This window comes from Macaca fascicularis, chromosome 19 (genome assembly GCF_037993035.2).
Source record: "Macaca fascicularis isolate 582-1 chromosome 19, T2T-MFA8v1.1".
In the NCBI taxonomy this organism is placed as follows: domain Eukaryota; kingdom Metazoa; phylum Chordata; class Mammalia; order Primates; family Cercopithecidae; genus Macaca; species Macaca fascicularis.
In genome coordinates, this window is record NC_088393.1 from 55612005 (window position 1) to 55753288 (window position 141284).

General features: G+C 52.0%; 2 protein-coding genes across 10 annotated transcripts in view; both read left to right on the forward strand.

The window, feature by feature from the left end:
- Positions 1–19294: 19294 nt before the first annotated feature.
- BICRA (BRD4 interacting chromatin remodeling complex associated protein) lies at positions 19295–117233 on the forward strand. Of its 9 annotated transcripts, none has more exons than XM_045381042.3 (16): positions 20250–20284; positions 80335–80499; positions 83631–83732; positions 87331–87376; positions 87480–87522; positions 89613–89678; positions 93071–95026; positions 95797–95973; positions 107869–108480; positions 108654–108834; positions 109119–109228; positions 110207–110268; positions 112374–112522; positions 112704–112798; positions 113047–113149; positions 115285–117233. In XM_045381042.3, the coding sequence occupies exons 4-16, from the start codon at positions 87336–87338 to the stop codon at positions 116373–116375; spliced, it is 4686 nt and encodes a 1561-aa protein (XP_045236977.1). In that variant the 5' UTR covers positions 20250–20284; positions 80335–80499; positions 83631–83732; positions 87331–87335; the 3' UTR covers positions 116376–117233. The 9 variants fall into 9 exon arrangements, with proteins under 9 accessions (XP_065390756.1, XP_045236977.1, XP_045236976.1 ...); XM_045381041.3 differs by having other exon boundaries at positions 80335–80495; XM_065534684.1 differs by lacking the exons at positions 20250–20284; positions 80335–80499 and adding an exon at positions 19295–19403.
- Positions 117234–127272: 10039 nt separating this feature from the next.
- Positions 127273–141284, forward strand: part of EHD2 (EH domain containing 2) — a 23163-nt gene continuing 9151 nt past the window's right edge. Inside the window, exons 1-4 of the mRNA XM_045380603.2 lie at positions 127273–127389; positions 130734–131192; positions 132379–132476; positions 137840–138252. Of these exons, the coding sequence (XP_045236538.1) occupies positions 130789–131192; positions 132379–132476; positions 137840–138252 (915 nt within the window). The 5' untranslated portion in view covers positions 127273–127389; positions 130734–130788. The remainder of the gene's footprint in view (positions 127390–130733; positions 131193–132378; positions 132477–137839; positions 138253–141284) is intronic.

Consider the following 141284-nt stretch of genomic DNA (forward strand, 5'->3'; position numbering starts at 1 on the left):
AAGTGCTGGGATTACAGGTGTGAGCCACGCGCCCGGCCTGGACTTCTCCTTTCTCACTCCTCTTCCTAGTCGGTCACCGTTCTACCTATTTGTGAGTCAGTCCTCTTGTTTCCATCCCCACACCTCCACGCTGGTCCAGGCCACCATCACCTCTCGCTTGGACCGACAATGACAATGACACATAAGGGGTGGAGGTGGAGGTGATGGGGTGAGTGTTGGCCCTGGGTTTCAGTCCTGGTTCTGCTGTGTAGTACCTGAGTGCCCTCAGGGGAGTGACTTTACCTCTCTGTGCCTCAGTTTCCTCCTCCATAAAGTGGTGATGATTAGCTGGGCATAGTGGTGCATGCTTGTAGTCTTAGCTACTCAGGAGTCTGAGGTGGGAGGATCCCTTGAGCCCAGGAATTTGAGGTTGCAGTGAGCTATGATTGCACCATTGCACTCCAGCCTGGGTGACAAAGCAAGAAATTGCCTTAAAAAAAAAAAAAAAAAAAAAATAGGCCAGGCATGATGGCTTACACCTGTATTCTAAGAGCTTTGAAAGACCCAGGTGGGGCTGGGTGCAGTGGCTCATGCCTATAATCCCAGCATTTTGGGAGGCCAATGAGGGTGGATCACCTGAGGTCAGGAGTTCGAGACCAGCCTGACCAACATGGTGAAGCCCCGTCTCTACTAAAAATACAAAAAATTAACTGGGTGTGGTGGGAGGTGCCTGTAGTCCCAGCTACTCAGGAGGCTGATGCAGGAGGATTGCTTGAGCCCAGGAGGTTGAGGCTGCAATGAGCTATGATTGAACCACTGTACATTCCAGCCTGGGTGACAAAGTGAGACCCTGTCTGTAAAATAAAAGTAAAAATAAATATGCCAGGTGCAGTGGCTCATGCCTGTAATCCCAGCACTTTGGGGGGCTGAGATGGGTGGATCACTTGAGGTCAGGAGTGGCCAACATGGTGAAACCCTGTCTCTACTAAAATATACAAAAATTAGGCAGGTGTGGTGGCGCACACCTGTAATCTCAGCTACTTGGGAGTCTGAGGCACGAGAATCATTTGAACCTGGGAGGCAGAGGTTGCAGTGAGCCGAGATCACACCCCTGCACTCCAGCCTGGGTGACAGAGTGAGACTCTGTCTCAAAATAAATAAATAAATAAAACAAAAAGAACAGTGATTGGCACACAGTTGTCACACCATAAATGTATTTCCTGTTTGCCATAAGGAGAGGTTTGTTCTCAAGTAACAAAACATACACTAGAGCTATAATCATTGAAATGGTGTGGTGTGGGGCACAAAAACCCACAAGTAGGCCAGGCATGGTGGCTCCTGCTGTAATCCCAGCACTTTGGAAGGCCAAGCCAGGAAGATCTCTTGAGGCCAGGAGTTCGAGGCCAGCATAGCAAAACCACATCTCTACCAAAAATACAAACATTAGCAGGGCATGGTAGTGGGTGCTTGTAGTCCCAGCTACTTGGGAGGCTAAGGCATGAGTATCACTTGAATCCAGGAGACAGAGGTTGCAGTAAGCTGAGATCGTGCCACTGCACTCCAGCCTGGGTAACAGAGAGAAACTCTGTCTCAAAATAAAGAAATAAAGAAATGGAAATAAAAATAAATAAAGTGGGGATGAGGATAACACCTACTTGTAAGGTTGTTTCTTGGGAGGATCCAGAAAGTAACCACATCTGAAGCACTCAGGACTGTCCTGGGTTGCTGTGTAATTGACTGAAATGGTGGATGGGATGGTGTTGGGAAATTGATTCTGACTGATGGGCAGGGTTTGTGCTCAGCACATCCCTGGTCTCACACCAATCCTACGAGTTAGTCCCATTTTTCTGACGCAGTAATTGAGGCTTAGAAAAGTTCAATCACATGCATGCCCAAGGCCACAGTTCCTGAAGAGTTGGGCCAAGACTTGAACCGAGATCCTTCTGACTCCTAAGTTTCTCTTTCCTATTTTAAGCACTGGCTTTCTCCCTGGTCTCCCTGCTTGCCCTCTTATTCCCCCTCCGATCTATTCTTCCCACGTCAGCCAAAGGGATTCGAGGAAGGGGCAAAGATGATTAAGATTTTTTCCTTCCTAAGATCCTTCGGCCATGTGACTTGATGCAATGTATGATCCTGTGTTGAATCCTGGGCTGGGGAAAACATTGCTATAAAGGACTTTATTGAGACAAACAGATTTGAATTTGTGGATTAAACAATTGTATTATTTTATCAATGTTTCATTTCCTGTTTTTGATTCTTGTTCTGGATTTTTTAAAGAGCATGTCTTTGTTTTTAGTAATGCCATGCTGAAGGATTTAGGGATCAAGGGACATGACGTGTTCCACTGCCTCTCAAATGTTCAGAAAAGAAACACACAGCAGAGGTGGCTAAATGTTACTGACTTGCTAATCCAGGAAAGATCTACTTACCCTTCTTGCTAGTTTTCTGTAAGCTTGAAATTATTGCTGGTAAAAAACAAAACAACAACAAAGAAAACCTTCATTCCACTCCTAGGGAGATACCCAAGAGAAATGAAAACATATACTGACACAAAAAACCTGTAATGGGTGGGCGTGGTGGCTCACACCTGTAAGCCCAGCACTTTGGGAGACTGAGGCCGGTAGATCAGTCGAGGTCAAGAGTTTGAGACCAGCTGGCCAACATGGTGAAACCCCATCTGTACTAAAAATGCGAAAAAACAAAAAAAAATTAGCCAGGTGTGGTGGTGCACACCTGTAATCCCAGCTACTCGGGAGGTTGAGGCAGGAGAATTGCTTGAACCCGGGAGGCAAAGGTTGCAGTGAGCTGAGATCGCGACACTACACTCCAGCCTGGGGGACAGAGCAAGATTCTGTCTCAAAATAAATATAAATAGGCCGGGCGCAGTGGCTCATGCCTGTAATCCCAGCACTTTGGGAGGCCGAGACGGGCAGATCACAAGGTCAGGAGATTGAGACCATCCTGACTAACACGGTGAAACCCCGTCTCTACTAAAAATACAAAAATTAGCCAGGCGTGGTGGTGGGTGCCTGTAGTCCCAGCTACACGGGAGGCTGAGGCAGGAGAATGGCGTGAACCTGGGAGGCGGAGCTTGCAGTGAGTGGAGATCGTGCCACTGCACTCCAGCCTGGGCGACAGAGTGAGACTCCGTCTCAAAAAATAAATAAATAAATAAATAAATAAATAAATAAATAAATAAATAAAAATAAAATAGGTATTCAAACAATAACTCATACATAATGTCCATAGCAACACTATTCTCAACAGCCAAAAGAGAGAAACAACCAAAACGTCCATCAACAAATGATTGGATAAATGAAATGCGGTCTATCCATACAATGGAATGTTATTCAGCCATAAAAAGGAATGAAGTACTGATACTTTTTTTTTTGAGACAGAATTTCCCTCTTGTTGCCCAGGCTGGAGTGCAATGGCACAATCTCAGCTCACCGCAACCTCCACCTCCCAGGTTCAAGCGATTCTCCTGCCTCAGCCTCCCAAGTAACTGGGATTACAGGCATGTACCACCATGCCTGGCTAATTTTGTATTTTTAGTAGAGATGGTGTTTTTCCACGTTGGTCAGACTGGTCTCAACCTGTATAATTAAATGGTTTTTCATATATTCCCAGTGCTGTGCAACCATCATCATCATATAGCTTCAGAACATCTCAGTACCCCAGCACGAAACCATGGGCCCATTAGCAGTTGCTTCCTATCTGCCGTCTCCCAGCTCTGGGCAACCACCAATCTACTTTCTGTCTCCATGGATTTGTCTGTTCTGGATATTTCATAAAAATAGAATCATACAGTGTGTAGTCCCTTATGACAGGCTTCCTTCAGTTAGCATAACATTCTCTTTTTTTTTTTTTTTTTTTTTTTTTTTGAGACGGAGTCTCACGCTGTTGCCCAGGCTGGAGTGCAGTGGCGCGATCTCGGCTCACTGCAAGCTCCGCCTCCCGGGTTCCCGCCATTCTCCTGCCTCAGCCTCCTGAGTAGCTGGGACTACAGGCGCCCGCCACCGCGCCCGGCCAATTTTTTGTATTTTTAGTAGAGACGGGGTTTCACTGTGGTCTCGATCTCCTGACCTTGTGATCCGCCCGCCTCGGCCTCCCAAAGTGCTGGGATTACAGGCTTGAGCCACCGCGCCCGGCCCAGTTAGCATAACATTCTCAAGGTTCATCCATTCAAGTATCAGTACTTTGGCCGGGCACGGTAGCTCACGCCTGTAATCCCAGCACTTTGGGAGGCCAAGGTGGGCGGATCATCTGAGGTCAGGAGTTTGAGACCAGCCTGACCAACATGGAGAAACCCCGTCTCTACTAGAAATACAAAATTAGCCCGGCATGGTGGTGCATGCCTGTAATCCCAGTTACTCGGGAGGCTGAAGCAGGAGAATCGAGAACCGGGGAGGCGGAGGTTTTGGGGAGCTGAGATCACGCCATTGCACTCCAGCCTGGGCAACAAGAGCAAAACTCTGTCCCCCCAAAAATAAATAAATAAATAAATAAATAAATGAGTTTTTTTTTTTTTTTTTTTTTTTTTTTGAGACGGAGTCTCACGCTGTTGCCTAGGTTGAAGTGCAGTGGTGCGATCTCAGCTCACCACAACTTCTGCCCCCCGGGTGAAAGTGATTCTCCTGCCTCAGCCTCCCAAGTAGCTGGGACTACAGGCACCCACTACCACGCCTGGCTAATATTTTGTGTTTTTAGTAGAGATGGGGATTCACTATGTTGGCCAGGCTGGTCTCAAACTCCTGACCTCAGGTGATCCTCCCTCCTCAGCTTCCCAAATTGCTGGGATTACAGGCATGAGCCACTGCACATGACAGAATTATGTAACAATTAAAAAACAACAGCAAACATTTTAATGACTGTAGATTACCTCTGGGGTCAAACCCCAAATCCCTGGTTGCACCTGCAAGTCGGCCCTGTCCCTCAGACCATTTCAGCCAAACTGCTGACTTTCTAGCCGCCTGCCTTTCCTCTTTCCCCAGGGCCGGGCCTTTGCATCTGCTCTTCCCTTCCACCCTCATCTGACAACTCTATTCATCTTGCAAGTCTTAGCTGACTGGCCAGGAACAGAGGCTCACACCTGTAATTCTAACACTTCAGGAGGTCAAGACCGGAGGGGTGCTTGAGCCCAGGAGTTCAAGACCAGCCTGGGCAACATGGTGAAACCCTATCTCTACAAAACATACAAAAAATTTAGCCAGGTATGGTGGCACACGCCTGTAGTCCCAGCTACTAGGGAGGCTGAAGTGGCAGGATCACCTAAGCCCAGGAAGTCAAGGCTGCAGTGAGCCATGATCACACCACTACACTCCAGCCTGGGTGACACAGTGGGACTCTGTCTTAAAATTAAAATTAAAATTAGGCCAGGTGCGATGGCTCACGTCTGTAATCTCAGCACTTTGGGAGGCCAAAGTGGTCAGTTCACTTGAGGTCAGGAGTTCGAGACCAGCCTGGCCAACATGGTCTCTACTAAAAACACAAAAATTAGCCAGGCGTTGTGGCGGGCGCCTGTAATCCCAGCTACTCAGGAGGCTGAGGCAGCAGAATCGCTTGAATCCGGGAAGTGGAGGTTGCAGTGAGCTGAGGTTGTGCCACTGCACTCCAGCCTGGGCGACAGAGGGAGACTCTGTCTCAAAAATAAATAAATAAATAAATACAATTAAAATTTAAAATAAGTCTTAGCAGACAATTTACTTCCTCCAGGAAGGACTCCCCCGGCCCCCAGAGTCTAGGTCACTGGTTCCCACAGTAGTATTTGAGATGATTTCCAAGTGGCTTGTTTTAATGGTCATGCATTTATTTTAATGCACATTAGCAAAAAAAGTAAACAGCCCATCATACCAGTGATTTCATGGCTGTTGTTGATTAGGATGAGTCTAGGGTAGTCCCGTGGGAACCCACTGAAGGAAGAAAAAAAATAAGTTGGTTGAAAGACTAAATTAAAGGTAAAGGCAACACGCTGCCAAAATTGTGAAATAGCCTTTCAGGAGTAATAGAAATTGGGAGGTCCCAGTGGCAGGGTTAACTCTGCCTGAACTTCCAAAGCTGCCACGGGGGCTTTTACCTATTCTAGGGCAGTGATTTGTTTTAAAGTCTGTCTCCCTGACTCGGGTGTCAGCCCTAAGAGGGCAGGGCTGGGACTATCTCGGTCACTGCTGTGTCCCCAGCGCCGCCCTCACAGGGCGGACTCAGTGCAGGCGCCCAGGAAGTGTGTGTTGAATGAAGAAATGCCAAGCTGCTAGGTTTGGACTTTCCCCCCAAGGGCACTGGAGAGGCACAGGAGCGTTTTATTTTATTTCATTTTTATTTATTTATTTATTTATTTATTTTATTTTTATTTTATTTTTTTTGAGACGGAGTCTCGCTCTGTAGCCCAGGCTGGAGTGCAGTGGCCGGATCTCAGCTCACTGCAAGCTCCGCCTCCCGGGTTCACGCCATTCTCCGGCCTCAGCCTCCCGAGTAGCTGGGACTACAGGCACTGCCACCTCGCCCGGCTATTTTTTGCATTTCTTAGTAGAGACGGGGTTTCACCGTGTTAGCCAGGATGGTCTCAATCTCCTGACCTCGTGATCCGCCCATCTCGGACTCCCAAAGTGCTGGGATTACAGGCTTGAGCCACCGCGCCCGGCCTATTTATTTTTTTATTTTTTATTTTTTTATTTTTTTTTGAGACGGAGTCTCGCTGTGTCTCCCAGGCTGGAGTGCAGTGGCGTGATCTCGGCTCACTGCAAGCTCCGCCTCCCGGGTTCCCGCCATTCTCCCGCCTCAGCCTCCCAAGTAGCTGGGACTACAGGCGCCCGCCACCACGCCCGGCTAGTTTTTTGTATTTTTAGTAGAGACGGGGTTTCACCATGTTAGCCAGGATAGTCTCGATCTCCTGACCTCGTGATCCACCCACCTCGGCCTCCCAAAGTGCTGGGATTACAGGCTTGAGCCACCGCGCCCGGCCTTCATTTTTATTTTTTAAGATGGTATCTTGTTCTGTCGCCCAGCCTGGAGTGCAGTGGCCTGAACACAGTTCACTGCAGCCTCCACCTCCCAGGATCAACTGATCCTCTTGCCTCAGCCTCCCAAAGTGCTGGGATTACAGGCATGAGCCACAGCACCCGGCCCATAGTGGGGTTTTAATCTGGAAAGTGTCAAGGTTGATCTGTGCTTTAGAAACCCCAGGCTTGGCCAGGTATGGTGGCTCATGCCTGTAATCCCAGCACTTTGTAAGGCTGAGGCGGGAGGATCACTTGAGGTCAGGAGTTCAAGACCAGCCTGGCCAACGTGGCGAAACCCTGTCTCTACAAAAAAGACAAAAATTGGCCAGGTGAGGTTGTGGATGCCTGTAATCCGAGCTACTTGGGAGGCTGAGGCAGGAGAATCGCTTGAACCCAGGAGGTGGAGGCTGCAGTGAGCTGAGATCGTGCCACCGCACTCCAGCGCCTGGGCAACAGAGTGAGACTCTGTCTCAAAACAATCCAAAACAAAAAAACCCAGGTTCCCTCTCTACTCTGGGCCCAGAAATCCAACAGTGCTCCTGTGTTATTGTGAAACAGGCATTTGGTCTTCCCTGTTTTCTGGAGCACAACTCCTAAAATCGTTGGAATCACCAAAGTGATAAGTGTCTTTGTATGCTAATGAGATGACTGCTGGCTGGCCACCCCTAGGTAGCTTCAGGATGGGGCTGGTCACTAGAAAGACCAAGGCAGGATTAGCGAGTTGGGACTTTCAGCCCTATCCACCAACCCCTGGGGAGAGGGGAGCTGCTGAAGGTTGAGTGAATCATCAATAGGCAAGTGTTGAATCTGCCGTACCTACATAATGAAGCGTCCATAAAAACCTGACAGTTGCCTGGTGCAGTGGCTCCACCTGCAATCCCAGCACTTTAGGAGGCCTAGGTGGGCAGATCACCTGAGGTCAGGAGTTCGAGGGCAGCCTGGTTAACGTGGTGAAACCCCGTCTCTACTAAAAATACAAAAATTAGCTGGGTGTGGTGGCAGATGCCTGTAATCCCAGCTACTGGGGAGGCTGAGACAGGAGAATCACTTGAATCCGGGAGGCAGAGATTATAGCAACTTTGGACACTTCCTCCCTCGCCACTCATTCTTGGTCTTCATCTTCCTTTTCCAGAGAGAAATGTAAGAACTTAGGCCAGTTAGTTAACTTCTCTGTGCCTCAGTTCTTCATCTGTGAAATGACATGAAGATGACAACAGTTCCTACTTCAAGGTGCCTGTGAAGATTCCATCAGCTAATGTATATAAAGGGCTTAGAAGTGTTGGGAGGCCCAGGCAGGTACATCGTTGGAGCCCAGGAGTTTGAGACCAGTCTGGGCAACATGGTGAAACCCTGTCTCTACAAAAAATACAAAAATTAGTCAGATGTGGTGGTGTGTGCCTTTAGTCCCAGCTAGCCGGGAAGCTGAGGTAGGAGGATTACTTGAGTCCAAGGGGTTGAGGCTGCAGTGAACTATGATTGTCTGCAGTCCCAGCTACTTGGGACGCTGAGGCAGGAGAATCGATCGAACCTGGGAGGTGGAGGTTGCAGTGAGCCAAGACTGCGCCACTGCACTCCAGCCTGGGTGACAGAGAGCAACTCTGTCTCAAAAAAAATAAACAAATAGGCTGGGCGTGGTGGCTCACGCCTGTAATCCCAGCACTTTGGGAGGCTAAGGCGGGGAGATCACGAGGTCAGAAGATCGAGACCATCTGGCCAACACAGTGAAACCCTGTCTCTACTGAAAATACAAAAATTAGCTGGGTGTGGTGGTGCACACCTGTAGTCCCAGCTACTCAAGAGGCTGAGGCAGGAGAATTGCTTGAACCCGAGAAGCAGAGGTTTCAGTGAGCCGAGATCATGCCACTGCACTCCAGCCTGGTGACAGCAAGACTCTGTCTCAAAATAATAATATTAATAAAATAAATAAATAAATATAATTTTAGGAAAAGTCACCAGAAATTCAAAACAAACAAAAACAAACTCCACTGCAGAAATTGGATGTGATAATTGTTTACTTTCATTAAGAATCTTCGGGCCGGCCGGGCGTGGTGGCTCATGCCTGTAATCCCAGCACTTTGGGAGGCTAAGGCGGGCAGATCATGAGGTCAGGAGATTGAGACCATCCTGGCTAACACGGTGAAACCCCGTCTCTACTAAAAATACAAAAAATTAGCCAGGCGTAGTGGTGGGCACCTGTAGTCCCAGCTACACGGGAGGCTGAGGCTGGAGAATGGCATGAACCCGGGAGGCGGAGCTTGCAGTGAGCCAAGATCCTGTTACTGCACTCCAGCCTGGGCGACAGAGCGAGAATCCGTCTCAAAAGAAAAAAAAAAAAAAAAAGAATCTGCGAGCCAAAGCCAGGCACGGTGGCTCACACCTGTAATCCCAGCACTTTGAGAGGCTTAGGTGGGTGGATCACAAGATCAAGAAATCAAGACCATCCTGGCCAACATGGTGAAAAAAAATAATAATCTGCTTAAGATTCTTATAGCTTTAACTTTTAAGACAATACATCTAAAGACAGAAAACGTTTACATGGCACAGTGTAATGTGGTGGTTAAGAGTATGAATTTTGGGCCAGGTGCAGTGGCTCACGTCTGTAATCCCAGCACTTTGGGAGGCCAAGACAGGAGGATCTCTTGAGCCCATGTGTTTGAGACCGGCCTGGGAAACAGGAAAAGACCTCATCTCTACAGAAAAATAAAAATAGATTAGCGAAGCATGGTGGTGGCACCTGTGGTCCCAGCCACTGTGGAGGCTGAGGTTGGAGGATCACTTGCACCCAGGAAGTCAAGTGGTGAACGCGTTGTTGCAATCCAGTCAGTGAGACCCTGGCTCAGAAAAAAAAAGTATAAATTTTGGAACAGGGCTGCCTGGGTTCAAATCCCTGTGCCCCCTGACTCTGACAATTTTGCAACTTCTCTGTGACTCAGTTTCCGTATCAACAGGAGATGATATTAACATATCCTACCTGCTAGGATTGTTGGGGTCACTCAATGAGAGCATCCAAGTACAGAAAGAAGCTTGGTTAAGCATTACTTACAACTACATTGTAAATCCCCCTCTAGCCGTGGGTGATTTTCATAGCCATCTAAATAGCAAAAGGGGATGATCCACCTGTCTCAGCCTCCCAAAGTGCTAGGATTACAGGCGAGAGCCACCGCACCCAGCCGAGATCTGGTAACAGACTCCAAATCTCGACTCAGTCTCATTGGCTGCAAGCAGTCTTCTCATTCTCTCCTCCAGAGCTTCGGGAACAGAGTAATAATAAAAATCAAAACCCAGCCAACTCTTCCTGTCAGTGGTGTTGACCAGCAGAGGCCGCTTCCCTTCTTAAAGGGGCCTTTCCTAGTTTCGACTTTCTCTTCCCTTTCCTAAGATGGCCTGGTGTGTTTCTCCTGTCACCCTCCCCCAAGCATCGCCAAGGAAGCGGCCCCTCCCACATAGTTGGAATGTTAAATATCTCAGTGATGACTACAAGGCTTAAAGCAACAAATAAAGCCACTCTCATGAGTCAGGATATTTTATCTGATGGTGCATGAGTAACAATACCCGATAAATGAAGACACCTTCTTAGCGTGTTCTCTATCCCCCAAACGCTGCGGGGTGCAGGGGCTGCGGGGGTTGCAGGTCCAAGGTCCACAGCCCCTAGGGCAAGGTCAAGAGCAAAGGGACACGTGGATGAAAACGGGAAGTTCTTAGAACTTTTTTTTGTGTATTTATTGCATTTTTTGGTGCATTTCTGTTTTTTTGTTTTTTTGTTTTTTTTTTTTTTTGAGACGGAGTCTCGCTCTGTAGCCCAGGCTGGAGTGCAGTGGCCGGATCTCAGCTCACTGCAAGCTCCGCCTCCCGGGTTCACGCCATTCTCCAGCCTCAGCCTCCCGAGTAGCTGGGACTACAGGCGCTGCCACCTCGCCCGGCTATTTTTTGTATTTCTTAGTAGAGACGGGGTTTCACCGTGTTAGCCAGGATGGTCTCGATCTCCTGACCTCGTGATCCGCCCATCTCGGCCTCCCAAAGTGCTGGGATTACAGGCTTGAGCCACCGCGCCCGGCCTTTGGTGCATTTCTTTGAATGTTTTTGTGTATTTGATTTTTGCGTGTGTGCATGTATTTGAGTATTTTGTGTGTATTTCTTCGAATCGGTGACACCAGCCTCAAACTTTACAAAGGTAGAAAAAGACCTAACATCCACCCACCCCCGTCTCCCCACGGAAAACTGCTTTTTTTTTTTTTTTTCCTAGACAGTCTCGCTCTGTCGCCCAGGCTGGAGTGCAGTGGCGTGATCTCGGCTCACCGCAACCTCCACCTCCTGGGACCAAGCGATTCTCCTGGCTCAGCCTCCCCAATAGCTAGTATTACAGGCGTGCACCACCATGCCCGGCTAATTTTTTGTATTTTTAGTAGAAACAGGGTTTTGCCATGTTGGCCAGGCTGATCTCGAACTCCTGACCTCATGTGATCCGCCCGCCTCGGCCTCCCAAAGTGCTGGGATTACCGGCGTGAGCCACCGCGTCAGGCTGCAGTTTGCTTCTGCTTTTCAAGACATTCTGTGTATTTAACAAGCAAAATCTTGTATTTTTTCATCTCCACCTTTTACACCTTTTTTTTTTCTCCTCTCCTACCTTGTCAGGCTACATAGCTCATACCGTGTCAGTTCAACTATCCCTTCCTCATTTTACGGCGACTCCGCATCCCATTGTGGGCCGCACCACAGCTTATCTAACGAGTCCCCCATCGATGGACAACTAGGTTGTTTCTGGTCTTTTGGGTTTTTTTTTTTTTTTACAAATTTTTACGAGAACAACAACAAAAAACAATGCTACTCAACCTTACGCCTTGATTAGTGTTTGTCAAGAAACGGACAGACAGAAGCCTCAACCTGCGCCCCCCAACGTCCGACTCCCCGCATCCGCCGACGGTACCCCAGCTCCAGGGACCGCGCGTCCAGGGCTGGCTGGGCGTCTCCGAAGCTGTCAGGCGGCGGCCGCGGCCCGCTGTAGCCCCGCCCCGTGGCCCGCCCGCAGTAGGCCCGATTCAAATCTGGCCAATGATAGTGTGTAAACAAACCCAGGCCCCGCCCCCCGACGAATAATCCGCCGATCGGAGAGAGGCCCATTTAACCCGATGGGGAGGTTGGGGTCGGGACGGTGGCGGAGTCGTGGCTCCGCCCCCAGGCCTGGGCCAATAGGCGGCTAGGCTCCGCCCCCGGCACTTGCCGCCCTGAGGACCCGAGGCCGGGCTGGGCGCACAATTGCCTGATTTCGCCGCGGATCGCGGTCTGGGCGGTTTCCGGGCGCTCCGGGCGGGCTGGCAGGGCCAGGAGCTGGGGCGGCGCACTCCGCGGACCCAGCCGCATTTGAAGGGAGCGATCAGAGGGCGGAGATCGCCCCGGCGTCAATGCCCTCTCATGCCCCAGCTTATTTCCACCGACTGGCTGCTAAAATCCGGACCCAGAAAGGTCTCCGATGGAAACTTGCTCCCCTCGCTCCTATTTAACGAAACCTGGAGGGGACGCAGGGGTGTTTTTGGATTGGGCAAAGCTTTTCATTTCTTTCCCCTGGTTCTTAAAGTGTTACCTGCTTACGGAAAAATGCACGTATCTGATGCGCCGCTCTACAGAAAACTAAAATTCCATGTGGCACCAGTCAGCCTCCCAGGTCGAGAAACAACTTGGATTGGCGAAATTTTCTTTTCGTTTCTTTTCTTTCTTTCTTGTCTTTCTCTCTTTTTTTTTTTTTTTTTTTTTTTTGAGACGTAGTTTCGCTCTTGTCGCCCAAGCTGGAGTGCAATGGCGCGACTCCCCGCAACCTCCGCCTCCTGGGTTCAAGCGATTCTCCTGCCTCAGCCTCCCGAGTAGCTGGGATTACAGGCATGCGCCACCACACCCAGCTAATTTTTGTATTTCTAGTAGAGATAGGGTTTCAACATATTAGTCAGGCTGGTCTCGAACTCCCGACCTCAGGTGATCGGCCTGCCTTGACCTCCCAAAGTGCTAGGATTACAGAAGTGAGCTACCGTGACTGGCCTGAACATTTTCATAATAAAATGTTTCGGGACAGGGGCAGATTTGGGTGCCTGACAATCCATTCCCATTGGAGAGATGAGAAAATGGAGGAACTGAAGAAGTGACTTGCCTTAGGTTCTTCTGGTGACTCAGCCACAGAACACCTGGGTGTACTGATTAGTCCCCACCCTGCCTGGCTGGCCCTGGGACAAGTCGCTGAACCTGTCTCGGTCTGACTGCCTAACTCAGTGCTTAACCTAGGACTCATAACTTGCACCTGATCCTCAAATAGAAAGGGCGTGTCACCCCTGAAGGACAGCAGGTCTCTTTCGATCTGGCCCCACATTGACCCCCAACACTAGTCTTTGGTCATCTCTTTGGCTTCCTCTGACCTTCCCCACTGCTTCTAGAACAGTGTGGACAACACTCACTCATTAACTCTGAAGCTTGGACAGGCTTTCCAGGATGCCAGGGGACAGATAGAGCAGAGCAGGAAAAACAGACATTTGCTCTCCCAGGGCAGGGATTGCCAGGGAATCAATGCCCCTTGATCCACCCCCTTAGTTCCACTGCCTGGTAGGTAAAACCCAGATGCTAATGTACCAAGGAATCGTGTAAAGAATTCCATTTAAGAATCATATGCAGGCCGGGCGCGGTGGCTCAAGCCTGTAATCCCAGCACTTTGGGAGGCCGAGAAGGGCGGATCACGAGGTCAGGAGATCGAGACCATCCTGGCTAACACGGTGAAACCCCGTCTCTACTAAAAAGTACAAAAAACTAGCCGGGCGAGGTGGCTGGCGCCTGTAGTCCCAGCTACTCGGGAGGCTGAGGCAGGAGAATGGCGTAAACCCGGGAGGCGGAGCTTGCAGTGAGCTGAGATCCGGCCACTGCACTCCAGCCTGTGCCACAGAGCGAGACTCCGTCTCAAAAAAAAAAAAAAAAAAAGAACTGAGTTGGTGTCTGTAATCCCACCACTTTGGCAGGCCAAGATGGGGGGATCACTTGAGGCCAAGAGTCCGAGACCAGCCTGGCCAATATGATGAAACCCTGTCTCTACTAAAAATACAAAAACTAGCTGGGCATGGTGGTGGGTGCCTGTAATCCCAGCTACTTGGAATCACTTCAGCTCTGGAGGCGCGCTGTTGCAGTGAGCTGAGATTGCACCACTGCACTCCAATTTGTGTGACTGTCAAGAAATAAAGAAGGCGGGGGGCGGGGGGCGCTGGGAGGGAGGGAAGGGGAGAGAGAGAGAAAAAAAAAAAAGGAAAGAAAAAGAAAGATAGAGATAAGAAAGAGAAGGAAGGAAGGAAAGAAAGAAAGAGAAAGAAAAAGAAAGGAAGAAAGGAAGGAAGGAAGGAAGGGCGCGGTGGCTCATGCCTGTAATCCCAGAATTTTGGGAGGCCCAGGTGGGCAGATCACAAGGTCAGGAGTTCAAGACCAGCCTGACCAATATGATGAAAACCCATCTCTACTAAAAATACAAAAAATTAGCTGGGCATGGTGGTGCACGCGTGTCTGTAGTCCCAGCTACTCGGCAGGCTGAGGCACGAGAATTGCTTGAACCCGGGTAGATGGAGGTTGCAGTGAGTCAAGATTGAGCCATTGTACTCCATTCTGGGCAACAGAGTGAGACTCCATCTAAGAAAAAGAAAGAACAAGAGAGAGAGAGAAAGGGCCGGGCACGGTGGCTCACGCTTGTAATCCCAGGACTTTGGGAGGCCGAAGGCAGGTGGATTACTTGAGGTCAGGGGTTCAAAACCAGCCTGACCAACATGGTAAAACCCTGTCTCTACTGGAAAAAAAAAAATTGCTGGGCATGGCAGTGCACACTGTAATTCCAGCTGCTTGGGAGGCTGAGACAGGAGAATTGCTTGAACCCGGGAGGCGGAGGTTGCAGTGAGCCAAGATTGCGCCATTGCACTCCAGCCTGGGCAACAAAAGCGAAACTCCATCTCAAAAAAAAAAAAGAAGAGAGGAGAGAGAGAAAGAAGGGAAGGAAGGAAGGAGGAAAGAGGGAAGGAAGGAAGGAAGGAAGGAAAAAGAAAAGAAAAAAAGAGAAAGAAAGAAGTAACTGAGCTGAGCAGTCAGACCCAGACAGGTTCAGCGACTTGTCCCAGGGCCACCCAGGCAGGGCAGGGACTAATAGCTATCAGCCATGGCTAGACATGGGGCTGGCTTCTTTTTTTTGAGACGGAGTTTCATTCTTGTTGCCCAGGCTGGAGTGCAATGGCGCGATCTCGGCTCACTGCAACCTCCGGCTCCCAGATTCAAACAATTCTCCAGCCTCAGCCTCCTGAGTAGCTGGGATTATAGGCATGTGCCACAATGCCCAGCTAATTTTGTATTTTTGGTAGAGACAGAGTTACTCCATGTTGGTCAGGCTGGTCTCAAACTCCCGAGCTCAGGTGGTCCGCCTGCCTCAGCGTCGCAAAGTGTTGAGATTATAGGCATGAGCCACCGTGCCCAGCCTGGGTTTTTGTTTGTTTGTTTGTTTTGTTTTGAGACGGAGTCTCCCTCTGTCACCCAGACTGGAGTGCAGTGGTGCGATCTCAGCTTACTGCAACCTCCTTCTTCCAGGTTCAAGCGATTCTCCTGCCTCAGCCTTCCAAGTAGCTAAGACTACAGATGCGCACCACCATGCCCAGCTAATTTTCTCTATTTTGGTAGAGATGGGGTTTCAACATGTTGTCCAGGCTGGTCTCGAACTCCTGAGCCCTGGCAATCCGCCTGCCTCAGCCTCCCAAAGTGCCAGGGTTACAGGCATGAGCCACTGCACGGGGCCAGGGCTGGCTTCTTGTTGGTGTCCTCTGCACCCTGCCAAAGCCATTCCAAATGGCATGGCCCAAGACCGTCTCCCTAAGAGGTCAGGTGTGCGTATGAGGTGGGTGGATGTTGTTATATGTATTCAGCAAACTTTTATTGAGCATTTACTAAGTGCCAAGCACTGTTTTAAGGGCAGTGGATATTCTACAATGTACCAAAGGAACCTGGGAACTGCCACAAAGGGCATGACCAAGGGAGGTAAACTGAGGCCTGCAAACCGAGGCTGAGTGACTTATTTGCTTACTTGCTTGTTGGCTGCGTTGCCTAATAGATGTGGGAGGCAGGAACCAGGGTGGTGTGGGTCATCACAGAATCCTTGACACACTAGATACTAAAAATATATGAATGACTACACTCTGACGAAGTCTCTAGTGAGTCCCCTAGTTCCGAGTCCCCCAGGGCTGGCAGCTATGACAGATGTGTAGCAAGTGCTACACATCAGGTCCCATTGTACAGTGAAGCCTTCAGATGAGGGCTGTGTCTCACTTCCTGGGTGCGTGACTGGGCAAAACACTTCCCTTCTCAGAGCCAATTGAGTTTTCTACACTGTAGGATGGGGGTGACTAAAGGTCTCTCCCCTGTGGGCGGTTCTCATCAGAAACTGTGCTCACCACCCAGTTAACACTTTAAAAGTGTAGCTCCATCAGTGGCTGTGGAAGTGCAGAGTTAGGAAGACGCAGACTATACAAACATAAAGCAAAAAACGTGTATACCGCTGCTTCTTGGAGGGTCCACACACCTCCAGTGAGTGGTGGATGATCACTGTTTGTTTTTGTTTTCGTTTGAGACGGAGTCTCACTCTGTCACCCAGACTGAAGTGCAATGGCGTGATCTCGGCTCACTGCCACCTCCGCTTCCCGAGTTCAAGCGATTCTCCTGCCTTAGCCTCCAGAGAAGCTGGGATTACAGGTGTGAGCCACCATGTCTGGCTAATTTCTTTTGTATTATTATTATTATTATTATTTTTTTTTTTTTTGAGACAGAGTCTCGCTGTGTCTCCCAGGCTGGAGTGCAGTGGCGTGATCTCGGCTCACTGCAAGCTCCGCCTCCCGGGTTCACGCCATTCTCCCGTCTCAGCCTCCCAAGTAGCTGAGACTACAGGCGCCTGCCACCACGCCTGGCTAGTTTTTTTTTGTATTTTTTAGTAGAGACGGGATTTCACCATGTTAGCCAGGATAGTCTCGATCTCCTGACCTCGTGATCCACCCGCCTCGGCCTCCCAAAGTGCTGGGATTACAGGCTTGAGCCACCGTGCCCGGCCTATTATTATTATTTTTGAGATGGAGTCTCGTGCTGTCACCAAGCTGGAGTGCAGTGGCGCAATCTGAGCTCGCTGCAACCACCGCCTCCCGGGTTCAAGTGATTCTCCTGCCTCAGCCTCCCAAGTAGCTGGGACTACAGGCACGTGCTGCCACGCCCGGCTAATTTTTGTATTTTTAGTAGAGACGGGGTTTTACCACGTTGGCCAGGCTGATCTCGAACTCCTGACCTCAGGTGATCCAGCCGCCTCAGCCTCCCAAAATGCTGGGATTACAGGCGTGAGCCACCGTGCCTGGCCTGTTTGTTTTTATTTTCAGACAGACTCTTGTTCTGTCGCCCAGGCTGGAGTGCAGTGGCACAATCTTGGCTCACTGCAGCCTCGACCTCTGGTGTTCAAGCAATTCTCGTGCCTCAGCATACGCCACTATGCCGGGCTAATTTTTGTATTTTTAATACATTAGATTTTGTAATTGTTGTATTTTCACCACATTGAACAAGCTGCTCTGGAACCCCTCCCGTGAAGTGATCTGCCTGCCTTGGCCTCCCAAAGCTCTGGGATTATGGGCATAAGCCCCCACACCCGGGCCATGGTGGCTTTTTTTTTTTTCTTTCATTGCATAATGTCTAGGTTTGGGGTATGAATGAGCCTGTCACCCAGGTACTGAGCATAGTACCTGAAAGTTAATTTTTTTTTTTTTTTTAAACGGAGTCTCACTCTGTTGCCCAGGCTGGAGTGCAATGGCGCAGTCTTGGCTCACTGCAACCTCTGTGTCCTGGGTTCAAGCGATTCTCCCACTTCAGCCTCCCGAGTAGCTGGGACTACAGGCGCATGCCACCATGTCTGGCCAAATTTTGTATTTTTAGTAGAGGCAGGATTTCACTATGTTGGCCAGGCTGGTCTTGAACTCCTGATCTTGTGATCCGCCTGCCTCAGCCTACCAAAGGGCTGGGATTACAGGCATGAGCCACCATGCCTGCCCCCGAAAGTTAATTTTTCAACTGTTGTCTCCTATCCCTACCTCCCCACTCTGGTAGTCCCTAGTGTTTATCCATCTCATCTTCATGTCAATGCAAACCCAAATTTTAGCTCCCACTTATAAGTGGAAGATGAGGTATTTGGTTATCTGTTCCTGTGTTAATTCGCTTAGGATAATGACCTCCAGCTGCATCTGTGTTGCTGCGAAGGACATTATTTCATTATTTATTTATTCTATATATTTATTTATTTTTGAGAGTCTTGCTCTGTTGCAAAGCCTGGAGTGCAATGGCACTATCTCAGCTCACTGCAACCTCTGCCTCCCAGCCTAAAGTAATTCTCCTGCCTCAGCCTCCTGAGCAGCTGGGACTACAGGTGCCCACCACCACACCCAGTTAATTTTTGTATTTTCAGTAGAGATGGGGTTTCCCTTTGTTGGCCAGGCTGGTCTCGAACTCTGACCTCAAGTGATCCATCTGCCTCGGCCTCCCAAAGTAGTGGGATTACAGGTGTGAGTCACCGCGCCTGGCCGATAAATTCTTTAAAAAAAAAAATACGTTGGAGTAAATATTATGGGTAGTACCGCCAAGATACTAGAACACATGTCAAGGTTTAAAAAAACAGAGGCCGGGTGCGGTGGCTCACGCCTGTAATCCTAGCACTTGGGGAGGCCGAGGCAGGTGGATCACCTGAGGTCGGGAGTTCCAGACCAGCCTGGCCCACATGGCTAAACTCCATCTCTACTAAAAATACAAACATTAGCTGGGCGTGGTGGCGCGCGCCTATAGTCCCAGCTACTCGGGAGGCTGAGGCAAGAGAATAGCCTGAACCCGGGGGACGGAGGTTGCAGTGAGCCTAGATCGTGCCACTGCACTCCAGCCTGGGCGAAAGAGCGAAACTCTGTCTCAAAACAAAACAAAATATCACGCAACAACAACAAAATTAGCATCTGTCTCAATTACTCATTTATTCAACACGCATTCACTGGGCACCTACTGTGTGCACGAGCTTTTCTAGGGCACTGGGGAGGCAGAAGGGACTAAGATAACAAAATATAAGTCTCCTGGGGCTGCAAGCCTCGGGAGGGCAGGTCCGGGGGTTCTGTGTCCCCGCTGGGCCCCCAGCACTGAGCAGCGCACACAGTGGGCGCTCACCAAGCCCTCGCTAAGGGAACGCGTGAATCCGTGTCCCGCCAGCAGGGCGTTTACGGCCCGGTGGGGCGGAAACGGACCCGACACCACGGCGGCGTCCTGGGGCTTCTGGGAATCCCATCAGCGCGGCCACAGGGGCCGGGGACAGGCTCCGAGGCAGGCCCGACCCGCCTCCCCGGCGCCGCCGTGGCTCGGCCGAGACCGACTAGGGTGAGTGATCAAGCCACGCCCGGGGTCCCGGCCTGTCACCCCGAAGTCCCCGCCGCCTTCCACCCTGCCAGGCTCCGTCTCCGGGCTCCGGCGCGGTCCCACCTCTGGAAGGACTCCCCTCCATCCCCTCCATCTCCTTCATCCTCGACTCCCGCTATCTTTTCGAACCTGCGGCGCTCCCCCTGAACGCGTCCTCCCGCCGGACGACCGTCCTCCGCCTCGGGGGACGCGCCCAGGACGCACGGCGCCCCCTCCCCAGCCGGACCGGGGGTCTGGGAGCGCGGATCCCTTCAGCTACCCCGCGCCCCAGCACCCGGATCGCGGCTCGAGGCAGTAGACAAACTACACCGTGGCCCGAGCAGGCGCGCCCCGAACCCCCGGGACTGGGGCTGGGGGCGGGGGCGGTGCCAGCGCGGAGGGCCCCGTCCCCGGACGTCCGCAGCCTCCCATTGGCTCCGGGACCCGCCGCTCGGCCTGGCGGGGCCGGGGCTGGTCCGCCCGGGCGCGGGGCGGGGATTCCTGAAGCCCCTCCTCCGGCGAGGGCGGAGGGAAGAGGAGGAGGAGGAGGAGGAGGAAGAGGAGGGGGGGCGGAACACAAAACCTGCGAGGTTTTTTTTTTTTTCCGTTTGCATTTAATTAAAAAAAAAATTTTTTTTTTTTTGCATACCCGAGGGGCCCTCCCCGGAACGGGCGCGGGCCCGGGGCGCGCGGGCCTGGGCGCGGGGCGGCGGCGGGGCCCCGGCGGCTGCTGCCGAGCGGCCGCCATGCGATCAGGCAGTGCGCTGACCGGCCCGGCCGGCCGGCCCCTTCTGGGTCCTCCCTTTGCAGCCCGTGCGGGGCCGTCTCGGAGACCCCGCGCCGACGGCTGCTCAAACATCAGGGTGAGTTTCTCACAATGTAGCAATTTCTCTTTAAATCTCTTAACTCTCTCTACCTGCGAGTCGGGGCTGTGACAGGGCGCAAAAGCGAGGGGGGAGTGGGGGTTGGCGGCGAGGGTGTGTGTGGGGGGAGCCGGAGCCGGGGCCGAACCCACCCCCGCGACACTCACACACTCAGCCCCCCAGCCGGGGCGCAGCGCCCGCTGCCTCCTTTTTTTTTTTTTTTTCCCTGCTCGGCGCCCACCGCCACCGGCACCCCCCAGCCCCGCGTCTCTTCCACCACCGCCGCCGCCCCGATCCTACGGGGACCCCCCCAACCGGCTTCCCTGCCCAGACCCGGCGCCCGGTGCCTCCCCGGCCCTCCCGCCGGCTGCCGGGGATACAATGGAGCGGCGGAGAGAGGAGACCTAACGTTCCACGGGGGGAGGGGCGCGGAGACCCCCTCCCCGGCCCGGCCCCCTCCCCTCGCCCCGCTCCCCGCCTTTCGGGGAAGGCGAGGGCCACCGGGCTGGGCAGCGGTCGGTGATCTCCCGGCCGGAGGCGGAGAGCCTGCATCTCCCCGCCTCGCTCGGCTCCTGCGCCCCCTCCCCAAATCCCTCCCGTGGGTGTCGCGGACACGGGGGGCCCCTGGAAAGCTGGGGAGGGATGGATGGGGAAGGAGGCCACTGGGGCTCCCCCTCCGCACTGCCCCTAAACAATGAAAGGAGTTGACTTGACCCCCAGCCCCCGGCAGTGGAGGGAGGTGACCCCCTCCCCCACCCCCAGCTGAGGCTCATCCCGGAGGGGGCCGTTACGGGGGTGGGGGGGGTGAGCGCCTCCTGTCACTTCCCGAGGTTCGGGGCGGCCCCTCATCTCCTCCCCCTCGGCCTGGGAACTGGAGGCACCAGGCCCGGCCGGGGCACCGCGCTCGGGTGGTGACCTTTAGACAAAGGCAGCCCTTTCCCCGGGGTGAGCCCGGACGAGCTGGGCCCGCGGCCTCCTCGGGCCCCTGCGGAGGGCAGCCAGGCCGCGGGCACCCGGAGGGAGGGATGGAGGAGGAGGGAGGAGGGATGGAGCCATCTGGTTTTCCCATCCCCGGCTGCCCCTCGGCTGTTTCCCCGACTCCTGTCACGGGCGGCCGCGGGGAGACGAGGGACCAGGGGCTGCTTGGGCCTTGGTGCGCGGCCAGCCGGGAGGACCGGGCAAGGAGCCGCGGGAGGGCTCGGCTCGGGCTCGGGCGCCGGCGGTGATTGGAAGGCACTGCGGCTCCTTCCTCTCCGCGCCCCTTTGTTTTGCTTTGTGGTTCTGAGCAGCTGAACTTCCCAGGAGGTGGGGTCAGAGGCCGCCGTGTCATCTCTCCCGGGGAGGCCCAGGTGACAGGTCCTAGCTCTCTGGTGTCCCTAGCCTTGCGGGCTGCAGTCTGTGCCCAGGCCCATGTCCTGACCATCGTCCCCTTTTGTCCCCCCCCACCCACCTACCCACCCACCCACAGTATAATACAGATCTAGGGGTGCCTTTCTCTTACACCTCTTTACAGAGGACACTTGAAAGGGAAACTAGAAACATCCAAGGCATCAAGGCCTGAGATTTATGATAAGCTCTCTGTGCTTTTAACCTCTCCCAGCACCTGGGGTGGGTGTGGGGGGCTCTGTCAACTCTGCCCTGCCCTGCGTCATGAGAAAACAGGGGAGGACTACTCAGGAAGCACCCCCTGCCCATGCACTGGTAGGACTCTTGGGGCATGTTGACCTCCCTTGCCTTCTCCCATGGCTCCTCCCTCAAGATGGAAATATTAATAACAATATCTCTAACCAGGGAGCCTTATTCCGCTGCTGCTAAGTACATTACACACTGGCCACAGTCCAAGGAGGAAATAGAGAAGGGACAGACATTATTCCCATTTTCCAGACAGGTTCATGGAGTGCTCAGAGAGGTTGAGAAGCTTGCCCAGGGTCACACAGCCCTGGGTCACACAGAGCCCCAATTTGTAACCTCCTGGAGTTTTTCCAGCTTAGCTCAAAACTGTTAAGCTCTTCTTCTGTCCCACCCTTTGGCACTTTGTCCCTCTGACTTCAGTGGACCTGGTTCGGAAGTGTAGATAATACCCAGAAGAAGCGGCCAGATTTTTTTTTCCCTGGGAGCTGGTTTTGGGAAGGGGTACGATGCACTTTGAAGTTGGGCTGAGGGCAGGATCATTTCACTTGTGGCTGGAGTGGATAATTGCCTGCAGGAACTGAGAATTGGAGGTGTGTAAGGAGTCAGGGAAGGGGAGCCCCAGGCCTGGCCAGTGATGGGCTCGGGGTACCTGGAAGCTGGCCCCGCTGTCATCCTCTCCCTTCTCTACCTGAGCGGGGGACTTGGCCCCATTTGCTGCTACTCAGCGCTGCCTCGAGAGGAGCTGAACTGTTTGGGACTGTTGATGTCTGGTGGTTCCTATGCCCTGTGACCCGCTGTCGCTTTGCCACACCACGGCCCTTTGATGCAGCTAACAGAGAACACTCTTGCCTTTTCTCCCCTTGGCCTGATCCGCTCTGTAACCTTAGGCAGGTCACTTAACTACTGGTCCTGTTTTCTCATCTGCAAGTGGGGGTAATTATAGTTCCTTTAAGTGACCTGGAGGTGGGTAAAAGTATTATCCAAACGTGTCATTTATATTTATCATTCAGCAGGCAGAGTACGCAGTGTGGGCAAAGGGGAGGAATGTCAGCTGCTGGCATTTAATTTTTTTTTTTTTTTTTTTTGAGACAGAGTCTTGCTCTGTTGCCCAGGCTGGAGTGCAATGGCGTGATCTCGGCTCACTGCAACCTCTGCCTCCCAGGTTCAAGTGATTCTCCTGCCTCAGCATCCTGAGTAGCTGGGATTACAGGCACCCACCACCACACCCGGCTAAATTTTGTATATTTAGTAAAGACGGGATTTCACCATGTTGGCCAGGCTGGTCTTGAGGTCGTAATCTCAGGTGATCTAACTGGCATTTAAATTTAAGGCCGGGTGCCATGGCTCACGCGTGTAACCCCGGCACTTGGGGAGACCAAGGCTGGAGGGTTGCTTGAGCCCAGGATTTCAAGACCAGCCTAGACAACACGGTGAGACCCTGTGTCTACAAAAAATGAAAAAATTAGTTGGGCATGGTGGCACTCACCTGTGGTCCTAGCTACTTAGGGGTGTTGAGGTGGGAGGATTGATTGAGCCTAGGAGTTTGAAGCTGGGGTGAGCCATGATTGTGCCACTGCTCTCAAGCCTGGGCAACAGAGTGAGACCCTGTCTCAAAAATAATAATAAATAAAATAAAAAATTTAAAGGTGGGTAGCAGAAGACCTTTGCCCCAGACGAATTCCCTGTGGTTGGGGAAGGCCAACTGCAAACAAACAATTCCCCTTCAGCGACACCCACCCTCTGAGCGCTTTGGGGACTAGGCCCGTACCCCTTCAGCACTTTACCCGTGCGGAATACATGTTTAGCTGTAGGGGCCAGGGGGCTGAGGGAGAGGGGCTGGAGGCTGAGGGAGAGGGACTGGGCCCAATTCACCCGGTGTAGGAGGTAATACAGGTGATCTTGCCATTTTACAGATGGGGAAACTGAGGCCAGGGGAAGCATGTTCCACGGCCGAGCTGGGACTCCAAACCAGACGGCAGAGACTGGTGGTGGGGACTTCATATTTGTCAGCAGAACTGGGGAGATGGTGTTTCATGGGGTCTGGATCCCAGGAGCTTTAACGGACCCCTGATCCCCACAGCCACTGTCCCCTCCTTTAAGTGCAGGTATTTCCCTTGGTGAGATGACGGGGGAGGTGGGCAGGAGGAGAGAGGCTGTGGAGAACACCCAGATCTCTCAAGATTGAGTGCTGGCTGAATGTAGGAGCTGATCTTTTTGCGGGGTGGTGAGAGCCCAAGAGGGTCTCCCTGCTGACTTCCTTCCCAGAGGTCCTCGGCCCTTCCCTAACCTTCCTTCAGGAGGTGGGGTGCGCCCCAGGCTGTGGAAGGGCCAGGGGATCAGCACCCAGAGCACCTATGAAGGGGGAGTTCCCAGGGGTGTGTAGGACTCCCCCGATTCCCGTGGGCCACCTTGGAGCCCAGGTCTAGCCAGCAGCCCAGTTTCCCCGCCAGCTCTCAACCCCCACCCGCCAGGCTGCCTTGACTCCAGGTCTCAAGAATGCAGAAGGCTGCTGGTAGGGGAAGTTAATTGGAAACAGGAAAACATGGCATTCCTTTCCAGGCCGCCTGGGCTTGGAAGGCAGAGGGGCTGCCATTTCCCCTCTCCCGCCCTGCAGGGGAGAGGGGTGGGGAGTATGGTTATCTTGCCCTGGTCATATTTGAGCTTTCTTCCCCCACCAGGCACCCTCACTTAGTAGAAACAAGAGCAATCACCCGCGCCATGTCCACGATGACAACTGCTGCCCGCTTCGCCAGCAGAATGAATTGCCCCCTCCTTACTCACCCCTTCATATCCCTCTGGTTTTTTGTCCCCTGTCTTGCCTGAGCTAGCTCCCTGGTAGGATGCACCTTATGCCACACCAGAGACGCATGGGGAGCGTTTGGTTGAGGGGTCCCCAGGGAGTGTCTCCTGGTTCCGTCCCTCGCGTTCTCCTCCTCCTGGAGTACCACCATTAGAGTTTTGTCCCAGTTGACTGAAGCTTTTGTGTCTCAGTGACATGCAAGTTTCCCCAGTGGAGAGGGAGAGTTTTCTAAGGCATTTCTAGTTTGGCGACAATTAGTTTTGTGTAAGAGTGTATGTATTCATTGGGGGTGGGGGGAGTGTTGGCAAAAGCAGAGAGGGCCTTTGTTTCTTTAATTGTTCCCCATTAAACTTCCTGAGGGCCTACTGTGTGGCAGGGCCCTGGGGATCAGTTAAGACATTGGGACACAGTCCAGGAGGAGGAGAGAGAAAGGTTGGATTAGCCGCCGTGGGGTTTCATTTATTCTGTCTGGGTGGTCTGAGACATCATCTTTCTCTCCCTCTGCCTTTCGTTCTTGTTTTTCTAAGTGATACATGCACATGGGGCAAATTCAGAACACTAAAGATGGTGTCTGTCCCTCTAACCTCCCCAGAATCCCTGGTCCCCTAGCTCTCTTCCCTGCGGACAGCACCTCCATTCTGATGTTCTGCGCATGTACTTTTATATATGGATGTAGGTCTTTTTTTTTTTTTTTTTTTTTTTTTTTTTTTTGAGACGGAGTCTCGCTCTGTCACCCAGGCTGGAGTGCGGTGGCCGGATCTCAGCTCACTGCAAGCTCCGCCTCCCGGGTTCACGCCATTCTCCTGCCTCAGCCTCCCGAGTAGCTGGGACTACAGGCGCCCGCCACCTCGCCCGGCTAGTTTTTTGTATTTTTTAGTAGAGACGGGGTTTCACCGTGTTAGCCAGGATGGTCTCGATCTTCTGACCTCGTGATCCGCCCTTCTCGGCCTCCCAAAGTGCTGGGATTACAGGCGTGAGCCACCGCGCCCGGCGGATGTATGTCTTTAAAACTATTCAGGCTGGGCACGGTGGCTCACGCCTGTAATCCCAGCACTTTGGGAGGCTGAAGTGGGCAAATCACCTGAGGTCAGGAGTTCGAGACCAGCCTGGCCAACATGGTGAAACCCCCGTCTCTACTAAAAATATAAAAATTAGCTGGGCATGGTGTGGTACGTGGCTGTAATCCCAGCTACTCAGGAACCTGAGGCAGGGGAATTGCTTGAACGCAGGAGGCGAGGTTGCAGCACTGCACTCCACTCCAGCCTGGGCAACACAGCGAGACTCTGTCTAAAACAAACAAACAAACAAACAAAAAACTATTCATCTTACACAGATGGTAGTCTGATCTTTCCATTGGTTTTTTTCCCACTTCATCTCCCTGGGAGACCCTACCATGTAGGTCTTCTCCATCTTTTTCTTGGCTACATGGTATTCCTCTGTGGGCGAATCCTGGTTTACTGTAATGGACGTGGAGGTGTTTCCAAATGTTTCTGTGTGAAGTGTGGGAAGGCACATGTCCACACATGTTAAAGGGAAATAAGTATGCCTGTGGGATGGACTGCTGGAAGTGGGATTGCTAGATCAAGGGCCAGTGATTTGCCTTTTGGTAGCTCTTAGGGAGCACCTTTGATGTTGCATCTTTTTAATTTTTTTGAGACAGAATCTTGCTGTGTCACCCAGGCTGGTGTGCAGTGACGCCATCACTTTTCACTGCAGCATTATCCTTCCTGGGCTCCAGTGAGCCTCGCATCTCAGCCTCCCCAGTAGCTGGGACTACAGGTGCATGCCACCACACCCAGGGAGTTTTAGTATTTTTTGTGAAGACGAAGTCTCACTGTGTTGCCCAGGCTAGTCTCGAACTCCTGCTCAAGCACTCCTCCCGCCTTGGCCTCCCAAAGTGCTGGGATTACAGGTGTGAGCCACCGTGCCCGGTCCCTCATGCTGCACCTTGAAGAAAGTTGTTCTCTTTCTCTCCTGTTCAATGTGATCCCACCTGTTGCCCAGGGAGCGTCTCCAGGCTGCACGTGTCTTTGCTTTGGGTGACCTCCTTGTGTCTGATGACCTCCTTACCTCTTCCTCCTGCTTATGGCCCCCTGTGTCACGTGCTTGCCACCTGGTGTGGAGGTCAGGAGCGTGGGCTCTGGGCCCTGCCTGTTGGTTATAATCCCAGTTCTGCTGCTTGCTGGCTGAATGGCTGTGGACAGGGGACTTGCTTGGGGCCTTGGTTTTCCCCTCTATTAAGTGGGTTCATCTCAGTATCTACTTGGTAAAGCTCTTGTGAGGGTCCCCAAACACCCATGAAGTGCCAAGGTAGCCTTGTCCGTCAGTGTTGGTGTCACCTGTCATTCTTAGGCAGTTTATTTCTCCTGGGGACTGTGACCCGCTTAATTGGCAGGCGTCGGATGGAATGCTGACTTCTCTGCTTAATTGCAGTGTGACCCTGGGCAAGCGATTTCTTTGCAAGTCCTCGGTTTCCTTGTCTATAAAATGGGCCCATGATGCCTCCCTCGTAGGGTCTGCTGTGAGGCTGAACTAAGCAATGTTCTGCCAAGCTGGGGAGGCAGTTGCTTTCAGGAACTAGCAAATGATGCTGTTGTTGTTTTCACTATGATTACTGTTCTCCCACGGGACTCAGACTGACTCCTCCGCTCTGAAAGGTCCCCATTGTCTTCCTGAAAGGCACACGAGGAACAATGTTGGCATTCTAAACTGCATGGCAGCAGAGGGCACGCAGCAGGCTGCTCCGGCATGAGGCACACAGGGCTTCCCTGTACCGTGCCTCAGTTTCCCCGACTGGAAGAGTGGGCATGAGAGGAAACCCACCACCCACCTCAGGCACGCTTAGTGTTCAGCACAGTGCCTGCGGTATATAGCAAGAGCCCCAAATGTGAGTGACTGTGATTGGAATAATTATTATTAAGTAGCAGAGTCTCCCATAGGATTAGATACCCAAGTCGCTATGGCCTTTCCCTCAAACTGTAGGCAATCAGTGTTGGCATTTTAAATGGAAGGTACAGGGCCAGCATTGGTGGCTCATGCCTGTAATCCCAGCTCTTTGGGAGGCCAGCCGGCGGATCACCTGAGGTCAGGAGTTCGAGACCAGCCTGGCCAACATGGTGAAGCCCTGTCTCTACTAAAAATACAAAAAATTAGCCAGACATGGTGGCACACACTTGTTACCCTAGCTACTCAGGAGGCTGAGGCATGAGAATCGCTTGAAACTGGGAGGCAGAGGTTGTGGTGAGCTGAGATCGCACCATTGCACTCCAGCCAGGGTGACAGAGCAAGACTCCGTCTCAAAAAAAAAAAAAAAAAAAAAGGGAAGACATTGCCCAAATACCCATTGGGCCACAATTTCCTCTTCTGTAACAGAGCTTCCCCTGCTTTGGGTGTTGTGAAGCTTCAATGAGTGAAGACTTGGGAAGCTTTTTAGAATAGGACCTGGCTCTCAGGAATGTTCAATGAAGCTTCACTTCGATTCTTCTTATTTTTTATTTATTTAATTTTTTTTAATTTAATTTTTTTTTTTTTGAGACAAGAGTCTCTCTGTGCCCAGGCTGGAGGGCAGTGGCGTGATCTCGGCTCACTGCAACCTCCGCCTCCCGGGTTCAAGTGATTCTTATGTCTCAGCCTCCCAAATAGCTACAACTACAGATGTGGCCACAACACCCAGCTCATTTTGTTTTTTTTTTGTAGAGATGGTGTTTGGCCATGTTGGCCAGACTAGTCTTGAACTCCTGGACTCAAGCAATCCACCCGCCTCAGCTTCCCAAAGTGCTGGGATTACAAACGTGAGCCACCATACCCGGCCTATTATTTTTAAATATTTTATTTTATTTTATAGAGATAAGGTCTTGCTATATTATCCAGGCTGGTATCTAACTTCTGGGCTCAACAGTCCTCCCACTTTGGCCTCCCAAAATCCTGGAATTGTAGGCATGAGCAACTGCACCTGGCTGTCTTTGCTCATTATTATTATTATTATTATTATTTTTGCCATCTAGACTCGGCTTGGCAGATTTATTTATTGTTATTTTAACATTTTTTATTTTTTGAGGCAGGCTCTCACTCTGTCACCCCAGACTGGAGTGTAGTGGTGCCATATCGTCTCACTGCAACTTCTGTCTCCCAGACTCCAGCAATTCTCGTGCCTCAGTCTCCTGAGTAGCTGGAATTACAGGCACATGCCACCATACACGGCTTATTGTTGTGTTTTTAGTCGAGAAGTGGTTTCACCATGTTGGCCAGGCTGGTCTCGAACTCCTGAACTAAGGTGATCTGCCCGCCTAGGCCCCCCAAAGTGCTGGGATTGCAAGCATGAGCCATGTACCCAGCCTTTTTAACTTTTTGTTAAGGAAATTTTAAAACTGTCACTGAGAGTTGAGAGAATACCACAACCAACCCCTGTGTAACCATCACCAGCTTCTGCAAGAATTTTCTGCTGATCTGATCTTTTTTTGACCATTACCCCCTTTCCTACCGTGAACATACGTTTTTTTCTTTTTTGCCAAGGTATTTTAAAGCAAATTCCAGATATCATATCATTTCCATTATATTATTATTGTTATTTACGGTGTTGTTATTTCTGGGATCCAGAATTTGTTTCAGCGCATCCGGAGTCTGTCCTGTTCTGTGAAGAAAGTGGCATTAGGACCATTTCATAGGTTGGGAAACTGAGGCAGCAGGGCTTTGATCAGGTTATCCTTTTTCTGTGATCCCCTCTTTGGGACTGTGGTGAATTCCCTGTCTTGGCCACACCAAGCCTCAAACCCTGTGGGCTGTTTCTGATTACACAGGTTTGGGGGTCACACCTGGGTGCATGCAGTGTGGGGTACAGGTTCTGTTACTCTGTGCAGAATTCGTCCTCAAAAAGGAAGAGTCGGAGTGGGGCTGGCAGCGGGGGGTGGACCCCTAGGATGACCCTGGAGGTGACGGGCAACTGGGTCAGCTGTGTGGGTAAAAGTCCTGTTTCTGCTCCTTCTAACCCTGTGACTTGGTGGCAAGCTATTTCCCTCCTTTAGGCCAGGTTAGAGAACCGGAAGTACAGGAGAAATAATAAATACTTCTTGGGATGACCTTATTGTTAAATAAGGTCTAGCGTGGAAAAGATGTTTTGCAAGTGCCTGGTTCAGAGTAAACGGTCACGGTTGTTAGTGCTGTTAGTTATTGCTTCTGTGTATACTCTTGAGGTTGGGGACAAAAATGCCCTTTCTAGGATTGCAGAGGAAGGGTTGATGCCTCTGGACCCCCCAGCCCAGCCCTGCTGCCTTCATTCCCTCGCTATGCCCACCCTGTCCCTCTACACTCTCTCTTTGAAGTGCTTGCCTGTTTAGGGGGCTGCCAACTTCTGTGTGGCCCCTGTCAGCCTCTTACGTCCTCCGTGTCCCAGCCTGGTAACCTAGGGAACGGAGTGAGCGGGAATATCTGTCTGAGGCTGTGAGACCTTTGCTAATGACCCTTGGGGTCCTTGAGGGAGCGCCTGGTGGCCTCTGCTGCTTGGAGGCAGTGGATGGCTCAGTGTCCAGGGACGCCTGCAGGTGAAGCTCCCCGGAGCCACCTTTCCAGAGGCTGGATGCCGACTCTTGTCCACTGTGTGAGGCTGGGCGGGCAGATGTCCACAGCCCCTGCCTCACAGGGTGGCTGTGACAGTTCGCCGGACTGTAACCTCTATCACCTGGCATGCATAGCATTTCGTTGACCTCCGACACTTGACACCCAGCCTGGGTGAGGGAGGTCTCCCTGGGAGAGGTCTTAGCTCACAGCTTAGCAAGCCCTTGCTATACTGGTGGAATTTCTCTGCCTAGAATGTGCGTGGTGACCTCCTACTTTTTTTTTTTTTTTTTTTGAGATGGAGTCTCGCTCTGTTGCCCAGGCTGGAGTGCAGTGGCGCTTCTCAGCTCACTGCAAGCTCCGCCTCCCGGGTTCACGCCATTCTCCTGCCTCAACCTCCCGAGTAGCTGGGACTACAGGTGCCCGCCACCATGCCTGGCTAATTTTTTTTGTATTTTCAGTAGAGACAGGGTTTCACTGTGTTAGCCAGGATGGTCTCGATCTCCTGATCTCGTGATCCGCCCGCCTCGGCCTCCCAAAGTGCTGGGATTACAGGCGCGAGCCACTACGCCCGGCCAACCTCCTACTTTTATGCGTATACTTACGCTTTTATGGACAGTGTGTATACATATATATGTGTGTGTATGTGTGTGTGTGTGTGTGTGTTTGTGTATATATTTCTTTCCCCTCCCAATCCTTTTTTTTTTTTCTTTTTTTGAGACGGAGTCTCACTGTCTCGCTCTGTCGCCCAGGCTGGAGTGCAGTGGCGCTATCTCAGCTCATTGCAACCTCCGCCTCCTGGGTTCAAGACATTCTCCCTGCCTCAGCCTTCCAAGTAGCTGGGATTATAGGTGCCCGCCACCACGCCCGGTTAATTTTTGTATTTTTAGTAGAGACGAGGTTTCGCCATGTTGGCCAGGCTGATCTCGAACTCCTGACTTCAGGTGATCTGCCTGCCTCGACCTCCCAAAGTGCTGGGATTACAGGTATGAGCCCCTGCTCCCGGCCTCTCCCAGTCCTTTTTCATTGAAGTGTAATTCGTATACAGTAAAATCCACAGAGGGGCCAGGCACGGTGGCTCACACCTGTAATCCCAGCACTTTTGGGGAGGGCGAGGTGGGAGGATCACTTGAGGCCAGGAATCCGAGATCAGCCTTGGTAACACAATAAGGCCCTGTCTCTCCAAAAAACAAATAAAAACCTTAGCCAGTTGTGGTGGCCCCTGCCTGGAGCTAATCTGGAGGCTAAGGTGGGAGAATTGCTTGAGCCCAGGAGGCTGAGGCTGCGGAGAGCCCTTCATTAAAATGCACGTGGCTTAAGCATGCCTGTCCGTGAGTCCTAACCCCTATCAAGATACAGCACATTCTCGGCAATGCCAGAGAGTTGCCCTGTGCTCCCTCCTTGTTAGTACCTGCTCCTAGAAGCAGTCACTGACTTGCCTTGCCATTGTGGGTCAGACTTGCCTCCTCTAGAATTTCACAGAGGTGGAGACCTGCCCTGTGGAGTCGTTTGGGTTGAGCATCTTCGGCTCAGCATCATCCTTTTGAGATGCAGGCAGGCATGTTGGTGTGTGTGTCGGGAGGAGCTTCCTTTAAGAGATTCTTTCCTGTGAGTATTTCTTCAAGCCTGGCTTTCTCACGAGGCTCCAAACTGCAGAAGATGAGAAGAGAGGGCTGTGTTTCCTGTGTTCTCAGCTCCTGGTATGCAGTAGGTGCTCTGTAGACGCTTGTTGAATGAATGGATGGGTGGATGACAGGCATGTCCCAGGGATGGAAAAAGGGGAGCAGAGACCCTGTCTTTGGAGTTCCTGGATGTTTCTCAAAAAGTGTCCCACTGGCTAGGGCGCAGTGACTCACACCTCTAATCCCAGCACTTTGGGAGGTCAGGGTGGGTGGATCACCTGAGGTCAGGAGTTTGTGACCTGCTTGGGCAACATGATGAAACGTCATCTCTACAAAAAAATACAAAAAGTTGCTGAGCATGGCAGTACACGCCTCAGTCCCAGCTACTCGGGTGGCTGAGAGGTAGGAGGATCTCTTGAGCCCAGAATGTCGAGGCTCCAGTTAGCTGTGATCGTACCACTGCACTTTAGCTTGGCCAAAAGAACAAGACTCTGTCTCAAAAAAAAAGAAAAGGGCCAGGCGCGGTGGCTCATGCCTGTAATCCCAGCACTTTGGGAGGCTGAGGCGGGCAGATCACGAGGTCAGCAGATCTAGACCATCCTGGCTAACAAGGCAAAACCCCATCTCTAATAAAAATAAGAAAATTAGCCGGGCGAGGTGGCAGACGCCTGTAGTCCCAGCTACTCTGGAGGCTGAGGCAGGAGAATGGCGTGAACCCGGGAGGCAGAGCTTGCAGTGACCCGAGATTGCACCACTGCACTCCAGCCTGGGCGACAGAGCAAGACTCTGTCTCGAAAAAAAAAAAGAAAAAGAAAAAGAAAAAAAAACCCTACCTGCTTCCAAATGACCAGAGATGCTTGTGAAAAATGACCATCCCTGGGCCTCACACAGACCAAACTCCTGGGAATCCCGATGGGTGGAGTCCAGGAAACAGCATTTTCATCAAGCCCCATCTCTGAGCAGTTTCTTTGTACAGGTAGTCCAGCCCTAAGTCCTAGGTCTCTTCCGGCAGCAGCAAAGCTCCCCAGCAGGCCGGTCACCCTGTCAAGGCGGCCATGGGTCTTGGAGTCCCACTGGACCTCTGTCTACGGTCCTTGCTTGTCCTGACCCCGGCTGCCTCCCCAGTGCCTCCGTGTGAGCCTGGAGTCCTGTCCTCACTCCGTAAGTGCTGTTCAAAGAGGGAATGAATGGGAACCTGGGAGGCAGGTCAGGCTTGTCGACCTCCCCACTGCTCAGCGGGGAAACTGAGGCTCCATGAGTTCAGGTGTTTTTCCTGCAGTTCACCTGGGAGTGGAAGCCAGACATAAGGTATTTCCTTGGCTAAGCAGCCATCAGTTGTAAGAGGGCATCTTCCTCTTCAGAGACAAAAGTGTGAAAAACGCGCATCTTGGAGTTGATAAAACCCAGGAAGAGTCGTCTCCCACCCGGCAGTTTGCCTCTGTCTCAAGGCTGTTTTGTGCAGGGTTGCCTTTTTCTGTCAAATTTCTGTCTCTTTAGCCAAAGGAACAAAATCCCCTGATATCTGCCCAGTGCTTTGTACCTTCTCAAGCATGTCCCCTTCCATGGTCCTGCTTTTGTATTTAAAATGTTTTAGCCTTTTTTTTTTTTTTTTTTTTTTTAATTTGAGATGGAATTTTGGTCTCGTTGCCCAGGCTGGAGTGCAATGGCGCTATCTCGGCTCACTGCAACCTCCACCTCCCGGGTTCAAGCAATTCTCCTGCCTCAGCCTCCTGAGTAGCCGGGATTACAGGCACATGCCACCACACCCAGCTAATTTTTGTATTTTTAGTAGAGATGGGGTTTCACCATGTCAGGCTGATCTTGAACTCCTGATCTCAGGTGATCACTGGCGTCCACCTCCCAAAGTGCTGGAATTACAGGCATGAGCCACTGCGCCGGCCTGAATTGAGAGACTTATTTAACTCAGTTTCTTTCTATTTTCGAGATAGAGCCTTGCTCTGTCGTCCAGGCGGGAGTGCAGTGGTGCGATCTTGGCTCACTGCAACATCCACCTCCCAGGTTCAAGCGATTCTCCTGCCTCGGCCTCCCGAGTAGCTCGTGTTACAGGTGCGCACCACCACACCCAGCTAATTTTTGTACTTTTTTTTTTCTTTTTTGAGATGAAGTCTCACTTTGTTGCCTAAGCTAGAGTGCAGTGGTGCAGTCTCGGCCCATTGCAACCTCTGCCTCCTGGGTTCAAGCAGTTCTCCTGCCTCAGCCTCCCGAGTAGGTGGGACTACAGGCCTGCACCACCATGCCCAGCTAATTTTTGTATTTTTAATAGAGACGGGATTTTACTATGTTGGCCAGGCTGATCTCGAACTCCTGACCTCGTGATCTGCCCACCACAGCCTCCCAAAGTGCTGGAATTACAGGTGTGAGCCACCACACCTGGCCATACTTTTTTAGTAGAGATGGGGTTTCGCCATGTTGGCCAGGCTAGTCTTGAACTCCTGACCTCAGGTGATCTTCCCGCCTTAGCCTCCCAAAGTGCTGGGATTACAGGCATGAGCCACTGCGCCCAACTGTAACTTGGTTTCTAACAAAAGTCTGCTTAAAAATATGTGTGAGTGGGCTGGGCGCCATGGCTCACGCCTGTAATCCTAGCACTTTGGGAGGCCAAGACGGGTGGATCAAAGGTCAGGAGTTCAAGACCAGCCTGGCCAACATGGTGAAACCCCATCTCTACTAAAAATACAAAAATTAGCTGGGTGTGGTGGCGAGCACCTGTAATCCTAGCTACTTGGGAGGCTGAGGTAGAGAATTGTTTGAACACGGGAGGCGGAGGTTGCAATGAACCGAAATAGTGCCACCGTACTCTAGCCTGGGCGATAGAATGAGACTCCGTTTCCAAAAAAAAAGAAGTGTGAGTGTGTGTGTGTATACTCTCATACATTAGACATTACATAATACATAATAGAAATATAAAACTATACATTATAATATATGAAAATATATACTCCTATTTATTATAAAATTCCCTTTTATTTTCATTCCACTCCCCGTCAGCGACCTCCTGTGCTGGAGTGAATTGCTTGCTTTGTGCGGTGGATTTTTGCTTTACAGAAAGGATACTGCTTCTGTTTCTCCTGCTGCTTTTCCTCCCAGTGCTGTGTTTAGAGGGTCGCCTTGTTGGTTACCTGTCCGTCCAGTCTGCTGCTCAGTGAACTGCAGGTAGCACAGTTCACTTCAAATCCTCCCGAGGGTTAGACCCCCAGGTGTCCACCATCTCCCTGTCACAGAGGCACAGAGGTAAAATGACTTGCCCAAGGTCACACAGGGAGCTGCCGCCAGAGCTGGGATTTTCATCCTTCTGGTTAATTCAAACTCAACACTGAGGCTTCCTACTGCCTGGACTGTGGCCCATGTTCTCGCCTCCAGCACAAATAACCAGTGCTGTGCCTTCAGGGACTGGGGAGGGCGATGAGGCAGGAACACACCCATTCCCCTGCAAAGCCAGATCAGTATCTGAGGATTGCCAGCTGAGCCTGGGGAGGTCAGGCAGGGAGACATCAGGGTAGGCTTCCTGGAGGAGGGAGTTTTTGGGGCAGGTTTTGGGGTTTAGGGTGGGGTAAGAAAAACAGGGAATCTAGCATGATCCAAGGTCATTGCCCTGAGCAGCTGGGTAGAAGGAAGTGTTCTTTCTTTCTTTCTTTTTTGAGATGGTGTTTCGCTCTTGTTGCCCAGGCTGGAGTGCAATGGCGCGATCTCGGCTCACTGCAACCTCCACCTCCGGTGTTCAAGCGATTCTCCTGCTTCAGCCTCCCAAGTAGCTGGGATTACAGGCATGCACCACCGCACCCGGCTAATTTTGTATTTTTAGTAGAGATGGGGTTTCTCCATGTTGGCCAGGCTGGTCTTGAACTCCCGACCTCAGATGATCCGCCTGCCTCGGCCTCCCAAAGTGCTCACACTGCTGATTTTTAAAAAACAGTCTTGCCACCCCCTGTGACTCCCTCGTGCCCTCAGGTAAAACCCCTTGAGCTGCCCATACAAAATCTGCCTGATCTGGCCTGGCTTATCTCCCACCCTTTTCATCTTGTCTTTCACACACCAAGCTTGTTCCCGCCTCCCCGCCTCGGCCTGCACCATACTCTGCCCAGAGTCACCTTCCCCTGCTACAAGCATACCCCGGAGACAGGAGGCAGGTTAGGTTCTACACTGTGCAGTAAAGTGAGTATCACAACAGAGCGGGCCACACAAGTTTTTTGATTCCCCAGTGGATATAAAAGTTATGTTTATGCGATACTGCAATCTGTTAAGTGTACAGTAACATTATATCTTAAAAAAACAGTGTACATACCTTAATTAAAAATTGCTTTATTGGCTGGGCGCGGTGGCTCAAGCCTGTAATCCCAGCACTTTGGGAGGCCGAGACGGGCGGATCACAAAGTCAGGAGATCGAGACCATCCTGGCGAACACAGTGAAACCCCGTCTCTACTAAAAAAAAATACAAAAAACTAGCCGGGCAAGGTGGCGGGCGCCTGTAATCCCAGCTACTCGGGAGGCTGAGGCAGGAGAATGGTGTAAACCCGGGAGGCGGAGCTTGTAGTGAGCTGAGATCCGGCCACTGCACTCTAGCCTGGGCGACAGAGTGAGACTCCGTCTCAACAAAAAAAAAAAAAAAAAAAAAATTGCTTTATTGCTAAAATATGCTGATACCGACATGAAGTGAGCACATGACTGGGAAACTGATGCAGATAGACTCACTGGACAAAGGGTTGCCAGAAACCTTCAGTTTGTAAAAAAAAGCGCTGCATCTTTGAAGTGCAGTAAGGCAAAGAAAGCACAGTCAAACAAGGTATGCCTGTACCTCCCACCGCCACGCCCTCACTTTTTTTTTTTTTGGAGATAGGGTCTCATTCTGTCGCCCAGGCTAGAATGCAGTGGTGTGATCATACTCCCTCCTGTCTTGACCTCCCAGGCTCGAGCAATCCTCCAACCTCAGCTACCCGAGTAGTTGGGACTGCAGGTATGCGCTACCACACCTGGCTAATTTTATACATTTTTGTAGAGCTGAGATCTCACTATGTTGCCCAGACTGACCTTGAACTCCTGGGCTCAAATGATCCTCCTGACTTGGCCTCCCACAGTGCTGGGATTACAGACATGAGCCACTGCACCTGGCTTGTTTTTGTTTTGTTTTGTTTTGAGACAGAGTCTTACTCTGTTGCCCAGGCTGAAGTGCAGTGGCGTGATCTTGACTCACTGCAACCTCCACCTCCTGGGTTCAAGCAGTTCTCCCTAGCCTCCCGAGTAGCGGGGATTACAGGTGTGCCACCATGCCCGGCTAATTTTTGTATTTTTAGTAGAGACAGGGTTTCGGCATGTTGGCCAGGCTGGTCTCGAACTCCTGACCTCCAGTGATCTGCCCTCCTCAGCCTCCCAAAGTGTTGAGATTATAGGTGTGAGGTACTGACCTGGCCTTTTTTTTTTTTTTTTTGAGATGGAGTATTGCTCTGTTGCCCAGGCTGGAGTGCAGTGGCGCGATCTCCGCTCACTGCAAGCTCCGTCGCCTCCCGGGTTCACACCATTCTCCTGCCTCAGCCTCCCGAGAAACTGGGACTACAGGCGCCCGCCACTACGCCCGGCTAATTTTTTTGTATTTTTAGTAGAGATGGGGTTTCACCATGTTCGCCAGGATGGTCTCGATCTCCTGACCTCGTGATCCGCCTGCCTCGGCCTCCCGAAGTGCTGGGATTACAGGCGTGAGCCACTGTGCCTGGCTTTTTTTTTTTTTTTTTTTAAGAGACAGGGTCTCACTCGTGCCCAGGCTGGATTACGGTGGCACGATCATGGTTCACTGCAGCCTCCAACTCTCTTGGGTCCACATCTCGCAGGTCTCTGCTTAAATGCTCCCTCCTCGGGGAAGCCCTCTTTGACTCGCTCGTCCAATTTCCTTCACTTCACTCAGTTTATTTCCATGTTAGGTGACATCCCCAGGGTCTGACAAGGACTGACGAAAGCACTAACTGGTAACTTACTGAATGATTGAGAAGCCAGGTGACCTTTACACAGATGGTGAGGAGATTGGATTGGGCTTGGATTGGGTTTTTGAGTCTCTGAGCTGAGTTGGAAGCTTAGGAGAGAAAAGGAAAGAAGGTGAGGGAAGGTTCTAGAAGAGCCTGGAGGAGGTGGTACTGGGTTGGGCTCAGGAGTGAGGTTTGCTCATAGTTTGCGAGAGGAGAGGGTATGAAGGCAGAGGGTGCGTGTACAGTTGGGAAGGTGTTCAGGAGGCCAGCACGGACGAGCTGAGAGACACAGGAGGAGAGGAGGGCCGTGGGGCTGTGTGGGGGCCGGGGGCACGGGGAGCTTGTAGTTAGGAAGAGCTCTGGCAGCTGCCCTGCTCGGCGTAGGGAGGCGCCTTTTGTTTCTTGGCCCCTGGGTCTTATCAGCAAATGGTGGTTCTTAATTTGGGGTAAGAGGGAGCTCCAGTCCTTTTAGGAATCTGCTCAGAGGCCACAGATTTTTCCCCAGAGAAACACACACTTGACTCTATATCCCAAAGTTTGGCAAAGGGTTTGAGGAGGGTGGGGGAGCCAGGTAAGAGCTGTCCACAGGGCCAGGGGCGGTGGCTCACGCCTGTAATCCCAGCACTTTGGGAGGCCGAAGTGGGCGGATCACGAGGTCAGGAGATCGAGACCATCCTGGCTAACACGGTGAAACCCCGTCTCTACTAAAAATACAAAAAATTAGCCAGGCGTGGTGGCGGGTGCCTGTAGTCCCAGCTACTCGGGAGGCTGAGGCAGGAGAATGGCGTGAACCCGGGAGGCGGAGCTTGCAGTGAGCCGAGATCATGCCACTGCACTCCAGCCTGGGCGACAGAGCAAGACTCTGTCTAAAAAAAAAAAGAGCTGTTCATGGATGGTGGTGGCAGTAACCATGATAATAACAGCCAGCACTTACCTTGGCTTACCCCGGCCCAGGCTCTGGTCTTGGCCACTTACAAGCATCAACTCCTTCACTTACAGAAGGACTGGAGGAGGTAGGTGCAGGGCGCACCCCCATTTTACAGATAAGTAAACTGAGGCACAGAGCGATTAAGTGACTTGCCCAGACTCCCACCCCTGCTAAGTGGCTGAGCCCCCACTCTCTTCCCTGGATGGTCTGGTCCTGGAGCCTGTTTCTGTTTTGTTTTGTTTTGGAGACAGAGTGAGACTGTCTCCCAGGCTGGAGTGCAGCAGTGTGATCTTGGCTTCCTGCAGCCCTAACCTCTCGATCTCCCAGGCTTAAGTGACCTTCCTACCTCAGCCTCCCGAGTAGCTGGGACTACAGTCATGTGCCACCCTGCCCCGCTAATTTTTTGGATTTTTTTTTTTTTTTAGAGACAGGGTCTTGCCATGTTGCCCAGGCTGGCCTTGCTCAGGGGATCTGCCTGCCTTGGTCTCCCAAAGTAGTGAGATTACAGGCATGAACTACCACACCCAGGTGCACCCTGTTCTTTTTTTTTTTTTTTTTTTTTTGAGATGGAGTCTAGCTTGGTCATCTAGGCTGGAGTGCAATGGCGCAATTTTGGCTCACTGCAATCTCCACCTCCTGGATTCAAGCAATTCTCCGGCCTTAGCCTCTGGAGTAGCTGGGATTGTAGGCGCCCACCACCACGCCTGGCTACTTTTTGTATTTTTAGTAAAGACAGGGTTTCACCGTTGTCGGTCAGGCTGGTCTTGAACTCCTGTCCTCAAGTGATCCGCCCGTCTTGGCCTCCCAAAGTGCTGGGATTACAGGCATGAGCCACCGCGCTCGGTCCACCCTGGGTTTTTATTCATCAAGCCTCGCTGCCCCCTTGGCACAGGGGCCAAGACCACAGCTGGGAAGCTCCCTTCCCCTTGCCCCGAGAGCCAACCTGGACTGCTGCTGAGCTATTACAGGCTGAGGCACAGCCTCTCTTTCTCCTTTTACCCTCTCCTTTTACCCTCTCCTTTTACCCTCTCTATCTTCTTTAACATAATCATGGCCACCCCAGCTTCCTTCAGAGAGCAGTGTGTTCCTGAGCTAGAGAGGATGGGTGACTGCCTGGAGTCAGGACTTGGGGAGAATGGTGTAGGTCTGGAGCCAACTGTGGCGCTGGAACAAGGCCCCTACCTTTTTCAGCCTCAGTTTCCCTAATCAGCTAGAGAGGCCTACTGCCTCCTTGGAGGTTAAATAGATGACATTCACAGGTCAACGGAAATGCTGCATTTATGGCAGTAACTGACCTCGTAGGTGTTTCAGAATTCAGGCTGGTTCAGACCAGAGCACACTCAGGATGATATGGGACACCCCCAGCAAGGCAGGCAGCTCCCTGTCAACACATATGCTAGCACTTCTGCAAATAATATTTCTGCAGCAAATGTATCTGCGGCTGTTGATACTAAGAGGGAGATCTAAGGACATTGATACTAAGAGGATCTAAGGATAGTCATTACAGTTCTGCTGTACCCCACAATGAGCCGGGAAAAAAGAAAAGGATGGCTTTAGAGATTTTTGAAGGTTGGAATTGCAGATTAGGGGCCACAGACCTCAAATGCCTATCGGATAGGATGGATGTGGGTTTGTTTTTCTTGTTTTTATTTTTCTTTGAGACGGAGTCTTGCTCTGTCACCCAGATTGGAGTGTAACAGCACGATCTTAGCTCACTGCAACCTCCACCTCTCGGGTTCAAGCGATTCTTCTGCCTCCGCCTCCCAAGTAGCTGGGATTACAGACACATGCCACTATGTCTGGCTAATTTCTGTATTTTTAGTAAAGACGGGGTTTCATCATGTTGGCCTGGCTGGTCTCGAACTCCTGACCTCGTGATTCACTCATGTCAGCCCTCGAAGTGCTGGGATTACAGGCGTGAGCCACTGTGCCCAGCCAGGGTATGGGTTTTAATTGAGATGATATGTTGTGGAGTGACTGGCACATAACAAGGACTTTGTCATTGCTGGTTGCAATTACTATCGACTGTTGTTGCTATTATTATTACTAACCCCTCTTCAGTCTGTATGGGCTGGTGCAGACACATTGGGCTGTGATGCAGATCCACAGTTTTCTAGACTTTAACGTGCACACCAGTTCCTGGGGGATCCTGTTACCATGTGAGTTCTGAGTCAGCTGGTGCAGACACTTTGCATTTCTAACTCCCAGGTTTGGCTGCTGTGGTCAGGGGCCTGCCCTCTTGAGTAGCAAGGTGTCCAGTGGTTTTCCAGGCGTTTCTGAGTTGCTTTCAAGCATTCTGCAAATGGAGGGGAGGCGTTGGATGCCAAGGTCAAAATAAGATTCCTTAGCTCTTAGCTTTGGGATTTGCCAATTTGCAGCCAGGTCTGTATTAATCATTACATGTGGAAAAAAGTCATATAACACGACGAAAGTCTTTGCACCATCCCCTCTTCCTTCTTTTTCCAAAGGTGACCTCTGTGGGGAGTTTGGGGTTCATTGTTTCTCTCTGTTGTCCAGGCTGGAGTGCAGTGGCGTGATCATAGTTCATTGCAGTCTCAACATCCTGGGTTCAGGTGATCCTCCCGCCTCAGCCTCCTAAGTAGCTGAGGCTACAGGCACATGCCACCACACGCAGCTAATTTTTTTTTTTTTTTTTTTTTTTTTTTTTTTTTTTTTTTGAGACGGAGTCTCGCTCTGTCGCCCAGGCTGGAGTGCAGTGGCCGGATCTCAGCTCACTGCAAGCTTCGCCTCCCGGGTTCACGCCATTCTCCGGCCTCAGCCTCCCGAGTAGCTGAGACTACAGGCGCCCGCCACCTCGCCCAGCTAGTTTTTTGTATTTCTTAATAGAGACGGGGTTTCACCGTGTTAGCCAGGATGGTTTCGATCTCCTGACCTCGTGATCCGCCCGTCTCGGCCTCCCAAAGTGCTGGGATTACAGGCTTGAGCCACCGCGCCCGGCCAACGCAGCTAATTTTTGTATTTTTTTGTAGAGGCAGGGTTTTGCCATGTTGTCCAGGCTGGTCTCAAACTCCTGGACTCAAGTGATCCTCCTGCCTCGGCCTCCCAAAGTGCTGGGCTTACAGGCGTGAGCCACTGCGTCCAGCCTAATTTTTAAAATTTTTTGTAGAGGTGGGAACTCACTATATTGCCCAGGTTAGTCTCAAACTCCTGGTCTCAAGTGGTCTGCATGCCTTGGCCTCCCAAAGTTCTGGGATTACAGATATGAGCCACCGCACTCGGCTGATTTATGTTTATTATAATTATTGGTATGGCTGGAGGGCAGTGGTGTGATCCCGACTCATTGCAGCCTCTGCCCTGGTTCAAGCAATTCCCCTGGCTCAGCCCTCCCGAGTAGCTGGGACTACAGGTGCACGCCACCACACCTGGCTAATTTTTGTATTCTTAGTAGAGACAGGGTTTCGCCATGTTGGCCAGGCTGGTCTCGAAGTTATGACCTCAGGTGATCCACCCACCTCACCCTCCCAAAGTGCTGGGATTAGAGGTGTGCGCTACCGTGCCCGGCCTTTCCCTGCTTCTTCTTTTTTTTTTTTTTTTTTTTTTTTGAGACGGAGTCTCGCTCTGTCGCCCAGGCTGGAGTGCAGTGGCGCGATCTCGGCTCACTGCAAGCTCCGCCTCCCGGGTTCACGCCATTCTCCTGCCTCAGCCTCCCGAGTAGCTGGGACTACAGGCGCCCACAACCGCGCCCGGCTAATTTTTTGTATTTTTAGTAGAGACGGGGTTTCACCGTGGTCTCGATCTCCTGACCTTGTGATCCGCCCGCTCGGCCTCCCAAAGTGCTGGGATTACAGGCGTGAGCCACCGCGCCCGGCCTCCCTGCTTCTTTTAAATGGAATATTTTAGTGTTCCATTTTAGCTCTGCTTTTAGCCTGGTTGCGCTACCTTTTTATTGCTCTAGAGTTTCCATTCTCTGTCTTTGACTCGGATTTTGGCTTTGAATCTTCGTGAGATGGGAGCCATGGGAGGGCTTTGAGCTGGGGAGTGACCGACCTGACATTTTTATATCCATACCTTGGGTTGCTTATGCAAGAGTGTTTCCACCGGCCGGATTCCTGGAAGAGGAATTGCTGAGGCAAAAGGGAGCGAGCATTTAGACTTTGGTAGCCCCGCCAAGTTGCATTCCAGAAAGTCTTCACCATTTTCCCTGCTGGCAAACGGCAGCCGGAGCTTTTGAGTGGCTGTTCCGTGCCAGGCCTGTGCTGGACTCTGGGGACCTTGGCAGGAGTCAGCCCGGGGCTGGCTGCTTCCTAATTCTCGGTCCTCGAGTCCTACCTCTGATCTCAAGAAAAGGTGAGGATTTCAGAGGGGCCACAAAAAGGAGAAGCAAGAGATGATTGTGGGTGGCAGAAGGCGACCTGGCACATCCCAGGTGATATGAGAGCTGGCTGCATCCGATGGTACCACCGCAGGGAGCGTGACCAGGAGGTGGAGTGTGTTGGAGTGGGAACCACACGTGTGAGCTCCCATCACTGTGTGCCGTGTTGGGATGCAGTTGAGGGGTCAAATAATAGTACCTCCCTCCTGGGACTTGTTTGGGAGGATTCAGTGAGAGGGCAGAGAGCACACAGTCAGAACTTACGGATCCAGGTTGTCATTTGACCAAATGATCTGCGTGGTGGGAGGGGACCACCTTCAGGCACGGGCCCACCCAGCCTAGGGAAAGGCATGACTCAGGTTTTGGACAGTGTTTAAGGCCTGTGTCAGTTGAACTTGGGCTTGGATCCCCAGCTCTATCCTTCTCCAGGCAAGTTCTCCCCTGTTAGATGAGGTTAAATGAAAGCAGAGTCTGCCTCCCAAAGTGGTGCGAGGGTTCGGCTCAGTGAGATGACGGCAGCAAAGAGTTCAGTATCTGTCGTGGACCACAGTAAGGGTTGATGAAGCTTAGCTGCTCTTATTAATATTGCTGTCGTTTTGTTGTTGTCATTATTTTTATTTGATTTTCCTTCTTTCTTTCTTTTTTTTTTTTTTGAGACAGTCTCACTCTCACCCAGGCCGGAGTGCTGCGGTGGTGCGAGCTCAGCTCAATGCAGCCTCCACCTCCAAGGTTCAAGCATTTCTCCTGCCTCAGTTTCCAAGTAGCTGGGATTACAGGTGCCCGCCACCAAGCCCAACTCGTTTTTTTATTTTTAGTAGAGACAGGGTTTCACCATGTTGGTCAGGCTGGTCTTGAACTCCTGACCTCAAGTGATCCTCCTGCCTTGGCCTCCCAAAGTGCTGGGATCACAGACCTAAGCCAACCGTGCCCCGGCCTATTTTTCCAAGGTGGGATGTCCCTATGGTTTCCAGGCTGGTCTTGAACTCTGGGCTCCAGTATTCCTCCCACCTCAGCCTCCCAAAGTACTGTAATTACAGGCGTGAGCTACTATGCCCAGCCATTGTCATTATGTTAAATTTAAGGCCTAGTAGGCAACAGCCAGATCCTTAGTCTTCCTCTAGGACTAAAGTGGGGCAGTTGCTCAGGATCAGGAAATAATAGAGATTGGAAGCCAAGTTCCTCTGACCCAGGGTTCTTGGGCTACCCCATTTCTGGAGAGCTTCCAGATTGAGGGAGCAAAGTCTCTTCCCCTGTCATAATGGCCAGTGAACAAGACACGATATGAAAACACCACCAGCAGCATCAGTCATGCTAATGGTGCCTCACCTGCAGTGACTTATCGGGTGACAAGCCCTGACCTGAAGCCAGGCTATTTATAACCCGTCTTTATTGAGCTCCATCTGAATATTCATATGTTTAGCTCAGAAATATTAACATTGGATTGCCGGGTGTCTCAGAGCCCGCCGGGGCTGTTCTGTGCGTTCACCCCGTCCCCCTGCAAAGCCTGAAAAACTCCGCATTTCAGAACACATCTCACTCCACAGGTTTACGGTAAAAGGTTGTGGAGCCATGTGAATGTAAATTCCGTTTCTCCCTCTTCATACACCCCAGGCTGCATACTGCACACACCGTTTGGCATCTCCCAGCCCTGTGTTTTATTGTATTTACCACTCAGCTCTCCAGTCCTTGCCAGACGAGTGAGAATGAGCAGTGGCGTCAGGCCTTGACTGGCTCTGCAGGGTGGGCGGGAGGAGTGGGCAGTGCAGCTTCTGGAACCCGTTCTCTGAAGGCTCAGAGCCCGGAGCCCGGAGCCCAGAGCGAGGCCATGGCTGGGACGAGGGAGGAAGGGGGAACGGCATCATGGACTAACCTGGGCCTGCCCTTGACATGGGATCTGCCTTGTCTGACCGGGAGGAGGCCACGTTGGCTATGCCCACTTTGGTGGGGACCAGGAGGGAGGCCGGGCCTTGAAAGTGGCCAAGTAGAGGAAGGAATTCAGGAAGAGTGTGCCGGAAGGGATTTCACTCACTCTCTTTTCCCCTTGGTCACTGGCACGCTGTCCACAGCCTGTACCACTTTGCTAAACTCACTAGGTTGCCAAGAGACACCTCAGACTTAATGTGTTCAACACCGCGCTCCTGATACGGTTCTCCTCCCTGGGAAAAACCCCATAAAAACCAAAACAAACAAAGCCTACTTCTCTCCATCTCAGTCAACGGCACCATCTCAGTAAACCATCTCAGCAGCTCCGAGCTTCCAACCACCTGGGCCAGATACTTCGGCGCCATCCTCGACTCTCCTCTCTCTCTCTTTTTTTTTTTTTTTTTTTCCTCTCTCTCTCTTTTAAAATTTAAAAAAAAAAAAATTTTTTTGGAGACAGAGTCTCGCTCTGTCACTCAGGCTAGAGTGCAGTGGCGCGATCTCGGTTCACTACAACTTCTGCCTCCCAGGTTCAAGCGATTCTCCTGGCTCAGCCTCCCGAGTAGCTGGGACTACAGGCTCGCGCCACCACACCTGGCTAATTTTGTGTTTTCAGTAGAGATGGGATTTCACCATGTTGGCCAGGCTAGTCTCTAACTCCTGACCTCAGGTGATTCACCTGTCTTGGCATTCCAAAGTGCTGGGATTACAGGCATGAGCCACCACGCCCAGCCTAAATTTTATTTTGTGTGTGTGTAAAAAAGCAAAATGTACCATTGTAACCCTTTAAAAAAATTTTTTTGAGACAAGGCATTGCTGTGTCACCCCGGCTAGAGTGCAGTGGTGGTCGTAGCTCGCTGCAGCCTCAACATCCTCCCAGCCTCCCAAGTAGCTGGGACTACAGGCACGAGGCAGCCAGCCCAACTCAGTTAAAAAAAAAAAAAAAAAAAAAGTAGTAAAGGCTCATACATGCTATAGCACATATCAGAATTCAGTGCTTTCTAAGGCTGGGTAATACTCCATTGTGCGGATATACCACAGTTTATTTACCCACTGTTCTGCCGAAATGGATAAACTTGGATTGTTTCCACCTTTTTCCTACAAGTTGAGCATCCCCTAATCTAAAAATCCAAAATGCCCTAGAATCTGAAACTTTTTGATCTCCGGCATGAAGCCTTTGCTTTCTGATGGTTCAGTGTACACAAACTTTTTCATGCACAAAATTATTCAAAATATAATATTACCTTCAGATGTGTATAAAGTGTATGTGAAACGTAAATGAATTTTATGTTTATACTCAGTTCCCATCCCCAGACATCTCATTATGTATATGCAAATATACATACGAAATCTAAAACCTGGAACACTTCTGGTCCCAATTATTTCAGGTTAAGGGATGCTCAACCTGTATTATTATTATTTTGAGACAGAGTATTGCTTTGTTGCCCAGTCTGGAGTGCGGTGGTATAATCATAGCTCACTGCATCCTTGACCTCCTGGGCTTAAGCGGTCCTCCCTCCTCAGCCTCCTGAGGATCTGGGACCACTGGCATGTGCCACCATGCCCAGCTAATCTTTAAAATCTTTTTGTAGATTTGGGATCTTGCTTTGTTGCCCAGGCTGGTCTCCAACTCTTGAGCTCAAGCAATCCTCCTGCCTGGGCCTCCCAGAGTGGTACTGGAATTATAGGTGTGAGCTACCACGCCCAGGCTGTCTTATTATTATTATTGAGATGGAGTCTCTGTCACCCAGGCTGGAGTTCAGTGGTGTGATCTCAGCTCGGTGCAACCTCTGCCTCCCAAGTTCCAGTGATTCTCCTGCCTCCGTCACCTGAGTAGCTGGGATTATAGGTGTGCACCACCACACCCGGCTAATTTTTCTATTTTTAGTAGAGATGGTGTTTCAGCATGTTGGCCAGGCTGGACTTGAATTCCTGACCTCAGGTGTTCCTCCCATCTTGGCCTCCCAAAGTGCTGGGATTACAGGCATGAGCCATTGCGCCCAGCCTGTATTAACTGTATTTAATATGCAACCTGGCTTCTGAATTTCTCCCTCTAACCTCACCTCCCACTGAGTCCTCTTTGTTTACTCACTTCAGCCACGCCAACCTCTTCCTTCAAGGCAGGCATGAATCTCACCCTAGGGCCTTTGAACTTGCTGTTCGCCTGCTGTGTGGCCCTCCTTAGCCAAGCCTGCTCTTGTCACCCTGTTTAAAATTGCAACTCCTTTGCGCATCTCTCTCACTGCTTATTCTTCATAGCACTTCATTTTTGACATGCCATCTATTTTACATTGATTTTATTTTTATTTATATTTACATATTTTTAAATTTTTTATTAATTTTTTTGAGACAGGGTCTCGCTCTGTCGCCCAGGCTGGAGTGCAGTGGCGCGATCTTGGCTCACCGCAAGCTCCGCCTCCCAGGTTCTCCGCCTCAGCCTCCCAAGTGGCTGGGACTACAGGCGCCCGCCACCACGCCCGGCTAATTTTTTTGTATTTTTTAGTAGAGATGGGCTTTCACCGTGTTAGCCAGGATGGTCTCGATCTCCTGACCTCATGATCCGCCCACCTTGACGTCCCAAAGTGCTGGGATTACAGGCGTGAGCCACCGCACCCGGCCTATTTATTTATTTTTGAGATGGAGTCTTGCTCTGTTGCCTGGGCTGGAGTGCAGTGGTGCAATCTTGGCTTACTGCAAGCTCTGCCTCCCAGGTTCATGCCATTCTCCTGCCTCAGCCTGGGACTACAGGCTCCAGCACCGTACCTGGCTAATTTTTTGTATTTTTTGTAGAGACGGGGTTTCACCGTGTTAGCCAGGATGGTCTCGATCTCCTGACCTCATGATCCGCCCGTCTTGGCCTCCCACAGTGCTGGGATTACAGGTGTGAGCCACTGCACCCGGCCTATTTTTATTTTTTGAGACAGAGTCTTGCCCTGTTGCTCAGGCTGGAGGGCAGTGGCGTGATCTCGGCTCTCTACAACCTCTGCCCCCTGGGTTCAAGTGATTCTCCTGCCTCAGCCACCTGAGTAGCTGGGATTACAGGCGCGTGCCACCATGCCTGGCTAATTTTTGTGTTTTTAGTAGGGATGGAGTTTCACTATATTGGTCAGGCTGGCCTTGAACTCCTGACCTCAGGTGATTCACCCACCTTGGCCTCACAAAGTAATGGGATTACAAGCATGAGGCACGGTGGCTGGCCTTGATTTTATATATAGCCATATTTTGTAATATTTATAAATAGTTTTATTTTTTCATAAATTTATTTTTTTGTACAGATGGGGTCTCGCGATATGGCCCAGGCTGGTCTCAAACTCCTGGGCTTAAGCGATCCTCCCGCCTTGGCCTCCCAAAAGTGTTGGGATTACAGGCATGTGCCACTGTGCCCAGCCATAAGTATTTCTAATATTTAGAAAATAACTTTTACATGGATATCATTTGTATTTTAATATAAATATAAATCATATGTAACTTTTGTATTCAGTGGCTATAAATCAAATACATGCAAATTAAACATTTAATATGTTATATTATTGTTCTTTCCTGTCTTCACCCTTACCGTCCTCAGTAACGTGAACCCTAAGCTCAGGCAGATCTTGATTTTCTTCACCACTGTCCCTCAGCGTTAGAGCAGAGCCTGCACATAGCACGTGCCTCTCTCCTTCATTGCTGAGTGTGTGACTATTTATTGAATGAGGAACTTGGGACGATTTGAGTGAACCAAAGGAAAGAGCATTGGGAGCGGAGGGTGGGAAGAGTTAGGAACATTTCCAAAAAAAACGTCCAGAGGCTTGAAAGCTGGGGCCAGTCGGGCTTTAGGTGGGTGCGAGGGCTCTGGGGACAGGCTGGCTGAGTAGGCAGGGGGAGTGCTTGGGGCCCAGACCACGTCTGCAGTCCAGCTCTGTCACTCGCTTCCTGGGTGACCTCGAGTCAGTGACCTGCCCTCTCTGTTCCTCACGGCCTCATCTGTAAAAAGCGAAAAAAGTGTCTGTGGGTTCATTGATTCAACAACTATCGGTTGCCTACTTTCCATGTGCCAGGCACCGTGGCAGGTGTGGTGGGCATCGTTCCTGCCCCCATTGGGTTTCAGTTCTAGACTCCCACTTCCTGGGGCTGACGTGTGAATTAAGCACTGAAACACCTGGCAGGCCCATGGTGAACGGCAGTTCTCATCGTCAGGGCAGCTGCCGTAGTCCTCAGTTGTCCTCATCTGCAAGATGGGGATAAAGAACCTACTATGCAAGGCTGTCCTGAAAAGATGATGAAAGAGCTCAGCCCAGTTCCTCATTTATGGCCATGGGGGTTTATAAGCCACTCACCACTAGACAATGTTACATTCAAGATTAATTTGTTTCCTGATTGGTGTTTGCTGCTTTCAGAAGAATTTAGTCCCATGAGGGTTTTCTGAAGGCCTGGGGCCTAGTAGGCGCAGCACTAAATATTTGTTGGTTGAATGAATCAAAGTTTTTTGGTTTTTGCCTTGTCCACTTGGAAAGCAGTTTCTAGCAGTCAGCATTTTGGGAAGGGAAGGTGAATTGTACAGGGGTATTGTCTTGGAGGGACTAGGTCAGGGTGGCGTGGGAGCAAGAGAAGCTGGAGCCGGGAAGGGCCATCCCAGGAATTCTATGGAATCAATAGCTTGGTTGCTTGAAAGCAAAAACATATGTCTATAGATTATTATTTCGTTATTTAATTTTTGTTGTTGTTTTAAAGATGGGGTCTCACCATGTTGCCCAGGCTGGTCTTGAACTCCTGACCTTAGGTGATCCACACGCCTCGGCCTCCCAAAGTGTTGGGATTACAGGTGTGAGCCACCACGCCTGGTCAGGATTATTATTTCCTTTTTTTTTTTTTTCTTTTTTTTTTTTTTTTGAGACGGAGTCCCCAGGCTGGAGTGCAGTGGCGTGATCTCGGCTCACTGTGACCTCCGCCTCCCAGGTTCAAGAGATTCTCCTGCCTCAGCTTCCCGAGTAGCTGGGACTACAGGCATGCGCCACCACACCCAGCTAATTTTTTATTAGAGACGGGGTTTCACTATGTTGGCCAGGCTGGTCTCAAACTCCTGACCTCGGGTGATCCACCCGCCTCAGCCTCCCAAAGTCCTGGGATTACTGGAGTGAGCCACCATGCCTGGCCAGGATTACTATTTCACAAAAGAATTGCTGGTCGGGCGCAGTGGCTCATGCCTGTAATCCCAGCACTTTGGGAGGCCAAGGCGGGCGGATCACCAGGTCAAGAGACTGAGACCATCCTGGCCAACATAGTGAAACCCTGTCTCTACTAAAAATACAAAAATTAGCCGGGCGTGGTGGCGGGCGCCTGTAGTCCTAGCTACTCAGGAGGCTGAGGCAGGAGAATCGCTTGAACCCGGGAGGCAGAGATTGCAGTGAGCCAAGATCGCGCCACCAGATCGTGCCTGGATGACAAAGCGAGACTCCATCTCAAAAAAAAAAAAAAAATTATTGCTTAGGAACACCTTGGGTTTTTCTCTCCTCTGCTTAATACTAGTCCTAAATCTCACTTGATCAGTGTAGCCTCCTGAGGGACCACAAAGCCCACGGCAGGGCCCCCACCGAGCCTTTCCCTTAACCCCTCCAGTGTGGATTTCTCTCTCTCTCTCTCTCTCTCTCTCTCTCTCTCTCTCTCTCTCTCTCCTCTCTCTCTCTCTCTCTCTGTGTGTGTGTGTGTGTGTGTGTGTGTGTGTGTGTTTATGGATGTGTAAAGGTTTCTACGTTTTGGGTTTTGTTTTTTGAAGTATAAAGGTGTCTATGCTTCTGAAGTCAGCACTTTACATCACTTAGGAAATTCTGCACACCCAGCATATTGTGGTTTCTACGTCGTCTTTTTGGGCTCAATTTTGGCTTGGGGTGGGGGTGGGCGGTGTGGTGGGGGAACATGAAGCCGAGCTGGGCGCCCTCCTCCCCTTGCGCATGCAGAAGGGAGGGAACGGGGTGAACTGGGGCCTACGTGAATCACGTGGGGGACCCAGGCGGTACAGCCAAGACTGGAGGCGGGGCCTGGTTCTGCCTGTTGATCAGGCCTTGGGGTTTGGGGGTTGGGGGTGGCCCGTGGGGCCTGTACTGAGAGAGGATGCTCTGAGTGAATTTACAGCCTGGGAAATGCAGGTTGGAGTTAAGAGTCGAGGTAAGGGTGGTGGGGTCGGCCGCATGGTGACTTTATTTTCTCTTGCTTAACTTTTTAAAACAGCTTTGCTGAGAGACATAATTCACATGTCATAAAATCCAGCCATGTAAAGTGTACAATGCAGTGGTTTTTAGTATCTCCACAGTTATGCAATGGTCACCTCTGTCTAGTTTGAGAACATTTTTTCTCACCCTAAAAGGAAACCTCATACCCACTACGCAACCACTCCCCATCCCCTGCTTCTCCCAGCCCCAGCAGCCTTTAGTTCGCTTCCTGTTTCCATGGATTTGCCTGTTGTGGGTAATTCACATAAACATGATCGTACACTAGCCGGTCTTTTCATGTCTGGTATCTTTCTCTCTGCGTCATGTTTTCTAGGTCCACCCCTGCTGTCGTGGTGCCTCGTTCCTTTTTATGGCTGAATAATATTCCACTGGATGGAAGGACCAGATTTTGTTGATCCATTCATCCGTGGATGAACATTAAGTCCATTCCCCTTTGGCTGTTACAGAAGCTGCTTGGTGGCGGTTTCTTTAGCCGGGTGGAAGGTGGCATTTCCAGCCCCTCTCTGCCCGGGGCTGCTCTTCCACTGTGCTCTCACAGTGCCCACGGGTCTCTTCCTCCCTCCTCCCTCTTTTCTCTCCTCCCTCCTCCCTCCTCCTCCTCCTGCTCTTTCTTTGTGTATCTCCCCCTCCCGCAGCCGCAGCCAAGAGAGAGTGAGTCTGGAAGTAATTTCCAGGGAGCCCCGGGTAGGCCCTGGGGCAGCTCTGCTCCCCCTGCAGGGAGGCCTCAGCCTGCCCTGAACACCAGCCCCAGGGAAGGGACAGAAGGGACAGCCTGCATCTTCTTCAGCCCCAGGGAAGGGGTAGGGAGGGGGCCAAGCCTGGGAAACAGCTTTTCTCTGGGGCTTTAAAAATTGTTTGCATTTATTTGATTTTTTTTTGGAATAGAGAACACATGCTCAAGTATAATACTCAGATGGTACCAAGGATTTCTAGTGACAAGTCTCCTTCCTCCCCCGACTCCCAGCCACCTATACCCACGTTCTCTTCCCAGAGGCAACATGGTTAGGATTTTTGGATCTCCTTTCAAAGAGATGTTCTGTGCATGTGTCAGCATCTCGCTCGCTCACACACACACACATACATACACACACACACACGCACACACACTTTTAAAGGCAGGTTTGTTTTGTTTTGTTTTGTTTTTGAGACTCGCTCTGTTGCCCAGGCTGGAGTGCAATGGCGCAATCTTGGCTCACTGCAACCCCCACTCCCAGGTTCAAGTGATTCTCCTGCCTCAGTTTCCCAAGTAGCTGGGATTACAGGTGGCTGCCACCACGCCCAGCTAGTATTTGTATTTTCAGTAGAAACGGGGTTTCACCATGTTGGCCAGGCTGGTCTCGAACTCCTGAGCTCAAGTTACCTGCCTGCCCCACCCTCCCAAAGTTCTGGGATTATAGGCGGGAACCACCACGCCCTGCCAACAGCAGGTTATTCTAATACCATTCTGACGTTTGTTTTTTTTTTTTTTTTTTTTTTTTTTGAGACGGAGTCTCACGCTGTTGCCCAGGCTGGAGTGCAGTGGCGCAATCTCGGCTCACTGCAAGCTCCGCCTCCCGGGTTCCCGCCATTCTCCTGCCTCAGCCTCCTGAGTAGCTGGGACTACAGGCGCCCGCCACCGCGCCTGGCTAATTTTTTGTATTTTTAGTAGAGACGGGGTTTCACTGTGGTCTCGATCTCCTGACCTTGTGATCCGCCCGCCTCGGCCTCCCAAAGTGCTGGGATTACAGGCTTGAGCCACCGCGCCCGGCCCCTGACGTTTGTTTTTCTTTTTTAACATTTAAAAAAATTTTTTGAGACCAGGTCTCACTCTGTCACCCAGATTGGAATGCAGTGGTGTGATCACAGCTCACTACAACCTCCACCCGCTGGGCTCAAGTGATCCTCCCATCTCAGCCTCCTGAGTAGCTGGGACTACAGGTGTGCAACACCACACCTGACTAGTTTTGTTTTCATATTTTTTGTAGAGCTGAGGCTTTATCATATTGCCCAGGCTGGCCTTGAACTCTTGACCTCTAGCAGTCCACCCCTCTCTATCTCCCAGAGCGCTGCAATTGTAAGTGTGAGCCTTGACGCCTGGTCCCCCACCCTGCCTTTTTTTTTTTTTTTTTTTTAAGAGGCAGGGTCTCTCTCTGTTGCCCTGGTTGGAGTGCAGTGGCACCATCATGACTCATTGCAACCTTGACCTCCTGGGCTCAAGGAATCCTCCTGCCTTCAGTCTCCCAAGTCACTGAGACTACAGGTGTGCACCACCACGCCTACCTAATTTAAACATTTTTTTGTAGAGATGGGGTCTAACTATGATGCCCAGGCTGGTCTCAAATTCCTGGTCTCAGGCAACCCTCCCACCTGGGTTTCCCAAAGTGTTGAGATTACAGGCGTGTGCCACCAGGCCCAGCCTGCTCTTCTTTCTAACAACGTATCGAGAGGTTCTGATTTACCAGACTCAGCCTCTTTCACAGTGGCATGGTGTTCCATTGGAAGGCCCTAACCTCTTGGGCCAGTCCTGCTTGGCTGGACACCTAGGTTAGCGTCACTCTGTCATAAGGCTACATTATTGAGCATCTCTGTGATTCACATCCAAAAATGAGAGTAACACGTATCCCTTTGTTAACTTATTTGACAGTAATTTACTGAGCTCCTATTGTATTGTATACCTGGCAGTTTTGGGAGTGGGGATGTGACATGAACAAGTCAAACATCCCTGGCTGGGCACGATGGCTCACGCCTGTCATGCCAGCACATGGGGAGGCTGAGGCTGAGATCACTTGAGGACAGGAGTTCGAAACCAGCCTGGCCAATGTGGCAAAAACCTGTCTCTACTAAAAAGAGAAAAACTACCCAGGCATGATGGTGCATGCCTGTAATCCCAGCTACTTGGGAGGCTGAGGCAGGAGAATCACTTGAACCCAGGAGGCGGAGGTTGCAGTGAGCCGAGATTGCGCCATTGCACTCCAGCTTGGGCAACAGAGCGAGACTCTGTCTCAAAAAAAAAAAAAAAAAAAAAAATCCCTGCCTTTGGGGAGCTGAGCTGCTGGTGGAGGAGACTCACAGTTGGGCTCATCAGACTGTGCTGAGTGCTGTGGAGGAAAAGAGAAGGAATGGGGGTGGAGAGGCTGGCAATGCGAGTGGTCATTGTAACCGGCCCTTGCTGAAAAGGTGACATTTGAACAAAGACCTGAAGGAGGTGAGGGAGCAAGCCCTGTCAGTGTAAAGCCCTGTCAGAGTTCCTAGCTGCAAGAACAGCAGGTGCAAAGGTCCTGAGGCAGGGATTTGAAAACACTTGCCCAGTGGCATAGCCAGTAAGTGGTGGAGCTGGGGTTTGAACTGGGTAGTCTGGAGTCAGAGTCGGATTTTTTTTTTTTTTTAGCTGGAGTCTCGCTCTGTCGCCCAGGCTGGAGTGCAGTGGCGTGATCTCGGCTCACTGCAACATCCGCCTCTCAGGTTCAAGCGACTCTCCTGTCTCAGCCTCCTGAGTAGCTGGGATTACAGGCACCCACCACCATGCCCGGCTAATTTTTTTTTTTTTCCGGATTTTTGGTAGAGTCTGCGTTTCATCATGTTAGCCAGGATGGCCTCGATCTCCTGACCTTATGATCTGGCTGCCTCAGCCTCCCAAAATGCTGGGATTATAGACGTGAGCCACCGTGCCTGGCCAGATTTTTTTTTTTTAGTAAACTTTACTTAGGTATAATTTATGTACAATGTGACACATCCATTTAAAAAGTGTTATTGGATACAATTTGATAAATGTGTGCCATTATTAACCATCATCACAATCAGGGTACAGAATGTTTCTGTTACCCCGAAAGGATCAATAATGCCCTTTTGTAATCAATCCTTCCTACCCCCTGGCTCAGACAATATAAAAATCTCTGCTTTCTATAACTGTAGATTCAGCTTGTCTTTTCTAATCAGCAAATTCAGGGAGTATGCGATGCCTCCAGCCTTTTTCTTTTTTCTTTTTTCTTTTTTTTTTTTTTTTGAGATGGAGTCTGGCTCTGTCGCCCAGGCTGGAGTGCAGTGGCCGGATCTCAGCTCACTGCAAGCCCCGCCTCCCAGGTTCACGCCATTCTCCTGCCTCAGCCTCCCGAGTAGCTGGGACTACAGGCGCCCGCCACCTCGCCCGGCTAATTTTTTGTACTTTTTAGTAGAGACGGGGTTTCACCGTGTTAGCCAGGATGGTCTCAATCTCCTGACCTCGTGATCCGCCCGTCTCGGCCTCCCAAAGTGCTGGGATTACAGGCTTGAGCCACCGCGCCTGGCCCTTTTTCTTTTTTCTTAGAATCTCACCTGTGGTCCTAGCTACTTGGGAGACTGAGGCGGGACAATCACTTGAGCCCAGCAGTTAGAGCTATGATCATGCCACTGCGCTCCACCCTGGGTGACAGACTGAGACCCCATCTCAAAAAATAAAAAATGAAATAAAAATTCAGCCGGGCACGGTGGCTCACACCTGTAATCCCAGCACTCTGGGAGGCTGAGGCGGGCAGATTACGAGGTCGAGAGACTGAGACCATCCTGGCTAACACCGTGAAACCCCGTCTCTACTAAAAAAACAAAAAAATTAGCCAGGCGTGGTGGCGGGCGCCTGTAGTCCCAGCTACTCAGGAGGCTGAGGCAGGAATATGGCGTGAAGCCAGGAGGTGGAGCTTGCAGTGAGCCAAGATCACGCCACTGCACTCCAGCCTGGGTGACAGAGCGAGACTCCGTCAAAAAAGAAAAAAAAAAATTCAGCTATTCAGTCAGGGTCTTTTGTCGTTTCATAGGAATTTTAGGATTTTTTTTCTATTCCTATGAACAATGCCGTTGGAATTTTGATAGTGATTACCTTGAATCTATAGACCAATTTGAGTAATATGTATATATTTTTCCTCAAAATATTAAGTATTCCAATCCATGAACATGGGATATCTTTCCATTTGTTTGTGTCTTCTATAATTTCTTGCATCCATGTGTCATAGTTGTCAGTGTTCAGATCTTTCACTTTCTTGGTTAAATTTATTTTATTCTCTTAGATGCTATTGTAAATGGGATTTTTTCCTAAGTTCTTTTTTGGATAGGTTCATTGTTAGTGTATAGAAACATAACTGATTTTTTCCATGCTGATTTTGCAGCTTTCTGAAATTTCAATTTGTCTGTTCTAGAGTCTGACATAAATACAATCACACAGCATATACTCTTTTGTATCAGGCTTCTGTCGCTCAGCATAGTGATTTTGAAATTCATCTGTGTTGTGTGTACCATTAGTTCATTCCTTCTTTTGCTGGCAATATGCCATTATGCAGATATATCATAATTTTTTTCATCCATTCACCTGCTGATGGACCTTTGGGTTATTTCTAGTGTTTGGCTGCTGTAGATGATGCTGCTTGAACATGCTTGTACAAGTCTTTGTGTGGACCTATGCTGTCATTTCTCTCGGGCAAATACCTAGAAGTGGAATGGCAGGGTCGGATGATAAGGGTATGTTTAATTTTGTTAGAAACTGCCCAACCGGGCGCAGTGGCTCACGCCTGTAGTCCCAGCACTCTCAGAGACTGAGGCGAGAGGATTGCTTGTGCCCAAGAGTTTGAGATCAGCCTGGGAACATGGCAAAACCCAGTCTCTTAAAAAATACAAAAAAATTAGCCAAGCATGGTGGCACACACCTGTAGTCCCAGCTACTCGGGAGGCTGAGGCAGGAGGACCTCTTGAGGTAGAGGTTGTAATGAGCCAAGATTGTACTACTGCACTCCAGCCTGGGTGACAAAGTGAGACCCTGTCTCAAAAAGAAAATAAGAAAGAAAGTGTCAAATATTTTTCAAAGCAGTTGTTTACCACCAGCAATGGATAAGCATTCCAGTTGCTCCACATCCTCCCCACCAACTTGCCATCGTCAGTGTTTATAATGTCAGACATTCTAATGGGTAGGTAGTAATATCTCATTATGGTTGTAGTTTTAATTTCCCTGATGACTAGAGATATTCATTGCATTGATTTATGGGCTGTTTGCATACCTTCTTTTGCTCATTTTAAATTGGATCGTTTGTTGTCTCTTTTGAGACAGTCTCGCTCTGTCGCCCAGGCTGATGTGCAGTGGCGCGATCTTGGTTCACTGCAACCTCTGCTGCCTGGATTCAAGCGATTCTCCTGCCTCAGCCTCCTGAGTAGCTGGGATTACAGGTGCCCTCTATCATGCCTGGCTAATTTTTGTATTTTTTGTAAAGACAAGGTTTCGCCATGTTGGCTGAGCTGGTCTCGAGCTCCCGACCTCAAGTGATCCGCCCGCCTTAACCTTCCAAAGGGCTGGGATTACAGGCGTGAACCACTGTGCTTGGTCTGGAATTATTTTTAAAAGCCCTTTTTCTGGATGCTAAAAATTGACCTACAAAAGTGACTCTGTAACCAACCCAAATACATCTGGGGCCCTGGTGTGCTGCCCCTGACTGACAAAGCCAAGGCTTTGAATGTGGCTCTTTCTGCATCCTAGCGGCTCAGTCCAGGCCCTGGAGGGGCATCTGTCACCTGGAATACTGGCCCTGTCGCAGAGTCCCTGGCATCCAGCCATGACCATCCCTTCTTACGCCAGGACTGCTCATGGTGCTGTCCCTGGGGTCCCTGGCCTTCGACAGGCTGTGATGAGGGACACCAGCCTCCCACTGGGTGGCTGTGGACAGAAGAGCTCAGCAGAAGGCACACTCTCTGACTTCCAGCAGCCTGTAGGTTAGCTGAGAAAACGAGGCATAAATTTTCATGGTTTTGCTTTTCTCATGGTGGTTCTAACAATTAACATCGGTTGTTTGCTGTATTGGGCTCTGGACTCATGAAATCCTGAAACAGCCCCGGAAGCATGGGCAATGCTGAGAATATGTAAGCGTCCAGAGCCCCACCAGAACCCAGGTTGGCTGCGAGACTACCAGATGCACGTTCAGCCAGAACACCACCAGCCTGGGGGGTGAATTCTGTTCCGATGACCATTTTATAGACCTAGAAACTGAACAACAGAGAGGGAAGTCACTTGCTCCAGGTTGCACAGCCAGGAGGCACAGAGCGTGATATAGAGAGACCCTTACCTACATTCACGAACCTTTTACTTACTTCTTTATTTTTTGATACAGTGTCTTGCTCTCTTGCCCAGGCTGGAGTACAGTAGGGAGATCATGGCTCACTGCAGCCTCTGCCTGCTGGACTCAAGGGATCCTCCCACCTCAAGTCTCCCAGGTGGTGTGCCCATCATGCCTGGCTAATTAGTTCTTCTCCCCCCCCCCCGCCCCCCCCCCCCCCCCCGCAGAGACTAGGTGTGGCCATGTTGCCCAGGCTGGTCTCAAACTCTTAGCCCTTAGCCTCAAGCGATCCTCCTGCCTCAGCCTCTGAAGGCGTTGGGATTACAGGTGTGAGCCACTGCACCTGGCCCAGATTCACCAACTTTTAATATTTTGCCTCCTCTCCTCTCCTCTCCTCTCCTCTCTCTCCTCTCTCTCCTCTCTCTCCTCTCTCTCCTCTCTCTCCTCTCTCTCTTTCTCTCTCGCCTGCCTGCCTGCCTGCCTGCCTTCCTTCCTTCCTTCCTTCCTTCCTTCCTTCCTTCCTTCCTTCCTTCCTTCCTTCCTCCCTTCCTCCCTTCCTCCCTCCCTTCCCCTTCCCCTTCCCCTTCCCCTTCCCCTTCCTTTCTTTTCTTTCTGACAGAGTCTCACTCTGTCACCCAGGGTGGAGTGCAGTGGTGCACTCTCAGCTCCCTGCAACCTCTGCCTCTTGGGTTCAAGTGATTCTCCTGCCTCAGCCTCCAGAGCAGCTGGGATTACAGGCACCCGCCACCACACCAAGCTAATTTTTGTGTTTTTAGTAGAGATGGGGTTTTGCTCTGTTGGTCAGGCTGGTCTCAAACTCCTGGCTTCAAGTGATCCGCCCGCCTTGGCCTCCCAAAGTGCTAGAATTCCAGGCGTGAGCCACCACACCCAGATTTCATTCCATCTGTTTTTCTTCCTACAGGCCACTAGAGCAAAAGGTTTTCTGTCTGCAGGTCTCGGTTTACTCTTAAGGAAAATGAACCAGTTTCACCTGAACTCTACACGTACACACTTTCTCTTTCTCTCTCTGTCTTGTGTTTCTGCTAAACCATTTGAGGGTAGGAATGACACGAGCATGCATTTCCAAAGAACCATTCTCTTATGTAACCACAGGACAGTTATCAGACGCACCTTGTTGAACATTGATTGATACAACACCATTAACCCAGCCACTCTCTGTATTCTGCCTCTGTCAGTTCTATCCGGATGCTAAAAATCTGGATGCTAAAATGTCCCTCAGAGCCATATCCTCCCCACCCCGATGTAGGATGAGGTTTGGAATCACACCAGTTGCATTTATTTGTCTGGCCTCTTTCAGTCCCTTCATTCTGGAGGGTTTCCGCAGCCTTTCTTTGTGTTTCATGATGTTGACATTTTGGAAGGGTCCAGGCCAGTTACTGTGTAAAATGTCCCTCACTTTCAGTTTGTTGGATGTTTCCTCTCAGTGAGATCCAGGCTACACATGGCCGGTTGGAATTTCCAGAGCTTGCGTTCTTAAGCACCCTGAGGTTCTGCCTTCGAAAGGGACGTTCTGGTTCCTTTCCAAAGGGCTGGTCGTCATCTTGTCCTTGTTCTGGCAGGTGGTGCGTTCAGCTGGACAGCCCGCTGCACTCATAATATTGGGGTCATATAATTTCAAGAAAAGGTTAAAGAAAAATGGTCTCTTAACATGAAAAGGTCATAGAGGATCATTAGAAGGAGCAAAAGAGGAAAGGGGAGGGAGCAAAAAAGAAACTGGAATATACAAAGTTCCAAAAACGCAGAGAACACAAAAGTAACTTGTGATCCTGTCACCCCTGGGGCAGGGCAAGTATGCTGAAGTTTGGGCCTGTTTCCTTCTGATCTCCCTTCTGATTGGCTCTTCCTCTTGCCCTCAGGCATTCAGTTTGCACAGTTGACGGGAGAGACATATTTTGAGAGCTAAAGACTGAGATTCCAGGTGTAGTGGCTCACGCCTGTAATCCCAGCACTTTGGGAGGCTGAGGCAGGCAGATTGCTTGAGGCCAGGTGTTCGAGACTAGCCTGGACAACATAGTGAAACCCTACCTCTACAAAAAATAAAAAAAATTAACCGGGCATGGTGGCACGTGCCTGTAGTCCCAGCTATGCTGGAGGCCAAAGCAGGAGGATCTCTTGAGCCCAGGAAATTGAGGCTGCAGTGAGCCGTGATTGTGCCACTGCATTCCAGCCTGGGTGACAGAGTGAGACCCTGTCTCCAGAAAAAGAAAAAGGAAGAAAGGAAAAAGAAAACTCAGGGCAGGGGAGCCTCAGCCAGGGAGGTGCATTTGGGGAACTGGCAGGGGGTCGGGGTGGGGGGTACATCCAGGGTGGGGAATGCTCTGCCCCCTGAGGGCTTGTGTCCCCAGACCTGGGATTTCTGCCTCACAGTGTGGACACCAGGGTCCTCAGGGGAGCAGAGGTGGGTCCCTGCTGGAAACTTCCCTGTGTCTCCAGAGCGTCTGCAAAAATCTCCAGAAATCACCAGCCCCTGGTGAGCTCGGAGTAGAGGCTTTTAATCAAGTCCAAGGGATCAGCTCAGCCTGACACACACAAACACACACACACACACACCACACAAACACACACACGGCTGAAACACCATGCTTAAGAACATTTCTCCCCTGTGTTTTACTTTTTGAGCCTTAGCCCAGGGATCTGAGAATAACAGGTACTCCTGAGAATACTTCCCTAGCACATCCTGGGAGCTCAGGTCACGCACTTCACCCGTATTAATTCGTTTAATCCTCCTGATAGTCCCTTGAAGGTGAGACGGTTACTATCAGAAGTGGAAACTGAGACACAGTGAGGTGAAGTAACTCGAGGATTCCTCCAGAAAAGTATAAAATATGCTCATTTCATCTAGCAATTATAAAGTAACACTCTCACACACAGTTACTCCTTTTTTTAACAGCTTTATTGAGATATAATTCACATACCATACAGTTCACCCATGTAAATCGTTCACCACAGTTTATAGTGTGTTTGCAGAGTTATAACCATCACCATAATCTATTATAGAACGTTTTCATCGCCTCAGAAAGAAACCCTGCATCCCTTAGCCATCATCCCCACTCCTTCTCCCCCTCCCAGCCTCCAGCAACCACAAATCTACTTTCTGGCTCTGTGAATTTGCCTATTTTGGACATTTCGTGGAAACATACTCTTACACGATGTGGCCTTTTGTGCCTGGCTTCTTTCACTCAGCACGATGTTGTCAGGGTCCATCCATGCATGTATCAGTGTCTCATCCCTTTTCCTGACTCAGTAATATTCCGTTGTATGGATAGGCCACATTTTGTTTATCCGTTCAGTTGGTGGACATTGGAGGTTTTTTTTTTCAGTTTGCACTGTTCTGAATGATGCCTTATGAATATTCGTGTGCAGGCTTTTGTGTGGACGCGTGTTTCCATTTCTCCTGGTGTCTACGTGGGCGTGGAATTGCTGGGTCACAGGGTAACTGCATGTTAACCTGCTGAGACCGGCCAGACTCTTCCACTGCAGCGGCACCTTGTGTATCGCCCAGCAATGCAGGAGGGCTCTGATTTCTCTATCATTTTGATGATTCATCCATTCTCCTGTCAATAGGATCTGGGTTGTTTCAGTTTGGGGGTGCTGTGAACATTCTAGAATGTGTTTTGTGGTCCACCTCTACCCCGTTTTTCATCAAGTTGGGATTCCTTAGAGAGTAGCACCTGTTAGGTAACAGGTAAAAATGATCTGTGGGCTCCTCTCTCTCCTTGGCACGTGTGTGCCGCCCACGTTGCATGTTCTAGAATCCTTCTTCCTGGGTGAGGATTGGAAGCCACGATCGCCTGTCTCTGTTGCTGGTTTTAGTCTTTAACCCTTGCTCTCTGGACTTGAGAACCATGCTTTTCCACGGTGCCTGTAACCCAGATGTCCACATCGTTAGTGAAGACCCTGCCACGTCCTCATCCACACTGCGTGGGGATCCTGTCCACCGTGAGGGGTGTCCTGTTGGGCTTCAGTGTCTAGATATGGAGATCGAAGTTCATAGGGGGCGGTGTCACCCCCTGGGGAGGCATTTGGAATATTTGCCCTGGCATTTGGGGTGTTATTGGGGGTGGGGGTGCTCCTGGCACTTCTGGGCGGGAACCACTGGTGTAGATCGACTGGATTAACTTGCTCCTGGATCGGTGTGCGGGGTGGGGGAGGGTGCATCAGTTCTTGTGGAGCGTCTCCCTTCTCTCTGTCTCCCTGTTTTCCTGTTCCCGTCTCCCCGTCCCTCTCTCTGTCTCTGAACTGCTCGTTCCCTCCCTGCCTTCTGTGCTGATGCCCAATTTAACTGCCCACCCCCATAGACTGGGCGTCTCTGAGCCCGCAGTGGCTGTCGGGGCTGCAGCCCGCCCCTGTGCCCTTTCACCTCCTCTCCTGCCTCCAGCTGGCCCATCCCTGTGGTTTCTGGTTGGCCTGTGGATGTGCCCCGGTCAGGCCTAGGTCAGGCGCCGACAGCATTACCTGTGGCCACTGAGAATCATCCTCCTTCAGGAGTCCCTGTCAGTCAGTATTTACACAAAGCGAAGAAAAAGAAACCTGGAGCTCACGGCTCCTGGGGGAGCCGGGCAGGAGCTAAGATAAGTCCCATTTATGGCCTGTCAGATAGCAATCAGTGCCTGCAGGAAAGCAAGCAGGAGATGGACTGGGCGAGGGTTTTTGACTACAAATGGCCCTGGTGACACTTGAGGAAAGGAAGGGCATGGCTGGGAGCGGTGACTCACGCCTGTAATCCCAGCACTTTGGGAGGCCGAGGTGGGGGCGGGGGCGGGGCGGGGGCGGGGGCGGGGGCGGGGCGGGGATCACCTGAGGTCAGGAGTCCTTTTTTTTTTTTTTTTTTTTTTTTTTTTTTGAGACAGAGTCTTGCTCTGCCGCCCAGGCTGGAGTGTAATGGGCTGATCTTGGCTCACTGCAGCCTCTGCCTTCTGAGCTCAAGTGAGCCCTGGGCTCTCCTCCCTCAGCCCCCTGAGTAGCTGGGACTACAGGAATGCACTGCCACACCAGGCTAATTTTTTTTTTTTTTTTTTTTGAGATGGAGTCTCACTCTGTTGCCCAGGCTGGAGTACAGTGGCGCGAACTCGGCTCACTGCAAGCTCTGCCTCCCGGGTTCACGCCATTCTCTTGCCTCAGCCTCCCAAGTAGCTGGGACTACAGGTGCCTGCCACCACGCCGGGCTATTTTTAGTAGAGGCGGGGTTTCACTGTGTCGGCCAGGCTGGTCTCGAACTCCTGACCTCAAGTGATCCACCTGCCTTGGCCTCCCAAAGTGCTCTGATTACAGGCATGAGCCACTGTGCCTGGCCTGTACATTATTAATATTATTGTTAATCTTTTCATTTATTTATTTGTGAGCACTGTTATATGCCCTCTGTATCTTTTGTGAGGATTAATTTAGTTAAAAGTCGATCTCATAATATATGAGTCAGCATAATCAGAAATTCAAACAGGAACGTATTGACAAGCAAAGGAATGTTACTGTCTCTGCCTCGAAGATCTTGTGTCCTTCCTGGAGAAACTTCACTTCCCCACTCACCTGCCACTCTCTGCTCAGTGTCAATGTATTGATCACCTGTCCAACAGAATCTGTTTTATCTCTGAGGTTAGGGAATTAGTAGAACTTGATATCCTGCTAATGGAATAGAACAGAGTTCAGGAGGCAATATCCTGCTAATGGAATAGAACAGGGTCCAGGAGGACCAGGCACGTGAAGACATGGTATGAGGTCGATATGGCCAATGGTCAGATTTGTGGGGAAACGAGGGACTCATAATAAATAGAGGCAGGGATCAAAAGTAAAAAGGTCATCCACAGGTGGAAGGAGATGAAATCAGATCTCTACCTCACACTGCAAAGCAAACCCCAAGATTATTGAGTACTCAAAGTCAAATATAAACTTGGAAGCTGCTTAGGCTTTGGGGTAGGGACAGATTCTGAAATGAGACTTAGGTTAGTGTAAAAAGTAATTAGACTTTTTGCCATTAAGTGCAAAAGTAATTGCAGTTTTTGTCATTACGTTTTTTTTTTTTTTTTTTTTTGAGACAGTCTCTGTCGCCCAAACTAGAGTACAGTGGCACAATCTCAGCTCACTGCCACCTCCACCTCGGGGGCTCAAACGATTCTCCTGCCTCAGCTTCCTGAGTAGCTGGGATTACAGGTGCATGCCACCATGCCTGGCTAATTTTTTTTTTTAAGGTCTTGCTCTGTCACCTAGGCTGGAGTGTAGCAGTGCAATCTCAGCTCACTGCAACCCTCCACCAGCCAGGTTCGAATGATTTTCCTGCCTCAGCCTTCCAAGTAGCTGGGATTACAGGTACCCGCCACCACTCCCGGCTAGTTTTTTGTATTTTTCGTAGAGGCGGGGTTTCACTATGTTGGCCAGGCTGGTCTCAAACTTCTGACCTCGTGATCCTCCCGCCTCAGCCTCCCAAATTACAGGGCTGAGCCACAGCACCTGGCCAATTTTTGTATTCTTAGTAGAGACAGGATTTCACCATGTTGACCAGGCAGGTCTCGAACTCTTGACCTCAAGTGATCCACCCACCTTGGCCTCCCAAAGTGCTGGGATTAGAGGCGTGAGCCACCGTGCCTGGCCGGTTTTTGCCATTACTTTTAATGGCAAAAGGCGCAATTATTTTTGCACCAACCTAATATAAAAGGTGTTGCTCTTAGAGGGAGGTGTGGAGGTCTTGCCTATGGCTGCCACTTCAGTATTTCTCTGCTTCTCTGAGGCTCTGGGCAGCCCTCCCTGCTGTGCCCTGGGTTGGGGTTGGGGTCGTCTCCTCTCTTAATAAGGTGATCAGTAGCTATGGGACCAGTAGAATGCATTAGAGGGGAATGGGCTTCCCTGAAGAGGGCAGTAGATGAGAGGAAGGAGCATGTATGAGGGCTTGTGTGCACCACACATCCTGGCACCATCCGTCTGGCCCGCCCAGCCTTCTCAAATGCTCTGCTCTGCTGTTCCCTTACACCTCTTGGCCAATCCATCTGCAAACCCTCTTGCTCTGCTGTTATGTCCAGAATTTGACTGCACGTTGTCCCCTCCCCTGTCACCATGTCTCCTGCCTGGACCATTACGGTCACCCCCTCTCTGTGTTTCCATCGTCACCTTCTGCAGTCCGTTCTCCACTCCGCAGCCAGAAGGAACCTGTGAACACCCAAGTCAGGTCATGTCCCTGCCCTGTCTGGAGCCCTCCCGCGGCCCGGGGCTCACCTGGAATAAAAGCTAAAGTCCTCGCCCTCGTTGTCTGACCTCACGTCTCCCGTGTGTCTACTCATGCTCATGCCCTCGTCACTGCTCGTGGCCCCTGAGGCACCCATGTGATTCTGCCTCAGGACCATTGCATGCCCTCCTCCTTTTTCCTGGAGCCCCCTCTCCTGGGGTGGCCACATTGCTGCTCCCCTTACCTTCTGCACATCCTGTATGTACCCCAGCCCTCCCCAACCCATGCTTGGCGTCCTTGCCTTCTTCTTCTCTTTGGGATGCTATCTCTAGGTTCAGGATCTGACTCCTGCCAGTAGAACATGAGCTCCTTGAGAGCAGGGATGACTTCCTCACTCCCAGCATCAGCGTTTGGCTTCTCTTTGTGGGGCAGTAGGGATCAGTAGGGAGCCCTAAGAAGGGGAACGGCACGACCCTAAATAAAATAGGTCGCTCTGGCTGCCAAGTGGGGAACTGAGTTTAGAAGCGGGAGGCCAGTTAGAAGTCCCTGCTGCCCTCCAGGCAGCGAGCACTAGAGGGTTGGGCAGACGATGCTGGTTCCAAGACCTAGAGAAGGGTGGGCTGGAGTTATATAAGACACAGGAGGAATGGTGGCATCTTGGAGCCAACCAGCGTTGGCTGATTCCCGCAGACGGCCCCACTCCTGGCTCTGATGCAGCTGCAAACCCACAGCTTGCCCGGGACCTGCTTTAGGACAGGAACGTTTGAACTGCACCAGGTCAGCATCTGAAGGTGTTTGCTCTAAGACCCAGGCCTGTGACTCTGCCAGCCCAAACCCCTGCCAGGTCCTGGGCAGATGTCGGCCTGCTGTCACTTCTCTGGACTCTAAGGCTTTTCTGCCTGTGTGGCATGTGAGAAAAATGGGGGAGTGATTAGGAAGGCTCATGCAGAATCCAGGTAAAAAACTTTCTGGTATGGAAGGGTGGAGGGGAGGAAGGTCATCTGGAGTATTTTTTTGAGACAAGGTCACCCAGGCTGGAGTGCAATGGTGCGACCATGGCTCACTGCAGCCTCGACCTCCCAGGCTCAAGCAATCCTCCTGCCTCAGCCTCCTGAGTAGTTGGGATCAGAGGCATGTGCCACCACACCCAGCTATTTAAAAAAAATTTTTTTTGTAGAGAACAGGGTCTTACTATGCTGCCCAGGCCAGTCTCAAACTCCTGGGCCCAAGCGATCCTGCTCCCTTGGCTCCCAAAGTGCTGGGATTACAAGTGTCAGCCACTGCGCCTGGCCTGTCCAGACTTTGTGTAGACATCAGCAATCAGGCAGTGGGGCATCTTGGAAAGCAGCCAAGGCTTTGGTGTCCATGAAACCCAGGTTCTAATCTCATTGCTTCTTACTACTTACTCAGTGGCTTTTTAGCTTGTGTGCATTCGGCTGCAAGTAATAGTTGACTTGACCACTGATGGCTTAAATACTCTCTTATTTTTTTTTTAACAAATATTTCTAAATTTAGTTTTTGAGATGGCTAATTCACAAAGCTGAAAAAGCAAACATTATTTTGAAAACTGTGCAGTGGAACGCCTCCTATCCCTGTTCCCATCTGCCAGGTCCCTTCATAGTTAGTCAGTGTATTTAGTGTCATACAGACCCTTCCTGAAGTCCTTTAGGCATTGAAAAGCATTCAGAATATGTATCATTTCTCCTTCACCCTTTTCTTAATCAGATGGTAACGTTTTAAACATGCCATTCTGCATTTTACTTTTCCACGTAGCAATAGTCTGGGAGCTCTTTCCCTGTCTTTCCCTATCGGTACACAGAGAACATCCTCGTTCTTATTTTGTTTTTTTGAGACAGGATCTCGCGCTGTCCCCCAGGCTGGAGTGCACGATCTCAGCTCACTGCAACCTCCACCCTCACTGGCTCAAGCGATCCTCCCACCTCAGCCTCCCCAGTAGCTGGGATTACAGGCACACACCACCACACCTGGCTAATTTTTATATTTTAGTAGAGACGGGGTTTCATCATGTTGGCCTGGCCGGTCTGGAACTCCTGACCTCAAGTGATCCTCCTGCCTCGGCCTCCCAAAGTGCTGGGATTACAGGCATGAGCCACTGTGCCTGGCCTCATTCTTTTTTTTTTTTTCAATGACATCTTTATTGACATATAATTCACGTACCATAAAATGCACCCATCTAAAGTGTAGCAATTCAGTGGTTTTCAGTATATTCATAGAGTTGTGCAGACATCACCACAATCCATTTTAGAACATTTTCATCATCTCAAGAAGAAACCGTACCCATGAGCAGCCGCTTTGAATTTCTCCCTCCCCGCAGTCCTTAGCAACCATGCATCTACTTTCCATCTCTCTGGGTTTGCCTGTTCTGGACAGTTTGCATAAATGGAATCATGGAATATATGGCCTTTGTGCCTGGCTCCCTTCACTCGGCGTCATGCGTTCCAGGTTCGTGCGTGTTGGAGCGTGTGCCAGTGTTTCCTTCCTTCCTTATGGCGCAGTGATAGTCTGTGATATGGATACACCACATCTGTTTATCCGTTCATCCACAGACGGGCATTTGGGTCTTTTCCACCTTTTGCCTCTTGCAAGTAAAGGAGCTGCGGATGTTCACAGGCCAGTCTTTGTTTTGTTTTGTTTTGTTTTGAAACCGAGTTTCGCTCTTGTTGCCCAGGCTGGAGTGCAGCGGTGCAATCTCAGCTTACTGCAACCTGTGCCTCCCAGGTTCAAGCGACTCTCCCGCTGCAGCCTCCCCAGTAGCTGGGACTACAAGTGTGAGCCACTGTGCCCAGCCTCGGGCCAATTTTTGTGTGGACGTAGGTTTTCGTCTCTCTTGGGTCTATAAGTAGGAGTGGAATTGCTGGGTCACGTGGCAACTCTATGTTTAACTTTTGGAGGAACTGCCCGGCGGGTTTCCACAGCAGCTGCACCCTTTGACAGTCCCACCAACAGTGAGTGAGGGTTCATGTTCCGCCACACCCTCACGAACACTTGCCCTTGTCTGTCTCCTTGATTGGAGCTATCCTAATGGGTGCGAAATGGTATCCTATGGTTCTGATGTGGACTTCCTTGGTGGCTAATGATGTTGAGTATCTTGTCATGGCCATTTGTATACCTCTTTCTTTTTTGTACAGCTGCATACCATTCCCCTGTTTACAGAAACTGTAGTTTATTTAACCCATTTACTACTGCAATAGTCCTGCCCAAGTAATTAAAAAAAAAAAAAATCAACCGGTTTGTTTTTTTGTTTGTTTGTTTGAGATGGAATCTCACTCTGTCGCCCAGGCTGGAGTGCAGTGGCCGGATCTCAGCTCACTGCAAGCTCCGCCTCCTGGGTTTACGCCATTCTCCTGCCTCAGCCTCCCGAGTAGCTGGGACTACAGGCGCCCGCCACCTCGCCCGGCTAGTTTTTTTTTTTGTATTTTTTAGTAGTTTCACCGTGTTAGCCAGGATGATCTCCATCTCCTTACCTTGTGATCCGCCCATCTCGGCCTCCCAAAGTGCTGGGATTACAGGCTTGAGCCACCGCGCCCGGCCTAAAATCAACCTGTTTACTACTGATGGCCAGTGGGTTGTTTCTAGTATCTCGCTATTATTATTATTTTTTTATTTTTGTTTTTATTTTTTTGAGATGGAGCCTCACTCTGTCACCCAGGCTGGAGTGCAGTGGCGCGATCTCGGCTCACTGCAAACTCCACGTCCCGGGTTCACACCATTCTCCCGCCTCAGCCTCCTGAGTAGCTGGGACTACAGGTGCCCGCCACCGTCTTGCTATTATTAATAGAAACATAACTGTAAGGCCAGGGCATGGTGGCTCATGTCTGTAATCCCTGCACTTTGGGAGGCCAAAGCGGATGGATCACCTGAGGTCAGGAATTTGACACCAGCCTGGCCAACATGGTGAAACCTTGTCTCTACCAAAAATACAAAATTAGCCAGGTGTGGTGGTGCATGCCTGTAGTCCCAGCTACTTGGGAGGCTGAAGGAGGAGCTTCACTTGAACCTGGGAGGTGGAGGTTGCAGTGAGCAAAGATCACGCTACCTGGGCAACAGGTACTCCAGCCTGGGCAACAAGAGCAAAACTCCATCTCAAAAAACAAAAAATTAATAAAATGTCCCCAGTTTAAGACGGGTGCAGTGGCTCATGCCTGTAATCCCAGCACTTTGGGAGGCTGAGGCGGGTGAATCACCTGAAGTCAGGAATTTGAGACCAGTCTGACCAACACGGTGAAACCCTGTCTCTACTAAAAATACAAAAAAAATGAGCTGGGTGTGGTGGCGAGTACCTGTACTCGGAAGGCTGAGGCAGGAGAATCCCTTGAACCTGGGAGGCGGAGGTTGCAGTGAGCCAAGATCACACCACTACTGCACTCTAGTCTGGGTGACAGAGGGAGACTCTGTCTCAAATAAAAAACAGTCCCCGGTTTAGTGCTGAAGTGCTGTCTAACGTTTCTAAGCCCAGGAAAGCTGTAATGTGAGACTGGGTGTGGTAGCTCATGCCTGTAACCCCAGCACTTTGGGAGGCCAGGGTGGGAGAATCACTTGAGCCCAGGAGGTTGAGACCAGCCTGGGGAACATGGTGAGATCCTGTCTCAACACACACACACACACACACACACACACACACACACACACAAAATAGATAAATAAATAAATACATTTAAAAATTAGCTAAGTGTGGTGGCGCCCACCTGGGAGGATCACATGAGCCTGGAAGGTCAAGGCTGCCGTGAGTTCTCTTCACACCACTGCACTCCAGCCTGGGCAACAGTGAGACCCTGTCTCAAAAAAACAAAAACAAGAAGGCTGTGATGTGCCTTTCAGAGAAAATACACATATTAGAGAAACTTCTTTCAGGCACAAGTTAGGGTACTGCTGATGTGAGTAAGGCTCAATGTTAGTGAATCAAAAAATATACATTAAATAAGGTGTCTTCAAACAGAAACACACGTAAGCCAAAGTTATATATTGAGTGATGAAAGCATTGTGGCCAGAGGCTTTCAGGAACCTAACTTTGTATTTCCCCCAGGAGACATGGCTAATGTCTAAGTACTTGCTAATCCAGTGTTCACAGTCACTTTACAGATTCTGTAATATAGAACACAGCCACCTGGAATAACCACCAATTGCACAGGGAATTTTTTTCTACATGCTAGTGGTGCTTTACTGGGATCTGATTTATGTGCAGTAAAATGCACAAATCTTAAGTGCACAGCTTGATGAGTTTTGACAAATACTACCTGTATGAGCATCACTCAGCTCTAGCTAGAGAACACGTCTATCATCTGAGAAGGCTCCCTCATAGCCTTTCCCAGACGTTCCTGCATCCCTCCCTTGAAGTGGCCACATGTCGGATTTCTCCCCCCCACTATAAATCAGTTCCAGGTGTTCTAGATTTTTTTTTTTTTTTTAGACGGAGTCTTGCTCTGTTGCCCAAGCTGGAGTGCAGAGAGGCGATCTCGGCTCACTGCAAACTCTGCCTCCCGGGTTCAAGAGATTCTCCTGCCTCAACCTTCCTAGTAGCTGGGACTACAGGCACCCACCACCACGCCCGGCTAATTTTTTGTGTTTTTAGTAGAGACGGGGTTTCACCATGTTAGCCAGGATGGTCTTGATCTCCCGACCTAGTGATCCACCTGCCTTGGCCTCCCAAAGTGCTGGGATTACAGGCGTGAGCCACCGTACCGGGCCGATGTTCTAGATCTTTACACAAATGGACTCACACTTCGTTTGCCCAGCATGATCCATTTAAGACTCATTTGTATTGTTGCGTGTAGAAGTCCTTCATTCCCTTTTACTGCCAAGCTGTATTCTGTGATGTGGATGTAACAATGTATCCATTTACCTGTTGATGACTGTCTGTGCTGTTTACATTTAGGGGCTTTTATGAATAAGGCTGCTGTGAAAAGTTTTGTACAGGTGCTTTTGTGGACATACTTTTCACCTCCCTTGAGTAAATACCTTGGCATGACATTTGTTGGGTCACAGAGTTGGTATATGTTTAACTTTACTTAAGCCAGGCTTTAATTCTCTTCTGGGACAAGATGTCTAGGAGAAGGTCATTCCAGGGATGTTTGGCAGCTGAGGATTGTCAGGCCAGTAGGTCAGTGTCCCTCTGATACTCTCTCTCTTTTTTTTTTTCCCCTGAGTCTGTTTGCTAGGGAACCTCTGATTCTCTTGACCTTCCCCTCAGGAATGCATAATGGCTGCTGCGGCACCGGTCATTGTCATTGTATTCATAGCAGTCTTTCAAGCAAAAAGAAGGAGCAGGAGCAAACAGTCTTCCCAAGACAAGATTCTGCCTTTTTAGCCAAATGTGAAAACTTTCCCATATCCATTCTGAGCCTCAAGGGAGTCCGAGGAAGAATGTTTCTGGCCAAGGAGCCGGGGTCTTCACTCACTATGGTCCGTCCTCTGTTGACCAGGATGTTGGGGTTGGAAGTGTTTACCAGATCCTGGGCAACTTCTAAATTAGCCCTCCCGAGCCTCAGAGAAGACTTGGTGGGACTACTTGGTCAGGGGCCTGGACCTTGACCAGGAGCTGGTGGCTTGTGTTTGATACAAGAACAAGAACCCTGGAAGGAAAACTGAAGAGACAGAAGCTTCTAGGCCGGGCATGGTGGTTCATGCCTGTAATCCCAACACTTTGGGGGAGGCTGAGACGGGCAGATCACTTGAGGTCAGGAGTTCGCCAGGCGTGGTGGCGGGTGCCTGTAATCCCAGTTACTTGGGAGGCTGAGGCGGGAGGATCGCTTGAGCCCGGGAGGCAGAGTTTGCAGTGAGCTGAAATCATGCCACTGCACTCCAGCCTGGGTGACAGAATAAGACTTCGTCTCAAAAAATAAAAAAATAAAAAAAGAAGAAGCAGCTTCTAGAACAGTGATTCACAGAGTGTGGTCTGTGCCAGCAGTATCAGCATCACCTGAGAACTCGTTAGAAATGCAGAGTCTCAGGCCACACCGGGACCTGCCGATTCCCAGATTCTCAGATCTATATTAGGAACCAGTGGTCTACAAACCCATGTGCACGTCTTGGGGAACGTTTGTTTCCCCTTTGCTTCTCTTAGCTGCATTTTTTTCCCTGAATGCGAAGCCTGCTTCATTGCCTGATGACCTGTGTCCGGTGAACATAATCATTTCTTTTGTATTCCCGTCACCCACCCCGAATGCCTGTGCTTCACCCTCTCCCAGGGTTTTTCCTGTTTCTCATGAGCCAGCATTGAGAAAAATCCAAACCCTTTTGAGATACCTGGTTTTCTTGGCAAGGCTGCAGCTTTATAGCTGTATTTAGAACAGCGTCAAATGTAAAAAGGGAAAAGAGAAGACGCACAAAACGTTTCTAGTTTGTAACTACCTGTATAAAATAGGCTTTTAGGAGCTAGACATCAGTCGCTTTATGAGCAATCTAAGCTTCATGGAGCCCACTTTATTTGTTTAAACTAATTCAATGATTTTAGAGCTCTAAAGGTCACTAAAAATAAAGATGGTATAGATTTTAATTGCTCTTCAAATTGCTTTTTCTCTGTCTTTCCCAACAGGGGTGGAGGTGGGTGAAGAATCAACATTTTTTTCCCGTTTTCCTTTTCTAGCTTTGAAATAGACACATCATGCAAGAGGCTACATATCCAGGGCCCAGCCAGCTCTTACAGGGCTTTTGCATGCAATTGAAAACGGTGCTTGTCCGAGAGGGCATGACTCTGTGGTGTGTCGTTTGTATGAAATGGGAAAGGGGACTCCTTTCTCCATGTGGATGCTACCCTTGTCTGGGGCTCATAGGTGTGAGCAGAACCTGGACTGGACTTGATGCCCCACTTGCCCCTTTGGATCCCTTTGTGCAGTGAACAACCTGTGCAGCTGTACATGGTGGTGCATACAAACACACACACACACACACACACACACACACACACACACACGTTTTCTTCTCTTTTTTTTTTTTTTTTCTTTTTCTTTTTTGAGACAGGGTCTCCTTCTGTCACCCAGGCTGTAATGCAGTGGCATGATCATGGCTCCCTGCAGCCTCAACCTCCCAGGCTCAAGCAATCCTCACACCTCAGCTACCCAAGTAACTGGGACCAAAGGTGCACACTAGCACACCTGGCTAATTTGTAAAATTTTTTGTAGAGATGGGGTCTCATTGTTTTGCCCAGGCTACATATATATGTGCTATACTCAGTACATAATATATGCCTCTCTGTCTTAGAAACTTACATGTACATTAGTTTCCCATTGTTGCCGTAGCAAATACTACAGATGCAGGATCTTAAAACCGAAAGCTATTCTCGTATAGTTCCAGAGGCCCTAAGTCCAAAATCAGGGTGTCAGCAGGGCCACTGGGGTGGTCAGAGCTGTGCTCCCTTGGGAGGCTCTAGGGAGGAGCCTAGAGCCTTCTTCGCCTGGTCCAGCCCCTGGAGCTCTAGGTGGTCCTTGGCTGGTAGCCATGTGACACTAAGCTTTGCCTCCTTCTTCACATGGCCTTCTGCTCTTCTGTGGCGTCTCCTTTGCTGTTAAGAGGACATTTATCATGGGATTTTGAGCCTACCTAGATAATCCAGGACAGTCTCATCTCAAAATTGTTAATCTAATTATATCTACGAAGACCCTTTTTTCCAAATAAGGATGGCCACATCCGCAGGTTCTAGGATGTTTACGTATTTTTTGTGGTGGGGGCCACCATTCAACTCACTACAAACACCTTGGAAATACATCCTAAGAGCTTAACTTCTTGGCGTCATAGCATGTTAAGTCCATGTACCAGGTGAACGCATCACCTCATTTGTCTGTCTGACCAAGGTGCACGGGAATGACTCATTCGAGGCATTTCAGGACAACGAAAGGGGTAGAGGACCTGGCCTGGGCAACTGGCGGAGGTGGGGAACCTGTCACAGTACACCCCTGCTACTGGGGGGGAGGGGGAGATGGCCAGGCTGGCACCCATCATGTAGTTCCCATGGGCTTAGGAGTCTCAGCTGGGTTCAAGTTCTCACTCTTGGGTGACCTTGGACAAGTACCCAACCCTCTGGCCTCAGTCTCCTCATCTGTGTAATGGGCATGAGGATAATGGCATCTGCTTTATGGGGTTGCTGTGAGAATGAAATGAAGTAAGATGAAGCATTTAGTAGGCACTCAGCAAACTTGGCGGGGGTGACGAAGATGATGAAGTCGGAGGTGGCCATAGCCAAGGGCTCATGGGACAGAATCTGACCCAGTCAAACACCCAGACTCCCAAACACCAGGGCTCGTAGCCACGTGGCCCAGGCAGAGGTTGGACTCATAGTTTGGGCAGGTCCAGCCGGTGGCCAGTGAGGAAGGGGGTTGGCGGGGAGGGGCAGAGGCCAGAGGGAGCCGGGCCTGGAAGGAGGGCTTCCTATGGTCGTTTGGACATGCCATCTCGGTGTCCAGCGCAGGGAAGGCATATAGGAGGAGCCGAGGCTGCTTGGGCAACATTTATTTACTAATCGGTAGGGAAGCTTTTGAGTATTTTAATGGCAGGAGCAGCCAGATGTGAATAAGCCAAATGTGAACCCAGGCTGGGTGATGAAGAAACGGTAGGGCCTAGATTTGGGCCAGAATAGTGGTCATAGACAGGAAGGTGCTGATTGGAGAGATTTGGGAGGTGGGAGGGATAAAACTTGGATGAGTCAGGTGTGGGGTCAAACTTGGTTCCTAGTCCCCAGAGAGAGCTGTATCAGTGAGCTGTCACTATATAACGCACAGCCCTGGCCAGGCACAGTGACTCATGTCCGTAATCCCAGCACTTTGGGAGGTCAGAATGGGAGGATCACTTGAGCCCAGGCATTTGAGACCTGCCTGGGCTGCATAGTTAATTTTTCTACAAAAAATTAACCAGGTGTGGTGGCGTGCGCCTGCAGTCCCAGCTCTTCAGGAAGCTAAGGTGGGAGGATCCCTGGAGCCCAGGAAGTCAAGGCTGCAGTGAGCTGTGATCGCACCACTGCAGTCCATCCTGGGCAACAGACCGAAACCCTGTCTTAGAAAATCAAAACAATAATAAACAGAGAAAGGAAAACCATGATCCCAACGGTTAGAATTTGGACTGGGCGTAGCTAAGTGCTTCTGGCCTGGGCTGGGTGTCTGTAGTCAGCTGTCGGACAGCTGGTGACTCTGCGTCTAGGGCTTGGCTGGCTGTTGGCTGGGGTGATGGGGTGATGGGCACGTGGCTCTCATCCTCTTGCAGGCCAGCCTGGGCTTCTTCACCTGGCAGCTGGGCAAAGAGTGGAAGTGTGCCAGGCTCAGAATCACACACTGTCGGCCAGGCGCGGTGGCTCATGCCTGTAATCCCAGCACTTTGGGAGGCCAAGGCGGGTGGATAACGAGGTCAGGAGTTCGAGACCAGCCTGACCAACATGGTGAAACCCCGTCTCTACTAAAAATACAAAAATTAGGTGGGTGTGGTGGCGGGTGCCTGTAATCCCAGCTAATCAGGAGGCTGAGGCAGGAGAATCGCTTGAACGCAGGAGGTGGAGGTTGCAGTGAGCTGAGATTGTGCCACTGCACTCCAGCCTGAGCGACAAAGCAAGACTCCATCTGAAAAAAGAATCACACACCATCACTTCCACCACATGCTGTTGGCCAGAGCAAGTCAAGAAGCCAGCCCAGGGTCAAGGGTTGAAGTCATAGACCCCACTTCTTAATAGGAGGAGCTACAAAGAGTGTGGGGCAAGGGAGGAGAATTTCTGGCCACTTTGCGATCAACCATAGTGGCCTTTGTTTCAGATCCCCTTTCCACCAGCCCTCTCCTATTTCGTTTGACCTCTCTTCTTTTTTTTTTTTTGAGACGGAGTCTCGCTCCGTCACCCAGGCTGGAGTGCAGTGGCCGGATCTCGGCTCACTGCAAGCTCCGCCTCCCGGGTTTATGCCATTCTCCTGCCTCAGCCTCCCGAGTAGCGGCCTTTCTTCTTAATCAGTGAAACACAAAGAGCAGCCCTTGACCCGTGTAAGAGGCCTTGCCGTGGGCTGCAAAGATAATCCAGAAATGGAAGCTCTTTTGCATCAGGTTATATTTGTCCGCAAATAATGGGAAACCAAATAATGGCTTAAACCATAAGGATTAACAAGTTTGGAGGCGGGCAGCCCATGAAAAGTTATTAATACAGTCAGGCCGGGTGCGGTGGCTCACGCCTGAAATCCCAGTACTTTGGGAGGCCGAGGTGGGCAGATCACTAGAGGTCAGGAGTTTGAGACCAGCCTAGCTAACGTGGTGAACGTCGTCTCTACTAAAAATACAAAAAGTAGCCGGGCGTGGTGGTGGACGCCTCTAATCCCAGCTACGCAGGAGGCTGAGGCAGGAGAGTCACTCGAACCTGGGAGGCGGAGGTTGCAGTGAGCCAAAATCGCGCCACTGCACTCCAGCCTAGGCGACAGAGCGAGACTCCGTCTCAAAAGAAAAAAAGGAACACGGTCTTTTTGTCAGCTCCCATCAACCATCCTCTGCTGGTGGGCTTTTCAGCCTCAGGTTTGTTGCCTCATGGTTGCAGAATGGCTGCCACAGCTCTAGTTATCTCAACTGTATTCAAAACTGGAAGCAGGAGCAAAAGACTGTCTTTCTGGAAAAACTCTGTCTTTGTATTCTGGAAGAAAAACTTTCCCTGAATCTTCCCTGAAAGTCTCACTGAGCAGAACCTGTCTGTACACTTCGGTTTTTACTATTTGCAGCGCCGTGTTTACTCTAACTGAAAGGCAGGCTGGGAAAGTGAGTGTCTGATAAAGGAGGTGGGAGTGCCTCTGGCTTAGTTCGATTATTTTAAGGCTATTTTGACCACAACTGACAGTCCAAAATATGTTTCTGTGTGTTGCAGTACACACACACACACACACACACACACACACACACATATTATTAAAACCAATTTCTCAAATGCTCACTCTTACCATGTATAGTACACGTTAATATCTTCTATTCCTTTCCATTCCATTCCATTCTTTTCCATGCTGTTTAATTATTTAAAGCAGTTCCTGGTCACAACCTGCTAATTGGATTTCACAACCTTCAAAGGCGTGACCCAGAGTTTGAGAGACTGGCCTAGAACAATCTTTGTTTACATCTTAGCGTTGGCAAGTGTTACCCTGCACAGAGTCAGGCTTCTGTGAGCAGAGGAGGAGAGGTGGGGAAATGGTGTTTTAAAAAGCAACGGATAGACTTTGCCACATCATCTGCAGTTCCTGATACCGTTCTGGAGACTTTTTATTACTGGCAAGCAACCTAAGGGTTACTCCAGTTTGTATTGGGAAATTAAAATCCGCCTGTTTGTGGAGCTTAGCCGGCCCTTTTAATTCCGTATCCTGCTAGCAGCCTGGCTTCTGCACAGCTCCTGATGACAGCGCAAAACTCCGATTGCATTACAAGTGGAGGAGAAATTCACACAATTTTCTGGAAGGACACTGTGTCATTGTTGCGTCATGGCTGTTCTCTGGAGCTGGTTGTGGTTTTCAGGCCCGGCCTTTCCTGCTTTTTATAGCGTGGTGGTGAGGAGTGAGGTCTTCAGAATCACAGGGTCTGAGTTCAAATTCTGGTGCCATGGTACGACCTGGGGCAAGTGTCCCGACCACCTCCGAGTCTCTTTTCCTGTAAGATGTGCGTCAGCAGTGCTTCCGTGGGGATGGGGAGGGATCGGTGGATGTGGAGTGAGCACAGGGGCTGGTACCCAGAAGCACTCAGGCAGTGCAGGCTCTTCGGGTGTGCCAGGCAGCTTCAGCTGCGTGATGCCACAGTGACGAGTGAGCCTGGGTTGCAATGGCTCCTGGTGGCAGAGGCTGGCTTCTCGCTCATGTGTATGCCCGGTGGGTTGGCTGTAGTTCTGTCCACATGTCCGCCCTGTTCTGGGACTCAGGGGAACTATGTGATGGCTCCCAAAGCTTCTGCCCCCCATCCCCCAACCCCACCCCGCAACCTCAGTCACTGCTTCAAAAGTTTCTGATTGTGGGGGTAGGAGAGGGGTCTCCAGCGCCCCCCCGGCTGAGAACCACCGGCCATGCTCCCCAAGCCAGAATGGGGTCTGCTTCTGCCCTTTTGCTGTCCTTAGCAAACCCCCACCAGACACACAGTAGGTGCCTACTAAATGTACATTTCAGCAGGTTGCCTCTTGAACAAATGAAAGCATTTGTTTAATTTCCTCTGCACATTCGTTCATTCATCCCACAGATATTTGTTGAGCTCCTACTGTATGCCACATACCATGCCAGTCCCAGGGATCTTGCAGGGGACAAAACAAGCAAAGGTTCCTGTCCTGGGGGACATTTTGGTAGAGGAGACACACAGTAAACAACCAAACCATCAGACAGATGTATGATATTTGATGTTAAAATTTTAGTTTTATTTATTTATTTTTTGATAAGGGTCTCGCTCTGTTGCCCAGGCTGGAGTACAGTGGCATGATCACGGCTCACTGCAGCCTAGAACTCCTGGGTTTAAGCAATTCTTCTGCCTCAGTCTCCTGAGTAGCTGGGATTACAGGTGTGCAACACTATGTCTGGCTGATTTTTTTGTGTTTTTAATCTTCATGTGTGTCTTGAAAGGCTTCCTCTGCTTGCTGGGTTGAGAGCAACAAGACACCTAGCTGGCCTGGTGTGGGTGCACACAGTGCAGGTGCCGCAGCACCCCCAAAACCGCTCTTTTCCACTGCGTTTATCTCATCTGCAAAATGGGGGTAATACCAGGTGTTTGGAAGGATTCAAAGAACCCCGGTACCTGGCTGAAGCAGGGGATCTATTAACCGTTCCAAATACACACATAGGCCACGTGTGGCAAACAGCACCAAAGTGGGGCCAGGGACTTCTGTCCAGCCTCACTGGGCTGTGGCTCAAAATCTCTGGGAGTCACCCCACTAGATAGCATCAACAGTGGCAGTTAAAATGATCACGACTAGCGTGCACACCGCCTACAGAGTGCTTTAGGACATGGATTACAGATGTTCCTATGTAACAGTCCCATGGAGGACATAGTGTTATCCTCCCCCATTTTCCAGATGGGGAAACTAAGGCACAGAGGGGATGAATAACTTGTCTTAGGGTACACGGCTGGGAATGGGAAGTGGCAGCCCAGGGATGGGAGCCTCAGAATTGGTCAAGATGCACTTGATTCCTGCTTTGAGCATGCGCAGGCAGCAACCCCAGCCCCTCGCCCGATTTCTTTTTTTTTTTTTTTTTTTGGAGCTCTGTCATCCAGGCTGGGGTGCAGTGGTGCAATCTCAGCTCACTGCAGCCTCCGCCTCCTGGGTTCAAGCAATTCTTCTGCCTCAGCCTGCTGAGTAGCTGGGATTACAGGTGTGTGCCACCATGCCCAGCTAAGTTTTGTACTTTAGTAGAGACAAGGTTTCACCATCTTGACCAGGCTGGTCTTGAACTCCTGACCTCAGTTGACCTGCCCACCCCGGCCTCCCAAAGTGCTGGCATTACGGGTGTGAGCCACCACGCCCGGCCTTCTTTTCTTTTTGAGATGGAGTCTCACTGTCGCCCAGGCCGGAGAGCAGTGGTGTGATCTTGGTTCACCACAGCCTCGGCCTCTCTAGCTCAAGTGATTCTCCCACCTCAGCCTCCCGAGTAGCTTGGACCACAGGGGCCCACCACCACCCCCGGCCAATTTTAAATTTTTTGGTAGAGATGAGGTCTTGCTGTGTTGCCCAGGCTGGTTCTCCAGCTCCTGAGCTTAAGCCATCCTCCTGCCTCAGCCTCCCTGCCTCGGCTAGGGAGGATTACAGGTGTGAGCTACCCACGCCTCCCTCCTTTTTCATTTTTTCAAGTGAAATTTTCCTGTGTTGAAACACAGAAACCCGAGCTGTTAAATTCTGAACACTCACATAACCACAGCTTGGTCACAACACTGAACGTGTCCCTCTCCCCAGGACATTCCCGTTCACGTCTTTAATGTTGTCATTGGAATGAAAGCACACAAATAGAAAATCCGCAGAGAGAGCTCTCCGGCCTCCACTTCGAAATTCAGCCTCGGGACTGGTTTGCAGAAGCCCCGCGGGAGCTGCACCCCCTCCGGTCTCTAATTCTGCTGGTAGGTAGGTCGTGCACAGAGCTTGGGCCACACCTACCAGAGCCAGGGAGGAGGCACGAACAGACGTGAACCCTTCGTCTTGGGAGCTCATGCACACCTCCAGGCCAGGAACAGGGCACCCGCATTCCAGAGGAAAAGAATCCTGTGTTCCAGGGTCTTGCGACATCTGCTTTCTAGATCTTTCTGGGATCAGGACCTGAGAGGAAGAGAGAAAGCCACTTGCCACTCCTGTCCCTTCCTCCCTCTTCCATGCCAGTCCCTTTATCTCCTTTTCCAATCTGAAGGATCCCAGGCATTCATAAAATGATAACAGAGACGCATACCCCCGTCACCCAGCCCCGCAATAGTGCCTGAACATTCTGCTGTATTTGTTTCAGATCCTACGAGAGAAGTAGCAGGAGATGGTCGCCTGTGGGGTAGTGGTTAAGGGCGAGGCCTCTGCAGTGAGCCTGCCTGGGCTCAAATCCCAGCCTGGGCAGGGCGCAGTAGCTCACACCTGTAATCCCAGCACTTTGGGAGGCCAAGGGGGGCGGATCACCTGAGGTCAGGAGTTCAGACCAGCCTGGCTGACATAGTGAAACTGTCTCTACTAAAAATATAAAAAATTAGCTGGGCATGGTGGTGCATGCTTGTAATCCCAGCTACTCGGGAGGCTGAGGTAGGAGAATCACTTGAACCCGGGAAGCAGAGGTTGCAGTGAGCCGAGATCGCATCATTGCACTCCAGTATGGGCAACAAGAGTCATAAAAAAAAAAAAAAAAAAAAAAAAAAAATCCCAACCTGACCCCTTACCAGCTACAGGATCTCAGCCAGATGACTAACCTCTCTGAGCCTATTTCCTCATCTACTGTGTAGGGATCACAGAAGCACCTGCCTCTGGGGATTTAGGGAAGGCGAATGAGTTGTACGTGCAGGGTACCTAAACCAGCACCCAGCACATAGCAGGCCCGCAATCAGTGGTTGTTTTATTGTCACAGTCAGTCCTCGTCCTTCACAGATCCCGTATTTGTGAATTCACCTACTTGCGAAAATAGGTAACCCCAAAACGGTGCTGGTCATTTGCAGAAGTGGGTAGAGTGGCCAGAAAAATTGAGCTGCCTGACATGCAGGTTCCCAGCTGAGGTCGGGCCAAGCAGCACTCTGATGTCTTGTTTCAGCTCAGATTGCAAAGCAGTGTCCTTTTTGCAATCGATTTAGTGCCACATTTTTCATATCTTTGTGAGTCTTTTTTTTTTTTTTTTTTTTGAGATGGAGTCTCGCTGTGTCACCCAGGCTGGAGTGCAAGTGGCGCGATCTCGGCTCACTGCAAGCAGCTCCGCCTCCTGTGTTCAAGTGATTTTCGTGCCTCGGTCCCCTGAGTAGGCGCGACTACAGGCACCCGCCACCACGCCTGGCTAATTTTTTCTATTTTTAGTAGAGACTAAAGGGTTTTGCCATGTTGGCCAGGCTGGTCTCGAACTCCTGGCCTCAAGTGATTTGCCCACCTCAGCATCCCAAAGTGCCAGGCTACAGGCATAAGCCACTGCGCCCGACTGACTTTGTGCTTCTTATTGGTGATTTCTCTGTTTAAAATGGCTCCTAGGCCAGATGCGGTGGCTCACTCCTGTAATCCCAACACTTTGGGAGGCTGAGGTGGGTGGATCATTTCAAGTCAGGAGTTTGAGACCAGCCTGGCCAATGTGGTGAAACCCTGTCTCTACTTAGCCGGGTGCAGTGGCACACGCCTGTATCCCAGCTACTCGGAAGGCTGAGGCGGGAGAATCACTTGCACCCAGGAGACGGAGGTTGCAGTGAGCCAAGACTGCATCACTGCACTCCAGCCTGGGTGACAGAGCAAGACTCACAAAAACTACAAATAAATAAAATAAAATGGCTCCAAGCAGGGTGTAGAAATCTAGTGTTCCTAAGGGCAGTGAGGCTGTGATGTGCCTTCTGGAGAAAATACCTGTGTTAGAGAAGCTTCCTTCAGGTAGGAGTTATAGTCCTGTTGGCCGTGAGTTCAATGTGAATGAATCAACAATATAGATTAAATAAGATGTCTTCAGACAGAAACGCATATAAGTCAAGGTGATGTATTGATTGATGGGCGAAAATATTGTGGCCAGAGCCTGGCAGGAACCTAGCCTTGTATTTTCCCCAGGAGCAGTGGCTCAGTGTTCACGGTGACTTTCTAGAACCTCACCAATGCAAATAGCAAGAATTGGCTGTATTTTGTTAGACTGAAGTACCAGTAAATGACACAGTATAATGTTATGTGCTATAGTGTATGTGCCACACATATGTAGTATATATACGGGATAATAGTATGTATAGTGTGGTTTTGTTCGATTTAATTTTTTTATTTTTATTTTATTTTATTTTTATTTTTGAGATGGAGTCTCGCTCTGTCACCCAGGCTGGAGTACAGTGGTGCAGTCTCGGCTCATTGCAAGCTCCGCCTCCCGGGTTCATGCCATTCTCCTGCCTCAGCCTCCCAAGTAGCTGGGACTACAGGCGCCCGCTACCTCGCCTGGCCACTTTTTTGTATTTTTAGTAGAGACGGGGTTTCACCGTGTTACCCAGGGTGGTCTCGATCTCCTGACCTTGTGATCCACCTGTCTCGGCCTCCCAAAGTGCTGGGATTACAGGGGTGAGCCACTGCGCCCACCAGATTTTTTTATTTTTGAGAGAGGGTATCACTGTCACCCAGGCTGGAGTGTAGTGCCACTATCCTAGCTCGCAGCATCCTTGACCTCCTGGGCTCAAGCAATCCTCCTGCCTCAGCCTCTCGAGTAACTGGAACTACAGGCAAGCAACCATGCCCAGCCAAAAAAATTTCTTTTTATGGAGACAAGATCTCGCTGTGTTGCCTAGCCAGGTTGGTCTTGAACTCCTGGGCTGCAGTGATCCTCCTGCCTCAGCCTCCACAAGTGCTGGATTTACAGGCGTGAGCCACTGCACCAGCTATTTTGTGTGATTTTAAACTTTTTAAACTTCCCTTGAATGTCACCTTTTCAGCCTCCCATCTCTGTTCCGTCCCCCTCCTTTGTCCATCCCTCTCCCACCTACCTCCTATAGCTCTGTCCATCTGTGACCATGTCTTTTTCCTTTTCACTGACTTTCTTACTCACTGTCTGTCTCTCATTTTCTCCACAGCTGGCCCCCAAGAGGACCCTTACCAAGTCCCCAGCTGGGGGCCCCGCGTAGACCTGGAGTGGACACGCCCCTCCTTCCCTTCATGATTCGTTTGTAGCGCAGGTAACCAGCGAAGCATCTCTGTTATTCCTGGAGGGGCAACTGTCTCTCATTCCACCTCCCGAGCACCACCTTGGCCCCTGGATGAGGAAGGAGCATTCCTTCCTGGAAGAGCCTGGCTAAGCAGTGTCTCCGGCTCTTTCTTCTCCCACCTGGGCCCCCTGGGTCATTGGGCCATCACCCTGCCTCTGCATTAGCGCAGGCAAAGTCTTTCTCCCTGCCCCTTTCCACTTTTCTCCAGATTCTTTGCAGACCGTGCCTTTGCGTGCCTTCCATGAGTGGGTTGGGGAGGGAAGGGGCTCATAGGTCATGGATCTGGTGACACAGCGGGAGGACGCCCGGTGGGGCTGGGATATGGAGCAGGTGAGAGCACGTCCTCACCACTTCCTAAGGCAGCAAGAGCCCTGGGGACAGTCCCCACAGCCAACCCCTGAGAAGGAGAGTAATTGGCATGTGGGGCTCTGGGGATGCATGTGTCTCTGTCTGTGCTGCAGGGAGGGGGATCCGTGAACCCTGGAAAAGTATGTGTCACATTTCTTACCCACATGCATGTTTTGGCGTGAAACATGCATGTGTCGTCAGATTTTTCACAGTATGATTCAGCAAATACCCCCCAACCTACTGTGGGAGGTCCCTGGCCAGGGCTCTTCATTATGTCACTGAGCACTGGGGATGGACGACTTGGGGGTGGCACTGGGGAGGCCCCCGTGTAGGGAAGTTCAGAGTATGCTGTCAGGGTGAGAGACTGTGCGCCAGCCGAGGGTTCGTGTAAGATTTTATATGTGAGGTTTTTGGGTGGGGATGGTGACCCATGGCAGTTGTCATGTCATCAGTGAGGTTTGGGACCCCCTACCCCAACGAAAAAAGAGGGTAAGGGAACTCCACGGTCCTGAGCTGTAAATTCCCACCATTCAGGGATCAGGTCTTCTTTTCCATCGTGTATTGTATGTGTCATTGGGAGGAGAGGGGGGCAGAGGGTACAGGAGCGACAAAGGGATGAGTGACTGGAAGGATGGGTCTGTGTGGGTATTTGACAGAAGGGAAGGAGGGGTGTTTGGATGCAAGCTTGGAAGGATGGAGGGATGGGTAGGTAGATGGTGGAAGGATGGAGGGATGGTTAGGTAGATGGATGGAGGATGAGGGGATGGGGAAGTAGATGGGTGGAAGGATGGAGGGATGGGTGGGTAGATGGATGGAAGGATGGAGGGGTGGGTGGGTAGATGGAAGGATGGAGGGATGGGTAGGTAGATGGATGGAAGGATGGAGGGATGGGTAGGTGGATGGAAGGATGGAGAGATGGGTAGGTAGATGGATGGAAGGATGGAGGATGGGTAGGTAGATGGATGGAAGGATGGAGGGATGGGTAGGTAGATGGATGGAAGGATGGAGAGATGGGTAGGTAGATGGATGGAAGGATGGAGGATGGGTAGGTAGATGGATGGAAGGATGGAGGGATGGGTAGGTAGATGGATGGAAGGAGGGAGGGATGGGTAGGTGGATGGATGGAAGGAGGGAGGGATGGGTAGGTAGATGCATGGAAGGATAGAAGGATGGATAGGTAGGTGGATGGAAGGATGTAGGGATGGGGAGGTAGATGGGTGGAAGGATGGAGGGATGGGTGGGTAGATGGGTGGAAGGATGGAGGATGGGTAGTAGATGTATGGAAGGATGGAGGGATGGGTAGGTAGATGGATGGAAGGAGGGAGGGATGGGTCGGTGGATGGATGGAAGGATGGAGGATGGGTAGGTAGATGGATGGAAGGATGGAGGATGGGTAGGTAGATGGATGGAAGGATGGAGGATGGGTAGGTAGATGGATGGAAGGAGGGAGGGATGGGTAGGTGGATGGATGGAAGGATGGAGGGATGGGTAGGTAGATGCATGGAAGGACAGAAGGATGGATAGGTAGGTGGATGGAAGGATGTAGGGATGGGGAGGTAGATGGGTGGAAGGATGGAGGGATGGGTGGGTAGATGGGTGGAAGGATGGAGGGATGAGTAGGTGGATGGAAGGATGGAGAGATGGGTAGGTAGATGGATGGAAGGATGGAGGATGGGTAGTAGATGTATGGAGGGATGGAGGGATGGGTAGGTAGATGGATGGAAGGAGGGAGGGATGGGTCGGTGGATGGATGGAAGGATGGAGGATGGGTAGGTAGATGGATGGAAGGATGGAGGATGGGTAGGTAGATGGATGGAAGGATGGAGGGATGGGTAGGTAGATGGATGGACGGATGGAGGGATGGGTAGGTAGATGCATGGAAGGATAGAGGGATGGATAGGTAAGTGGATGGAAGGATGTAGGGATGGGTGGGTAGATGGATGGAAGGATGGAGGGATGGGTAGATGGATGGAAGGATGGAGGGATGAGTAGATGGATGGATGGAGGGATGGAGGATGGGTAGGTAGATGCATGGAAGGATGGAGGATGGGTAGGTAGATGGATGGAAGAATGGAGGGATGGGTAGGTAGATGGAAGGATGGAGGGAGGAAGAGACTGATGGCTGGAGGGAGGAAGGAGGAAGCTTTGGAGGGAGAGTTGTCTAGTTAAATGTTTCTGAGGGCTGGTTGGATGTTCGGAGGGATGTTTGGAAAGATAAAGAAGTGGATGAATGGATGGAGGCAGGGAAGGGAGGGATGTTTTCGAGGGTTGGAGGAATATTTGGAGGGGTGTTTGAAGGGAGGGAAGGCTAGGTGGATGTGAGGGTGGATGGGTAAATAAATACAGAGAATACCTGCTTCCCCTGGTGTCAGATGGGAGTCAGATGGGAATAACGATCCCTTCCCTATGGGGGTGGAACAAGCTAACATTGCTGAAGTGCTCAGACAGTGCCTGGCACCTAGTGAGTGCTCGACAAATGTTAGCCATCCTCATCCTCATCATTCAGACCATGGGGCTCAGCCTTACCCCGGTGGCTTCTCTGACTCAGAACTCACCTCCTCATGAGCCCCTTTCCCTTGCTTCTGCCTCAGCTTCCCCACCACCCTCCCCTTCCTCGGGAACACACTGCAGACGTCTTCAAGGGCCACTCAGAGCCTTGAGCCACAAAGCCCTTCTTGTTGTCTACACTGGCTCCCTCACTCCTTCACCTGTTTATATGTAGGACAGACCCCCACCACATGCCCCATGTCTGGGGAGGCAAGACAGCAGGGTGGTGAAGAGCAGGGCTCAGGAGCCAGGCTTCCTAGGTTCCAGGCCTGGCTCTGCTGCCTGCTTGCTGGGAGACGGAGGATGACCCTCCCAGTGCCTCCAGTTCTCATCTGCAAAGTACGGGCCGTGGGGCCCCTCCTGGGATATCCTGAGGATTAGCGTAGTGTGTGTGAGGCACAGTCAGGACCCACTTAGTCTTGGTTGATACCATCATCATCATCATCATCATCATCAGGTGCTGGGAGAGTCGGAGCGGGAGGAAAAAGACCCTGTCCCTGGTCAGGGGTTTCTGGCTGGGAGGGGTATTCCTTGTCCCCGTCTATCCCCATGAACTCAAGGGAACAGAAACTCTGACCCCCTCCAGGGGGTTCCCCTGAAGGGAGGGGGCCAGGCAAGCTGCCAAAATCTAACCTTGTCTCCCTCGCCCTCTTCCTGACCCCACCCCATCCAGTGGCGATGGATGATGAGGATGGGAGATGCTTACTAGACGTGATTTGGTGAGTAACGGGCTCCCCACCCCCTGCCCTCTGTCTCACCCCCTCCCCTCCCTCCCCTCCCCAGCTCCTTACCTCCTCAGCTTCTCTTCCTCTTCTCTTCCAGTGATCCACAGGCCCTCAATGACTTCTTGCATGGATCTGAGAAGGTAAGCTTGGGCACAGGGAGAGGCATTCCCTATGTGGGGGGGGCTGTATAATTGGGAGTGAGGGACAGGGAGAGACACGTCCCCCTGATGCAGTAGCCATCTGCCTTATGGCTTCTAACGCCAGGCACTGGAGTTACGGCAATGAGCAAAACTCATGGTAAATCCCTGTCCTCCTGCCATGGACACCTCCTTGGTAAACAAAGAAACCAGTCACTAATAAAGGTCATGGTGAAAAGTACCATGTAGAGTATGATAAAAAAAAAAATAATGTCATTTGCACAATGAAAGAGGTTTAAAAGAAAATAAATGAGTCCCAGGGGCTCCTTTAGATAGTGTGGTCAGAGAGGGTCACATTGAAGGTGACATTGAAGGTGAGACCTGAAGGATCACAGCAAGGTGGCCAGGGCCGGTGCTTCTGGCAGGGGGAACAGCAAGTTCAAAGGTGGGAGAGAGCTTGGCATGGTTGAGGAACAGAAAGGAGGCTGGTGGGGCCAACCTGAAGGGGAAACTAGTAGGAGGTGAGACTGTAGTAGGTAAAAACCACCAGGTTATGCAGGCCTGGAAGCCCAATAGAGGAGTTGTAATTTTTATTCTGAATGTGACAGGCAGCTCTGATGGGCTCTTAAACAGGAGAATGCCATATTTGATTTGCTGCCCAGAGAACAGAACAAAATGGGGAAAAGCAGAAGTCTGTTGAGCTCTGAGCAACTGTATTAGTATCTATGGCTGTGTAACAGATTATGCCAGCATGCAGTACCTTCAACAATTGTTAGAGCTCTTGCAGTGCCTGAGGGTCAGGAATCTGGGAGCAGCTTAGCTGGGTGGTTCAGGCTCAGGGACTCTCATGAGGTTGTAGTCAAGCTGTGGGCTGGGGCTGCAGTCATCTGAAGGCTTGACTGGGGCTGGCAGAGGTGCTTCCACCAGGACTTATTCCCATGGCTGTTGGCAGGAGGCCTCAGCTCCTCACCACGGGGGCCTCTCCACAGTGCTGCTTGAGTGTCTTCACAGCATGGCAGCTGGCTTCCCCCAGAACGAGTAATCCGAGAGAGAACACAGGAGGAACCCACAGTGCCCTTAATGATGCAGTCTCCAAAGTCCCACGCCCTTCCTCCCATCACACTGTATTCACTAGAAGCTAATCAGTCAGTCTGGCCAGCACTCAGAGGGAGGAGAATCGAGCTCCACCTCTTGAAAGAAGAGGTATCAAATAATTTGTAGAGCAGAGGCATGAGCAATGGGATGATGGCAGCCTGGGCCATGGTGCAGGCAGTGGGGGAGGCATGCGGCACTGGATTTGGGATCTCTCTGGGAGGTGGCATCAGCTGGACTTGCTGGTGGACTCGATGTTGAGGGGGAGAGAGTGTCCAGCATGGCTCCTGGATTTTGGCTTGGGCAACTGAGTGGATTCTGGTGCCATTTTCTGAGGTTGGAAATTTGGGGAAGATTCCGGAAGTCCAGGTGGTGCTGGTGGATGTACAAGTTGGGGTTCTGGAGAGATGTCCAGCTGGACAAGAAATTAGGGAAGCCCCAGCCACAGCCAGACATTCACTGGGCACATACGTGGATGCCAGGGCCTGTTCTGGGCACTAAGGATGGTGCTAGGCATCTGAGAAGGCCCTGCCCTTCCAGAGATGGCACCGCAGGGCTTGTCAGGTGCCCGGATGGTGGGCGTGTCAGGCACTCAGGCTGCATTGGGAATAGAGTACTTAGTGAGAAGGCACAGGAGCTGTTGGACCACAGGTGACCACTGCTGAAGGTTGTGCTACTGGAGAGACTGGGGGCAATGGCAGGGCACAGCTTGGGCAGAGGCATGGTGGAGGCAGGATTCTGGAATTCAAGGCAGTCACAGCAGGATCGTTTTGCAGGCCAGGCTCGGGGACTCAGCGCTGGGGATGCCTTGGGTTTTAGGCAGGCACCCAAGCCCCTGCCTTTGGGGCCTCTTCTCGGAGGCCAGAGTTTCCCATACCCCCAGCCCTCTCCCATCCCAACCCTTGTCTTTTTGTCCCGAGTGACCCTAAATTGGTTTCTGCTCCAGAGCATGGGCCGGCCCTGCTGACCTTTGACCTTGGATGGGGTGGGTCTTGTTGCAGCTTGACAGTGATGACCTCCTGGATAATCCTGGGGAGGCCCAAAGTGCCTTCTATGAAGGTCCTGGGGTAAGTGCCGTGGCTCCCAATCTTCGCCTGAGCTGTTGGGGCCGCCAGTGGGAGGGGGGCCGTGAAGGCAAGAGGGGAGGCTTGGGCTCATCTCCTGAGGGCCGTTGACAGGAGGAGGGCAGGGGTGGGCCTCTGAGGGTGGCTGGACCACCCTGGCAGTGCAGGAGGGAGCAGAGCTGGGGAGCCCTGAGGGTGGCCAACATGGGCAAGGCTGACCGTGCGTTGCAAGGCCCCTCGGGGAAGAGGTGAGGATCCCCGAGGCCTTGGGGCCCTGGGGCGGCTGGTGCAGAGTGGTTCTGGGGAGCTGAAGCAGATGTGGGTTGTGGGGTTCACAGGAGTACTTCTCTGGAGAGCAGAGGGCTGGGGGAGGCCTGGGGTCCTGCCCAACTCAGCCATGGCGGGGTGTGACCTAGGGGAGGGGCCTCCTCACCTGCAGACTTCAGTCTTCACCTGGACAGTGAAGACGGGTGCTGAGCAAAGCCCAGAGTGGCCAATGCAGACGACGTTTATCGAGCACCTACTGTGTGCCTGACTGTGCCGGTCCCATGACTGAGTGCCAGTTGTCCACACCACGGTGGCCACCTCCTTCTTCTTTCTCCCTCTTCTGTTGCTGCTTTCCCCCCTTCACCTTTTCTTTCCCCACTCTTCCTGTGGCCTCCTCCCTCCCCGCCTCCCCTTCCTCATTCCCCCTCCTTACCCTCCCACCTTCCCTCTTCATCGTTAGAACACGCATTCACCAAACACTTACACGACTGGCCCTTCCTTGTCATCTTCATTTAGTTCTCACGGCTATAATGTCATATTCCAAATAGCTTATGTGTCATAATATAAATGATGAGGAAATGCAGTAATTATATAACGTTGGTCCATTTACAGGCCCAGTAACAGCAGTGATCCTGTTACTCTTTTGTGATCACACTTCTTACTATGACCACCATTTTTGTATACCCTAAGATCCCTAGTCAGGTTCTAAACACTGCGCGTGACGTCGGTGAATTTTCACAGGCATCCCAGGAGGCAGGTTGGTTGTGACCATCTGGCAGTTAAGAGCTCAGGGGGTCACAGTGGCCTGCCTGGTCCTCAGTCGGTTGGAGGCTGAGCCAGAGCCCTGTCTGCCTGCCACTCCCCTCCACTCACCAGTGGTTGACCCAGGCAGTCCCCTCATCTGTGAAATGAGGAAGGGAGCAGCACCCGCCTCATGGGACTGTCACCAACAACAGCATGGACAATCACAATAATAATGACAGTGATGATGATAGATGCTTCTCGTGCACCTGCTAGGGGCCGGGTGCTACTGTGAACCCTCCATGTGGATTTATTGAGAATCTTGGAAGCTGCAGGTTTTGATGGGTTATCTGGTTAGGTATTAGTGGAGATGGAAAACGGGATCATAAGTATTGTTTGTGGGGCTATCCACACATATGCATGCTGATATTTTTCCATGCGTGTCCTGGGTTGCAGTCCAGGATAGCATGAAAAGCACTTAAAAAGCATTGAGTCCAGGCACGGTGGCTCACGCCTGTAATCAGCACTTTGGGAGGCCGAGGTGGGCGGATTGCCTGAGGTTGGGAGTTCGACACCAGCCTGACCAACATGGAGAAACCCTGTCTCTACCAAAAATACAAAATTAGCCAGGCGTGGTGGCGCATTCCTGTAATCCCAGGTACTTGGGAGGCTGAGGCAGGAGAATTGCTTGAACCCAGCAGGCAGAGGTTGCGGTGAGCCAAGATCTCCACCAGCTTGGGCAACAAGAGTGAAACTCTGTCTCAAAAAAAAATCCCAAAAAACAAAAAGCATTGAACTCACAGTGCGGTTGGCACAGAAGCTCACAAATGGGAGCGGCTGCTGATGTGAGCTTTTCTCCACCAGGACTACGACCGCTTGTTGGAAACCTGTAGGGCCAGGTGTGTTTCAGAATTTCGAATTTCTCAAATTCTGGAAAAGTGGTGCCATGTGTGTGGTGTGTGTAATGTCACACGCTTGCCTTTCGATGGCCAAACGTAGGAAGTCACATCATGTGGATAAATGGATCCCACCTAAAGTGCCATGTCGGTTCTGGTCAGGTTTTGCTACCAACAGAGCTATGAAAACAGTCTCGGTTCTTAGAGCTTTTTGGGTTTTGTAATTACAGATAAGTGTCGTAGGCCTGTATTGACTATTTAAACAATAGTTGCTTGTTTTTATTTATTTTTGTTTTGTTTTGTTTGAGACGGAGTCTTGCTCTGTCACCCAGGCTGGAGTCCAGTGGTGCGATCTCGGCTCACTGCAAGCACCGCCTCCCGGGTTCAAGCGATTCTCCTGCCTCAGCCTCCTGAGTAGCTAGGACTGCAGGTGCCTGCCACCACGCCTAGCTAATTTTCATATTTTTAGTAGAGATGGTGTTTCACCATGTTGGCCAGGCTGGTCTCAAACTCCTGGTCTCAGGTGATCCGCCTGCCTCTGCCTCCCAAAGTGCTGGGATTACAGGTGTGAGCCACTGCGCCTAGACTTTATTTTTGGTTTCTGGGCATCAGCTGGTAGAGATTGGGGGACAGCACCCCTGCGGGCTTGGACTAGATGGGCATGGGTGTGCGATGCAGGATCACGTTGGGCGCCGAGACCAGTGGTGATGAGCTGAGGCCATCACCAGCGGCTGTCCCAAGGGCGCCTCACTGGGTCTTACTCTTGTCACTTAGGCTGGAGTACAGTGACACAGTCATAGTTCACTGTAGCCTGGAACTCCTGGGCTTAAGTGATCCTTTCACCTCAGGCTCCCAATGTGCTAAGATTATAGGCGTGAGTCACTGTGCCTAGACTTGAAGAATACTTTTTTTTTTTTTTATTACATTTTACTCATGGGTACAGGTGGAGAAACTGAGGTCAGATCAAGCACGCCCTAGGTTACACAGCTAAGCCTTGGCAGAGCTGGGATTTGATCCCGGGTCCAGCCACTTGCAGGTGGAATGTTCTTTTTTTCTTTCTTTCTTTTTTTTTTTTTTCCTTTTTTTCTCAGACAAAGTCTTGCCCCTGTCGCCCAGGCTGGTGCGCTCGTAGCTCCACTATGCAGCCACAAACTCCTGGGCTCGAGTGATCCTCCCACCTCAGCCTCCCAAGTAGCTAAGACCACAGGCACATGGTACCACCGCTGGCTAATTTTTCTTTTTTAAAATTTTTTTATGGAGACAGGGCCTCAGTATGTTGCCCAGGCTGGTCTCGAACTCTTTAGCTCAAGCCATCCTCCTACCTCAGCCTCCCAAAGCGCTGAGACTACAAGCGTGAGCCACCATGCCAGGCCGGAATGTTCTTTCTTGAACATGACTGCCATCACCTCAGCATTCCTTGCTGCAGCTGTGGCCTGAGCCTAGCCCCTTGCTAACCTCAGCTTATTCCTTCCCACCTTTCCTGGCCTCCAGCTCCATGTGCAAGAAGCTTCTGGCAACCACCTGAACCCAGAGCCCAACCAGCCGGCCCCCAGTGTGGACCTAGACTTCCTGGAAGATGACATCCTGGGCTCTCCTGCGCCAGGGGGCGGCGGCGGGGGCGGTGGGGGCGCCGACCAGCCCTGTGACATCCTCCAGCAGAGCCTCCAGGAGGCCAACATCACAGAGCAGACGCTGGAGGCCGAGGCTGAGCTGGACCTGGGTCCCTTCCAGCTGCCCACCCTGCAGCCTGCCGATGGTGGAGCAGGCCCGACAGGCGCTGGAGGGGCGGCGGCCGTGGCTGCGGGGCCCCAGGCCCTCTTCCCAGGCGGCACCGACCTGCTGGGGCTGCAGGGCCCGCCCACCGTGCTGACCCACCAGGCCCTGGTGCCGCCCCAGGACGTGGTCAACAAAGCCCTGAGTGTTCAGCCCTTCTTGCAGCCTGTGGGCCTGGGCAACGTGACACTGCAGCCCATCCCGGGCCTCCAAGGCCTGCCCAATGGCAGCCCTGGGGGCGCCACGGCGGCCACGCTGGGCCTGGCGCCCATCCAGGTGGTGGGCCAGCCTGTCATGGCGCTCAACACGCCCACCTCCCAGCTCCTGGCCAAGCAGGTGCCCGTCAGCGGCTACCTGGCCTCGGCGGCCGGCCCCTCAGAGCCCGTGACCCTGGCGTCGGCCGGTGTCTCGCCACAGGGGGCTGGCCTGGTCATCCAGAAGAACCTCCCGGCCGCTGTGGCCACCACGCTCAATGGGAACTCTGTGTTCGGAGGCGCCGGGGCCGCGTCGGCTCCCAGCGGGGCGCCCTCGGGACAGCCGCTGGCGGTGGCCCCAGGCCTCGGCTCGTCGCCGCTGGTCCCGGCGCCCAACGTGATCCTGCATCGCACGCCCACGCCCATCCAGCCCAAGCCCGCGGGGGTGCTGCCCCCCAAGCTCTACCAGCTGACACCCAAGCCGTTCGCGCCCGCGGGCGCCACGCTCACCATCCAGGGAGAGCCGGGGGCACTCCCGCAGCAGCCCAAGGCCCCACAGAACCTGACGTTCATGGCGGCGGGGAAGGCGGGCCAGAACGTGGTGCTGTCGGGCTTCCCAGCGCCTGCGCTGCAGGCGAATGTCTTCAAGCAGCCACCGGCCACCACCACCGGGGCGGCCCCGCCGCAGCCCCCCGGAGCCCTGAGCAAGCCCATGAGCGTCCACCTCCTGAACCAAGGCAGCAGCATCGTCATCCCCGCCCAGCACATGCTGCCGGGCCAGAACCAGTTCCTACTGCCTGGCGCCCCCGCGGTCCAGCTCCCGCAGCAGCTCTCAGCCCTGCCGGCCAACGTGGGCGGGCAGATCCTGGCAGCCGCTGCCCCCCACACGGGTGGACAGCTCATCGCGAATCCCATCCTCACCAACCAGAACCTGGCGGGCCCACTGAGCCTGGGCCCCGTGTTGGCCCCCCACTCTGGGGCCCATAGTGCGCACATCCTCTCCGCCGCCCCCATCCAGGTGGGCCAGCCTGCGCTCTTCCAGATGCCCGTGTCGCTGGCGGCGGGCAGCCTGCCCACGCAGAGCCAGCCAGCGCCCGCCGGGCCGGCCGCCACCACCGTCCTCCAGGGGGTCACCCTGCCCCCCAGCGCCGTGGCCATGCTCAACACCCCTGACGGCCTGGTGCAGCCGGCCACCCCTGCTGCCGCCACCGGGGAGGCTGCGCCCGTCCTCACGGTGCAGCCTGCCCCCCAGGCGCCCCCGGCGGTCAGCACACCCCTGCCCCTGGGCCTCCAGCAGCCGCAGGCGCAGCAGCCCCCGCAGGCCCCCACCCCACAGGCCGCTGCCCCGCCTCAGGCCACCACCCCCCAGCCCAGCCCTGGCCTGGCGTCTAGCCCGGAGAAGATCGTCCTGGGACAGCCGCCGTCTGCCACACCTACGGCCATCCTCACTCAGGACTCCCTGCAGATGTTCCTGCCCCAGGTAAGCAGGGCAGGGCAGGGGAGCAGGTACCACAGGAGGCGGGTTTGGGAGGAGGAGGGGCCCTGGGGCAAGGTGCCAAGATCCAAAAGTGGATGCCACTGTGGCAGCTGTGGGGGAAGGTCTCAGTAAGGCACAGGTGGCCCCTAAGAGGAGGCCGGAGGGCTGAGGGCCCTGGCTGAACTGGCAGGAAGATGGATTGGCAGGCTGGCTGACTGACAGACGAGGGGCAGGACAACTGTTAGGCAGCGAGAGGGACTGGCAGACAGACAAGGGGAGGGACCAGCAAACAGACAGACAGAGAAGGGCAGGCACTGGCTGGGCTGCTGACAGACAGGGAGAGGAGAAGGACCGGCAGGGAGAGGGACCAGTGCAGGGATAGAGAAGGGCAGGCACTGGCTGGGCTGCTGACAGACAGGGAGAGGGACTGGCAGACCGACAGAGAAAGGCAGGCACTGGCTGGCCTGCTGACTGACAAGGAGAGGGATCTCAGACAGGAAGTGGACAAGACAGGGACCGACGGACAGGCAGGTGGGGCAGGAGAGAGGCAGGGCAAGGTGGAGCTGGCAGAGGGGCCAATGGGAGCTCAGAATGGAGCGGGCTGCCTGGGTTTTGGCCTCTATGGCTTCTGTGCCTGGCACCCTGCCTGCCGGCCTGCCCACTACCCTGTTCTCTGGAGCCCTGGGAGCGTCAGTAGGGACAGGGGTCTCGGGTGGGGTGGTCGAGGGCCCGTGGGGGCGGCCTTCTGACCCTGTGCGGGCTGCCCATTGCAGGAGAGGAGCCAGCAGCCCCTCTCCGCAGAGGGTCCCCACCTCTCCGTGCCTGCCTCGGTCATAGTCAGCGCCCCGCCTCCCGCCCAAGACCCAGCCCCGGCCACCCCCGTCGCCAAAGGAGCTGGCCTTGGCCCTCAGGCCCCCGACGGCCAGGCTTCCCCGGCTCCGGCCCCCCAGGTAGAGAGACCCCAACAGCGTGTGTCCGCAGCACAGACCCAGCCTCGCCCCTCCTGCCCGCTCTCCCGCTCCTCGCTCTCCGCCCTGCCTGCGTCTCTGTCCTGCTGACTTGGAACACAGAGCTCTCCTTCACTCCCACAAAGTGTTTCCCAATGATCATGGATGCCTGAGACCAGGGCCGGCCCTGGGGGAGCCCATGCGCTGCAGGAATGCAAGACACACACGGAAGGAAATCTCTTATTTCCTAAAATTATAATTTTCACATCCGAATTAGTAATACATTCAGATAATTCACATTTAAGAAGGTACAAAAAGATGCATAGTGGAGAGCCCCCCTCTCCTGAACCGTAGCCTCCTGTCATCTTCCCAGGGTGGTTTCTTGCATTTGTTATCTGGATAGGGAAACAATCAAATATGGATTCTTTTCCTTCAATTTTTACAAAAAGGGTAGCATCCTCTGCCTGCAGTATTGCATTTTTTATTATTTAAAAATTGATCTTGGAGACCATTCTTCATTTTCTCTTTAAAAAAAAAAAAAAGAGATGGAGTCTTACTCTATCACCCAGGCTGGAGTGCAGTGGCACGATCTCGGCTCACTGCAACCTCCGCCTCCCATGTTCAAATGATTCTCCTGCCTCAGCCTCCTGAGTAGCTGGGATTATAGGTGCCTGCCACCATGCTGGGCTAAGTTTTGTATTTTTAGTAGAGACAAGGTTTCACCATGTTGCCCAGGCTGATCTTGAACTCCGGACCTCAAGTGATCTGCCCGCCTTGGCCTCCCAAAGTGCTGGAATTACAAGTGTTGGCCACTGTGCCCGTTCCCATTCTTCATTCTTTTATGTGACTGCGTAGTATTCCACTGTGTGCATGTACTGATATTTATTTAGCCAGTCTAAATTGTTGGGTTTTTAGATCACTTCTGATCTGTAGCTATTATGAACAAGGCTGCAAAGAATGCCTTTGTATGTATGTCATTTTGTAGGGTAAGTTCTTCACAAGGAATTTGCTGGCTCTAAAGGCATATGCATTTTTATCTCTGACAGATATTGTCAAATTGCCCCCTGTGGAGTACAAATGAGTTTAACCTTTATCAGCAATATGTGATTATGCCTTCCCCACCCCGCCCGCAACCTCACCAGTATGTTGAACTTGGCCGATCTAGATAGGTGAAAAATAGTATCTTGTTTTGTTTTCATTTGCATTTCTTTTATTGTGAATGAGGTCAGGCAGCTTTTCATAAGAGTAAGAGCCATATGTACTTTCTGTTCTGTGAAACTGCTCATACCCTTTGCCATTGTAAAATCTGGGTTACTGTCATTTTGTTGTAGATTTGTAGAAACTCTTTACATATTAGGAAAATTAGCCTTTTGTCTTAAGAGTAATAAGCAGTATGCTTATGAGTCATAAGCACATAGCAGGTTAGGGAGGGCTACCCTCTTATTCTAGAGCAGTGAATGTGGTACTCATTCAAAAAGGACCAGTGGATAGGTAGGAAGAGGAGAGTGTGACAGTGACAAGGGCAGGATGGCAGAAGTCAGCATGGGCTTTGACCTTGAACAGCCATTATTTCACTTGCAGGCTCTCCCACTTACCATTTAACCTTTAGCAACCAGTAGTTCATTCCATCAGCAGATGCTTAGGTAGGCTGAGGGAGCACTTAGGTGGAGTAAATGAGTTAGCACAAAGTAAGCACTTGATAAATGTTTGCTTTTATTATTATTATATATTTTTTGAGACAGACTCTCACTCTGTCGCCTAGGCTGGAGTGCAGTGGCAAGATCTCAGCTCGCTGCAACTTCCACCTCCTGGGTTCAAGTGATTCTCCTGCCTCAGCCTCCTGAGTAGCTGGGATTACAGGTGCCCCCCACCACGTTTGGCTAATTTTCATATTTTTAGTAGAGATGGGGTATCACCATGTTGGCCAAGCTGGTCTCAAACTCCTGATCTCAGGTGAACCACCTGCCTCAGCCTCCCAAATTGCTAGGATTACCGGCTCCCGCCACCATGTCTGGCTAATTTTTGTATTTTTAGTAGAGAGATGGGGTTTCGCCATGTTGGCCAGGCTGGTCTCAAACTCCTGACCTCAGGTGATCCACCCGCCTCAGCCTCCCAAAGTGCTGGGATGACCGGTGTGAGCCACCACACCCGGCCTAGCAGTCTCTCATTTAAACCTCACAACCTCCACCAGGCAGGTGGCAGCATCTCATTTTGCAGGTGAGGAAACAGAGGCAAAGGGAGATTAATTAGCTTACCCAAGGTTGCCCAGCTCGCAAATGGTAGGGCCTGGATTTAAACCCTGGGGGCTTACTGCTGGAGACACCTGAAGTCTTGAGAAAGCCAGACCTGGGTGTGAATCCAGCTCTGCTTAGTGGAGCTCTCTGAGGCATGGTTTTTACATCTAAAATGGGAATAAGGCCAGTGACCTGACATGATGGCACTGCACAGAGCCAGTGCTTAGTGAACAGACACTTACTGTTAGCAGTTGCAGTAATTATGCTGTAGCTGAACTTATTTTTTTGGAAGCAGGGTCTGTCTGGCTCTGTCGCCCAGGCTGGAGTACGGTGGTGCAATATTGGCTCCTACAACCTCTGCCTCCCATGCTTAAGTGATTCTCCCGCCTCAGACCCTGAAGTAGCTGGGACTACAGGTGCGTGCCACCACGCACAGCTAATTTTTTTTTTTTTTTTGTATTTTATTTTGTGGGGGAGATATGGGGTCTCACTATGCTGCCTAGGCTGGTTTCGAACTCCTAGGCTCAGTAATCTTCCCACCTTGGCCTCTCACAGGGCCAGGATTACGGGGGTAAGCCACTGTGCCTGGCCACGTGGATGACCTTTGAGAAGGATGCTTAGTGCGCACAGTCAGGTGTGCACCCGAGCTGACTCTTAGTCACACAGAGAGGCGGGGAGGCACAAGGTAGGACTCTCCACAGTAGCTGTGTCTGCAACAGTGCCAGCATGACAGAAGGTGGTCGATGAATGTTTGTTGAATGGGCAAGTGGATGGACAGATGGATGGCTGAATGGACGAACGGATGGATGGCATGGGTGGGTGTGTGACTGGGTGATTGGCCAAGTGTCCCCTGGCGGGGACAGAATCATCCAGATTGAGAACCACTATCCTGTGTATATGCAGGAATGCACGGAATAGCAGTTCCCAATCTGGATGATTCTTACTGTTAGTAAAAGTAGTGGTTCTCTTACTGTCTGAACTCCAACCCCTGCATTCGGAACTCTGATCTCTGGACCCAGATGGATTTGGCAGCCTCTGTGTGTGTGTGTGTGTATGTGTGTGTGCCCGTGCGCACATTTTCCCTTTGTGTTAACACAAACAGAAATGCAAAGACTGTGTTCTGCATCTGGCTTTGCTTATTTAGCAACATATCTTGGAGCACTGGCTTTCAAATCTTTTTTTTTTTTCCTTGACCCACTACCCAGGATAAGAATTACTTTTTTATTTTTTTGCTCTGTCACCCAGGCTGGAGTGCAGTGGCGCGATCTCAGGTCACTGCAACCTTCACCTCCCGGGTTCAAGCGATTCTCCTGCCTCCGCCTCCCGAGTAGCTGGGACTGCAGGCACGTGCCACCGCATCCAGCTAATATTTGTATTTTTAGTAGAGACGGGGTTTCTCCATGTTGGCCAGGCTAGTCTCGAACTCCTGACCTCAGGCGATCTGCCCACCACGGCCTCCCAAAGTTCTGGGATTACAGGTGTGAGCCACTATGCCCGGCACAAGAATTTCATTTTATGTCACCATTCAGGACACGCCTACATATATATATTTGTATATATACACATATCACTGAAACAGAAGTTACAACGTGTGATACACATCAATATTTTCTATTCCGTTTCCACTGTTTTTTTCTGGGGTTAGCGGGGAGGCATGGAGTCTCCCTCTGTCGCCCAGGCTGGAGTGCAGCGGCACTATCCCGGTTCACTGCAACCTCCACCTCCCAGGTTCAAGTGATTCTCTTGCCTCAGCTTCCCGAGTAGCTGGGATTACAGGAGTGCACCACCATGCCAAGCTGATTTTTGTGGTTTTAGTTGAGACGAGGTTTCACCATGTTGCCTAGGATGGTCTCGAACTCCTGACCTCAGGTGATCTGCCCACCTTGGCCTCCCAAAGTGCTGAGATTACAGGCATGAGCTACCGCACCCAGCCTCCACTGTTCTTTTTTTAAGTGCTGGTCACAACCCCCTAAGATGACTTCAGCCATTATCAATGGTTACTATGTGTAGGGGTGTGTTTTTATTTTTGGGTTTTTTTTTTTTTACAAACCACCATCTGGGAGGATTGCTGTGATGTGGGAGTTAGGAAATAGGACTTGGCCACTTATAGGCCCTGTGACCTTCAGCAAGCTGCTTGCCTCTCTGTTGTACCACGGTGTCCTTGCCTGCAGAATGAGAATGATAGGAACAGCGGCTACTTCGTACAGCTGTGAGGGTTAAATAAACTAATATCTGTAAATTAATAGATGTATATTAACATTAAAATGTTTTAGAACAGAGTTGGGCATGTTGAAAGAGCTATGAAGGGAAAGAAGCCAGGCAAACTTTCTTTTTGCTTAATTTGATTTTTATTCATTTATTTGTTTATTTTTCTGGGCAGCTTTCTATAAAGAGGCAATAGTAAACGTTTCAGGCTTTTGAGGGCCATATGGTCTCTGTTGTTATAGCGCAAAAGCAGCCACAGACCATATGCAAATGAATGAGCACGGGAGTGTTCCAATAAAACTTTATTTAAGGACACTGAAATTAGAGTTTCATGTAATTTTTGCAAGTCACAAAATAGTATTCTTACGATTTTTTTTTTCTTCAACTGTTTAAAAATGTAAAAACGGGCCGGGCGCGGTGGCTCAAGCCTGTAATCCCAGCACTTTGGGAGGCCGAGACGGGCAGATCACGAGGTCAGGAGATGGAAACCATCCTGGCTAATACAGTGAAACCCCGTCTCTACTAAAAAATACAAAGAACTAGCTGGGCGAGATGGCGGGCGCCTGTAGTCCCAGCTACTTGGGAGGCTGAGGCAGGAGAATGGTGTAAACCCGGGAGGCGGAGCTTGCAGTGAGCTGAGATCTGGCCACTGCATTCCAGCCTGGGCGACAGAGCGAGACTCCGTCTCAAAAAAAAAAAAAAAAAAAAGTAAAAACTATTCTTAGCTTGTGGGCTATAGTTTGCCTCTTTCTTTTGATGTCTTTATTGTGTTTTGTGATATGGACATACCATGATTTCTTTATTCAGTCCTTCAGGAATACTTCAGGTGGTTTATTTGTCATTGTTAACAAACGAAACTCCTATAAGATATTCTTGGCATGGTGGCTCACACCTGTAATCCCAGCACTTTGGGAGGCCAAGTCGGGCAATCACCTGAGGTCAGGAGTGCGAGACCAGCCTGGCCAACATGGTGAAACCCCATCTCTACTAAAAATACAAAAATGAGTGAGGCATGAAGGTGGGCACTGTAATCTCAGCTACGTGGGACGCTGAGGCAGGAGAATCGCTTGAACCTGGGAGGTGGAGGTTGTAGTGAGCCTAGCGGGGGTTGTGGTGAGCTGAGATCATGCCACTGCACTCTCGCCTGGGTGGCAGAGTGAGACTCTGCCTCAAAAAAAAAAAAAAAAAAATTCTTGCATCCATGCTTTGCACACAGGTATGAAAGTACTTGTAGGGTAAATTTCTAGAAATAGAATTGCTAGATGCAAAGGATAAGCTTTCCAGCCATTTTATGGAAAGTGCTAAACCTTTTTGAAAAAGTTCATGCCAGTGATGGCTTCGCTTGGTCCTGCAGCTTTACCGACACACGAGATTAGCAGCTGGCCTGCTCTTTGCCAGGCTAGAAAGTGACACACCCCGTGTGAAGCTGAGCATCTTGCCGCCTCCACATGGGGTTCTCGAAATCTCTTGGAAGCTGGGTGCGGTGGCTCATGCCTGTAGTCCCAGCTACTCAGGAGGGAGGCTGAGGCAGGAGAATCACTTGAGCCCAGGAGTTTGAGGCCAGCCTGGGCAACATAGCGAAACTTCATTTGTGAAGAAAGAAAGAAAGGGAAGGAGAAGAAGGAGGGAATCTCTTGGTGAACAATCCACTCATATGGTAGTTTTTTTGCTTTGGGAGGCTAACATGGGGGGATCACTTGAGGCCAGCAGTTGAAGACCAAATAATAATAATAATTTTGAACTCATTTAGGGAATGTAGAAAATACAGAAAAGAACAAAGAAGAAAAATAAGTCACACATAATACCACTGTGTGGAAGCAGTTAGTAAAAAAAAAATTTTTCTGGCCGGGCACAGTGGCTCACACCTGTAATCCCAGCACTTTGGGAGGCCAAGTTGGACGGATCACGAGGTCAAGAGATTGAGACCATCCTGACCAACATGGTGAAACCCTATCTCTACTAAAAATACAAAAATCAGCTGGGCGTGATGGTGTGCGCCTGTAATCCCAGCTACTCGGAAGGCTGAGGCAGGAGAATTGCTTGAACTTGAGAAGCAGAGGTTGTAGCGAGCTGAGATTGCTCTACTGCATTCCAACCTGGGTGACAGAACGAGACTCCATCTCAAAAAAAAAAAAAATTTTTTTCCTTTGTTTTGTTTTATTTTTTGTTTTTGAGACAGCTTCTCTCTCTGTCGCCCAGGCTGGAGTGCAGTGGCATGATCTCGGCTTACTGCAACCTCTGTCTCGGATTGAAGCAATTCTCCTGCCTCAGCCTCCCAAGTAACTTGGATTACAGGCACATTCCACCATGCCTGGCTAATTTTTCTATTTTTAGAGATACGAGGTTTCACCATGTTGGCCAGGCTGGTTTTGAACTCCTCACCTCAAGTGATCCACCTGGCTTGGCCTCCCAAAGTGCTGGGATTACAGACGTGAGCCACTATGCCAGGCCTAACTTTGTTTTTTCTAAGATAAATATTGTAACATTTTGGTATAGAGTTTCTGTTTAACCCCCCCGACCCCAATTTTATTTAAAACATTTTTTAAATAAGGCATTTTATTCACATGGTACAATCATCAAAATTTTTTTCTTTTTTTTTAGAGACAAAGTCTTGCTCTGTTGCCCCGGCTGGTCTTGAACTCCTGGGCTCAAGCAGTCCTCCTGCCTTAGCCTCCCAGAGTGCTGGGTTTAGAGGCATGAGCCACTGAGCCTGGCCTAATTTGTTTTGTTTTGGTTTTTTTTTTTGAGATGGAGTCTTACTCTGTTGCCCTGGGTGGAGTACAGTGGCGGGATCTCAGCTCACTGCAACCCCCACCTCCTGAGTTCAAGCAGTTCTCCCTGCCTCAGCCTCTGGAGTATCTGGGATTACAGGCACCCACCACCCCGCCCAGCTAATTTCTGTATTTTTAGTAGAGACAGGGTCTCACTGTGTTGGCCAGGCTGGTCTTGAACTCCTGACCTGAGGTGATCCATCCACCTGACCTCCCAAAGTACTGGGATTATAGGCGTGAGCCACCACACCTGGCCACCTGGCCTAATTTTTGTATCCCTTTCCAGTTCTTTGTGTGTATACAACCTAGTGCAAATATGGTTTATGTTTCTCTCCCATTTGTACCCAAAGGGGAGCTCATTATGTACTTACTGTGACAGCAACAGAGTTTGCTTGTTTTCTGTTAGAGTCTTGAAGTATTCCTTTGTACAGTTTATTTCCCCAGGAAATGCCATATTGATGCATATTAGGCCACATCCAGATTTTGGCATTCTACACGAAGCTGCGGGAAACAACTTGTTCACTTGTTTTGTTTTTGTTTTTGTTTTTGCTTTTGTTTTTGAGACAGTTTCGCTCTTTTTGCCCAGGCTGGAGTGCAATGGCATGATATTGGCTCGCTGCAACCTCCGCCTCCCAGGTTCAAGCAATTCTCCTGCCTCAGCCTCCCTAGTAGCTGGGACTACAGGCGCATGCCACCATGCTCAGCTAATTTTTGTATTTTTAGTAGAGACGGGGTTTCACCATGTTGGCCAGGTTGGTCTCGAACTCCTGACCTCAGGTGATCTGCCCGCCTCAGCCTCCCAAAACGTTGGGATTACAGGCGTGATCACAATGCCTGGCCTACTTGTTCACCTGTTATTTCCCATTTGTGCAGGTCTGTTTACTTCCTCGAAGCCTGTTTGCTGGACCAAAGCAAATGTGCATTTATAACATGGATAGCTACTGCTGAATTGCATTCCTCTGGAGTTGTAGCAAATTGTGCCAGTTTAGACCCCCAAGGGTAGTATATGCAAGCGTCTTTACTAGACATAGGCTTTATTCTAATGCGATGGGTGATAAATGGTACCCTAGGGCGAAAAGTAGTGCCCTGGGGTGCGTTTTGCTGTGCATTTTTCTTATTACAAGCGATAATACTGGAAATACTCAAGCCTTTTGTCTTTCCTTTTCTGTGCACTGTCTGATCATATCCTTTGCCCCTTTTTCTCACCAGCTGTAATTCTTAGTGATTTCCAGAGGCTCTTTATATATGAGAGAGATGAACTTTGTGCTAGGAGTTACAAGTATTTTCCCCAGTAAGTCATTTGGCATGTGACTTAATTTGTGGGTTGTGTGCGTGTGCACTTTTGATGAGAATGAAATTAAAACTTTTTAAGTTTTTGGTATCTTTAAGCTTTTTATGTTTAAATGACTTCAAACACATAAAAAGTTTCAGGACTAGTACAGAGAGCTCATAGTAGTTCTTTACTCCTCAACTAGATGTGTTAGTTATCTATTGCTATGCAGTAAATTACCCTCAAAACTTACCAGCTTCAAACAGCCAGCATTCACATGTCTCACACAGTTTCTAAGCATCAGGAATCTGAAAGCAGCTTAGCTAGGAGGTTCTAGCTCTGTATCTCCCATGAGATGGTCATGATGTCAGTTGGGCGGTAGTCATCTGAAGGTCCCACTGATCTGGAGAACCTGCTCCCACGCTCACTTGTGTGGCTATTAGCAGGAGGCCTCAATTGTTCCCTCAGTGGGCCTCTCCAAGGGGCAGCACATGACACACAGCGGCTGGCTTCCTGCAAAGTGAGTGACCCAATAGAAACAAACTGAGAATGCTCAGGATGGGAGCCGCAGGCTTTTTATAACTAATCTTGGAAGTGTCATATAATCACTTCTGCCAAATTCTATTGGCCACAAAGACCAGCAGTGGGAGGGGACTGAACACAAGGAGGTGGGGATTGGTGGTGGCTGCCTCCCACATCTACCCATTGTCAGCCTTTTGCTGCATTTGCCTTGACCTTAGCATTCTCATTCTGTGTACATTTTTTTCTGAATCAGTTGAGAGTAAGTTGCAACCATTATACCCCTTCGCCCCTTAATATTTTATTTTATGTATGTATGTATGTATGTATGTATTTATTTTTGAGCCTGAGTCCCACTCTGTTGCCCAGTCTGGAGTGCAGTGGTGCAGTCTCGGCTCACTGTAGCCTCTACCTCCCGGGTTCAAGTTATTCTCTTGCCTCAGCCTCCTGAGTAGCTGGGAGTACAGGCGCACACCACCATGCCCTGCTAATTTTTGTGTTTTTAGTATAGATGGGGTTTCACCATGTTGACCAGGCTGGTCTTGAACTACTGGGCTCAAGTGATCCACCTGCCTTGGCCTCCCAAAGTGCTGAGATTACAGGCGTGAGCCACCACGGCCAGCCTACCCCTTAATATTTTAGTATAATATTTCAACCTTTGAGAACAACGACATTCTCTTTCTTAACCATCATACTGCAAAGAAATAAAGCAGACAGCATTGACATGATACTGTTGTCAAATCCACTGTCCATAATCCAACTTCACCAGGCGCCCAGGGATCCTGTAATGTTGTATTATTCTCCTATTTCATGTAGCATCAGAGTGCCGCTGCGTGTGGGCCACCTCCCTGAGCCCTTGGAACCTGTTGAGTGGGCAAGTTCTTTTTTCTCCGACTCAGCGATGTACCTGCCATTGGCCATTTGAGTCATTTCTCTTTCTCCTCTATTGTAAATACTCCCACAGTGGGTATCCCCATGAGCAAGTACTTGAATATTCTTTTTTGTCGTTTGTTTTTGAGACAGAGTTTCACTCTTGTTGCCCAGGCTTGAGTGCAGGGGTGCGATCTTGGTTCACTGCAACCTCCGCCTCCTGGGTTCAAGCGATTCTCCAGCCTCAGCCTCCCAAGTAACTGGGATTACAGGTGCATGCCACTATGGCGGCTAATTTTTTTTTGTATTTTTAGTAGAGACGGGGTTTCATCATATTGACCAGGCTTGTCTCGAACTCCTGACCTTAGGTTATCTGCCTGCTTCAGCCTCCCAAAGGGCTGGGATTACAGGCATGAGCCACCGTGCCCAGCCGAATATTCTTTATCACAGATTTCTGGAGGGGGAATTTCCAGGTCAAAGTCGTGACCCTTTCAAAGTCCCCAGACCAAGCTGCCTTCCAGGGGGCAGCCCCACCAGCCGTACACAGCGCCAAGGACTGCACCTCTTATCTCTTCTTAGAAGTGGCAAAGCTTTCGGGTGTCTAGATTGATGACTGATTGATTGATTGATTGATTGGTTTGGTTTGGTTCTTTAACTGTCAGAAGTTACTCAGGGCCCAGCTTGGAAGTGATGCTGGAAGGGCTCTAGGACTTAGAGGCCAAAGCTGGTGGTGAATCTGATGTCATGCCGAGAGGCCCGGCTCTGGAGTGTGGTGGCACTGGCTGTCCTCGGGCAGAACTCCTGAGCCATCTAATCCTGAACTCAGCCAGCTTTGAGAAATGGCTCAGAAGTCACTGAGCAGTGTAAAGGCCTCAGTTCCACCTTCCCCAGCCTGGAGAGTCTGGACCAGTTTTGGCGCCTTGGCCTCAGTTTCTTATCTGTGAAATGGGTCCAGTGTTACCACTGCTCTCAGGGCTAGGGAGAGATTGCACAAATGGATGCAGGAGGCCGGCCATTCGTGTTAGATCAGCATGAGCTGTTACTAGGATGCAGATTCTGTGACAGCAAGCGTCACGGTGCCAGCCCAGCATTGGGTACACAGCTGGTGCCCACTGATTACACAGTGGCTGCTCTGGGATTCTTTGGGAGGAGGGTCCATAGGGGCAAGGCGCTCTGTCTGAGACATGCTTTAGGTGAGGTGGCTGTGTGTGCGTGACAGAACTAGCACCAGATCACGTGTGCTTGCAGACACAGGCTTCATCACAGTCTGGTATGTTGTGCACACACACGCACGCTTGCACCTGCAAGCTCACGTGGCGCCCAGGTAGGCCTGCAGCCATGGCCACACAGGCACACAGAGGCAGGTGCCCAGGACACTTAGAAGGGGGTCTGGGCCTTCCCATGCCCGCATCCAGAGGTCCACATGTGGCTGTGAACCCAGGCCTGTCCCTGTGTGGCCATCCGTATCCTCGGCAGCCCCCGTGCCATGGCCATCAGCCCCTAGCCACGGTACACAGCATCATGCTGGCGTCTCTTTGCCTTGACTTGGCTGGATGGGCTGGTGGGGGCTGGCGGCTGGGACGCTGCCCTGCCCGCCCTCCTTCCCCGCTGCTGTGCTCGCCGCCCAGCCCTCCTGCCTCCTGCTGGGCAGCAGGTGTGGTGCCCCTGCTGCCGCCGCCACCACTGCCTCTGCTTCCTCCGCTGCTGCCACCCCAACCCTGCAGGGCTCGCCTTTGTCCGGGGAACTGCGAGGGGCTGGGGGAATGGGGCAGAAGGGGGGCTGAAATTGGAGGCCAGAGAAATGTGGAGGAGCTGGGGACAGAGGTCAGGGGCAGGTGGAGGGGGCGCCATGGGGAATGAGAGACGAGGGAGGGACGGGCAGCTGTGGCGGGCTCCCCTCTTAGGATGGGGGTGGGCTAGGAAGGGGGCTTCTGGCGGGGATGGCTGGGGACCCCAGTGTCTTGGGGCAATGGGAGCTACGGTTGGTTCTGACCCCCGCCCCTCCCCTCTCCCTCCCTCCCCTGCCCAGATCCCGGCAGCGGCTCCGCTGAAGGGCCCAGGCCCCTCTTCGTCCCCGTCACTACCTCACCAGGCCCCTCTGGGGGACAGCCCCCACCTGCCCTCCCCACACCCCGCCCGGCCCCCTTCCCGCCCACCCTCCCGGCCCCAGAGTGTGTCCCGCCCTCCCTCAGAGCCAGCCCTGCACCCTTGTCCCCCACCCCAGGCCCCCCCAACTCTGCCTGGCATCTTTGTCATCCAAAACCAGCTGGGCGTTCCCCCACCTGCCAGCAACCCGGCCCCTACTGCCCCAGGCCCGCCCCAGCCGCCTCTCCGTCCCCCATCCCAGCCGCCTGAGGGACCGCTGCCCCCAGCCCCCCACCTCCCTCCATCCTCCACCTCCTCCGCTGTGGCCTCCTCCTCCGAGACGTCCTCCAGGTTGCCAGCCCCTACGCCATCCGACTTCCAGCTCCAGTTCCCACCTGGCCAGGGGCCCCACAAGTCCCCCACGCCCCCTCCAACCCTCCACCTGGTCCCCGAGCCGGCAGCACCCCCCCCACCGCCTCCTCGGACCTTCCAGATGGTGACCACCCCCTTCCCAGCGCTGCCCCAGCCGAAGGCTCTTCTCGAGAGATTTCACCAGGTAACGGGAGGCAGGGACCGCCCGCCCCATCAGCCCCATCCCATCCCATCCCCTCAGTCTGATGGGAGCCCCTCCGCCTTACGGATCTGTGTTCCTCCCCAGCCCTGCTGCGTCTGGACACCCCCTCTCCTAGCCTGTGTTCCCCACCCCTCATCCACCTGTCCCCTCCTCAGGTGCCGTCCGGAATCATTCTACAGAACAAGACTGCGGGGGGCCCTGCTGCCCCGCAGACCGCCACCAGCCTGGGGCCCCTCACCAGCCCCACTGCTTCTGTGCTGGTCAGTGGGCAGGCCCCATCCGGGACCCCCACCGCCCCCAGCCACGCCCCCGCCCCGGCGCCCATGGCTACCACAGGTAGGGGAGAGGTCGCCCACGTGCCCAGGGAGACGGGGCCTGAAGATGGGCGAGCAGGGCTGAGAGCAGGGACGAGGGTCTGGGGCAGGGCTGTGGGACTCAGCACAGGGCATCAGCCAGAACTCAAGGGACCTAGGAAGGCTGGAGATGCAGGGCTGGCCCCAGATTTGAAGGGCCAGAGGGCCAGGAGGAGAGGGGTGGGGTACAGGGTGGGGCTACCGTTTGAGGAAGGGGCCTTCATGCAGTGACCGCAGGCCCTGTCTCCCCACCCCGCCCACCCCCAGGCCTCCCTCCTCTGCTTCCGGCCGAGAACAAGGCTTTTGCCAGCAACCTCCCGACCCTGAATGTGGCCAAGGCCGCTTCCTCTGGGCCAGGGAAGACCTCTGGGCTGCAGGTAAGGGGCCGTCAGAGCAGGGGTCAGGACAGGACCAGGAGTCTTTGGGAACTGGGAACCGGGGCTGGCAGGGGCAGGGAGACACGGGAAGACGGGGACAGGATGAAGCTGGGACCATCAGGCAGCTGAGACACCACGAACAGCCGTGCAGGGACAGGAAGGGCAGAATGACACCCAGACAGGCAGCCAGTGATGAGGAGAAACACGGAAACGGTGGGACAGAGACGGCACCAAGACGACTGGCAACAGCGTGAGGGACTGTCACTGGGGCAAGAGCAAGTGACATGGACACAGGATGGGGAGGACAGGGCTAAGACTCAGGATAGGAAAGGCGGGTTGAGACGAGACAGACCTGAGACAGAGCGGATCAGGGACCAAGAATGGAAGGGTGAGAGGGCAGGGACAGCTGAGGCCGAGGCCACCTGTAAGACGTCAGGGAGATGGAAGACAAGGAGAGGAGCAGATGGGAGGACCAGGACCCAAGAGGCCGGGAGAGGCTCAGAGACGGAGATGCCGGAACAAAGGCCAGACGCTGAGGACAAGAGGGGAAGCAAGGAAGGGAGGTGGGGGGGCAAAACGACTGGAGCCGCATGGGGAGAGAGGCTGTGCGAGGCAGGGGCGCCGGGTGCTGGGCGGTGACGTGGGAAGCAGGCATCCAGCAGAGGAGGGAGGTCACACACAGGCGGCCCTGGGCGAGGGGATGGAGGGGACCCAGGTGGAGGACGCCCAGGGCTCCAGCCTGCCTTTCACCCTCTCCGTCCGCTCTCCAACCCAGCCCAGGTCTCCCCCTGGGGTTTATTGTGATGGGCAGGGGATCCTGCGGCTGGGGCCAGGCCCCCACCCGGGTGAGACAGCGGTCCCCTGCCCCGTCTTTATCCCAGGCTGCAGGGGAAGCGGGTCAGGGCGCGAAGGGGAAGCAGGTCAGGGGAGGGAGGGCTTCTGGAGGCAAAGGCCTCTCACTCACCTTTCTTCTCCCAGTACGAGAGCAAGCTGAGTGGCCTGAAGAAGCCCCCAACACTTCAGCCCAGCAAGGAAGCCTGGTGAGTCCACACCCCACCCCTGCCCGGTACTTTCCAGAGACCTGGGGAGCACGGGGCCACCCTCCAGAAGCGGGGTTGGGGGCCCAGTTGCCAAGCCCAGCTCCACCTCTTGCTAGCAATGTAGTTCCCTCATAGACCCTCAGTTTCCCCTTCTGGAAAATGGGGTGGTAATGGGGGTGACCAGAGGGTGGTGGAGGGAGGGTGGGCTGTGACTCCGCCAGGCTGGGGCTCAAGAGGGCAGCAGTTTGGTCCGTCCTGGTTGTTGCTGTGCCCTCTGCATCTCCCACACAGCGGGGCAACGTCAGTGCTGAGCCCTACTGGGTGGGGGAAGTGAGTGGGTGGACATGGCTGTTGGGAGGGTGATGGGGGGTGTTTGGAGATGGATGGATGGGAGTCTGGGTGGATGGATGGGTAAATGCTGGATGGCTGTCTGCCCTCTCCTGCCTTCCTTCCACCACCAGGGTTTTTTGTTTTGTTTTAGGGGGGTTTCTTTGAGCCAGAGTCTCACTCTGTCACCTAGGCTAGAGTGCAATAGCAATGTTGGCTCACTGCAACCTCCGCTTCCCGGGTTCATGTGATTCTCCTGCCCCAGCCTCCCAAGTAGCTGTGACCACAGGCACCCACCACCATGCCCAGCTAATTTTTGTATTTTTAGTAGAGACGGGGTTTCACCATGTTGGCCAGGCTGGTCTTGAACTCCTGGCCTCAAGTGATCTGCCTGCCTCGGTCTCCCAAGGTGCTGGGATTACAGGCATGAGCCACCATGCCCAGCCCACCATGAGTGTTTTTTAAAAACATGTAAGGCTGGGGGGTGGAGGTTGCAGTGAGCTGAGATCGCGCCATTGCACTCCAGCCTGGGTGACAGCGAGACTCCGTCCTCCCACCAAAAAACATATATATATTTTTACATATATTGTGGAGACAAGGTCTTACTATGTTGCCCAGTCTGGTTGGTTTTGTTTTTGTTTTGTTTTGTTTTTGGAGACCAAGTCTCATTCTATCACCCAGGCTGGAGTACGGTGGTGCAATCTCGGCTCACTGCAACCTCTGCCTCCTGGGTTCAAGTGATTCTCCTGCCTCAGTCTCCTGAGTAGCTGTGATTACAGGTGCCTATTTTTTGTATTTTTAGTAGAGATGGGTTTTCATTATGTTGGCCAGGCTGGTCTTGAACTTCTGACCTCAAGTGATCTGCCCATCTCGGCCTCCCAAAGTGCTGGGAGTACAGGTGTGAGCCACCATGCCCGGCCTAGGTTGGTCTGAAACTCCTGGGCTCAAGCGATCCTCCCATCTTAGTCTCCTGAGTAGCTGGGACTACAGGCACGTGCCACCACACTTGGCTAATTTTTAAATAATTTTTGTAGAGACAGGGTCTTGCTGTGTTGCCCAGGCTGGTCTTGAACTCCTGGGCTCAGTCCTTCTGCCTTGGCCCGGCAAAACGCTGGGATTGAAGGCGTGAGCCTCTGCCTGGCCTAGGAGTGTAGATTAAGTCCCCACTCAGTGCCCAGGCCTGAGCCCCATGTTGGGAACACAGGAGTAAGTGACAAAGTCCCTGCCCCCAGAGTACAGAGAGGCTGCTGGTTTTTAGCCAAGGGTGGAGTTGGGCCTGCCTGGTGGGAGAGACAGTCACATAGCCAATAGACATAACCCGCTGTAACATGGGCTACAAAAGCGTCCCGTGAGAAGACAGGATCCAGTCTCCCTCCTTCCCTCCCCGAAGGCTGCACTTAGGAAGAACCAGGGTGGAGCCACACTGGCCCCAGGTGGCAGGAGGCAGAATAGCAGCTTCCAGGCTCTGGCCTCTCCCGCTCTGCTCTTCCTCCTTTATGTGCTTTGGGAAGGAGTGACTTCACTTCACTTTCTCCACCTCATCTTCCCCTTCTGTAAAATGGGAATAGCGATAGTACTGCTTTGGTCGGCCCCAGGGACTCAGTGAGATGCAACAAGCACGTTCAGCACTTGCGAACACCGCTGCCCAAGTATTCCCCTTCCCTCTGTTGTGTTCAGTTGCGGTCTGGGGCTGAGGGTTCAGGGACTTCCCCTGGCTCTCATCTGCCCCCCCACCCCGACCCTCCGCCGTGTGTGGTCTCTCCCCTCTCCACCCGCAGTTTCCTGGAGCATTTGCACAAACACCAGGGCTCCGTCCTGCACCCCGACTACAAGACGGCCTTCCCCTCCTTCGAGGACGCCCTGCATCGCCTTCTGCCCTACCATGTCTACCAGGGCGCCCTCCCCTCCCCCAATGACTACCACAAAGGTGAGGCCTCCCCAGGACACAGCCTTGTATGTCCCGGGGGACCCCAGCCGGTGGGGCGGGGCGCCGCCAGCGTAGAGTTGTAGGTGCACGGTGCGCTGTGCTGCCCCGCCCCGCCGTCCTTCCTGCGCGGCTGCGGCCGCCCCCAACATCTCCGCCCTTGCCTCTCTTCCCTTCCTTGCAGTGGATGAGGAGTTTGAGACGGTCTCCACGCAGCTGCTGAAACGCACCCAGGCCATGCTCAATAAATACCGGCTCCTGCTCCTAGAGGAGTCCCGGGTAGGGTCAGAGTTGCCTTCCTCGTTTCTGGGCTCTTCCCCGCTGGGACGCTGCCCCTTTCCCTCGCCCGCTCTGGGCAAGCTGGAGCCTTCCACCCCTTCTAGCCCCGGGAGGGAGGTTGGGAGGGAGGCGTGAGTTCCGATCACAAGGAGGACAGTTTGGACCCTGTGCGCATCGTCCCCATCGCTCGCGCCCCTTCCCCCTTCTTGCTGGTTCACTCGCACGTCTTCTCTTCCCCTCTACCCCAGAGGGTGAGCCCCTCAGCGGAGATGGTAATGATCGACCGAATGTTCATTCAGGAGGAGAAGACCACCCTTGCCTTGGATAAACAGCTGGCCAAGGAGAAGCCAGGTGAGAGAGGGTAGTGAGAGGGGAGGGGAGGGAGAGGTGCCCCCACCCCACCTGGGTGGAAGAGTTAGATTCCGGGTGGGGAGTGGGTGTATGGCCCTACCTCACTCCACCACTAGGAGGCGCCCCAGCCCCGCCTTCCTACTGCGGCTGGGCCTCCCTTGACCTGCCGCCTCCCAGACCAGAGAGCCCACATCCATCTTCCTCCATCCCTGTGTGTCCCTTTCACGAACCCCGACACCCTAGGATGGGGGGAATATTCTGCCACCCCCATGGGACAGAAAACGGGAGAGCAGGCTCCTAGGTTGCAAAGTATATAAGGTAGCGCCCACTCTTGGGTGCCAGTCCTTTGGGGACTCTGAGAGTGAGTGCCTCCTTAAGTGTTGCACCTTAGGCGGCTCGCTGGCCTCACTCTAGTCTCCTGTCTGCAGGAAACGGTACAGGCAGTTCCCAGCTGCCAGAGTTTTTAGAATATTCCCTTAGCCCTCACCTGCATTCCAACTCCAGAGCTTCCATTAAAAAAACATGGTCCCTGCTTTCTGCTGCCAGGCCCAGGCTTTTCACCTCGAGCTCTGGACCTGAATTTTGAAAAAGTAGTCATTGGTACTTAAATGGGTGCAAAGGGGGGGCCATAGTGAAGGAGGGGCCGGGAGCGAGTCTGAAGTCTCTAGGGTAGGAGAGGAAGGATAGTTCGGTGGTTAGGGGCTCGATGCTGGAGTCTTGGTTCAAATCCTGGCTCTGCCACTTACTGACTGTGTGACCTTGGGCAAGTTACTTACCTTCTCTGTGTCTCCGTGTTCTCATTTTGTAAAGTGGGGGTTTTGATGATCAGTTTACAGTCCTTTATCTGACACCATTGGGGCCCGATATGTTCTGGAATCCTTGCTTTTAGAAAGGCGATGAGCTACCTAGATGCTGTCTTCTGGTTTACCCCCAGTGGGTTTGGGGAGGCACTCTATGGTCAAACACACTTCTGGAGTGACATCGATGGGTATCCAGAGTAGTTGGGATAAATCAAGACCATAAATAACCTCATGTAGCCGGGTGTGGTGGCTCACACCTGTAATCCCAGCACTTTGGGAGGCTGAGGCTGGCGAATCACCTGAGGTCAGGAATGCGAGACCAGCCTGGGTAATGTGGTGAAACCCTGTCTCTACTAAAAATACAGAAATTAGCTGGGCATGGTGTCTGGCATCTATAATCCCAGCTACTTGGGAGGCTGAGGCAGGAGAATCACTTGAACCCAGGAGGCAGAGGTTGCAGTGAGCTGCGATCACGCCACTGCACTCCAGCCTGGGCAACAGAATGAGACTGTGTCTCAAAAACAACAACAATAACAACAACAAAAACACCTCATGTCATTTCAGACCAGATTTTGAAATTAGATACTTTTTTTTTTTTTTTGAGACGGAGTCTCGCTCTGTCCCGCAGGCTGGAGTGAGTGGCGCGATCTTGGCTCACTGCAAGCTCCGCCTCCTGGGATCATGCCATTCTCCTGCCTCAGCCTCCCAAGAAGCTGGGACTACAGGCGCCCGCCACCGCGCCCGGCTAATTTTTTTTGTATTTTTAGTAGAGACGAGGTTTCACTGTGGTCTCGATCTCCTGACCTTGTGATCCGCCCGCCTCGGCCTCCCAAAGTGCTGGGATTACAGGCGTGAGCCACCGCGCCCGGCTGAAATTAGATACTTCTTAACCCCATTTTTAAAAAGTTATGTATATAATTAGAGCAATGCTGTCCAATAGAACTTTTATATTTTATTTATTTATTTGTTTGTAGAGACAGGGGTCTCACTACTGTGCCCAGGAAGGTCTCAAACTCCTGGGCTCAAGCGATCCCCCTGCATTGGCCTCCCAAATGCTGGGATTACAGGCATGAGCCTTGTTTTATAGTCTCTTAATTCAGTTAAGTCTGAATGAGCCCCACGTGGCTCGTGGCTGCTGTGCCAGACAGTGGTTTGGAGTTGGGGGAATTTGGGCCTTGCTGAAGAGGGTCTCACCCAGCCTGTCCTGAGGATTGGAGGGTCCAGGGTGCGGTCTGGTGCCTGGCAGGGGGTAGGTGCTTTGCACACAGCTCCTCCCAGCTCGGTCGCGGGGGCCTCAACCTAACCCCGTGGGTTTTCTTTGCCCCGATTCTGCAGACGAGTACGTGTCTTCCTCCCGCTCGCTCGGCCTCCCCGTTGCAGCCTCTTCTGAGGGTCATCGGCTCCCCGGCCACGGCCCCCCGTCGTCTTCAGCTCCCGGGGCCTCCGCCCAGCCCCCTCCACACCTGCCCACCAAGCTTGTGATCCGGCATGGCGGGGCAGGCGGCTCCCCTTCGGTCACCTGGGCCCGGGCGTCCTCCTCCCTGTCCTCCTCCTCCTCCTCCTCCTCCTCTGCCGCCTCCTCCTTGGACGCCGACGAGGATGGCCCCATGCCCTCGCGCAACCGCCCGCCTATCAAGACGTACGAGGCCCGGAGCCGCATTGGGCTCAAGCTTAAAATCAAGCAGGAAGCCGGTCTCAGCAAGGTCGTGCACAACACGGCCCTGGACCCCGTGCACCAGCCCCCGCCTCCCCCCGCCGCCCTCAAGGTGGCTGAGCCCCCGCCAAGGCCTCCGCCGCCACCGCCACCCACGGGCCAGATGAATGGCACGGTGGACCACCCGCCGCCTGCCGCCCCCGAGCGCAAGCCCCTGGGCACCGCCCCGCATTGCCCGCGCCTGCCACTGCGCAAGACCTACCGCGAGAACGTGGGGGGCCCTGGCGCGCCAGAGGGGACGCCCGCAGGCAGGGCACGAGGAGGCAGCCCGGCGCCGCTGCCCGCCAAAGTGGACGAGGCCACCAGCGGGCTCATCCGCGAGCTGGCGGCCGTGGAAGATGAGTTGTACCAGCGTATGCTGAAGGGCGCCCCACCAGAGCCCGCAGCCAGCGCCGCCCAAGGCACTGGGGACCCCGACTGGGAGGCGCCCGCGCTGCCCCCTGCCAAGCGGCGCAAGTCAGAGTCGCCCGATGTGGACCAGGCCAGCTTCTCCAGCGACAGCCCGCAGGATGACACGCTCACCGAGCACCTGCAGAGCGCCATCGACAGTATCCTGAACCTGCAGCAGGCCCCCGGCCGGACGCCCGCGCCCCCGTACCCCCACGCTGCCCCGGCCGGCACGCCCGCCTCCCCGCCGCCCCTGCACAGGCCCGAGGCCTACCCGCCCTCCAGTCACAACGGCGGCCTCGGCGCCAGGACGTTGACCAGATAACACCGGGCCGCCTCCCCTTCCCCGTCCCCTCCTCCCGCAGACGCCAGCCGGGTGTCCGCCCTCAGCCTCCTGGGGACTCGAGCCGGGGATCCCCTGATGGTTTTTCTTGCCTAAGTTATTTGAGTCACAAAGGCCTCCTTCCCTGCTGCCTGCTTCAGCTGGGTTGCTGGGGGGTGGGCGTGGATTTAGGGGAGGGGGCTGTGATGTAAAACGCCTCCCCTGCCAAAGGAGGGGTGAAGTGGTGTGTCAGTTCCTGTTTCTTCCCACTTCCTGGCACACTCTGCTCCTCTGTCCGGGGGACACGCGCGTGTGTTCGCCAGGGATGGGGCCACCAGGTTGATGCCAACGCTCCGGGTGCCTGTCTTGTCCGTGTGGCTTCTCAGATGGTGGAGGTTGCTGGGAGCTGGCAGGGTCCTTCTAGACAGTCTCAGCCTCTCCCCACCGCCCCCAACAGGCTGTCAGTCAAAACCAGAGAGGGGCTGGGGGAGCCAGCTTCCCAGCGCGCTGTGCCCGCAGGCACCCGTGTGACATGCACACGTCCAGCTCCGTGACCCGTGTCTGTGTGTGTGCGCAAGTGAGTGAGAGATTTCGAACGCCCTCACCCCTCGACTTTGAAATCTGAGCAAAACAAGAAACTAGGGTCTTCCTCTCCCCCGACCCCCTCCCCAGCTAGTCTTCCCTCTGTTCTTCCTGCCTCCAGCCGCCCGCGCCAGATTTTGAAATCTCGGAGACAAAACTAGTACTGTAAGATAAATTTTTTTGTACTGTATTTATTGTGTATAACGATTTTTTTAAAGGAGAATTCTGTACATTTAGAACTCTTGTAAATTAAAAACCGATCCTTTTTTTAAAACTGTACTCACGCCGCCTTGGCCCATTGCTTTTGGGTGTTTGAGGGTGGGGCAGTGTTTGGATCTGGGGTTGTGAGGCCTTCTTCCGTGTGCATTTGTGGAGCACCTGCTGAGTACCAGGCCCCGTTCTAGACTCAGGGGGTTCAACATGAACAAGGCAGACAGGAGTCCCTGCTAAGCCGGTAAGCTGACTTGTTAGTGGGGAAGGCAGGTGGTAAACAGCGAAGCCAGATCCAGCCAATTCTTATTTCCGTTAAGGTGCTATCATCTCTGCATACACTCGGAGAATTAGTGAATACTGAGCCGTTTCCTCCAGGCACACAGGGTTAGGTTTCTAAGGGCCTCTGATCACCACATTTTGGTCAATACATCACCTTAGTTTACGTGTATTGCTGTTTAAAAACACTTCTTAATGTACTTTTGAGATGGACTCACTCTGTCACCCAGGCTGGAGTGCAGTGGCACGATCATGGCTCACTGCAGCCTTGACCTCCCAGGCTCAAGTGATCCTCCCACCTCAGCCTCCCAAGTAGCTAAGATTATAGGTGCACCGCCATGCCTAGCTAATTTTTTTTATTTTTTGTAGTGATGGGATCTCACTATGTTGCCCAGGCTGATCTGGAACTCCATGGCTTGAGTGATCCTCTGGCCTTGGTTTCTCAAAGTGCTGGGAATACAGACGTGAGCCACCATGCCCAGCCCTAAAGATAGACCTTATTTCATTTATATTGTTGATTCGTTCACATCGAAGTCATGCCAACAGCACTATAACTGGAACCTGGAGGAAGTTTATGTCACAAATGTATTTTATCTTTTCTCCAAAGGCACATCACAGCTTCTTGCACTTTAAGGTCACTAGACCGCACTTCAGCTCTACGTGTACGGCCATTTTGAACAATGAGTCACCAACAGAAAGCACAAAAATGTGAAAAGTGTGGGACTGGATACACCAAAAAAAGGATGCGTGTTTATGGTACGAGAGCCAAAAAAAAGAGGGCAGAGTGTCGCCTTATTCAACCTCAGCTGGGAATGTGTTGGGCAACTTGATATTTTGCAGCCCTGTGTGTGCTGAGATTCTTGACTTGGGGGTTACAAAGAAGTTTTGACAAGCAGATAAATGTACAAATATGATATTTGCAAATAGCGAGGGTCCACTATAAATGTGTACAGTGTCAGATGCCCATATAAAGAAAAATCAGACTGGGCACGGCGGCTCACACCTGTAATCCCGGCTCTTTGAGAGGCCAAGTCGAGCAGGTCACCTGAGGTCAGGAGTTCGAGACCAGCCTGGCCAACATAGTGAAACCCTGTCTCTACTAAAAAAAAAAAAAAAAAAAAAATACAAAAATTAGCTGGCATGGTGGCATGTGCCTGTAGTCCCAGCTACTTGGGAGGCTGAGGCAGGAGAATCGCCTGAACCCAGGAAGGCTGAGACAAGAGAATCACCTGAACCCAGGAGATGGAGGTTGCAGTGAGCCAAGATTGTGCCACTCCAGCCTGGGCAACAGAGTGAGACTCTATCCCCCGCCCCCCCCCAAAAAAAAAGAAAGAAAAAAAAAATCATGCTAGGTGTATTAGTCCCCTCAAGTTGCTATAACAAAATGCCCCAAATAAGGCAGCTTAAAACAACAGGTATTTATTCTCCAACAGCTCTAGAGGCTCGAAGTCTAAAAATAAGGTGGCAGCAAGGCCATGCTCCCTCCAGAGGTGCTAGAGGAGGATCCTTCCTTGCCTCTGCTAGTTTCTGGTGGTCCCAGTTGCTCCTTGGCTTGTGGCTGAATCAGTCTAATCTCTGGCTGACTTCCCACTGTGTCTCTTCTAAGAGCATCAGCCATATTGGATTTTTGCCCATTCTACCAGTATGCCCTTGTCATAACTTAATCATATCTGCAAAGACCCTGATCCCTTTTTTTTTTCTTTCTAGCTTTTTCTTTTCTTTTTTTTTTCTTTTTCTTTTTTTTTTTTTTTGAGACAGAAGTCTTGCTCTGTTGCCCAGGCTGGAGTGCAGTGGCGTGATCTCGGCTCACTGCAATCTCTGCCTCCAGGGTTTACGCCATTCTCCTGCCTCAGCCTCCCGAGTAGCTGGGACTACAGGCATGTGCCACCACACCCTGCTAATTTTTTGTGTACTTAGTAGAGACAGGGCTTCACTGTGTTAGCCAGGATAATCTCAATCTCCTGATCTCATGATCCGCCCGCCTCAGCCTCCCAAAGTGCTGGGATTACAGGCATGAGCCACCGCGCCCAGCCCTTCTAGCTTTCTTCAGGCCAGAGACCCTGATTCCAAATAAAATTACATTCACAGGCACTAGGGTTAGGACATCAGCATATATTTTGAGAGGACACAATGACTCAATCCTTCATGCAGGGTAAGAAGGTGGGTGTCACAGGTGAGTAACAATTATCTGGGCCAGTGGTGTGGGGTAAGAGAATTTACCAAGACAGTTGTAGGTAAACAAAGGCAGTTTTATGGGCTCACACCTGTAATCCCAGCACTTTGGGAGGTGGGCAGATCACTTGAGGTCAGGAGTTCAAGACCAGCCTGACTAACATAGTGAAACCCTGTCTCTACTAAAAATACAAAAATTGGCCGGGCGCAGTGGCTCACACCTGTAATCCCAGCACTTTGGGAGGCTGAGGTGGGCAAATGACATGAGGCCAGGAGCTTGAGACCAGCCTGGCCAACATGGCAAAACCCTGACTCTACTAAAAAATACAAAAATTAGCCACGCATGGCGGTGGGCACCTGTAATCCCAGCTACTCAGGAGGCTGAAGCCGGAGAATCACTTGAACCCAGAAGGCAGAGGTTGCAGTGAGTTGAGATCCCGTCATTGCACTCCAGCCTGGGCAACAAGAGTGAAATTCCATTGAAAAAAATAATACCAAATAAAAGTACAAAAATTAGCTGGGCGTGGTGGTGCATACCTGTAGTCTCAGCTACTTGGGAGCTGGGAGGATCACTTGAGCCCAGGAGACAGAGGTTGCAGTGAGCCAAGATTGTACCACTGCACTCCAGCCTCGGCAACAGAGGGAGACTCCATCTCAGAAAAAAAAAAAAGGCAGATTTATGACATAAAGTAGGAAAATGCACTGCAAAGTTGCAATGGGCAGCACAGCCAGAGATAAGCTGATTGCAAGGAAACAAAGGCTTGCTGGGGGTTATATAGGATGGCGTTGGGTTTTTTGTCTGTTTTTTAGATGGAGTCTTGCTCTGTCATCCAGGCTGGAGTGCAATGGCACGATCTCAGCTCACTGCAACCTCCGCCTCTCGGGTTCAAGCAATTCTCCTGCCTCAGCCTTCCGAGTAGCTGGGATTACAGGTGCCCACCACCATGCTCAGCTAATTTTTGTATTTTTAGTAGAGACGGATTTTCACCATGTTGCCCAGGCTGATCTCGAACTCCTGACCTCAAGTGATCCATCTGCCTCTGCCTCCCAAAGTGTTGGGATGACAGGCGTGAGCCACCGCGCCCGGCCTGTAGGATAGAGTTCATGCTGCGTGCTGAAGGGAGCTTTGCGCAGTACTGACAACGCCAGGGTTACAGTGAGCTCACCTGCAGGTGTCTGGTGATACTCGGGCACAGGAAGATAGAGTTATTTGTACAGGAGGGCTATGTCCTGGACAGGAAAGAAAGGCAGACCTGTACCTTAGCTGCTTTATCTTTTTGCTTTCCTATGTTCTCAACAGCCTGACTCTCCCTCATTAGGACTCCGCAAGTGGGTAAGGCAGCTGTCAGGCCCTAGTATGCCTTTGTGTGAACTAGAAAAGGGCACCCCTTACTCCTGGGTCCAGAATTTGAAGGGCAGAGCGTGAGCTGGGCTCCAGCCCCCTCTCACCCACCCAGTGAGTGCCTTGAGAAGTGAACAACCTGCCCAACTGCACATCAGGGCCCTCGGGATCAGGTGGGAAGGGAAGGATTCTTTAAGGAGGTGATATTTGAGCAGAGACATGCAGGAAAAGAGGGAGGAAGCCACAGGAGATCTCTTAGGGAACAGCATCCAAGGCAGAGGGAACCGCCAGTGCAAAGGCCCTGTGGCAGGAGCCTGCCTGGAGTGTCCGGGAACAGCGAAAAACCAATGCGGCTGCAGCCCATGAGTTATGGGGAGAGGTCTGGAGGTGAGGTCGGAGAGGGAACAAAGGGCACCTCATCGTGCGGGACGGTATCCTCCAAGGGGATGATTTCGCTATTACTCTGAGTGAGACCTGAGCTTCAGGAGGGCCCTGAGCTGACTTAGGTTCACCAGCACCCTCTGGTGGCTGTTTGGGGGAATAGACGCGGGGCAAGGGCGGAAACCAAGTGCAGCGAGAAGGCGACTGCTGTGTGAGTCCAGGCGGGTGGTGGTGGCGGCTGGAATGGGGTGATGCACCCTGTTTCTCTGCAGGCCCCTGGAAGTGTTTTGTTTGTTTATTTCTTTCGTTGTTTTTAAGACACAGGGTCTCGGCCCAGCACTGTGGCTTGCTCCTGTAATCCCAGCACTTTGGGAGGCAGAGGCAGGTGGATCATCTAAGGTCAGAAGTTCGAGACCAGCCTGGCCAAAATGTCGAACTCCAGTCTTTACCAAAAAAGAAAAAGAAAAAAAAAAAAAAGAAAAGAAAAATAAAAAAAGAGAAAAGAAAAGAAAAAAATTAGCTGGGTGTAGTGGTGTGCGTCTGTGGTCCCAGCTACTGGGGAGGCTGAGATGAGAGGATTGCTTAAGCCTGGGAGATGGAGGTTGCAATGAGCTGAGATTGCACCACTGCCTGCACTTCAGCCTGGGCGATAGAGCCAGACCTTGTCTTAAAGAGAGAGAGAGAGAGAAGATCTCACTGGGTCACCCAGGCTGGAGTGCAGTGGTGCGATCATAGCTCACTAAAGCCTCGAACTCCTGGGGTCAAAGGATCCTCCTGCCACAGCCTCCTGAGTAGGTGCATACCACCTTGCCTGGATAATTTTTATTGTTTTATTTTTATTTTTTGTAGAGACAGGGGTCTCACTGGTCTATAGCAGTCCTCCCACATCAGCCTCCCAAAGCGGTGGGATTATAGGCGTGAGCCATGGCAGTGGTCCCCCTGGGGTTGTGTGTGGGTGGGAAGCTGATTTCTGGGGTACCAGAGGGATGGACCATCCCCTTTCCTAGCCCTAGAACTACCCCTTCCACATGCAAAATAAAGCACTATAGGAAAACAGCTGTTTCTTTTAAAAAAATTAATTTTTTTTTTAGATGGAGTCTCGCTGTGTTGCCCAGGCTGGAGTGCAGTGGCACGATCTTGGTCCACTGCAACCTCCTCCTCCTGGGTTCAAGCCATTCTCCTGCCTCAGCCTCCCAAGTAGCTGGAATTAACAGGTGTGCACCACCATGCTCGGGTAATTTTTTTTTGGCATTTTTGGTAGAGACGGGGTTTCACCATATTGCCCAGGCTGGTCTTGAACTCCTGGGCTCAAGCGATCCCCCCTCCTCTGCCTCCCAAAGTGCTGGGATTACAAGTGTGAACCACTGTGCCCGGCCTAAATGGCCATTTCTTAACATCCTTGGCTCACAAAACTCTCAGAGAGACTGTCCTGAAAGACCCCTCCTGATTACTCACAAAGACTCATCTACAATTTCCACGGGCTCTGGGACTCAGTTCCGGAAGGCTGACTGCCTGCAGGCAGAGCAGAAGAACAACAGTGACTAAACTTTGCTAAACAGGGAACTGCGTGGGTCCTCACAGCACCCCCAGCGTGGGAACTAATAGGCCCAGCTTGCAGGTGAGGAAATTGAGGCGCCAAAGATGCAGTACATGGCAGGCTGGGCTGTGGGCCAACCTGCATCAGTGCATTCACTAGAGAGAGCTGGCAGTGGGGCCTGTGAGCAATAAGTGTATACAGTCGCTGAAAATATCCACAACTGGGCCGGGCGCGGTGGCACATGCCTGTAATCCTAGCACTTTGGGAGGCCAAGGCGGGTGAATTGCCTGAGCTCAGGAGTTCGAGACCAGCCTGGGCAACACGGTGAAACCCCGTCTCTACTAAAAAAATACAAAAAATTAGCTGGGCTTGGTAGTGGGCACCTGTGGTCCCAGCTACTGGGGAGGCTGAGGCATGAGAATCACTTGAACCCGGGAGGCAGAGTTTGCAGTGAGCTGAGATCTCACTGCTGCACTCCAGCCTGGGCAACAGAGGGAGACCCAGTTTCCAAAAAAAAAAAAAAAAAAAAAAATCCACAACTGCCAACTGGTGAACACATCAGTGATTCCTCTGGGTGGCGGGGACCCAGGTCGTGCTAATGCCACTGCGCTTTGCTGGTCATATTTGTGGTTGACAGAAACTGAATTTCAGTGAAAACTCCAGATGTCTTCCCCTCACCCCCCATCTAAGCTCACAGATCCTCTGGAATGTTTTATTTTTGTTTGTTTTGTTTTGAGACAGTCTCACTCTGTCACCCAGGCTGGAGTGCAGTGGAACGATATTGGCTCACTGCAAACTCCGCCTCCTGGGTTCATGCCATTCTCCTGCCTCAGCCTCCCAAGTAGCTGGGATTACAGGCGCCCGCCACCACGCCCAGTTAATTTTTTTGTATTTTTAGTAGAGGGGGTTTCACCGTGTTAGCCAGGATGGTCTCGATCTCTTGACCGAATGATCTGCCCATCTCGGCCTCCCAAAGTGCTGGGATTACAGGCGTGAGCCACCGCGCCCAGCTGATCCTCCGGAATGCTTTGCAACAGGTTGAGAAGTCCTGGGGTAGAAGCGAAACAAGACTCTCCCATCAGACAACTCTGGCTCAACTCCGAGTTCTTCCACACCTTGGCAGGCCAAACTCTACTTTTTTTGTTTGTTTGTTTGAGACAGGGTCTTGTTCTGTCACCCAGGCTGGAGTGCAGTGGCACCATCACAGCTCACTGCAGCCTCAGCCTCCTAGGCTCCAGTGATCCTCCCACCTCAGCCTCCCGAGTAGCTGGGACCACAGGTGTGCACCACCACACTCGGCTAATTTTTAGATTTTTTTTATCTTGCAGAGATAGGGTCTCACTATGTTGCCCAGGCTGGTCTTGAACCCCTAGCCTCAAGCAATCCCCTGCCTCAGCCTCCCGAAGTGCTGGGATTATAGGCATGAGCCACTGCACCCAGCTCTGAGACTCTACTTCCTTGTACCTCAACTTTCCCATCTGAGACATAGGAAGAATAATAATAATAACAATAATAACAGCACTTGCCCTCCTGGGGAAGGCAGATGATTTAGGTGATGCTTTTGGAACAGGGCCTGTCTCCTAGCAGTAGCAACAGTAACATAAGTCATCATTAAGCTCCAGACCTTTTATATATTATATATATAATAGTAATATTATAGTAATAGGTTATTGGCTGGGCATGGTGGTGCACGCCTGCAATCCCAACTACTCGGGAGGCTGAGGCACGAGAATCGCTTGAGCTCGGGAGGCAGAGGTTGCAGTGAGCCGAGATCGCACCACTGCACTCCAGCCTGGGCAACAGAGTAAGAGTCTGTGTCCAAAAAGAAAAAAAAGAAAAAAGAAATAATATGCTATAATTATATTATAAAGGCCGGGCGCGGTGGCTCACGCCTGTAATCCCAGCACTTTGGGAGGCCGAGGCGGGCGGATCACAAGGTCAGGAGATCGAGACCACGGTGAAACCCCGTCTCTACTAAAAATACAAAAAATTAGCCGGGCGCAGTTGTGGGCGCCTGTAGTCCCAGCTACTCGGGAGGCTGAGGCAGGAGAATGGCGTGAACCCGGGAGGCGGAGCTTGCAGTGAGCCGAGATCGCGCCACTGCACTCCAGCCTGGGCTGGGCGACAGAGCGAGACTCCGTCTCAAAAAAAAAAAAAAAAAAAAAAAAAAAAAAAAAAATTATATTATAATAATATAATATATATAATATCACTTTTATTGAGATATAATTCAGAAGCCATGCAATTCACCCATTTAAAGCATACAATTCTGTTGGGCACGGTGGCTCATGCCTATAATCCCAGCACTTTGGGAAGCTGAGGTGGGTAAATCACTTGACGTCAGAAGTTTGAGATGAGCCTGGCCAACATGGTGAAACCACGTGTCTACTAAAAATACAAAAATTAACCGAGTATGGTGGCGGGCACCTGTAATCCCAGCTACTCGGGAGGTTGAGGCAGGAGAATAGTTTGAACCCAGGAGGTGGAGGTGGCAGTGAGCCGAGATCATGCCACTGCACTCCAGCCTGGGTGATAGAGTGAGACGATCTCAAAAACAAAAGAAAATAAAAAAACCCAAGACTCCTGTTTCTTGGAGATATTATGAGAGTTCGATGAGCTAATACATGCATGCAAAGAGCTCAGAGTGGCACCTGCACGTAGGAATGGCTTAGTCAACATTAGGGATTGTTTCTACAAATGTTTACTGGGCCCCTGCAGTGAGCTGGGCATTGTGCAAAGCCCTCATGGGGCTCATGTTCTCCAGGCGAAGACATTCCCTTAGGCAGAGAAATGTGGAATATGCAGAGTGGTTGGAAGGGCTGTGGAGAAAAATAGGGCAGTGATAAGAGGTAGAGAGTGGGTTCTACCTTAGGCGGGGCGATCCTGGAGGGCTTCTCTGAGGAGGTGACATTTGAGCAGGGACCTGAAGAAGGGGAGAGAGTGAGGTATTCAGATCCCTATGGGGAAAGTACTCCACGAAGAGGGGTCAGCAAGTGCAAAGGCCGTGAATCTGGAGGGTTGTGGGTGTGTCTGAGGAACGGTGAGGAGGCCACGGTGGCTGGAGTCGCCTGATGAAAGGGGACAGGGGAGATGTAGGTGGATCATGCTAGGCTTTGTGGGCCTTGGTGGGGACTTTGGCTTTTACTCTGAGAGAGAGGAGAGCCAGGAAGGGTTGTTAGCCGAGAAGTTTCATGAACTCCCTTAAGTTTTAAAAGTAATACTATTTTTATTTGTTTATTTATTGCAGATGGAGTCTCACTCTGTCGCCCAGGCTAGAATGCAGTGATGTGATCTCGGCTCACTGCAACCTCTGCCTCCTGGGTTCCAGTGATTCTCCTGCCTCAGCCTCCCAAGTAGCTAGGACTACAGGCACGTGCCACTGCACCCAGCTAATTTTTGTATTTTATTTATTTATTTATTTATTTATTTATTTATTGAGACGGAGTCTTGCTCTGTCAACCAGGCTGGAGTGCAGTGGCACAATCTCCGCTCACTGTAAGCTCCGCCTCCCCTGTGTTTAAGTGATTCTCCTGCCTCAGCTTCCCAAGTAGCTGGGACTACAGGCACCTGCCACCACACCCGGCTAATTTTTTGTATTTTTAGTAGAGACGGGGTTTCATCGTGTTAGCCAGGATGATCTCGATCTCCTGACCTTGTAATCTGCCGGCCTCGGCCTCCCATGTATTTTTAGTAGAGATGGGTTTGCACCATGTTGGCCAGGCTGGTCTTGAACTCCTGACCTCAAGTGATCCACCTGTCTCGCCTCCCAAAGTGTTGGGATTACAGGCGTGTAATTATAGGACCGTGCCCGGTCCTATAATTTTTTTTTAGAGGTGAGGTCTCGCTCTGTCACCCAGGCTGGAGTGCAGTGGCACAATCCTAGCTCAGTGCAGCCTCGACCTCCTGGGTTCAAGCAATCCTCCCACCTCAGCCTTCCAAGTTGTTGGGATTACAGGTGTGCACTCCTGTGCCTGGCTAAATTATTTTATTATTTATTATTATTTTTAATAGACATGGGGTCTTGCTGTGTTGCCCAGGCTGGTCTTGGACTCCTGGCCTCAAGCAATCTTCCCACCTTGGCCTTCCAAAGTGTTAGGATTACAGGCGTGAGCCAGGGCGCCCGACCTAAGTTATTGTTACTCTTATTGCTGCTGCTGTTGTGATTCCCGTGTTAAGAAGAGAGACGGATTGGGGAGCAGCCCAACGCCAGAGGTGGAGGTGGAATTCGAATGCCAGACGGGACGCTGGAGCTCTCGCCCGCGGCGCTAAGGCGTCTTCCCCACTCCCCACAAGGGGGCGCCAGAGGCCGGGCGCCCGGTTTTGAGGGGGGGCTCCTCGTCCCTCCCCTCCCTTCTGTCCTCCCTCCCGTCCTCCCCGCTCCGGGCCCCACCCGGCTCAGACGGCTCCGGACAGGACCGCGAGCACAGGCCGCTCCGCGGGCGCCTCGGATCCCTGCGGGACCCCACCCCCGCCCAGCCTGCCCAGCCCGCTGCAGCCGCCAGCGCGCCCCGTCGGTGAGTGCTCCCAGCATCGCAGCTGTCGCCTCACGACCCCCGCCCGAGCCTGCCCTGGTTCCTCATGCCTGATCCCTGCTCCCCGCCACCCTATCCCCAGTCTGTAACGGTCTCCCCAGGTGTTCCCCAATCCCTCCCAGTCTTCACCAGTCCCCCCAGTCTGTAACCATGTCCCCCACTCCACCAGTCCCCTCACTCTTCCGCAGCCTCTCCCACTCCCCTAATCTCCTCCATCCTCCCCCAACACCCCTCCCTATCCCCTGGCTAGAGATCCTCTGGGCAGGGTCTCCATCCAGGCCCTCATCCATATCGGCTAACTTGGCCCCTCCAGCCACCCAAGAGCCCCTCTCCAGCCTCACCAGCTCCATCGGCCACTGCTGATGGCATTCTCCCCAACACTCTCTCAGGGCCCTCCCTGCCTGGGACACCGCCCAGAGCCCTCTCCCTCTGCCCACATCCCAGATCCTGCCTCTCTTTTCCGCTCCTGCCACTCCTTCACGAACTCCCTTTCCTTTTATCTCCCCCACCCCCTCGCCACCCCTTTTAAAAGTCTCATGATTTTATGGATTTTAGCATATTTGATTTGCAGTTATTTTGATGCTCAAATTGCTCCATTTTTGACCATTGGCCACCCCTGCAAGCTGGGTCCTCTGTTCCTGTAACATGCCCAATCCGCCTTTGAGCACTTCCTCACCGTCTGACCCAGGCTCACTTGTTCTTCCCTGCCCCAGCCCTGGAATCCACCATTTCTCTAAGGAGTCCCAGGTTGTTTTAGTGGTGAATGGTATTTAGAGACTCCCGTCTTACCAAAAGTTGATTCTTTGAAAAGATCAGTAAAATCATAAGCATCAACGGGACCAATCGTTTTTGTTTTTCTTTTTTAAAAAAGTAAAGACACACACATATGGCTGGTATCAGAAATGAAAGAGGGGACATCACTACAGATCCTATGGTAAATAAAAGGATAGTAAGGGAAGATAGAGAACACAGTCTGGGTGCTGGAGGTGCTCATTGCTCCTGGATTGGTCATGGTTAACCTCCCTAACTCAGATCTTTAGACCTACAATAGGATTGCAAGCTCTGAGGTCAGGTTGCCTGGGTTTGAGTCCCAGTTCAAGCATTTTCTAGCTAAGTGATCTTGGGTAATTTATTGCTGTCTTCATTTGCCTTGTTGCTGAGCCTCCTTTGCCTTGTTAAAAAAGCAGAGATGAGGCCGGGCATGGTGGCTCATGCCTTTAATCCCAGCACTTTGGGAGGCCGAGGTGGGCAGATCACGAGGTCAGGAGATCGAGACCATCCCAGTTAACACGGTGAAACCCCGTCTCTACTGAAAATACAAAAAATTAGCCAGGTGTGGTGGCGGGCGCCTGTAGTCCCAGCTACTCAGGAGGCTGAGGCAGGAGAATGGCGGGAACCTGGGAGGCGGAGCTTGCAGTGAGCTGAGATCGTGCCACTGCACTCCAACCTGCAGCCTGGGTGACAGAGCGAGACTCCGTCTCAAAAAAAAACAAAACAAAACAAAACAGAGATGAGCCAGCATGGTGGCTCACACCTGTAATCCCAACACTTTGGGAGGCTGAGGCGGGTGGATCACCTGAGCTCAGGAGTTTGGGACTACCCAGGGCAACATAGTGAAACTCTGTCTCTACTAAAAATACAAAAAAAAAAAAATTAACTGGGTGTAGTGGCGCATGCCTCTAGTCCCAACTACTTGGGAGGCTGAGGCAGGAGAATCTCTTGAGCCGCAGAGGTGAAGGTTGCAGTGAGCCGAGATTGTGCCACTGCACTCCAGCTTGGGCTACAGAGTGAGACTCCATCTCCAAAAAAAAAAAAAAAAAAAAAAAAGACAAGGAAAAGCGGGGATGGTAATAGACCTACTTTACAGGGTTATGAAGGTTAAGTGAGTTAGTACAGTGCCTGGCATGCAGTGATCATAAATGTTGCCTCATTTTTCTTAACACTCAACAGCCCTCATGACCTGGGTACACCCAGGCAACCTTCTCAGCTCCATTTCTCAACCTTCCTCTTTGTGCCCCTGTGTCAACCACCCAGATATTTCATGGCTCCCAACACACCAGGACCTCTCACACCCCCAGACCTTTGCATGCACCGTCCTCTCTGCCTAAATCCCCTTGTCTTGCCTGCTGTTCATGGAGCAGCTCAAAAGTCAGCCCTGCCCTGAGTCTTACTGGTGCTGTGGTCGCTTTCTCACGCCCTCCTCTGGATGTCTGGCTTGTGTCTAGGTCCTCATTAGAGGCTCTGGGTGGGTGAGGGACGATCTCTGACTGGTTTCTGGGTCCACAGTGCCTGAAGCATGGAGTGAGTGATTTCAGTGAAAACGTGTCAAATGATGGAAGGGTGAAGGGAGGAAGAAATGAATGAAGTGATTAAGGAATCCGTTTCTTCCAGGCAGCTTCTGTATCTTTCGCCTTGTCCATCTCTTGGTTTTCCATTACCACCATCAATCCCCCTTCTTCAACCACGTCACCATTCATCTTTCTTCTTTCTCTTCCTTCAGCTGGTTCACTATCATCTCCTCTTTTTTTTGTTGTTGTTTTTTTGTTTTTGTTTTTTTGAGATGGAGTCTTACTCTGTTGAGTGCAGTGGTGGGATCTTGGCGCACTGCAACCTCCGCCTCCCGGGTTCAAGTGATTCTCCTGTCTCAGCCTTCTGAGTAGCTGGGATTACAGGTGGCCACCACCATGCCTGGCTAATTTTTTATATGTTTAGTAGAGACAGGGTTTCACCATATTGGGCAGGCTGGTCTCAAACTTCTGACCTCAGGTGGTCCACCTGCCTTGGCCTCCCAAAGTGCTGGGATTACAGGCATGAGCCACTGCACCCAGGTTTTGTTTGTTTGTTTGTTTGTTTGTTTGTTTTTTGAGATGGGGTCTTGCTCTGTAGCCCAGACTGGAGTTCAGTGGCATGATCATAGCTCACTGTAGCCTTGAACTCCTGAGCTCAAGCAATCCTCCTGCCTCAGCCTCCCAAAGTGCTGGGACTACAGGCATGTGCCACCATGCCCAGCTAATTATTTTTTTTTGTAGAGATGGGGGTCTCACTATTTTACCCAGGCTGGTCTTGAGCTACTGACCTCAAGCAATCCTCCTGCCTCGGCCTCCCAAAATACTAGGATTACAGGCGTGAACCATCGTGCCTATCCCAATTCCACTCTTCCTCCTGCCACCCACCATCCATGCTCTGTGACCACATATTTGTGACCACAAATATCTGTGCTCCTCCTCCTTCTCCACCCATCCTGCCACCCAGACAGTCTATACTCAGACCCCTTTCTTCCTCCTTGGCCAGGCCGCCCATGCTCATGCCCTCTCCCCATCCCACAGGCAGCTCTCCATCTGCACGTCTCTCCGTGAACCCAGTGGGCAGTGTGCCGCCACCATGTTCAGCTGGCTGAAGCGGGGCGGGGCGCGGGGCCAGCAGCCCGAGGCCATCCGCACGGTGACCTCGGCCCTCAAGGAGCTATACCGCACGAAGCTGCTGCCGCTGGAGGAGCACTACCGCTTTGGGGCCTTCCACTCGCCGGCCCTGGAGGATGCAGACTTCGACGGCAAGCCCATGGTGCTGGTGGCTGGCCAGTACAGCACGGGCAAGACCAGCTTCATCCAGTACCTGCTGGAGCAGGAGGTGCCCGGCTCCCGCGTGGGGCCTGAGCCCACCACCGACTGCTTTGTGGCCGTCATGCATGGGGACACTGAGGGCACCGTGCCCGGCAACGCCCTCGTCGTGGACCCGGACAAGCCCTTCCGCAAACTCAACCCCTTCGGAAACACCTTCCTCAACAGGTGTGCCAGCCGCGGGCCCAGGGCGCATCCTTCTTTTTCTTTTTGTTGAGACGTAGTTTCCGTTCTTGTCGCCCAGGCTGGAGTGCAGTGGTGCGATCTCAGCTCACGGCAACCTCCACCTCCTGGGTTCAAGCGATTCTCCTGCCTCAGCCTCCTGAGTAGCTGGGATTACAGACACCCGCCACCACGCCCAGCGAGTTTTTGTATTATTAGGTACAGACGGGGTTTCACCATGTTGGCCAGGCTGGTCTCGAACTCCTGGCCTCAAGTGATCCACCCGCCTCAGCCTCCCAAAGTGCTGGGATTACACGCGTGAGCCACCGCACCCGGCCCTGGGGGTGCATCTTGCTGTCCCCCTTCTCTGTCCCCTCCCTGACTGTGTTTCCCTCCTTCTCAGCCCCAATTCCCTTCTCTCTACCCAATTCTTCCCATGCCTGTCTCTGCTCTCTTATTCAGGGGAGCACCTAGGCTAGTGAAGTCAGCATGCCTGGTTCAAATCCCCGCCAGCTGGGTGGCCTCAGGCAAATGACTTGACCTCTCTGCCCCTCTTGTAGCCTCATCTGCAAAATGGGGATCAATCACCTTGGGCCAGGTGCGGTGAGACTTGGTCTAAAAAAAAAAAAAAGAGAATCACCATGGTCTCTATGCCGTGGTTGCTGTGAGGACTTGGAACAGCACCTGGTGGCTGGGTGCGGTGGCTCACACCTGTAATCCCAGCACTTTGGGAGGCCAAGGTGGGCAGATCACCGGAGGTCAGGAGTTCGAGACCAGCCTGGCCAACATGGCGAAACCCTGTCTCTACTAAAAATACAAAAATTAGCCGGGCGTGGTGGTGCATGCCTGTAATCCCAGCTACTCGGGAGGCTGAGGCAGGAGAATCACTTGAACTCGAGAGGCGGAGGTTGCAGTGAGCCAAAATAGTGCCACTGCAATCCAGCCTGCGTGACAGAGCAAAACTCTATCTAAAAAAAAAAAAAAAAGAACGCACCTGGCACAAATTAAGTGCTTACCGAACATGAGCTGTGACTGGTTACAGCTCTGAGATGGTCCTGGTCACCCTTTTTCTGTCTGGAGTCTTTCTTCGCCCATACAGGATGCTCTGTCATGCTGTCCCGAGTCCCTCTTCATGTTTTCCCTCCTTCTGTCCTTCCCTGTGTTGACCTCTGACCTTCCCTCTACCCCCCAGGTTCATGTGTGCCCAGCTCCCCAATCAGGTCCTGGAAAGCATCAGCATCATTGACACCCCGGGTATCCTGTCGGGTGCCAAACAGAGAGTGAGCCGCGGTGAGTGGGGCTGGACCCTGGGGTCAGAGGAAGGAGCGGCTGGGCCTCGACTCCTGGGTCTGAGGGAGGAGGGGCTGGGCCTGGACTCCTGGGTCTGAGGGAGGAAGGGCTGGGGGCCTGGACTCCTGGGTCTGAGGGAGGAGGGGCTGGGCCTGGACTCCTGGGTCTGAGGGAGGAAGGGCTGGGGACCTGGACTCCTGGGTCTGAGGGAAGAGGGGCTGGGGGCCTGGACTCCTGGGTCTGAGGGAGGAGGGGCTGAGCCTGGACCCCTGGGTCTGAGGGAGGAGGAGTTGGGGACCTGGACTCCTGGGTCTGAGGGAGGAGGGGCTGGGGGCCGGACCCTGGGGTCTGAGGGAGGAGGGGCTGGAGGTCTGGACTCCTGGGTCTGAGGGAGGAGGGGCTGGAGGTCTGGACTCCTGGGTCTGAGGGAGGAGGGGCTGGAGGTCTGGACTCCTGGGTCTGAGGGAGGAGGGGCTGAGCCTGGACTCCTGGGTCTGAGGGAGGAGGGGCTGGGGGCCTGGACTCCTGGGTCTGACGGATGAGGGCCTGGGATCTGGACTCCTGGGTCTAGAGGAGGAGGGGCGGGGGTCTGGACTCCTGGGTCTGAGGGAGGAGGGGCTGGGCCTGGACTCCTGGGTCTGACGGATGAGGGCCTGGGATCTGGACTCCTGGGTCTAGAGGAGGAGGGGCGGTGTCTCCACTGGGACCTGGGCCTGCATCCTCTGGCCCTGGCTGGCAGGGCAGCCCAGGGAGCTAGTGGAAGCCGTGACTGCTCCGTGCTGGCTCGCATGGATGGGTGGGGGAGGCGTGTGAGTGACCACGTGGTGCGAGCGGGCAGGAGCCGCACGTCTGGGCAGGCAGGAAGGATGGGAAGGGAGAGATGAAGAGGGACAGGGATTCCGAGGCAGTGAGACAGTGATGCAGGGAGACACAAGGCCCAGAGATGAGGCAGAGCCCGGGCAGGGGAAGCTGGGCCCTGTGAGCTCCTGGCTCTGCGTCTGGGCCACAGATGGGGCTGAGAAGAGGATGGGAAGGGAATCTGGGTGGGGGCCAAGGCCAGGCCTGGAATTTATAAACAGCTGTGCAAGGAGAGCGGTGGGGGGTGGATTCCAGCGGGGGCCTCCGGGTGTGCTGAGCTCCCACCACTCCTGCCCAGCCCAGCTCAGCATCTGTGGCCCCCCAGCCCCACGAACTTGTGTCCCCCACCCCCCATGGCCTCGGAGGCCGGGAACTGGGGCAAAGGAGGCTGCCATGTGGGGCAGAGGGGATGAGAGGCCCTGGCGAGGAGGCTGGGCCTGGGGTGGGGCGGGGACGCCGGGGGTGACGGTGTCCCTGGCCGCCGTCCAGAGGCCCCACGGGAGAACGGCAGGAGGCAGCTGCAGAAACGATTGGGAGGACGTGCTGCCAGCTGAGGGGGAGGAATTCCTGGGGCTCCCACCCCAGGGCCTGGGCCTGGGATAACGGGAGGGAGTGGCTCTCTCAGCCAGGGCAGGGGTGCCAGCAGGGGCGTCCAAAGGCCATGGGTGGTGGGGGAGTGGGGAACGGGGTCTCCCTTCCTGGCCTTGGGGGTAGAGGAAGAGGAGGAGAGAGTGTCCAGCTGTTGGTGTGTGTGTGACTCTGTGTGTATCTTGGGAAAGTGTGTCGCTGTGAATGTGGGTGCGGTGGTTCCATGCATTTGTGTATAGCAGTGGACGTGCCTCATCATGGCCTTGGCTCTGAGGTTGTGTGACTTTGAATTGTGTACCTGCCTCTGTGTGTGTGTGTGTGTGTGTATGCGTGTGCCTATAATTGTGGCTGGATGACTTTGTTTTGTTCGTTTGTTTTTGCGACAGAGTCTCACTCTGTCACGTAGGCTGGAGTGGAGTGGCGCGATCTCAGCTCACTGCAACCTTTGCCTCCCGAGTTCAAGTGACTCTTCTGCCTCAGCCTCCTGAGTAGCCGGAACTGCAGGCACCCGCCACACCCATGTCCGGCTAATTTTTGTATTTTTTTTTTTTTTTTTTTTTTAGTAGAGACAAGAGTTTCACCATGTTGGCCAGGCTGGTCTCAAACTCTGGACCTCAGGTGATCCTCCTGCCTTGGCCTCCCAAAGTGCTGGGATTACAGGTGTGAGCCACTGTGCCCAGCCTGCTGGATGGCTCTGTGTGACTCTGAAGGGCTGTGTGGGGCTATGGGAGACTTTGTGGGATTGTGTGCAACTGATTCTGTCTCTATATATTGTTATATTGTGAAGTGTGTATAAGTGTGTGTGTGAGAGAGACATGAAGGGCATCGTTTGTCTATGTGTCTGTGGATTTAGTGTGTGTCATTGTGGGTGTGAGTCTGACATTGTGTGCCTGTGCATGAGGCATATATGTGTATCTGGGCTGTGTGTGACTTTGTGTGGCTGCGTTGGGCGGTACAGGGCTGCGGGGATTTTGTTGGGCTGTGTGTGACTACCTGTGATTGTACCTCGGGATACAGTTGTGTGCTTCTGTGTGGTGTTGTGTATGTGAGAATGTGTGTGTGTACAGGAGTGTATCTTTTGTGTAACTGTGTGTGTGTCTGTGTGGGTGCCTTTGGGTTTGGGAGGGCATGGGAGGTTATGTGTGTGCGATTGTGTCTGGGTGTGCACATGTGCCTCTGTACCTGTGTTCGTGCAGGTCTCTGTCTGTGATGTGTGTGCATCTCATATTGTCTTTGTGATTATGTGACTACAAACATCTGTGCAGGTCCCACATTGTGAACACGGGTGTGTCTGGGAAATTAGCTGGGTGTGGTGGCGCCTGTAATCCCAGCTACTCGGTTGACTGAGGCAGGAGAATCGCTTGAATCCGAGAGGCAGAGATTGCAGTGAGCTGAGATCGCACCACTGCACTTCAGCCTGGTGACAGAGCAAGACTCTGCCTCAAAAAAAAAAAAAAAAAAAGCTCAACCATTTAAAAAAAAGAGAGAGAGACAAGGTCTTGCTCTGTCTGCCGGTTGGAGTGCAGTGACACAACTGTGGCTCACTGCAGCCTCCAACCTCTGGGCTCAAGTGATCCTTTTGCTTCAGCTTCCTGAGTAGCTGAGACTACAGATGCATGCCACCACGCGTGGATAATTTTTTATTTTTATTTTTTTCTGTAGAGACAGGGAATGTCATCTCGCCTAGGCTGGTCTCAGACTCCCAGACTCAAGCGATCCTCCTGCCTCAGCCTCTCAAAGTGCTGGGATTACAGGCATGAGCCACTGTGCCCAGCCACCTACATAATTTTTAAGTGTACAGTTCAATGCCAGGCATTATTTTAAGCTCTCTCTCTCTCTCTCTCTCTCTATATATATATATATAAACTCATTTATATTCTTTTAATCTTTACAACAGTCCTTTTTTTTTTTGGGCGGGGGGGTGGACAGAGTCTCACTCTGTCACCCAGGCTGGAGTGCAGTGATGCTATCTCTGCTCTCTGCAACCTCTGCCTCCCAAGCTCAAACCATTCTCGTGCCACAACCTCCCATGTATTTGGGACCATAGGCATGAGCCACCAACACCAGGCTAATTTTTTTGTATTTTTAGTAGAGATGGGGGTTTTGCCATGTTGGCTAGGCTGGTCTCGAACTCCTGGCCTCAAATGATCTGCCTGCCTCAGCCTCCCAAAGTGCTGGGATTACAAGTTTGAGCCATCACACCTGGCTTCACAACAGTCCTTCTATGATCTGCATTTTACAGAAGAGAAAACACAAGTTCAGAGAGGTTAAGCTACTTTCCTAAGATCACACAGCAGATCGAGGCAGAGGAGGGATTCAAATCCAGGTATTCTAGACAGCTAAGTCAGGGGGTCTCAATCAATGCTCGCCTCAGCATTGCTCGCTGGTGATTAAATGAGTGAACAAGCAAAGGTGAGAATGGGTGGATGAAGGAGTGAATGAGGAAATGAATGGTGAAAGGAATGAATGAATGAGCGTGGGAACCCATGGCTGGGATGGGTGCTTCATCAGAGCAAGAATCTTGTCTGTGTGTTCTCTGCAGTATCTCAGGCTCCCAGGACAGGGCTTGGCACACATGAGACTCTCAGTAAATATTGCTAAATCAATGCAAAATATTTAACATCTCAGCCTGGCCAACATGGTGAAACCCCGTCTCTACTAAAAATACAAAAATTAACCGGGTGTGGTGGTGCATGCCTGTAATCCCAGATACTTGGGAGGCTGAGGCAGGAGAATCGCTTGAACCTGGAGATGGAGGTTGCAGTGAGCTGCATTCATGCCACTGCACTCCAGCCTGGGTGACAGAGTGAGACTCTGTCTCAAAAAAAAAAAAAAAATCTGCTATGGCAAGAGCACATGAACTGTAGTTGCTGGATCATGGGGGGATCCAACAGATCCTGGGGAGAAGCTGGGGTGATAGAGGCACGTGGCAGCCTTGGGGTTCCATAGAAGCACGGGGGGATCTTTTAGCAAACATATCAGTATTTTTTTTTTTTTTGAGACGGAGTCTTGCTCTGTTGCCCAGGCTGGAGTGCAGTGGCATGATCTCGGCTCACTGCAAGCTCCGCCTCCCGGGTTCCCGCCATTCTCCTGCCTCAGCCTCCCGAGTAGCCGGGACTACAGGCGCCCGCCACCACACCCGGCTAATTTTTTGTATTTTTAGTAGAGACGGGGTTTCACCATGTTAGCCAGGATGGTCTTGATCTCCTGACCTCGTGATCCGCCCACCTCGGCCTCCCAAAGTGCTGGGATTACAGGCGTGAGCCACTGCGCCTGGCCTCATGTCAGTATTTTTAACAACCTACACATGCACACCTACAAAGCACACCACTAATAACTGGTTAAAGAATGAGCGAATGAAAAAATGGAGGCCTGGAGGCTGTGCACGGTGGCTGACTCCTGTGATCCCAACATTTTGGGAGGCTGAGGCAAGAGGATCACTTGAGCTCAGGAGTATGAGACCAGCCCGGGTAACATAGTGAGACCCCGTCTCTACAAAAAAAAAAAAAAAAAAAAAAAAAAAATTAGCCACGTGTGGTGACGGCCGCCTGCGGTCCCAGCTACTAGGGAGGCTGAGGTGGGAGGATTGCCTGAGCTCCGGGAAGTGGAGGTTTCAGGGAGGCATGATCCCGCCATTGCACTCCAGCAAAGGAAAAGGGGGATGATTACCCCTGTAACCAGATGGCTTGAGGACTTGAGGGGCTGGGACCAGAGTGGGGGAAATTCTGGGGACTGGGGAACCAAAGCAGTGGTACCCACTGAGGGCCTTGGCTATTTTGCCTAGACAGGATTTGGACAGCCAACAATGTGAACATCTTTACAGTCCAATATGCAAGAGAATGGATGCTACTGAATGGCTGGAGGGTGGGGGTCTGACTTCTGCCCCTTGCGCCCCTGTCTCTCCACTCCCACTCCAGGCTACGACTTCCCGGCCGTGCTGCGCTGGTTCGCGGAGCGCGTGGACCTCATCATCCTGCTCTTCGACGCGCACAAGTTGGAGATCTCGGACGAGTTCTCGGAGGCCATCGGCGCGCTGCGGGGCCATGAGGACAAGATCCGCGTAGTGCTCAACAAGGCCGACATGGTGGAGACGCAGCAGCTGATGCGCGTCTATGGCGCGCTCATGTGGGCGCTGGGCAAGGTGGTGGGCACGCCCGAGGTGCTGCGTGTCTACATCGGCTCCTTCTGGTCCCAGCCTCTCCTCGTGCCCGACAATCGGCGCCTCTTTGAGCTGGAGGAGCAGGACCTCTTTCGCGACATCCAGGGCCTGCCCCGGCACGCCGCCTTGCGCAAGCTCAACGACCTGGTGAAGAGGGCCCGGCTGGTGCGGGTGAGTCGTCCTGGGGGCTGGGTGCGCATTCTTGGAGGAGGGTGCAAGGGGAGCCCCTGCCTTTCCTCCGTCCTCCCCTACCAGTGCTGTGAGTCCCTGACTTATCAGTGCTCAGGTTAGTTAGTTCTCTTGAAGTTGGGTCATTCTGGCACAGAGTGGAGCAGGGAGGAAGAACTGTATGGAGACTCATTCCTCTGCCTTTGGATTTCTGTGTCGACACAGTGTCACCTTGGCTTCACTGTCCTGGTATTTCTATTTCTTCTTCCTCTTCCTCCTCCTCCTCTTCCTCCTGCTCCTCCCCTCTTCTCTTCCCTCCTCCTCCCCTCCTCCTCCCCTCCTCCTCCCCTCTTCCTCCCCTCCTCCTCCCCTCCTCCTCCCCTCCTCCTTCTCCTCCTCCTGCTTCTGTTTCTGCTTCTCTTTCTCTCTCCTTCCTTCCTTCCTTCCTTCCTTCCTTCCTTCCTTCCTTCCTTCCTCTGTTCCTCTCTCCCTCCTCCCTTCCTCCTTCCTTACATCCTCTTTCCTTTCCTCTTCCTTCTTTTTTAAGAGAGAGAGTCTCGCTCTCTTGCCCTGGCTGGAGTGCAGTGATGCAATCACAGCCCACCACAGCCTCAAACTCCTGGGCTCAACTGATCCTCCCTCTTCAGCCTGCCCCAAGTAGCTGGGACCACAGGTGCGTGTCACCACGCCCAGCTAATTTTTTACTTTTTGTAGAGTCTGGGTCTTACTGTGTTGCCCAGGCTGGTCTTGAACTCCTGCCCTCAAGTGATCCTCCCTTTTTGGCCTCCCAACGTGCTGGGATTACAGGCATGAGTTATATTGAATTTTTGAGCTTCCTGTAGAATATAGACATACCAATACTCATTATTCTACCCTTCTTGTTTATGTTTTGATAATTTATAAGATTGTGGCTCAAAGGTTTCCAAGTTCATTGGTTTATTCCACAAATATTTCTTTTGCTTTTCCTTTTTTTTTTTTTTTGAGACGGAGTTTTGCTCTTGTTGCCCAGGCTGGAGTGTAATGGCGCAATCTTGGCTCACCGCATCCTCCGCCTCCCGGGTTCAAGCGATTCTCCTGCCTCAGCCTCCTAAGTAGCTGGGATTACAGGCGCCCACCACCATGCCTGGCTAATTTTGTATTTTAGTAGAGATGGGGTTTCTCCATGTTGGTCAGGCTTGTCTCAAACTCCTGACCTCAGGTAATCCGCCCGCCTTGGCCTCCCAAAGTGCTGGGATTACAGGTGTGAGCTACCATGCCTAGCCAATCAGGGCTCTTTGAATTCCTTCACTGTTTTATCCCCAGCGCCCAGAACAGAATTGGTGCTCTGTAAATATTTATTGAATGAATGACATTGAACAAACAGTTGCATTGAACAAAATCTCCTCTATGCCCGGCCTGGTGTTGGGTGGTGCAGGAGACACAGCAGTGACCACAGTGGTTCCAGTCCTGTCCTGCTGAGGCTCCCAGTCCTAAATAATCAAGGCAGTTCCAGGGCTCAGTCCTCACTGGGGCTCCTGGAGAGGGGACAGACCCATCCCCAGACAACGATGACCCAGTGTGGTCAGAGCTGGGGCGGGGTAGCTGGGGCAGGCAGAGAAGGCTTCTTTGGAGGAGAGGGCATCTGAGGGGAAATGTCAGTGTTGAACCCAGTGTAGACAGTGTGCATAACTCAATTAGAGGCTGAGGATGTGGCTGAGATCAGAGGTGGTGTGGGTTGTGTCCGGGAATCTGTGCTTTGTCCCAAGGGCACTGGGGAGCCAAGGAAGGGTTTGGAGCAGGGAAAGGAGAGAACCCAGTGTAGACAGTGTGCATAGCTCAGTTTGAGGCTGAGGATGTGGCTAAGAGTCAGACCCCTGGAGATAATGTGGACTGTGTCCGGGAATCTGTGCTTTGTCCCGAGGGCACTGGGGAGCCATGGAAAAGTTCAGAGCAGGGAAAGGAGATAATTAGACTCAAGCTGCCTTTTGGAGGGTGGATTCAAGGCAGGTGAGTCTAGGAGCCTGGAGACGAGGCAAAAGGCTTGGAGGTTCCTGGATCCGGACAGGCCTTGCAGAGGGAGAGGAGAAAGGAGAGCGCTGGTTTCAGAGCAATTTTGGATGTCGAATGGAACATTCTCAGGGGAGGCTGCCAGGGTGGAGGCGGGGCAGGAAGCTGGGCAGGCAAGGAGGCCAAGAAGGTTCTAGGGGGTGGAGGAGCCTGAGGTATTGGTTTAAGGAGCAACGAGAGTGGGTGAGTCAGAGCCCCCACCCCCACCCCAGGAATCCTCCTTCGGAGGGAGCGGCCCAGTGTGGACGGGGCTGCCACTCCTGGAACCTTCGGAATTCACCTTGCGCTCCTCTGCCCAGGCGGCTCTGCAGTGTCTGTCCCTCTCTTTTCTGTCTCGGTATCAGTCCCTTTTCTACCTCTCTCTCAATCTCTTTCTTCTCCATTTTTACTTTCTCTTTTATTCTAACTCCCTTTCCTTCTCTTTCTCACCCTGTCTCCTCCTGACTCTCCATCTCTCCCCCGCTCCGCCGCCGCCTTCTCTCTGTCTTCCTCCTGGTCTGTCTTAGACTCCCCCAGGTTCGTTCCCGCGGGTCCCTTGGCGGGAGCTGGAGCACAAGGCTCAGGGACAGAGGGGTGGGGCCGGGCCAGACACCTGGTGCCCCCGCCGGGCTGGGGGCGGCTCCGGAAACCCAGACAAACCCCGGAGTCAGGGACCCAGCCCCGGCCCAGCCCGCCTTCCCACCTTATCTCTTCCTGGCACCTTCCCCTGCTTCCTCTCTGGAAAAGCCATCAGTGCCCTCCCGCCTCCCCTCCTTTGGTCCCTATGGAGCCGCCCTTCGGCCCTGCCCCTTGACTCCATTGGCCCGCTCTCACAGGCCCCGCCCCCAGCCCGGCCACACCCCTGCCCTGATTGGTCCTTCAGACCCTTAGGCACTCCCTCCACCTCTTCCTGCTGGTTCATCCATGGCTCCCCAGTGCCGCTCAGGACACAGGAGCATGGGATTCTGGGTTCGCTGTGACCAAGGTTCACTGCCCCTCCGAGGTAATCA

Coding starts and splice junctions, on each gene's coding strand:
- BICRA (XM_065534684.1), top strand. CDS start 87,336: ATGGATGATGAGGATGGGAGATGCTTACTAGACGTGATTTG. Junction 109,229..110,206: donor GGAAGACCTCTGGGCTGCAG/GTAAGGGGCCGT, acceptor TTCTTCTCCCAG/TACGAGAGCAAGCTGAGTGG. Junction 112,799..113,046: donor TGCTCCTAGAGGAGTCCCGG/GTAGGGTCAGAG, acceptor CCTCTACCCCAG/AGGGTGAGCCCCTCAGCGGA.